This window comes from Microtus oregoni, unplaced genomic scaffold (genome assembly GCF_018167655.1).
Source record: "Microtus oregoni isolate MIOR12 unplaced genomic scaffold, Mior012 000047F_ref0000412, whole genome shotgun sequence".
Taxonomy (NCBI): Eukaryota; Metazoa; Chordata; class Mammalia; order Rodentia; family Cricetidae; genus Microtus; species Microtus oregoni.
Window position 1 is genome coordinate 15,028,956 of NW_024543221.1, and position 144,179 is coordinate 15,173,134.

The 144,179-nt window shown below is 46.5% G+C and overlaps 1 long non-coding RNA gene across 1 annotated transcript; it reads left to right on the plus strand.

Moving 5' to 3' along the window:
* Positions 1-44,182: 44,182 nt before the first annotated feature.
* Positions 44,183-105,692, plus strand: LOC121435760. Its single transcript, XR_005972608.1, has 3 exons — positions 44,183-44,282; positions 92,921-93,084; positions 105,470-105,692. It is a non-coding gene; the product is annotated as an uncharacterized LOC121435760 (long non-coding RNA).
* Positions 105,693-144,179: the final 38,487 nt, after the last annotated feature.

Genomic DNA, 144,179 nt, shown 5'->3' on the forward strand with positions numbered 1-144,179 from the left:
AAGTCGGTACGTGGGGCCCTCTGTCTTCAAGACTGGTGGCTGGAAAGACTGGACGTAGGGTTCAAGCAGAGGCCTCAGCAGAACTGGGTTTGAATCTTGAAAACAGTTTCCTGGTTCTGATCCAGTAATTCCAATGGTCTCAACTGAGCGCAAGACCCCTGGAGGGTCTCCATAGCTCATCAAGGGCTAAAAGTGCGCACGAATGCGGCCCGAGACTCACACACCTGCCCGGGAAGCCTTCTGGCGCACAAGTGGGGCAGGACGCCGGAATGTAAAGACAGAGGCACCTGCTAACACCTGCCTTAGAGGGGAAGGCGGGCAGAAAGTCACAGAGCGGTAGTTTGGGGTAAGAAGCGGAATTATCCCGGTTCCTCTGCCCCGTAGCACCTGCCACCTAAACTGTTCCAGTCTAAGGGAAGGTCTCTCTCTCTCTCTCTCTCTCTCTCTCTCTCTCTCTCACACACACACACACACACACACACACACACCGGCATTACACCTTAAGGAACTGATGTCCTGATGTCCCTTGAGACAGACACTTGGGACACAATCAAGTTCTATGTACACGGGTTCCCCCAGTCCAAGCCAGAGCCTCGCCCTTCACAGGCCCCTGCCCTCCAGGGAGGCCCCTGAAGTCTCTCCGCCCCCGCCAGCCGGGGAAGCCTGAGGTGGTTCCATCCCGGGGATCCTCGTAGATCCTGCCAGGATCTGACGCGATTGCAGTAGCGTCGCGCGGGAAGCGCCGGGCGGGTGTTTTGCTTTGGTTTTTGCCTTGGTAACGGCTCCCGGGGCCACACCCTCCATCTCCCACGCCCACGCCCTGCTCCACACCTCCACGGCCCGCCCTTCTGCCGACCTGCAGGCAGGTAAACCCCGGGCGTGTCTGCACAACACCGAAGAATGCCAGGTGCCTAGAAATGAAAGTCATTTGGGATCTCCATTTATCTGTCCCATCTTCGTACAGACTGCTCTGGAATAAACACCACCACTGTACAGCGAGACAAGGAGTTAGGGGGGGAACACATGAAGCTACTGTCAACCCCTACAGAAATCTTTAACTGTTTTACAGATTAAACTGCGGTGCCATTAATTCCCGAGCCAGATCTGCAGAGGTCGGTCCTGTCTGAGGGTCTTAAGAACCCAAGCAGCAAGACCAGCGCCCTAGGAACTGTGGCGGTGTCGTGGACAGAAGTGCGCTGAACGTCCAGGGCACCTTGTCATTACCGTGGGGCCCCCACCCCACCGCTGTCTTTCTTCTATTCTAATCATTAGCTTTCCTTCTCCAAGTCGCATCTGGGTAGAAAGGCTCTCAATTGTTTACCATCCTCCGCCTCCCTCTCCAACTGAAACTCTAAAAGCTATCAGAATCTCCAGGGAGAAGTCCGCCCCCCCTCCCCCCCCCACACACCCAACTTGAACGAAACTCCTATCATGGGCAAACACTTTCTGCCTGCCTCGGTCCTCTATGCTCCCAGGAGAATCGTAAGCGTCTGAGAAAAACGGAAAGATCTGGGTCAAAGGAAGTCCTCAATATTTGAGTGCCCTCGCGCCTCAGTTTACCCTGACTTAAGGCCACTAGTGTCTAGCGCGCGGACTCTCCCCTGAGCACGGGTAGCACCACGCAGAGGGGCAAGAAAAGCTCTGGCACCCAAATCGCTTTCCGACAGAAGGGCAAAGGAATGCTTCTGCGGTCGGAGCAGTAAACCCTGGGTAGCGTGGTTTAGGGCTTAATCCTCAGTCAAAGAGGGTTACGCGGAAACTTGAATGTTGTGGGCCAGAAAACCGCCCGGGGAGCCCGTATGCAAATCAACTCCGGTCTGTTTTGCTGAGTGAGATAAGAATTGGAGATTTCATGCTGGAGCATGTACCAAAGGAAGAGGGAAAATTAAAAGGGGAGGGGAAGGAGCCAGGCAGCTAAAAACAGTCCCCTCGTGGCAACCAAAACTAAACACAAAAACATTGCAAGGAGCCAAAAGCAGAAAAGGAAAAGTTCAGAGATATTTAAAGGTTTTTGCAGTTCAGTGGGCGATCCCTTTCCACATTCCTCTGCCTCCATAACTATGTTCTTCAGACTCCGAGGCTGGCTGTGTTTGCTCAGAGAACTCTAGAAAGAAGTTAATACCTCTGAGACAACTTGAGTTGAAGGCTGGCCTGTCTGCTTGCAGGTTTGACCCCAACTCTTTACCTTGGAAAGGAGAGGGGCAGATTTTTTTTCCAAACCCGTGCTCTTGGCCAAGTTGAATGTGGGAACTACTAATTTAAGCCTCTAAAAGTTCATCCTCATGGAAAGAGGCAGCTCACAGTGGGTGCTGAACTGTGGGAGGCCCTGGTTGGATTGTGGATGCTGCCCTTAGCAGCCATGTCCCCTGGGTCGTCCCCACTCATTTCGTCTCCAGGTTTAAGTGTCCCCCTCACTGAATAAAAAAGACCCACGGAGAATGAAGCACACAATCAGAGTCTTTAACTGTGGGTCAGGAAGGCTTTCTGGGGTACCCTCTGTCGCCTTCATCAGTGAGAAGCTGAGGATGAATCTGGCAACACCCAGGATGATAATCATGAAAGGGGGGCTTGGATGAGATCCTCCTTCCCCCCAAAACAGCAGGAGTAAGCGTGTCTCCCCCACCCCGTCCCTTCCCCCCACAACTAATCAGAGACTGATGCTGGATGATGCTGACAAATGGTGGCAAAGCACCCTGGGCTGGCTGGGGCCGGGTCAGCCTGGGCTGGGGACTCCAATGCCCTCTCTGTTTCTGCCTTTTTACTCTTGAGAAAGGTAGGCCCTCTTTTGGGGTTTCCATGTTTTTGTTACAGAGGTCCCTAGGCTGGCCTAGGAGGGTCCTGAATGGAGACTCTCTTCCCCAAAGTCACCCAACTGCCATGCAGACTTCTGAGGGTCAAAACAGCTGGCTCTGGGGAGAGCTGTTGCGTGGAAGGACTGACCCATTCTGTAGTCCCACTTCTCTAGAGAGATGGCTGAGATGTGCTATTAGATCTGTTTCTCAGACAGCCTGCCCTCTCTTTTGTTCTCTTTTGAACATTTCTAGAGGGGCACTCACCATGGCACGGAGGCAGGGGTTGCATCTTTTGAGGGCATCTTGTATATAGACATGAACTTTGGACCACAGGGTCAAATCTAGGAAGCAGCTATTCCCACTTAAAAGAAACCAGTCCTAGGACCCTAGAAACCTGAGATGAAGTCACAGAAGCTCCAGTGTTATTAGCAGGACATAATCGGTCTGAGGACTGCCCACAGGTTGACCCCCAGCAACTGGGCGACTCTGCAGGCCATAAACAATACCACCTGAGCTTGCCAGTCCACACAATGATTAACATTAACTCCCCATAAAGCATTGGTATAAAGATCATGATAGAATAGATGTGAAAGTGGGCTGAAAATAGTTTCAGAAAACATACTGGCAGGTTTATAGCTGGACTTGGCAGTGCACGTTTGTCATCCCAACACGTGTGGGGGCTGAGAGAGAAGGCAGAACATCTGAGGCCACCTTGGGATGCCTTGCTGTTGGAGACCAGTCTGGGCTCCACAGCAAGATTCTGCCCCTAAAAACAAAAGCATGCTTTTCTTACAATAATATTTTTGCCATTGTGAGAATTAGGGGAAAGGCAAATATCACTATTTTGACGTATCTTTCTGGCTTTTCCCCACATACATATGATTTTAAGATATAGTTGTGGTTTTATATTTGCAGCCTTCAGACCTGTTCCTTTGCTCATTACAGCATTTATTAACATTAATTTTTTCTTCTTAAAACTGTGTTCCTTTTATCGTAAGACAGAGCACACATACGGATGTTTCATAGAACAAATATGTGTAGATTTAATTAATTCAATAAACAGGATTGCCATCCTGTCCAAGAAGTAGACTGTCACCTCCAGTGTTTAGGAGTCTACACATGGCCCTACGGATGTCAGCTGCCCCCTCCCCACATAGGAAACACCATCCTGATTCGTTCCTGTATTCTGTAGGAGCTCATGGCTGTCGTATGACTTACTTGGTTGTTACTCTACGTTTAGTATTTAGGGGCTACCGACTTTGCTAGCATGCTAGACAAGCTTTAGTCTTTTTCATGGGAAAAGACACCAACTACCCCTTCCTTCAGGTTACTTAAACGGAATTAGGAAAGGGTCTTGGTCTATTCTCAGGTGCTACATAGACCAGAAGGGAGAAGGACCCCAGGAACCCCAGACATCCTTCCTCGTTTGGTATCATCCAAAGAAAAAACCAGCAAGTGCTTTTCTCGCAGATGCCCTTTAACCCTTCCTTGCTCTACTTTCAAGACGGCTGCCCATTATGGAAAGGGGAATCTAGGCTGCAGCGTGAGAGAATGCTGATGGGCAGAACCACCGGGCGCTGCTGCTTCTGCCTGTGCATTCTTGCAAAATTCTCAGAGTGGCTCAAGCTGTGCCGTGGTGCTGGCACCGCTAAGCCAGCATCGTGACATGGATGGCTACCAGGCTGGCTACCCCCACCTCCGGTCTGTACCTGGAGCCAGTGCCGGAGTCAGGTGGCACTGCTTTCCTGAACTACATGACACCAGGTCTAAAAGGACCCTGGAAGTCATTGACTTCCCTCTTTCCCAAACACGGCCACAGGACTCCGCCCCAGAGCCTCAGGTCAAAGGGAGGATCTTGAGAGAGTATCTGCTATGCAGGTGCTTAAGGTACTGTTTTACACAAGTATGGATGAATTCGAATGTAGGTCATATGAGAATGTTTAAGGGCAAAGAGACGATATCAAACACATTCTGGGCTTGGACTGGATACTGGATCACCGAAGGTTGGCTGCTAGGACCCTGAGGGTATTTGCTTTTTTTGTGTGTGTTGTATTTTATTATTATTATTATTATTATTATTATTGGATAATATTAGCAAGATACTTTGGTGAATAATAGTAGCTGTAATGGCTAAGGTAGGAGGACCACTGTAAGCTTGGGTGCAGCCTGGGTTACATAGTGAATCCCAGCTCAGTGCCAGTCTCAGAAACCAAGCAAACGAAAAATTCAGCAGCTACTATTACCGAGTGCGAGTGCGTACTGTGACCCAGGCTGCATGCTGAGCTCCCTCCGTGTCGGCGTGCCTTTAACTGTACGGTAGAGGGATGTTCCGAGGCAGTTTGGTACCTGCATCTGATGCATGAAGGCACAGCTCAGCAGGAAAAGGCAGCTCTCTGTGGTCTCAGAGCTAAAGGGTCTTGAACCTTGGGGACTGTTGAGCCTCTTTTTGCCCTCTGCTGGGGGGAGGCTTGATTTGCCAAGATGGCAGCCAAGGCGAAGGAAAGCTGACTATAAGACAAAGAACTTGGCTGGGCCTGTAATTCCAGTACCTGAGAGGCTGGGGCAGGGGCATCACTGTGAGTTTGAGACCAGCTTGGACAACATATTAAATTTTAAGCCAGTGGGTTACAGAATGAGACCGTGTCTCACAAAGCAAAGCAAGGAGGAGGTTTGAGAACATTTCTAGGGCATCTGCCTAGCACGGCATGGCACGGGGCTGGCAGAGGAGAGGTACCTGGGACGGTAGAGAGTGTCTGCACTCCGTAGATGGATTAACAGAGAAACTCACAACCAGTCAGAGTGCAGAGGATAAGAATGCAGTGCTCAGCCATGAATGGGACATCTTACACACACACACACACACACACACACACACACACACAAACACACACGCACCCACCAAGGCTCAGGGACTGTTATGGAAGAAGGAGCAGAAAATGAGAACAGCCAGTGGTCAGGGAGGACCGGGGTGAAACTCTCTTCTGAACATGACTGGACAGCTGCCCCCGTGAACTCACAGTGCTGTGGCTGTACGCAGAAGATCTGCCCAAGATCCAGCTAGTCAGCCTTCCAGCTTGAAGGCGGGGAAGGGCTTACTAGCTCTCACCCCTCACATAGGAGCCCCCTAGTTGATGGCTGCTGCAGGAGAGAGAGACAGTTTTATTTAAGGGCGTAGCCCCTTATAGATCAACCACCTTCCAGGGGATGACCACTTACTTGTGTATATATGGACTTCATGGGCTATATTATATATATTATATGAAGATGGGGGGGCTGGAGAGATGGCTCAGTGGTTAAGAGCATTGCCTGCTCTTCCAAAGGTCCTGAGTTCAATTCCCAGCAACCACATGGTGGCTCACAACCATCTGTAAAGAGGTCTGGCGCCCTCTTCTGGCCTTCAGGCATACAGACAGACAGAATATTGTATACATAATAAATAAATTTAAAAAAAAAAAAAGATGGGGGGGTTATGGAGAGTTATCTGGGAGGAGCTAGGGAGAACAGTGGGAATGAGTATGATAAAAATACATTATATGCAAGTATAAAATTATCAAAGCATTAAAGTCAGGTGGTTGTGGCACACACCTTTAATCCCAGTATTCTGGAGGCAGAGGCAGGTGGATCTCTGGGAATTTGAGGCTAACCTGGTGTACAGAGGTAGTTCCAGGACAGACAGGACTACACAAAGAAACCTTGTCTTGAAATCCCCCTCCTTAGAGAGAGAGAGAGTTAATAAAAATATTCTATTTTTATTATAGGAAGTTCCTATAGTCAGAGCTGAGTTCGGAATCACACTGGGCAGCTCCTGGGGCTCTGAGTGGGTCCTAAATCCTTAGTCTCTCTTGTAAAGTGAGGATGGCATTTATTATAAAGTGATTATGGAAATTAAAGAGCAGAGCAGCTGATCTCGGTGTACACACACATGGGAGGCTGAGGCAGGAAGATTACATAGAGTTTGAGGCTAGCCTGGGCTACATAGCAAATTCCAGACCAGCTCAGGCTACACAGAACAAACCAAACCAAAGAACAATGCATTCTCTAGACTCCTACCCAGGAGACAGTCATTGGGCACTCTTCTCTCCCTCTCTCCTTCTCTCTCTCTCTCTCTCTCTCTCTCTCTCTCTCCACTCCCTCCCCCCCCACCTCTCTCTCCAAGGTCTTACTTTGTATTTCTGGCTGTCCTGGAACTCACCATGTAGACCAGCCTGGCCTCGAACTCACAGAGTTCCACTGCCTCTGTTTTAGAGTGCTGGGATTAAAGGCATGTGCTACCCACCCCCAGTTTGTTTTCCCTTTTGTGAATTAGTCACACGGACCCCAAAGTTATCAGATCCAAGTGGAAAGGTTCATCTCAGGGTAACTCACTGATATGAAAAGAAATATATTTAAAAAATCATTATGTGGCCCGGTCATAATTACAATGTACTGAGAACACATTACATGCCAGGCACATGGGAATGACTTAAAAACGCTTGTGTCTTATCTCATATCATATTAATCCTACCGGGATGATACTATTTTCTCTGTTTTAGAGATGAGGAAAGAAAGCTCAGAAAGGTTAAGAACCCTGCTCTTTGATGGTTGACTCCAACAGACATCTGACTTTGAGCAGCACTGTCTTCCGGATCCTAGAGAGCTTCTCCTGGACTTTTTCCCTGAGCCATGTGGCCTGTGCTGAGAAACAGGACCTTCTCACACAACATCTTTGGATGCTAGATGTTTCTGGACTTGACCTTACCAGGAAACTCTTACTCCTGAAATTCCAGAAGATTCACACTTGAAAAATGCCAGCCTTCTGTGACACTGTCTTCTCTGCCAAATTGGCCATTATTCCCTAATTTGCTTTGACCACAAACATAAGCCCTGATATTGACTAAGTAAACCGAGCAGGGCTTTTTAGACTTTTATTCTGTTTCCCAAAATATGACGAACTGAAGTCATCAGCTGATGAGCTCGTACTTGAAACTGAGAGCAGCGTGAGTCACTCCCGTGAGTTAGGCCCATCAGTAAATTCATCCAATCGTGTCCCACTGCCAACACCACTCTCAACAGTGTGCCCAGACACTCTGCACTCACAGGGGCATGGTAGGGACACTCCTTGACCTTGAGGAGATTAAAATCTTCAGGTGGCAAATTAGCATATAAAACAACATCCAGCAATAAACATTTTAACAAGAGACCTACTACTAGTTCTGGCACTGTGCCAGGAGCATAGTGTCCCAGTGAGGTAAACCAGTTCTCCAGGACGCATAGCTCAGACAGTGGCAACCCTATGAGGGCAGAGAGACTGTGTCCAGGGAAGCCAGCAAGCGTTGATGAAGCAAGTGGCTTATAAGGAGGAGAGGGCGCGTCCCAGACAGAGATGTACAAGGAGCCATGGGTGTCTGGCTTGTCTTTGCCCAGTCCCAGCTTCTTGTCCAGTTCCACACCACAGATCTGCACAGTCGATGAAGGCAAACAAAGACTTGGGAAGGCATGGGGCAAGCAAGGAGGACAGGAGCCAGGGGCTGAGCTGGTGAGTTGCTGTAACAGAGCAACAAAGCCTCTGCTAATTATTCTGAACTGAGTCCCCAGGGACAAAGTGATGCTGGAAGGTAGAGGACACCACAGGGTCTTTCAGTAGCAAACATGCAGAAACAGGAAGCATGATAGCCCAGGGTGTAGGTGGACTGGTTAACTGTGGTGCAGCAGGCAGGCGAAGATGGAGACAAGGGAGAAGCGGAAGGTGGCCTCACCTCAATGCATGTTTTTATGAAATAAAAATTATCCACAAAGCAATGCTCTGTTATGTCCTGAAATCAATAATCTGTCTATCTATCTATCTATCTATCTATCTATCCATCCATCACCCATCCATCCATCCATCCATCTATCCATTGTTTTTTCTAGACAGGGTTTCTCTGCATTACAGCTTTAGCTGTCCTGGAACTCACTCTTGTAGACCAGGCCCCAAACTCACAGGGATTCGCCTGCCTCTGCCTCTCAAGTGCTGGGATTAAAGGTGTGCACTACCACCGCCCCGCTATATCCTGAAGTATAAAGTGGATTTTTTCTTTTTCTTTCTTTCTTTTTTTTTATTTATTTATTAATTATGTATACAATATTCTCTCTGTGTGTATGCCTGCAGGCCAGAAGAGGGCACCAGACCCCATTACAGATGGTTGTGAGCCACCATGTGGTTGCTGGGAATTGAACTCAGGACCTTTGGAAGAGCAGGCAATGCTCTTAACCTCTGAGCCATCTCTCCAGCCCTTTCTTTCTTTTTTTTAATTGATTTTTACTGAGCTATACATTTTTCTCTGCTCCCCTCCTTTCCTTTCCTCTCCCCTCCCCTTCAACCCTCCCCATGGTCCCCATGCTCCCAATTTACTCAGGAGATCTTGTCTTTTTCTATTTCCCACGTAGATTATTAGATCCATGAATGTCCCTCTTAGGGTACTCATTATTGTCTAGGTTCTCTAGATTTTTTTTTCTTTAGATCTTGTCTCGCATACACATTTCTGGATTCCTTCATTCAAACAGAACTTTGGGGGAGGGTTCGCTTTACCAGTGCCTGGTGAACAGAAGGGGATTCAGGGATTTGGGTGTGGGCATCCGCTTGCTGTGAGATCAGTTGCTCCATCTCAGGCGATACAGAGTGTGAAGAGAAGGCTGAGTGAAGATTGTGCAGGCCAGGGGTGAGACTCCAGTCACTTGGGAACAGACGGGCATCACAGGTGAACATCACAAGGGGATGGGCTCTGAGAGCCAGCGTGTTGGGGACACAGTAACAGAAAAAGGGGGGAGGCGGTCAGGGAGAGCGGGTCACCAGAATAGGGTTTTTGGAAATTTACTCTTAGTTACCATGCACCAATTGAGTCGGCTCTATCAGCTCACAGCTGGACGCGGTTTCCCCTGAGGCTTGGCTGTATCATAGCCCGGGCTGTGGCATTTGAACAATGGAACAGTCACCGAGGATCTGGGGAAGTCAAACAGAGCTCAGCCTGGCATAATTGGGAACTTAAAAAGGTGGAAATTTATTTAAGTAACAGTCTACAAGACCCATTGTAATTGTGTAATTGGTACGTGCCTACAAAAATATTATAAAAAGATTATATTTTGAGCAGGATATGGTGTCATGCACATTTAATCCCAGCCCTTGGGAGGTAGAGAGGTAGAGGCAGGTGGGTCAGTTGATCTACAAAGTGAGTTCCAGGATAGCCAGGGCTATCCAGAGAAACCCTACCTCAAACAAACAAACAAGAAACAAACCCAGTCAAACAAAAAAGACTGTTTGCTGGTATGGTGGTACATATAAGTACTTGGGAGGCTGAGACAGGAGGATGAGAATCCATTCCCAGCTTTGGCTACAAATTGAGTTTGAAGACAGTATGGGCTACATAAGACCCTATTTTTAGGAAAAAATTAATTAAAATTCTATTCTTTGAATGCTCTGCCACTATTTAAAAAGATGTTTACTACTGGTCATGGTGGCATATGCCATAATCTCAGCACTCTGGAGTCTAAAGCAGGAGGATTGCTGAGAATTTGAGGCCAACATGCGTTATATGATAAAAAAAAAAATCCTGTCTCAAACCAGACCAAAAACCAAAACCAAAACCAAAAAAAAAAACCCAAAACAAAACAAAAACCCAAAACCAACAACAACCAAAGAAACAAAAACAAAAGAAACAGACCACCAACCCCTTCCCCCCCTAAACCCATAAAACCTGTTTTCATTCCAGCACTCTTAAAGGCCCCAGCAAGAGATGCCAATTTCAGATCACCCGGAGCCACAGAGCAAGTTCCAGGTCAGTATTTGTCTCAAAACAGCAAAAAGAAAGATAAGCAATCATCTCTAAAGAAAATGTAGCTTAGAGAATGCCGTGGGAATCATGTAAGGCTTAAAGACAGTATTGTCAACAGAGCACTTGGGATTCAGTAAAATTATCAGTGAATAACAAATAACAAGAATAAAAAGATACCTGTACTTATTACAAGGCTCTAATTCCAGTTGGTGAAAACACAGATGGGGTTTCTCCTCCTTTAACCTACAGATTTCTCAGACACATGTTCTATAGCAGGGATAAGGTACTCCTGAGTAGATGAACGGAACTTTATGTTAGGATGCGTGTGAAACCCGTGCCTTCCGAAGAGAACACAGATTGCGCAGCCTGGTACTGAAGGATCAGGATTCTCCAGGCAGAATCTTAGCTCAATGAGTGCACAGGCATTTATGGAACCCCTGCCTGGGACGAGAAGGGACATAGGGAGGAAGAGCCATCTCTCAGGCAGGCAGGGGAATGGCAAGTCCTCGGGGGAACTCGTCCTGCTAACCCTGCGGCCCAGAAGGAAACCCTAGGTGAGCTTGTCCCCAATAACCCCAGCTAAAGCTCAGGTCATGCTTCCACACTGACAGAACAACCTTGGGAATCTCTCCAAGACTCAGCTCACCCCTGTGTTAACCAGGGTACAACCCCAAAAGGCAATGGGAGTCCCAGTTTACCATTGTTGACCTGGAGCACTGAAATGGAACGCAAAATGCCTGTCTGTATAGCGCGGACTCGGGAAGGACTCGTAGAGAAAGCGAAAACACTGGGGATAATAAGAGTTTAGTAGCCTGGATACAGCCAGTCCCTGCCCTTCCTCCACCCAGCCACTCACCCTCCCTTTAACTGTTATTCTCTACTATCCCCGAATTCTCTCAGTCTCTTCCTCTTTCACTGTGGTCTAGTCTCTCTCTCTTGCCAGCTTGCTTCTCCACTATTCTCTCCAGGCTTCCTCAGGCCTGGCCATGTCCAGTCTAGTTTTGTCTCTTTCTGCTATGGACTCTTCCAGGTATTGATGTACATTTTCTCATTCTTACACACAATAAAAACTTCCCCTAACAACAGGGCAGCTGGCTCAGTAGTTTTTTCTGCACCCTTTTGCATGCAGGGTCATTAGCAAGTTCCAGGCCAACTACGTAGTGAGAACATAAGATACAAATCAGATCATGGTGGCAGGGTTTGAAATCTGGATACTTGGAGTGCTGAGGCAGGAGTGTTACTGTGTATTCAAAGCCAGCCTGAGCTATAATGAGTTCCAGGCCTGTTAGGTCTATACTGTGAAAGGAGGAGGAGGAGAAAGAGAGGGGAAGAATGTGTGTGTGTGTGTGTGTGTGTGTGTGTGTGTATTATAAACACAATAATTAAACAGCAGAAAGTATAGCTTCAAAAACTGTACGAAGATAAATACAGTAAGGAGAGAAGAGATACTTGAAATATAGAAAATTACCAGAAAGCAGAAGCAACTGTGATTATAAATTAAAAAATTTTTCTCTTGTCATTCCCTGTTGATCAAGGCTTCCACAGAAGAGACACACGGGTAATCATATTAAAGTCACAGAGGAGGCTTGTATTGTCTCAGTCTTTGATGGACCCGCCTGGCTGGATGCGGCACCTCTTTCTCTAACCCTCCCTTGCTGTGAGAAGTGACCACATCTACCTACCCCTCCTGCGCAGACTACTTGCAGGGCGATGTGAGGATGTGGGGGTCACAGCAGGAGCAGCTCAGCAGGCAGCATTTGTCCTAAGCTGAAATGAGGCCACGTGGAAATCCAGAGACAAACCTAGTATCATCTCATCAGCATTTTAAGAAAGGAAACAGGATCAGAACGTTGACTGCTCCGAGCTCAGGTTAGAGCCAAGCCGCTCCACACCGTCACGGTGGAGCGTGCACTCTCTCTGACACTACAGAGTCTTAGCTGTAACTTTCACACTCCCCACAGTGTACTTCTGCCTTGGCTCCTTACACGCCCTGACACGCAGAGCCCCAGGAAACCCAAACTGAAAACGAAACCAGTGTTCCACCTGAGTCACATCTGTTTCTCTTGTATCACCACAGCGATGAACTCCCACACAATTGAGGCGCGCTCTATTTAGGTCTTAGAAACGTCATCCCGGTAATTAAAGCAGGCTATTATTGTACAGTAAACAATCAGAAAACATGTTCTTAGAAACATCTCTCTGATTCACAGATGTTTGTGTGGTGACGTAAGGGAGGTGGAATGCTTTGTTACCAGCAGGATAAGGATGGGGGACCCTAACCGCACACGGGGTTAAGCCAGTGGCCTCGAAGTGGAAAAACGCGGCAGGGACATGGAACGTTTAGCTTGTAATGGTTGTTTGGAGTAATCTAGTTTAAAATATATTCTTCTCCTAACATTGTAATCCACTTGATATTTCTTTATTCGTTCTTTCAAGAGGTGTTTATTGACTGCACCCTGTCCTTCCTGCTGGGTGGGGACCGCGCTCCGCTGCGTTTCAAAGTCCAGCCACTTGGGGCGCTGTCTGTGTTTCTACGATCCTCTTCCCTCCGCCTGGAACTTCCTCCTTCCAGCCACCCCAACTTCTCCCGCAGAAAACTGCTACTTTAGTTTATTGTTTAGTCTTTCAATTCCAGGCTGGTCGTGGTGGGGAACCCCTGTAATCCCAGCACTTGAAGGACAGAGGCAGGACACTCCGGAGTTAAGGATCACAGAGAATGAAGGAGGCCAGCCTGTCTCAAAAAAAAAAAAAAAAAAAAATCAAAACTACTTCCTCCTGTAATGGTGTAAGCCACATTCAGCAGGAATCGCTATGCCGTTTCAGGGACCCACGACCAGATGTAAACGCGGAGTTCCCTTTTCAGAGTGGTCACAGCAGGATGTTAGGCGACTATGACTTTATTTTTTGTAAGTGGGTATAATGGTTTCTCGGCTAGTCAGCATCTCTTCACTCCACCGGAGCCCATGCTTCCCATTTGGCCCCGGGGAGAGCAGCACACCTCACATTTTTGGTTCACAAGTAGTGGGCGAGCAGGCTGAGCAAACCATTCTAGGAACAGGTGTCTTTGGACCCAGTCAGAGCTGACACGTTGTAGCAACCACAGGGCTAGGGCTGGGTCCAGCTTTCCTGCTGGACTTAGAGCCAAGGAGCTAAGAGCCTGGGACTGCAGAGGCAGCTTTGTGTAGCTGGAGAAAAAGCGGGGACCGCCACCATCAGGCTGGTATGGTGACGGCTGGTGAGATGACCGTCAGGCCAGTCTGGGGGTCTCAGGGGTGGGGTCCCATAAGTCTGCTCTCTTCAGTCGTTAAGTCATTTGAACTGACATTCCCCATACTTGCCCATATTAGGCAGAGGGAAGAACATTAAACATCATATATGTGCGGCTCTTGTTAGTGGCTTGTGTTTTATTGTTTCTGCATGCAGATCTAGAGCCTGGCTTTATGGCTCCTGTTCTGCTTCTGTCTGTAGCCTCCTCTTGCTCCGGCCATCTTATCTCTGGTTTTTCTGTCATGGTCTCTCTTTTCTGTCATGATCCATCTCTCCTACCTCTGTACCCTTCTTTCTAAAAAGACAAAATATGAGAAGCCAGGCACGGTGACTTGTGTGTGTAACCTCAGTGCCAGGAAGGCAGTGACAAGAGGCTCTCTGGAGCTGGTTGGCCAACTGGTCTACCCACCCACCCAGTCTCACTGAGTAACCCTGTGTCTACAGGCAAGGAGGGTGGATCCAAAGGAATGACACTCAGATTTGTCCCCTTGACTCTACACGTACATACAGACACACACAGCTTCCCCAATATTTAACCTTCTTGTTTCTGAGACAGTCTCTTGAAGGTCAGAATGGCTTTAAACACACTGTGTAGCAGAACTCGGCTCTGCACCTTTGATGTTTGTGCTTCTGTCTCTCCAGGGTTACAGGCAATTTTCACACCTTCCTGTGTGTGAAATTTCTTTTAAAATGACTTTTAATGATGTATATTTATCTGTGTGGGGTCGTGTGTGTATGTGCGTGTGTGTGTATGTGTGTGTGTGTGTGTGTATGTGTGTGAGCACGCGCAGGTGCCCCTGGAGGTCAGAGGAATCAGATGCCCCTGGGTCTAGAGTTACAAGTAATGTGAGCTGTCCTCCATGGGTGCTGGGAATTGGCCCCGAGTCCCCTGCAAGAGCAGTGCATGCTTTAGCCACTGAGTCATCTCTCCAGCTCCTATGTTTGAATTTTGTTGTTGGTTTTTTTTGGGTTTTTTTTTTTTAAGACAGTGTTTCTCTGTGTAGCCCTGGCTGTCTTAGAACTTGCTCTGTAGATCAGGTTGGCCTTGAACTCACAGAGATCCACTTGTAACTGCCTCCCAAGTTCTGGGATTAAAGGCATGGACCCCCACCATCCAATTTGAAATTTCTTATAACAAAAACATTTTAGAATAACTATAAAGTGCCCTAGTATTGAAGATAAATGAATGTATTGAAGATCTACAGCAAACAAACTGAAACAGAAGAGACTGATCACAGGCCCTTTCTGGCTGACTTGAGCGCCCACTTCTCCAAACTCCATCCTTACCTCTGTGTTAGCTGGAGCTCTCCAGGCTCTTCTCACCCAGCGGGATGGGCTTTGAATTGTATTTTCTGAGCGGCATGAGCTAAGGCTCCCTGTAGATTATAGGTCGTGATAGGGTCTTATAGCAATGTTGTCGAGGGACCTGTATTAAGGATTCTTTCTGCCTCAGGAGTGTGGGGTGACTGCAGGGCAGAGTACTTCCTTAAAGATGGGTCTTAAAGGGGTGGGTGGGATGTGGGTGTCGCTCATTCCAGAGAACTTGCATGGTGGGTATAAAGCCCTGTGCTGGATCCCCAGCACCACATAAACTAAGTGAGGTGATGTACATCTGTACTTGGAAGGAAGAGGAAGGATGATACAAAGTTCAAGTTTAGATGTTCAAGGCCATCCTTAGCTACGTAGTGAGTTTGTAACCAGCCTGGGATACATAAGACTGTATCCCAGATGGCTGGGAATAAGGTAGGGAGCATTCGAGGTACAGGAAACAGACTTCTACAAAGGCGTGGAACACGAAGGAAGATGGCTTTCTTCAGAGAGAGAGAGGAGACCTATAACCCTGGGTAAGAACACATTAGCAAGACGAACCGGGGAAAGTCACTTGAGGTTAGATTATTAATGGTCTTGAATGCCTAGCTGTGAATTTAAAACTTTTGACAAGCTGGGAGTCTCCCAAAGGTCACATTCTTTGTCAAGATCGACACTTGAATGTTAGCACAATATCGCCTTGATGTTTGTCACCCCCATTAATCGCCAGAGTTTATTCTGCTGATCTGACTGGCCAACCAGGTATGCCTTTCCTCCATCACTTCTCCACGTTTGTCCATCCTGGAGACATGTGTCTCCAGCTAAGAAGAGGACTTTCCCCAACAGAGGCAGGCCCTTCCAGGTCGTGTGTAGAGAATTAGCCTCAATCCCCTGCCAGGAATTCCAAACAAGCTCTCAGGCCCTTTCCTCTTATTTTAAGTTTGACTGAGAGCTGGGACAATTAAGGGAAATGCATGAGTCTCTGGACAACCTGGGGGACCTGGCTCTGGAGTTCAAAACTATGAGTTACACCCCAAGCTTTGAATCTATAGTTAAACACAATTGTTCAGACATGGATGAGAACAAGGAGATAATCTGCTCAGGTGATACAGGATCTCATCACAAAGAGGGCCCTTGACCCGGCAGTGTGGTCTTCACTGTCTAAGTGGCTGGCACACTTGCTTCAAAGCCAACAGAGAGAGCAGTGAGATGCATTACCCGCCCCCCCCCCCCCCCCCCGGAATGCTGCCCTTGTCTAGTGCTGACTTCCTAAGTCTTTCACCAAGAGGCCCAGTGAGTTGATAGAGTCTCTCGCAGGAGTGCCTAGGAAAATGCTGTTTCTGAAGGAACAGCACAAACTGCCACTGGGAAGCCTACACGAGCAACCATGGCTCCTGAATTTAAACCGAATTCTGGTTTTAAGCCTATGCTGTAAATTGGGTGTGGTGGACTAGGCCTGTAATCCCAAAACTTGGGAGGTAGAGACAGGAGGATCGGAAATGCAGGACCACTCTGGGTTACATAGAGCCCTGACTCATTTTTTTTCTTAAGTCCATGAAGAGAAATGAAAGTTCTGTCCTTTGCAAAAAATGGAAATAACGGAGAGAATGATTAGGCAAATGAAGTCTCAGAAAGAAGAATGGTGCATGTTTTTCTCATTTGTGGTTTCTAGATTTTGTAAAAGTTACATAAAATTATACATGTGTATAGGATAGGAAAAGGAAGTGAAACTGGCCAGGGCCATAAAGAGGACTGGAAAGAGAGGGAAGGGGAGAAAAGGGAGGGACACGGCATGGGGTGCGCTCAACTACAAAACATACATGGATGAAAATTTTAAAATGAATAATTTGAAAAACTGCAAATAAAAAACCCTCCCTGGTCTTCCTGCTCCCCCGTGTGGCTCTCCCGCTGCCATGACGACAGGAAGGCGTCTTGGAGGGTGCGGTGAAAACACAGGAGGAGCACTAAGTGTGCAAAGGAAGGGCTCTTTAGTAGTGATGGTGGCAGCCCATGCCCAGGAGTGGCCCACCTTAGCCATACAATGGTTTCCAGTTGTAGTCTGACATGAAGGGAAAGGTGTCGGCATTCACCCACTTGTCCTGGGCGCACACGCAGGACAGTTTGTGTCCCCTCCCGACTGATGTTTTTTGACACGTCACACTCTGAACGTAAGAAAGGAAGGTTTTGTGGGTCTGGGCTCTGTCGGTGAGAAATGGTCTAGAAACCCAAGTCATCCATGAAGGAGAGACTGAAAGGGCCAGTTTCACTCCTTCAAGGCCTTGCTCCTTGCAGACTCTGCCAGTGATGGTCTTGTTTTGGACCACAGGAAACAAGATTTTTATTTTTGGGGGGTGGGTAGGTGATCTGCATACCATGCTCCGTGTGTGTGTGTGTGTGTGTGTGTCAGAGAACAACCCAAGGGAGTTGGTTCTCTTCTTTTCCTTTGTGGGTCCCTGGGATCTAACACACTTAGGCTGGAGGCAGGCACCTCTACTTGCTCAACCATCCCCCCAAGCTCTTTTTCAGAAATTTTCTGGTAACAAATGCTGAGCTAAAGTAGCTGTGGAAAGGGACATATTATGTCTAATTATTTTCTTTTTAAGGTTTATCTCAATACTTTCAGGATGGAAAATGAAGACTGGAACGACTGGGGAATAGAGACAGTGAGGTCTGAACCCTGAAGTGTGAATACTGCAAGACGTCATTATGTTCAGGAACCAGGGAAGTTTCAAATCATATAGATTTCTACTCTGATGTTTCCAGCCAGGCTTTCCAAGGATGCTTGCTTGCTTGCTTGCTTCCTTCCTTCCTTCCTTCCTTCCTTCCTTCCTTCTTCCCCCCCCCCTTTTTAAGAGAGGGTCTCATCCCAGTAATACCACTTTTGGGTATATATCTAAAGGATGCTCAATCGTGCCACAAGATCACGTGTTCAACTATGTTCATAGCAGCATTGTTTGTCATAGGCAGAACCTGGAAACAACCTAAATGCCCCTCGACCAATGAATAAATAAGAAAAATGTGGTACATTTACACAATGGAGTACTACACAGCAGAAAAAATAACAACATCTTGAATTTTGCAGGCAAATGGGTGGAGCTAGAAAACATCATTTTAAGTGAGATACAGAGAGACAATTATCATATGTACTCACTCATAAGTGGTTTTTAAACATAAAGCAAAGAAAACCAGCTCACAAATCACAATCCCAGAGAATCTAGACAACAATGAGGACCCTAAGAGAGACTTACATAGATCTAATCTACATGGGAAGTAGAAAAAGACAAGATCTCCTGAGCAAATTGGGAGCTTGGGGACCCTGGGGGAGGATTGAAGGGGGAGGGTAGAGGCACGGAAGGGAGCAGAGAAAAATGTAGAGCTCAATGTTTCCAAAGAGAGGGAGAGAGAGAGAGAGAGAGAGACAGAAAGAGAGAGAGAGAGAGAGAGAGAGAGAGACTCATGTAGTTCAGGATAGCCTTGAACTTGCCAAATGTCTGAAGTTGATCTTGAACTCCTGACCCTTTTCCTGCCTACTCCAGGCCTGGGTGTAGGTGGTCGTGGAGATGGAAGCCAGGGTTTTTTCATGCTAGGCAAGTACTCTATCAACTGAGCTACACAGCCAGTTCTAGAGGGCAGTTTTTCTCTGCTCAGACCCTCTCCTCTGAGTTTTTTCCTGTTGTCAAGACTACACATCCTTTGTTCCTCCTTCCCCAAGACAGCAATGAGGAAGAACCAAGCTTCTCCAGGTCACCCTGTCCAGAGAGGTATCACGTGACTACAGCCTGAAAAGGAAGCCACTGAGGCAGGAACCTTTTCTGGCTTGGACTGAATAGACTCCCTGGCTCAGCACCCCTCACTCAGCCCACATCTGAGCCTCACCAGGGAAGCAGAGGGACTGTGTGTGTCCTGGCAGCCACGCTGCTTGAAATCCTGCTTTGCCAAATTAAAGATTATTGTTACTGTTGTTGCTGTCATTAAAATTATGTGTAGGCGTGTGTCTGCTTGTGGGTCCATCATGTGAGCGCACAGAGGCTAGAGCCACTATATTCCTGGTGCTGGAGTTACAGGTGGTTGGGAGCCACTTGACATGGATACTGGGGTCTGAATTCAGGTTCTCTCAAAGAACAGCAAGTGTCTTTATCTGCTGAGCCATTTCTCTGGCCCCATGAAATAATCTGTCCACTTTGCTAAATTAACAACACAGCTTTCAGTCCACATCCTCCACTTTCTACAATTCTGTTGAAACTTGTCTGCTGTCGTTCCCCTTCTGTCCTTTCTGTTGTCATGAGTTATTTTCTATTCTGTTTTGTTTGTCTTGAGATGGAGTCTGGTTCTGCAGTGAGGCTGATCTCAAACTCACTATGTAGCCCAGGACCCACTGCAATCCTCTTGCTGTCCTATTGTACAGTAACTACAAATGAGAGCCACCATACCCAGCTCAGACTAGAATTTAAAACTTTTTAAATATAAAGTGTCTGTTTAGTGTTACTTTTGTTGCTGTTGTTTTTGAGACAGGTCTCACTATGCGGTCCTGGCTTGCCTGGGATGGCTGGTTTTGAACTCATTGTTGTTGTTGTTTTTGAGACAGGGTCTCACTATGTGGTATCAATCCTTTTGTCACAGACTCCCCAGGTCTGGGATTTCAGGTATGCCTTGCCAAGCCTAGTATGAGATTAATCTTGATTGTCCGCTTGACTGGAGTTAGATTCACGATCCCAGCAGACCTTCTGGCACACCTGTGAGGGAGTTTGGGGTAACTGAAGAGGGAAGACCCACCGCAAATGTGGGCGGCACCATTCCACATGCTGGGGTCCCAGATTAAATAAGAAAGCGAGCTGAGCACCAGTGTTTGTCTGTTTGCTTCCTGACTGAGTACCAGCAGCGTGAGGCAGCGCGACCAGCCACCTTGCGCTCCTGCTGCCTGCCTCCCTTCCTTAGCGGACTAGATTCTTCAAACTGTGAGCCAAAAAGGACCCCTCCTTCCCCAAGTCACTTCCGTCAGGTGTTCTGTCATAGTCACAGAAAGTAACCGGTATGCTGGTGTCAATGCCTTGTTTTAACCCAAGGTTACAAGAGAAAGCCAGATTCCATTGGCCATTGCCTGTCTTCTCATGTTGTAATCTACTTGTATGACAGCCACGTGTCTGAACCTCATCAGTGAGTGTCTAAGCACGTGGTTGGTCACAAGAAACCCTGTGGATTGCATCATGAACACAACCTCAACTTCTGCAAAAGTGTACTTGCAACTCAGTAGTTCAGAAGGCAAAACACTCTAGTATTTGAGTTCATTTGTCAAGCTGTCCAAAGCCTGTTTGCCCCTGGTAAATACTATGGATACAAATATTCCTTATTTGTTTTTGTGTTCATCCACAAACGTGATTAAACACCAATTATGTTTGCTTTGGCTTTCGTTATTACCATAAGACCCTATCAGATATGACCTCGTAAACACACCACCTCTCTTAGTTATTAACTTCCATTGTTTTCTACTTTCAAAATCTCAATTCATTTTGTATTTTATTTCTTTCTTGCAGAAACAGACCTCATAGAGCCTGGAACAAAGTCTTGTGCAGTGAAGCGTGGCTTGAGTCATCCTCTTGCCTCCTCTTCTAGTGCAGGGTTTGCAGCTTTCCGCCACCAGACCCAGGCTCCCCCACCTCTTTCCACAGCATCTTTCTCCTAATTCATTCATTTTACCGCAAGAGGGGGGAAAGTGAGGTTTGTGTCAGGATCAGTGAGAGCATTCATTTGTCACAGACAGAAAGCCCCAGCATGCTTTGCTGTACCCAGAAGGCTCCTGCCCCTTGGTTCAACCCCAGGGTCACCACAAGAAGCCACTTATTGTGTTTACCTAAGGGTGCTGTGATAATGGTAGCGGAACTGGGAACACAGATCTTCCTCTGCAAGCTTCTCGCCACTGTCAGGATAAAAAGTCACCTCTGAAGGTATGGCCTGGTTTTTGTTTTTTCCTTGCTGTGAATTCACAGGGAGCACACCGTCCACTGGTGCTCCTGTTACCTTATTTCCACGCGTCTCAGTTCATATCTGCTTTGGCATGTTCTCCACGCTGGTTCTGGGCAGGTGAGTCATCCAGGAGGATAAACTCACACTGATCTAGTCATTCATGCTTTTACTTTATTTAAAATATTGACTTGTGTGTATGTGTGCTTTGTGTGCACATTGTCTGTCCTTGCTATGTGTCCCCCCACTGCCCCACCACTGAAATTACAGGCATGGACCCCCCACAACCAACTTTTTATGTGATTCCTGGGGATCCAAACTCTCTGAAGGAAATCGGGACAGGAATTCAAACCGGGAAGGATCCTGGAGGCAGGAGCTGATGCAGAGACTGTGGAGGGGAGCTGCTTACTGGCTTACTTCCCTTGGCTTGCTCAGTCTGCCTTCTTATAGAACCCAGGATCAGCAGCCCACGGATGGCACCATCAGGGACTGATTCTGTAGGCCCATATTTCTATATGGTGTGGCAGCCAGGCTCTGAAGCCATAGGCCCCACCTGAAGTGGTCACATAGCCCCGTAGACAGACTGTCACTGCCCTAACAAAGGGTCAGGATGTTGTTGCTCCTTTCTTTGTAATTTGGAGGATGCCTGATAGAGATGCTGATTCACACCTCTGTGATAGCAACAGACTGGCCAAATTTCCTCTTAAAGGTATGAAAGCTTCCGTAGTACAGCCGGAGTTGTGAGGCACCTTGAAATCTCAGCTGATGCGGGAGGATTACCGTGTAGCCAGGACTACAGAGCAGGATTTTATTTTATTTTTTTATTTTTATTTTTTTGTTTTTCGAGACAGGGTTTCTCTGTGGTTTTGGAGCCTGTCCTGGAACTAGCTCTTATAGACCAGGCTGGTCTCGAACTCACAGAGATCTGCCTGCCTCTGCCTCCCGAGTGCTGGGATTAAAGGCGTGCACCACCACTGCCCAGCTCAGAGCAGGATTTTAAAGAAATCTTATTTTATTATTTTTGTTTGTTTGAATGGCAGGATTGTAAGAACTGTTGGCTGGTGTACAGAATGCCCTGGTACTTGTGAATCTCAGACCCACAACAAATGATTTTTAGTATAGTTATGTCCCACGTAGTATTGGAGATATACTTGAAGTGAGAATACTTCGGGATTTTGTTTTTTCTTTTCCTTTTTTTTTCCCCCAGATGGTTTCTCTGTGTAGCCTTGGCTGCCTTGGAACTCACTCTGTAAACCAGGCTGACCTCGAACTCAGAAATTCACCTGCCTCTGCCTCCTGAGTGCTGGGATTAAAGGTGTGCGCCACCGCTACCTGGTGAGTGTCACCGATTTAAGACAACACCGTTTGCAAGACCCCCTCACTCACTTTGGAAGTCGCAGTGGACTTGTAACCACTGTGGGACTGGCTAACGAGTTCAGACTCCTAGAAACGCCTGGGGGCCGGCAGCCTGCCTGTAACTCCAGGCTCAGAGGGTGCCGATAGGCATCCCCAGAGCAAGCTGGCGGGAGAGGAGTCTGGCTGTTCTGCAGGGAAGCCATATGGGCTTGATTCAGAGATCCCGTGTAAGGGGAAGAATAACTGAGGCTGAGTCCCTGCATCAGTCTGGAGTCTGCAAGTGTGCATGCACGCACACACACATACATACACCACTCACACACACACACTACACAAGCACACACACATACACGTACCACTCACACACACACACTACACAAGCACACACACACACTACACAAGCACACACACATATACACCACACACTACACAAGCACACACACCACACACACGTACCACTCACACACACACACTACACAAGCACACACACCACATACACGTACCACTCACACACACACACTACACAAGCACACACACACATACACGTACCACTCACACACACACACTACACAAGCACACACACACATACACATACCACTCACACACACACACTACACAAGCACACACACACATATACACCACACACTACACAAGCACACACACCACATACACGTACCACTCACACACACACACTACACAAGCACACACACACATATACACCACACACTACACAAGCACACACACATACACGTACCACTCACACACATACACACCACACACACACAACATAAAATACACACATACCACCACACACACACACATTCTCCTGCACACGCAAACACACACACGCATGCCAGACACACCAAATTATAAAAAGAAAAAATAGAAACTAACATGCTTTTAACAATTGTTCTGGATTTACTGAAAGAGATCTCTAAGTCTCTGCTGGGGAGGTGGCTCTTCCTATAATTCCAGCACTTGGGAAGCTGAGGCAGGAGGATTGATACAAATTCAGACCAGTTTGGATTATATGAGTTCCAGGTTAGCAGGACTACCTCATCACAGTTAAAAAAAACAAAAACAAAAACCATCACCACCAAAACGCATTGTCTTAGCTGAATTCCTGTGAATGTTATAGGAAACAGCAACACTGTATCTCCTTGGGAACTTACTGCTGTCTCTTCCATAAAAGCCATGTAATATATCCAGCAACTTCAAATACCAAAGCACTACCCGGTGGTTATTGTTGGTGTTTGTAAGATATTTCACATGAGTAATTAAGCCTCGGAGTCAGGTGAGGAGATGCACCCCTTTAATCCTCCACTTGGGAGGCTGAGGCAGGAGCATTGCTATTTTGAGGATTGTTTGAGCTACACAGAGTTCAAGACCTGCCCAGTCTCAAAATAAAGCGACATAAAAGGAGCGGCCTGGGTGGCTCAGTGGGGACCTCGCCCCGAGTTCCAATCCCAGGACCGCTGTGCTGCAGAGCTGGAGTCTAGACCAAACTGTTCATGCTGCTTGTGTCTTTCCCAAACATTAGTATCATACAGTGTTCCGAAGCCTAAGCCTTCACCATGGTCTCTGTACTTTTAAACTGAAAAGATTACGCTGCCATTGGCAAAAACAGTAACTATGACAACAACCTGCAAAACTCCTTTCATGGCCCTGGAGAAGCCAGGAGAAGGGGTGTGTGGTGACACCTGCAATCCCTTCACTCCAGAGGCAGAGGCAGGAGGATTGCTGCAGGTTCAAGGTAAGCATGGCTTACATAGTGAGCTCAGGTCAGCCAGGGCAACACAGTGAGACACTGTATCCAAAAAATTGGAGGGGAGGGGAATGGGGAGATGATGGCTCAGTCAATAAAGTACCTGTCCCAAAGCCATGAGTACTCAAGTTGGGATCCCTGGCAGCCCACGTAAACGTCGTATGTACATATAAGCCTGCCCTTCCAGTGGGGGTGGGGGAAATGGAAGGGGCAGGAGGATCCCTCAGCAAGGCCAGTTAATGGTGAGCTCTCAGTTCAGTGAGCAATGCTTTCTCAAAAGATAAGGTGGGTGGGCTAGCAAGGCAAGATGGTTCAGCAGGTGAAGGCACTTGTCACTAAACCCACTGAGCTAAGTTCAGTCTCTGGGATCCACAGGTTGGAGAGTGAATAAATGCCTGCAGGGTCCTCTGACCATTGGTGCGCAGTGCACGCCCACCTGCACATTTGTGTTTGTGTGCTTGCACACACGAAGGCATGCTGTGCACACACACATACACAGGGGGTGGAGAATATATAAAAATGTAAGAAAAAATAAAAAAATAAATGAGATGTGCTTGGTATTGGAGCATGCCCAATGCCAACCTCTGACCTCCATGATCTCTATGTGTACTCATGTGCATTTGCACATACCGTTACACACACGCTCGGGGCACCAAGAAGTTTTTTTTTTTTTTTAAATATTTATTTATTTATTTATTATGTATACAATATTCTTTCTGCGTGTATGCCTGAAGGTCAGAAGAGGGCACCAGACCTCATTGCAGATGGTTGTGAGCCACCATGTGGTTGCTGGGAATTGAACTCAGGACCTTTGGAAGAGCAGGCAATGCTCTTACCCACTGAGCCATCTCTCCAGCCCCAAGAAGTTTTTCTTACAAGTCTATTCTAGCCTGTCCCCCAAAGGCCTGTGTGATAAAGGTTTGCTTCCCAGCATGGCGCTAGATAAACGATGGAAGATTGGGATTGGGGGAGTCACGGGCAATGCGACTTTGAAGAGAATGTGGCCTCTCTTTATTCCTCTAGTTATGCAGTGAGATGACTAACCCTCATTGTTAACGTGACTAGCTTGGAATCGCCTAGGAGACACACTATTGGGCATGCCTGCAAGCTTTAACTGAATACAGAAGACCCCCGTCCCATGAATGGTATCCCCCTATAGGGTGGAATCTTCAAGTGAATCAGAAGGAATTGGAGTCAGAAGGCAGGGCAGCACACGTCTCTTCTTGCTTTCCTCCGGTGAACACTCCCTTGACACTCCATGACAGTCAGTAGCATGTGAGCATGGAGAGCCAGGGCCAACCCTTCCATCATTAAGTTGCTTTAGTCTTGCATCTTGTCACAGCAACATGAAAAGTGGCTAATGCACGAGGCAAGTAGCGGAGCTCGTCTTCATCCCTTGCACCGCGCCGCACCTTGTCCCAGACCCAAAGCAAGGATGGCACAATTGTGAGCTGGAACCTCCAAAGCTCCAGGCCAAGCTAGACCTTTTCTCCTTGTAAGTAGACCGCCCTGGACATTTGTTAGAGTGGCAGAGAGGTGGCTAACCCGCCGAGCTTATGCTGAGATAGCAATCAACTCAAAGCCTCCAAACTTGAAACAACGGTATTTTCTCCTGGCCCACGCTGCTGCATATCTGCCGTGGATCTGCCGTGCTCTTCCCACCCTGGAACAACTGACATGATGAGCCGGTTATCCTCCCTCAGCGTGTTTATTCTGTGATGGGGGAGAGTCTTCTGTTTTGTGTTAATTTCATTGGTTAAATAAAGAGACTGCCTTGGCCCTTTAATAGGACAGAAAAATTAGGTAGGCGGAGTAGACAGAACAGAATACTGGGAGAAAGAAGCTGAGTTGGTGTGTCGCCATGATTCTCCCACCTGACACAGCCACAGGTTAAGATCTTCCCTGGTAAGCCACCTCGTGGGCTACACAGAATATTAGACATGGGTTAGATCAATATGTAAGAGTTAGCCAATAAGAGGTTAAAACTAATGGGCCAGGCAGTGTTTAAAAGAATACAGTTTCCATGTAATTATTTCGGGTATAAAGCTAGCCGTGCGGGCTTCCGGGTGCCGGGAATGTAGCCCGCTGCCGCTATTACAACAATTCTGGAGCCGAGGAATGTTGAGCTAAGTGAGCTAGCTGGGCAAGAGAGAGAAGCCACAGCAAGGCCAGCTCTCCCACCCTTTGGGCCAGTGTTGCTTCCTCTCTAGATAGAGGCCCAGCTATGTGCCAGGTGACCTATGCTTGCCAGGGGGACTGGGCTTAGCAAGAGAGAGCGCTAGGACAAGGACTAACCATAGCAATCCAGTTGTTGACCTCAGCAGCCTTCACTTGCTCAGCCCACTGTGAGCTCACGGTGTCTTACACATGGAAGACCAGACCTCACGAAGTCCCTCTCCGAGGAGAGCATGGTTCTGTGATGGGGTGGCAGATGTGTTTGAGATTCCCAACTTGGGAAGAGAGTACGGAAAAGCTGCCTGGGACCTACACGCTAGAAGTGCTGTCGGTTTACAAACTGCAGGCCTCTGGGGTAGGAGGCCACAGATGCACTCACTATCAGTGGCTGAGAATAAGTCACCGCTGTGGTGACCCACACTATGCCACCAGTCACCGTGGTTCCAGGCTGGGAGACAGAGGGCTTGGAGCTGGTCCTGGAGGATGTGAGGACAGGAAGGAGCAGCTAGGAGAGAGGTGAGAAGAAAAAGGACAACAAACATGGCTTTCCTCTGAAATGTGCCTGGGAACTCAAATGTCAAAATACAGAAATAAACACAACACTCAGAAGGAAGGGCCACAGCGTCAGTAATTAGATCAGAGTTTTACTCCTTACCGAAACCAGTTTATAGATCAACATCACAGAGAATTTAGAGTAAGTGCATTCAAGATGTCAAGAGACAGCTAAGAGAAGATAAGGTGTAGGCGACACGGATGTAGGTAGGGCTGGGCATGTTGCTTCCATGACAGCATGCTCCCAGCGCGCTGTAGACCCCGAGTGAATTAGAAGTAGTACTGCGCGCTGTAGACCCCGAGTGAATTAGAAGTAGTACTGCCTGTCTGCAACACCACTGACTCAGGGAGAAGCAAGAGGGTTATCCTCGGCTACAAAGTGATTTAAATGTCAGCCTGAGCTACAAAACAAACAAGGAAGAAGGAATCCCAGATGGTTCAGAAAGGGCCGACCACCTGCCTCCTAAACGGATAACAGAAACACTGAGGATGCTGAAGTTAATAGTGTGTTATATGGGGGTGTAGCTTGGCCATAGGGTCTGATAAGAAAACTCCTGGCCCGGGTGGGAAGGATGCTGCATGGCACATCAGAACACAGGCAAGAGGGGGAAGCCTGAAAAGACAGAGTAAGTTGTCCTCGCTCCATGAACCCACCCCCCTGTGCTCATGCAAGCAACCCTGTTTAAATCCAGAGGAACACAAGAAAAAAATAAATACAATAAAGACACACAATATCTATCGGTGGATACCAGTCACCGTCCATAGGGATTCTGAAGGAAAAGAGCAAATGATGGCGAAACAGTATTTAAAGAGATGGTGCTGATTCCCTGCAGAGAGAGGAAGAGACTGAGAGACAGAGACACACAGAGAGAATTTCCAGAATAAAAATGTCAAATCTCCATTTGAGTGCAAAGAAATAAGAATGGGTACAGAGACACACTGCAGGAAGACAGCAGAATCCTGGGGAGAAGGAGAATGGGTGCAGAGACATACTGCAGGAAGACAGCAGAATCCTGGGGATAAGGAGAATGGGTGCAGAGACATACTGCAGGAAGACAGAATCCTGGGGATAAGGAGAATGGGTACAGAGACACACTGCAGGAAGACAGCAGAATCCTGGGGATAAGGAGAGGATAAATGGTTACTAGATAAGGAAGGATTACCTACAAAGGAGTAAAAATCAGCCAGAAGCCGGCTTCCACTTAAACAGCAGTAGATTCTGGAAGATGAGAAGGGTAAAGTGTTCAAAGTGCCAAGAGAACCTAACTGTCCAGTTAGAATTCCGAGATGCTTCAACCCCCCCAGAAAGTTTACCAACTGCAGACTGTTGCTCTAAAAGCCAGAGAAGAAGAATATTGTGTTTTCATAAACAACATTTAAATATTGACCATTTTAAAATTTGTAGAGCCAGGTTCTGAATGCAACCCAGCCATGCTGGAGTCCTCGTTATGGCCAAGGAGAGTGGAACTTCTACTTAACCAAATACGGATGTTTAGGAAAAACCAAATGAAAAACTAAGCAAGCACAAAATACATAAGTGAAGTGCTCAACTTAATAAATGAGGAAGAGGACCAGAGAGAAACTGACCGAGAAGAAAAGAATAAATACAAGAAATAAGAGGGAAGGGGAAGCAGCATTCCGGAAGATCACCAGAGCACAGAGGGGCTTTGTTTCTAAGAGACCACTCCTTACAGAGATGAACTCCAAATGTAGCTGACGAGAGAAACTCACAAACACAAGTATAAATAAAAATAAAATTAAAGAAGAGAAATCAATTATTCCTTTTATCCTAATAAATACAGAAATCTAGAAGTGGATAACTTTTCAGAAAATAAAAATCTGATAATTTATTTAGACGAAATTAGGATAGAACTTCCAGTGAAAATCAAATGTTCTCCGAGCTGCAGGACAGTAAAGCCAGATGACTTTACCAGATCTTCAACATAAACACTACAAGACAAGAGCTGTTCCAGAGACCGGGGTAAAAAGGAAGAGGACTTCTCCAACTTGATTTTCAAGACAAGAAAGTCAGTCAAGAGGGCTAGTAAAAGGAGGTAAGAGCTTAACCTTGGTTTTCAAGCAAATAAAAATCTCAAAGAAAATATAATTGAGCAGAATTTAACCTCAAGAATGAAACTGTAGTTCAGAAGTTAAAAATCTGTTTCAATCAACAGATTAAAAAGAAAAGCTGTTTATCCTTCATCTTAAAAAACACCTCAAAAAAAAAAAACACACAGAAAAAATGTTTGACAGGAGGCAGTATTCATTCCTGATTAGAAAAACAAAACCCTTGGCAGACTAAATCAAAAGGCATTTTGTTCACCTGACACAGGCCACAGTTAGGTCTCTTCCGGCAAACACTCGAACTGGGGATATCTAAAGGACATTTCTGTTAAAGTCAGGAATAATCTACCGAGACCAGTTGTAACCACTGTTTACACTGAAGGGCTTTATTGATGTAGCATACGTAGAGATGGCAGAAAGGGAAAGAAAACTATTTTCAAAGTAAAGGACTCAAGAAAATTAACAGAAAACTCAAATATTCAGCAAGGGAACAGAAACCACACCGAGGCCAATGGCATTCTTGACAGTTCTAGAAAATATAAAAGAAGAGGACTATTTGCACTCATAAATTATATTTTTAAAGTTTTATATAATTTATTTTTGTGTAATTATAGTGTATGTTTCTTAGGAACAGATTTGTTAAAATAAGTGCGAAGCCTCTGAAGAAATCCTAAAGTAGAAATACTGTGTTCGTTAATCAGGACCCTCAATAGCATGGAGCAATCAATTACCTTTATCTGACTCAATGCAAGTTCAGTTTGAAAGCTTCAAATGTGTGAGTATGTGATGCTTAGCTAAGTTTAAAATTCACATGTAAGGGCCCAGAAGGGAAGATTATTTTGATGGAAGCACGAGACGGACAGGATTGGTCTCATTAAATATTTAGACGTATGGAAGGGACCACTGGTACTGGCACAGGAGATCACAAATAAATGAACGGATCAGAATAAAAGCCCCAAAATCACGGAGAATTGAAGTGGCGCCAGCAGGTGACTGGGAGGTGGCAGGTCTGAGACCACTGCTTGTCTGTGTGAGGGGAAGATGGACGGGCTCCCACATCTATTAGCCGCAAGTAGGAAAAGATTTCTTATATGATACACAAACCTTCAAACAGTGAAGGAAGAGGATCCATCTGATTGCAGACAGATGAAAACTGTGTATGAAAGGGTCCAAGAAACAAAGTAGGAACCAGGTATGGAAAGGAGGAACGGATGGACCAGGCATATGAGCACCCAAACAAAACAAAACAGAAACAAAGAAAACTAGAGGAGGGAGGGAACGACTTTAAGAAGCAGAAATTACATAAGCTTAACTCTTGGATCCCAAGTAACACAACAGCTGTAGAAGTCAACATGAAAATGAAATATAAGAAAGTTTTTAAAAATGGAAGTGTAAGAACACAGCAGCTGGGAGATGATTTCAGAAAGCCCACCACAGCAACGTCGTGGCAGATCTATATTAAAAAGTGAATCTATAGTTCGTGCTTTAATAATCTTCAAGGAAAACAAAAACGAAAGTATTCAACCCTAACATTCACAGAAACAACAAAATCCTTAAAGAATAGAAAGAGAGAAAAGAGAAGAAAAAAAAACAAACAGAAACCAGGAAAATTTATAGAATTAATCCAAGAGCTATATTTTAAAATAGATGATAAGACAAAAATAAATAAGGAAAAAACCTGTAGATAATAAAATTACTAGTAAAAAAGGAATAAATTCACCACCAGAAGAGGAGACATCTTAGTCTAAGATGATACTTTGCAAAACTATGCTGTAAACTTGAAAACCCAAAGGAAATGAATAGCCTAGAAATATATAGCTAGTCAAACCAGAAATATAAACCTAAATACCAGTTACAATGGAAGTGACTGGAAAGGGGGAAAGGGAAGGATTTCTTTGCAGAAACATGCAGACCTAAAAACCACAGGCGAAAAGAAATCTTTCAACTCTTAAAAAATCAAGTCACTACTTCTCATGTATAATTATTCAAAACTTGGAAAGTATGAAAGCTTATGTGTGTTACGGAGGCATCCTGATATCAAACCTTGAAAAGAAAAGGTTGCCAAATTATAAACATAAGGAAAGAAATCAAAACAGATAACAGAATGTCAAAAAGACTCATCCAAGCTGAACTAAGAATAAAAACCAACTGTATCTTAACTCTGAGCATTCGAGTCTGTGTGGCACACAGAGGCCGAGGGGCCTGGGAGGGACGATTAGCGGAGACCACAACCTGGCACAGCCAGAGCCCGGGGTTCAGTGCCCAGCCCTGCAGGAAAGCTACAGAGATACACGGTAGTCTCCCAGACACAGGGAATTCCATCACTCGACCTTATTTGAGAAGGATTACATACTGAAGACAATCAAAGTCACTCTTTAAAATGAAGTACTATGGCAACGTCACTAAAATCAGAAATGAAATGTCTGCCATTGTTTATGGCCAATTTTAATTTTGATATTAAATTTCTGACCAATGAAATACAGCATTTCTAAAAAGTAGAAAATAAAAAGTGAATGTTACCATTATATTTCTGGAGACTTAAAGGAATAATCCAACTAAAATCATTACAATGGACACGTGAGTGTCCTAGAAAACTGCTAATCTAAATATGTGTGTGATTAAAATATCAAATAGTTTTTAAAGGAGATTATGTTCAAATTTTACTTTTTATGTTAAAAATCTAGTAGATCTCTCATACAGAAAATAGGAAATATCTGTGCTTTTCTTTCTTTCTTTCCTTTCCTTCCTTCCTTTCTTTCCTCCTTTCTTCTTTTGTGTGTGTCTGTGTGTGTTTTTGACAGGGTTTCTCTGTGTAGCCCTAGCTGTCCTGGAACTCACAATGCAGACCAAGTTGGTTTTGAACTCACAGAGATCCTCCTGCCTTTGCCTCTTGAGTGCTAAGATTAAAGGTGTGCACCAACATACTCCGTGCTATACTTTTCTGTATGAAAATACCATCCACTAGAAAATGTGGTTTATTATTAATAATTATTATTTCTTTTAGAAAATGTGGTTTTAGAAAGGTGAAATTGCTATAGCAGACACCAACAGTCATGGTATAAAATGTCTATTGCATGCCTCAGGAGTCCCTCATGAAAGTGTGACAGACTCAGATAACACCAACACTAGAATGTTAGTTTTTTATTAATTAAATTTATTTATTTTTTATCCTGACCAAAATTTTAGTTATTAAATCTTAGAAGCCTGTATGGCAGATGGACCCAGCACTTCCAGCAGTTAGGAGGTCGAGGCAGGAAGACTGTTACAGTTTGAGGTCACTCTGAATTATACAAGATTCTGTTTTAAAAAATGAAAAAAGTCTAAAATTCTAGCACTTTAAAGATGGAGACAGGAGGATAAGAAATTTGGTATATATCAAAATTAAGGCCAGTCTGAGTTACATAAGATTCTGTATCAAAAACTAAAATTGAAATAACAGCAAAACCCTTAAGTATAAAAATATATCAAGTATGCTTTAATGTACTTTTATATTATATATGAATATTTTATATAATGCACATATAGTATATTTAAATCTATGAGCCCAAATATATGAATATAACCAACATTAAAATGTAACTATCAAGCCAGGAAATTATTATTATATGTTAAAAATATTAAACTAGACATGGAAGTACTTGTATACATATTTCTTCTGTATGTGTAACAATTCTAAATTGCTGCAAATGTTCAGAAGGCACAAATATGTAAAGACTAAATAAAATATATATATATATATATATATATATATATAGAAAATGAAACTTGTTTCTGTACATTTACCAAAATTGAAATTAAAATTATATTACAAGCCACATACACAAAGGGGTCTCTGACTTGTGTACTCTGGTTTATAGTTAAGAAATATACTTGTTTTCCTGTAAAGGCATATAAAAAAAAGAACAAAGAACAAAACCGAAACCAGTCATGTATGAGAAAAAGGCTGTGCCCGGAGATTTGATTGCAAGAGTGTCTCTTGCAGCGCTGTGCCAGGAGATTTGATTGCAAGAGTGTCTCTTGCAGGACTGTCCCTGAGTGTAACCCAGAGGACACGTTAAGAGAGTCACAAAGATGCCAAACCCGTTTAGGACTCTTCATACCCTTAAAACAGATGTTGTAGAAGATGGTTACACCGTAACTATTTTTTCAGACTGAGAGTTATTTTGGTGTGGTGGCTCACACCTTGAAGTAGCACTCAGGATGGCAAGTTTGAGGCTAGCCTGAGTTACATTTCAAGACCTTGTCCACAGACAAAATATAATAAAATTTAGAAATAAAACAAAAATTGGGTAGAGTAAACTGTCACAGAGAGAAAGATTTTGTAAAAAGCTACAGCTGCAATTACAAGACATTGAAACTTGTAAGTCCATCCTGATATATAAAACTGTTTATTTTCCAATTAAAATGATACAATTAATTGTTTGCAACTTCTTTGACAGAATTAACGTTTTATAATTTCCTCTGTACCTTTAAGTGTGCCTGAGTGTGAACGTTAGTTGTTTTTTTTTTTTAAGATTTTTTTATTTGTTTTTTAAAACAATCTTTTCTCATTTGAACTTCAGTTTTTTTGTCTTTTGTTTTGTTTTAGAGACTCTCAGGCTGGCTTCAGAGATCCTCCCATCCTCCTGCCTCTGCCTAGGAATGCCAGGATTCCAGATGTGTGTGAAACTTAATTGAACAGCTGCCAATCCCTTGGCACAGGTTCCCGAGCAATCGTCACCGTCACATCTTAGCAGCAGTGTGCTTCTGTAACGTCCTAAGATGACCATTATAATTGTTTTTTTCTTTGCTTGCTTATTTTTTTTCCAGACAGTGTTTCTCTGTATAGCCCTGGCTGTCCTGTGTAGCCCTGGCTATCCTAGCCAAGCCGGCCCTGGCTTGTCCTGTGGACCAAGTTAGCCTGGAACTCAGAGTTCCGCCTGCCTCTGCCTCCCAAATGCTGGGATTAAAGGGTGGGCCACCATATCTGTTAGAATTATTATTATTTTCTATCTACCATCTGCCTATCTTTTTATGAGGCCAGGAGAGATGGCTCAGCAGTTAAGAGCATATCCCGCTCTTCTGAGGACCCAAATTCAGTTCTCAGCATCCACATGACAGTCTACAAACACCTGTAACTTGAACTCCAAGGTTATCTAAACCCACCTCTCTTTTCGCTTCTTTGGACACCAATACTCACAGGCACACAAATCTACACACGGACTCAAAGACACACATTTGTAAAAATAAGTCAAAGAAAAAGAAAAGAAAGAAAACCAAAATTGGGGGGGAGAGAAGGAGCAAGGAGAGAGAAAGTGAACCAAGCCTTGTGGCAAGGCACAGGTGTGTATCTCACCTGCTCAGAGCCTGAGGCAAGGGGATGGACGGCAAGTTCAAGGTTGCCTGGAGTAATCCTGAGCTACAGGTGAGTTTAAGCTACTCTGGGTAATTTAGCAAGACCCTTTCTCCAAATAAAAGGTTTTAAAAGGGGCCGAGAGCGTAGCTTAATTAGGAGAGGGCTTAGCCTGGGACACGTGAAGCCTGGGTCGGATCTCTAGAACCCCGTGAACCAGGCCGCTCATACCCATAATTCCAGTGCTGGGTCGCTACCACACGAACAAGGCTCACTCACACCCATAATTCCAGTGCTGCGGAGGAAGTCATGGGAGGATCGAGAGTCCAAAGTCATCCTGGTCTGTACAGTGAGTTTGAGGGTAGCCTGGGCTACTTGAGACCTTGTCCAAAAACAGCTTCTTTTTTAAAGACTGGAGGACATAGAGCAGGGACAGAGTATTTTACCTAGCATGTTTGAAGCCTGTGTTCAGTATCTAGTATGGCAAAAATAGATACATAAGTAACATACACTATATATAATATATGTTATGTATATATATTCCCAAATACTTTTTTTTTTTTGATTTTTCGAGACAGGGTTTCTCCGTAGCTTTTGGTTCCTGTCCTGGAACTAGCTCTTGTAGACCAGGCTGGCCTCGAACTCACAGAGATCCGCCTGCCTCTGCCTCCCGAGTGCTGGGATTAAAGGCGTGCGCCACCACCGCCCGGCCCCAAATACTTTTTAAATTACTTTTTTTTTTTTGAGACGATCTCATCATTATGTAGCCCAGGTTGACCCGGATCGCACAGTAATTCTCCTGCCTTAGTCTCTCAAGTGTTAACATTACAGTTGTGAGCCTCTATGCTCAGCTAATTGCCAAAGACTTTCAACGTATCTTTTCCTAGATATGGAAAAACAAAAAAATAAATAGGATAGACTTTTTTTTTTCTTTCTCTGTTTAAACACCAGAGGCAGTGGTGGTCCTGTGTGCTCAATCCTTGGAGCCGGCTGTCACCTGCCAGCTGAGGTAGGTGGTACCCAGGGGTACTCTCCTGCCCTTGGCTTGGTTCTGCTGTGAGCAGCAGTTGGGGATGCGCCGTAAACATTCTCTAAGACCGGGCATTACTCATAGCTTGAAGATCATTGTAATTATGTCAGATGAGTCAGCTACTGGGCAGCCCCGCTCTGCCCTGGTATCTCCTCCAGCCTTGAGAGCCTCAGCACCTGGGGCTTCAAAACGTCGAGAACCAGAAGGAAAAGGACGCTCCCCAACCCCGACCCCGCACCCACCCTGCCCTGAGAGGGAAGCGAGTGAAGTCACACCGCTGGTTCCAAGAACCGCTTCCAAAGAGCTGCCAGTTGCTGCCGCTGCCACAAGGAAGGGCGGGTTGCAGGGGCATCACTAACCGGGGCGGGGGTGGGGGGTCGTCTACTCGAATGAAGGGAAAGAGGAGTACGGACTTTCCACAGATACTCTGAGACCGCCCTGGTTGGGTGGGGGCGGGTCACTATCGGGAGGTTATTTCCAGGACTCCTCCTTTCTGTGTTTTCACATCTGTGGTACGCGCTCCTGAGAAACTGGTCCAAGACCATTCTCTGGGGTATCCCTGGGACCTGAGAGACCGCTTCTTGTTGAGGGGACCGCACACCCTGGCTGTCCTCCCCAGAGTCTTTGCTTTAGCCACGTGCCCATTTGGATATTGAGCGGAGCAGGCAGCCGCTTTTCTGGGCTCATGTGTATCCTGTCTTCTCCCCTTCAGCTGTTGTGGAATATCAGGATCTAAGAAGGTCTGGACTAGAAGGAAGCTCTTACAAGCTGGCTGACCATAACCCTCCCTGGGACAGCCAAACCTCCGGTACCGCCGTCATCTGCCCCTCAGCCAGCTTTAGCAAGCATTCCAGTCAAACCCAGGGCACAGCTTCATACCTTTTACATTGCCTCAGAAAAGACTCTCAAATACATTCCCTCACCAAGGTCTCCTAACAACCATATTTTATAAAGAAGGAAAGAGGTTCAGAGAAGGCATGCCACTGACCAAGGCTGCACAGCAAGCAATAAACCAACCCAGTACTGGTGCTCCTTCACTCTGGCCAAGACACAGTTCTTTCCCATTGAAGGAACTGGAGAGGACCAGACTGGGTAGGAGGAGTCCTGAGTGCACATCTTACTACAGCTGAGGTGGAGACAGAATCTAAAGAAAGGCAACGAGGGCTTGCTCAAGGTTACACAAGCATGTCAGCCGCTGAACAGGGTTCCAAACGCGTCCCCTGTGCTCCCTCTAGTTCTCACATGCTGAAGCCTCTCACTTGCTCAATCTGCACTTAGTGCAATGTAGTCGCTGGGAGAGCCCCCAAGACCACACAGCTGCTGACGTGAAAATTCCACCGCCACAGCACGGGGGCCACAGGAACAAGGACCGTCAAGGGGGAGAACACGAGTGAAGGGCTGCCCCTAGCCCCACGGCCTCCGAGGGTGAGACGAGTCATCGTCACCCCAGGTGGTATCAGAGTTTGCCTGGGACCAACAGCTGAGCTGTTCCTGCCCCTGTCATGGAACCTGTGCAGATCAGGTAGTCACGCCCAGCCTGGGGGTTCTGCAGCAGCCTCGCACGAGTCTCTTTCAGTCCCTACCACCGTATGATTGGTTCACAGAATCTCACATTTTCCACCCTCTTCAGGGTGGCACCCACCCAGCCTGGCCCTGGAGGGCACGCCCCTGCTAAAAGATTCCTTTTTCTCCCACCGGTTCCCCCAATAAAGAAAAAAGAAAATCAAGACTCACATCTTGGAATGAGGTGCTGGAAATCCTTGGGACCCTGTGGGAGATCCTGTTTAGAGGAGTCTCTCTTCCCTACTCTTGTCTGCTCTGGTCCTACCTAATTTATCCACAAGGCACGATTGGTTGCCTGGGGTTGACCCCTCCCCTGCCCCCCAAAGCAGCTAACAGCTGTTAGTCTATTGAGTGGCAATATGATGTCATACTATAGGTGACTAACCCACCGAGGCTTCCTTGCGAGCCAGCATCTAAATATGGTGACCTCTGTCATCCTGACCTTTCCATGGAAGAAGCTGAGTGAGGGGCTAGACACTGACCCTGGGGCTCAAGTGAACATCTGGCCTTCAGGGGCAGCACCTCTGAGCATCAGATGACAAGTCACCCCACATGCACCCTCCCTTCCCAAAGACATCTTCACTCCAGAGAGCCATCTTCCACTGGGCTGAATGTGAAGTCACTAGAACAGAGGCTATGATAATCCAAACCAGGAAGAGGGCTGTGTACCTGCCCTAGATGCTGTAATAGACTCTTTGGGAGGTTTTGCACTTAACTTCAAGACGTCCCGAGGGAGCCAGCCGAGTTGGAGAAACTGAGAGCACAGGGTTAAGTGACTTTCCCAAGGTCACAGAGCTGAGCAGTGCTGGGCTCAGATTTCAGCCCGTGTCTGTCTGTACGAAGAGGCCCTGTCACATCGCTTGGCTTCTTTGTTTTTAAATAAAGCAGTGCCACACTTTTATTTTTCTGTAAGAATAAATCAGAGAGTATGGAGATTTCTCAAATATCCCGTTCCCATACAGGGCACGGCCGCTCTTGCCGTCTGCATCCTCCACTGGAAAGGTTCACTGATAACCTTCCCCGACACGTCCTGATCACCCACAGCCCACGTTTACCTTCATGGCGCACTCATTCTGTGAGTGTGTGTTAAAACGACTTTTGTGTGTCTATGCTTTTTTGAGACAGAGTCGCCTTGCTATGTAGCCCGTGCTCACTTGAACTCACTATGCAGTCTAGGCTAGTCTAGAGCTCGGAGCAGAGCCTTCTGAGTGCTGCATCACAGGGGGTACCAGCATGTCTGGCTTAGGTATCCCCCATGACAGTGCCACGGGAGAGTCATCTCACTGTGCTCCGGAGACACACCTGTTATCCCAGTGCTCAGGAACTGGAGACCAGAGGATGAGAAGGTCAAGGCCATTCTTGACTCATAGCTACACATATTGAGCTTGAGGCCAGCTTGTCTTTTTCCTGGAATATCAGAATACCACAGAACTGGAACTGCATAGTAAATTGTCTTCTAAGATTGGCTCCATGCACAGTAAAGACATTCGAGTTCCCACCACGTCTTTTCAGGGTAGATAGCCTCTCTCTCTCTCTCTCTCTCTCTCTCTCTCTCCTCTCTCTCTCTTTCTCTCTCTCTCCCCCTCTCTCTTTAGCACTGACTAATATCCTATAGAGTAGATGTACCATAATTTGTTCATTCACCTACAGGATGATGGGATTCTGAATTGAGCGTGGTGACCCATACTGTAATCCCAGAACTCAGGAAGTTGAGACGGGGAGATTTTCATGAGCTAGGGGGCCAGCCTGGGGTACATATGGAGGCTGCTCTACCCTATGGAGATCTTGTTACAATTAAATAAAACAGAGCAAATGAGCCCCGCCAAGCTCTTAACAAGTCCCTGTGATCTGGACCCTGTTACCACATGGGTCCTCTTTTCCCTTTTGCTGTCTGCCCATCACTCAGTATTCCCTGAGCTCTGTCATGGCTTAGCGAACATTGCTGCTGGGTACTGTGGAACATGTTCCCCATCTGAGCATGTGGGAGGCTGAGGCAGGAAGACAGCGCGTTCCAGGCCACCCTGAACTATAACGTGAGACTGCCTTAAATCTCCACACCCTAGTAAAGAACATTGCAGCAGACGGGCAGTGGTGGCACACGCCTCTAATCCCAGCACTCGGGAGGCAGAGGCAGGCAGATCTCTGTCAGTCACGAGCTAGTTCCAGGACAGGTACCAAAAATCTAAAAAAAAAAAAAAAAAAAAAAAAAAAAAGGACATTGCAGCCTAAAACTTTAGCTCCAGGGTGACGGTGTTGGGGTGTGGATACATATGGATTACAGGGGTCTCGCTATGTAGGCCAGGCTGACCTGAAACTCACTATGTAGAATAGGCTGGCCCAGGACCTACTGCAATCCTCCTGCCTCAGCCTCCTCAGTACTGGAAATTCAGATAAGAGCCACCATATCAAGTTGAAGCAAAGCTTTTGGGAGGTGACGAGGCTTAGGTTAGGGCAGGAGAGTGAGACCCGGCTGATGCGGTTAGTGTCCTTCTAAGAAGAGGAAAACACAGATACCCTAACCTCCATGGACACATCATCAAGGAAAGGCCCTGTGAGCAGGCTACAGGAAGACAGCCATGCACTGGGGAGCATGCACCAGGAAGCACGCACCAGGGAGTTGCTCTCATCAGGGGTAGGATCTCCGGCACCTTGGACATGGACTCCCCAGACTCCAGAACTGTGAGAAATAACCACCTGCTGGGTGTCCCTTGGTCCACGGGAATCTGTGAAAGCAGGCTGTCCCCGTGTGTTGTCTGTTGCTCTGATAAACACCATGACTGAAAGCAACTTGGGGAGGAAAGGGTTTATTTCAGCTTACAGGTTATATAGCATTCCTCGCTGAGGGAGGCCCAGGCAGGAGCTAGAAGAGGAAACCAGGAGGAAGGTTGTTCACTGACCTGTTCTCTTGTTTGCTGTCTGCTAGTTTTCTTATACAGCCCTGTCTCAACTGACTAGGCATGGTGCTGCCCACCTTGGTCTGGGCCCCCTCCACCAATCATCGGTCAAGACAATTCCTCACAGATAAGGCTGTGGTTGAGGCAACTCTCCCATGAGGCTCTGGGTTGTGTCAAGTTGACAAGAAAACAAGTCTAGCTAAGACAATCATTCACCATGAGTGACCAAGGACAGTAAGGCCTTGGAGGACGCAGAAGCCATTTACACCCATTTTTTTTCACAGTTCTACCCTCTCAGATCCTCCCTCCGTGAATACTCACGAAGGTGAGGATAGGTGTGGGCAGAGGATGAAGTATTGACTGGGAATAAGAAGCCTTTGAGAACCTCTCTGGGCTAGTGAGGGAGCGCAGTGGGTTAAGGTGTTTGCCTCTAAGCCTGCCGGTCCCCAGGATCAATACATTGGAAGAATGAATTGACTTTTACAGGTTGTCCTCTGACCTCTATGAACATGATACCCACAAATAAATGTAATAAAAACAGCGATCAAATTGCAATGATTATTTTATGGGTGACATGTATAAGCATAAAATTGCCGTTATTACTGTAGCAAACCCCTTTTGTTTCATTTTAAGACCTAAACTTTTACCGAAATGAGAAAGCTAATGTTACTTCATGGACTGGACGGTTTATAATATAAATAAAAAAGTTTCAGATAAATTCCTGGCGGTGCAGTTGTATAAGTTACAAAGGGATAGGAATAAGCAGGGTGCATTTCTGACCCGTGAGTCGGAAGTCACAAAAGGCAGTGTCCTAATCCTTCCCAAACATTGTAGGAGCTCTGTTTGAAATAGGAACACTCTAGCAGACAAAGCTCACGGCTCACCAGCATACCACTGCTGGGGAGTTGCCACGGAGTTGGGCTCAGCCATGGACCTCTGAGTTCCACAGGCATGCGGTTGACTCCCAGCCCCTGGACCACTGCCCACTCCCGTGAGAGTGTGTGCCCACTGCTCTCGGTCTCGAGAGTTGCTTGGTGCTCTGTGTGGCCAAGTGAGTCAGCACACAGTTGGGAGTGGTCCAAGGGCTCCTGCTCTTTGCTCGCCGGGGCTGTTTGCCGGAGATCACAATCCTTCCACATTACTGGTGGCTCTCAGTGACATTTAATGGAGCTTCTGGGGTGGTGAGTGAAAACTGGGATCTCAGAAAATCAAAACCTGTGATGACACACAGGATCTTGCTTATTGCAGATTTAAAAACAGCAGAGGACCTCAGTGTCATTCCATGGGGAGAATCACCCCCTGGGTCACCTGTCTGGAAGCTAGTTGGAAGAGAGGGGAAAAGGGCAAGCCGGTAGTCCTGGGACCATGTTTCCAGGTCTTCCTATGACTCCAAGCCCGTGTTCATGTGCATGCCCAGCCTACTACTCTTTGCGAGCACATTTCTGCCCATTGTCTTACCTGGGCCTTTTTTTTTCTAGTTGTTTCTGATCCCCTCCCCCATCTTTTCATTATTTTCTTGGGTTGGCTTACAAAGAACTAGGTTTTGCTGTGACATTTTCATTCATAGGTCATTCTAGTCATAAATAGGCTATTCTAGTCATACAGAGGCCATTATAGTCATATATAGGTTATTATAGTCACACATAGGTTATTATAGTCACACATAGGTTATTATAGTCATACAAAGGCCATTATAGTCATACATAGGTTATTATAGTCACACATAGGTTATTATAGTCATACAAAGGCCATTATAGTCATACATAGGTTATTATAGTCACACATAGGTTATTATAGTCATACAAAGGCCATTATAGTCATACATAGGTTATTATAGTCACACATAGGTTATTATAGTCATACATAGGCCATTTTAGTCATACAAAGGCTATTATAGTCATACATAGGTTATTATAGTCACACATAGGTTATTATAGTCATTCAGAGGCCATTATAGTCATAATAGCCTTTCTATTCATACATAGGCCATTCTATTCATACATAGGTTATTATAGTCACACATAGGTTATTATAGTCACACATAGGTTATTATAGTCACACATAGGTTATTATAGTCACACATAGGTTATTATAGTCATACATAGATTATTATAGTCATACAAAGGCCATTATAGTCATACATAGGTTATTATAGTCACACATAGGTTATTATAGTCATACAAAGGCCATTATAGTCATACATAGGTTATTATAGTCACACATAGGTTATTATAGTCATACAAAGGCCATTATAGTCATACATAGGTTATTATAGTCACACATAGGTTATTATAGTCATACATAGGCCATTATAGTCATACATAGGTTATTATAGTCATACAAAGGCCATTATAGTCATACATAGGTTATTATAGTCACACATAGGTTATTATAGTCATTCAGAGGCCATTATAGTCATAATAGGCCATTCTATTCATACATAGGCCATTCTATTCATACATAGGCCATTATAGTCACACATAGGCCATTATAGTCACACATAGGCCATTATAGTCATACATAGGTCATTATAGTTTGTTCTTGTTCTCCTCCTTTACTGTCCTCTCAGGCTCCCTCTTTCCTTCTACTTTCTTGCCCCCCCATTACGCTCTTTCTCTCCTCTCAAACTCCTTTTACTCCCCTCCATCCCAAGTCCCTCCCTTTTTGTTTTAAATATTTATTTTAAACTATGTGACTGTTTTGTGTCTCTGTGTGGGTATGTGTACGAGTATCTGCAGAGGCCAGAGGTGTTGGATCCCTTGGACCTGGTGACAGCCGTGGCTGTGAGGAACGAGATGAGTTGGGAACTGAACTTGGGTCGTCTGCAGGAAGAGCCTTAACTGTTGAGCCATGTCTCCAGATCCCGGAGCTCCCTTTCTACTTCAGTGTCACACACACACACACACACACACACACACACACACAGAGAGAGAGAGAGAGAGATTTATTCTAGACTCCACATATGACAGAAAAAACATGCTATGGTTTTCTGAGTAAGGCTTAGGTCATGTAACAACAGTTTCCAGTTTCATCCATTTCTACAACAATTTTCATTCTTTGCCTATAAAAATTCCATTGTAGGGGCCAGAAAAAAAGGCTTGGCAGGTAAAAGGGCTCGTCATCAAGCCTTAGGGCCTGGGTTCAATCCCTACAACCTGCATAGCGGAAGGAAAGGGCCAAGTTGTTCTCTGACCTCCACAGGTACACTGTGGTCCCATACCCACCCACCTACATATAAACAAACCAATAAGTTTTAAATTCTATTGTATATATGGAGCACACCGTCTGTTGATTGACATCTGGGTTGTTCTCTAGCTGGCTATTGTGAATAGTGCAGCAATAAACGTGTGTGTGTGTGTGTGTGTGTGTGGTCCGTGTTAAGTTCTTAGGATCCTCTACAGGTCACAGGACTGTGACCTCACTGAATATCATGCTGCAGGGCCCTGTACCAAGAAGTGGCTGCCCAGCAGACTCTCCCTGGGTGCCTGGGGAGGGGGGCGCCTGGGGTAGCTGGGGAGGCCTAGGGCTTTCTCCGTCTCTTGAGGGGCACAAACGTGTTTTGCCACAGACTCCAGGCATGGGGCAGAACAGAAACGGCAGAAGCATGAGACTGAGGACAGAAATGGCTTCTGTATGTCCGCAGAGAGGAGCTTCTGTGTGCTGGCGCGTGTAGCCCGAATACAGGTCTGTGGTATTTAGGGAAAGGCCAACAGCCAGAGATGCCACCTGTCCTGCTGGGCTCCCTTTCCACTGTGCAGCCTCTCGGAAGCTGTTCTTGCCATGAGGTTCACAGGGCAGGGCTCAGGCCTGAGGAGCAAGGCTCAGGCCTGGGGTAGCTCAGGATGGCTGCAAGTTCCAGACACCTGCAGGGGAGACTCCGCAGGGTGGGCCTCGGGTCAGCCGAAGCCTAGCACCCGAAAGTGAGGATTCTGGAGCCAGGGCAGGGACACCGACATCACCCGAGGAAAGGGAATGGAGGCACTGGGGAGGGCCCTGAGGCTATGGCAGTACTGGCGGGCGCAGGTCCACCAGGAGCTTCCGCAGGCCACCTCCGCAGGGGACGAGAGCTTGGCTCAACGTCCCTTGCGTGGTTTCGGCTCATAAGCGTGCCTCGGCCGCCGTGCACAGCGAGCCCCGGCAGCCGCCTCGGGGACACATGGGGCCGTGGTCCCCGCGCTCAGCGCGAGGCCTTGAGCCAGCGCCCGGAGAGCACAGTTAGAGCTGTGGCCCCTTTAAGATGGACTAAACTCGAAATTTCCGTCACGGCTTCTCGGGGCGTGCTTACGTCACCCTTCGGGGACGCGCCTGACGTCGCGCGCCCTCAGCGAGGGGGCGGGGCCGATGACTCACGCAGCCAGGCCTTCGCCCCGCCGGGCTGGCACGTGAGCGCGCTGCTCGCCCATTCTAATTTTAGCCATGAGGTGTCAGGGTCGTGTGAGGTGAGGCGGCGGGGTCCCTGCGGGGACAGGGTCACGTGAGGTGGGGAGGAGCCCCCTCGGGGGAGGGGGGAGATGGGTCAGTGAGGTGAGGGGGGCCTGCGCGGGTGGGGGTTCCTAGGGTCGCTGTGGCCCGAGTCACGTGATGTAGGAGCCCCCGCAGGGGAGGGGGAGATGGGGTCACGTGAGATGAGGGGGGTGCCTACACAGATGTGGGGCTCCTGTGGTCTCTATGGCCTGGAGTCATGTGAGATAGGAGCCCCCTCAGGGAGGGGGGAGATGGGTCACGTGAGGTGAGGGGGCAGGCCCCAGTGTGGGTCCTCTTGGTGGTGGTGGTGGTGGGGTGTTTCCAGGGTCACATGACGTGACTCCACAGAGTCTCCCAGGTTCGTGTGAGGTGAGGCGGTGGAGTCCAGCGTCGATCCTCTGGAGGGGACTGGGTCAAGCAAGTTGAAGTGGGATCACTGTGGAATTGTGGTCACGCGAGGTGCGAGCATACACAGCCCAGAGTCAGTGCCAGTCAAGGAAAGTCAGTGGGGCCATGCTTTTCCGAGGGAAGCAAGTTCTAGAAAGTTCTCTGGTGGGTGAACCGGACCAGAGTTCGAGTATAGGTAGTGTTGGGATTGTAGTAGAAAGCCGTGAATACCTTCGTGCTCTAGAGACAATGTTGAGTTCCAGGCTGGCCCAGCTGACAGCTGAGGAGACCCGGGCCCAGCTGGGACTTACCTGAGGAAAACAGGACACACACATGCCTCCGTCATCCAGAGTGCCCAGACCAGGGATGCGTGGTTAGATTGGGAGGGAAGACATAACTGGCACACCTACTTCCTCCAACACCACTTGGAAGACAGGACATGACTGACCCCTCCCACCCACCTGGCTCACGTGGGCCTGGTGTGACCTTGGAGATTTGTTGTAGAGTGGGACCTGGACTGAGGGTACCCGAGGGACCTTCCAGGAACCAGATATGAGTTTAGTGTTGAAGAAATAAATGCCAGAAACCTTGTAAAATTGACGCTCAACCCTGCATTGAAGAGAAGGACTAGAAAACGGCCTTTTCAGCAGAAAACTGTAGTGGGAGGCTGCTTGTTGTTTCCTGGCTGGCTTAGGTCTGAAATAATCACACAGAAACTGTATTAATTAAATCACTGCTTAGCCCATTAAATCAAGCTTCTTATTGGCTAACTCTTACATATTTAACCCATTTCTATTAATCTGTGTATTGCCACATTACTGACTAAAGTTCCCAGCATCTGTCTCCAGTGGGCTACATGGTTTCTCTCTGACTCTGCCTTTCTTTCTCCCAGCATTCAGTCTAGCTTTCTCCTAGTTCTGTTCTTCCCTGCCATAGGCTCAAAGCAGTTCTTTATTCATTAACCAATAAAAGCAACACACAGACAGAAGGACCTCCCACACCAGAACATGAGCAGTTTGCTGTGTCCCAGTGAGTGCTTTCTGCTAGTGATAGATTTTAGGATTACAGCCGATGTCTCCAGAGGCTGTAAAAGGCCTTTGGCCTTTGTGTAAGGAGAAGTGTTTAGTGATAAATGGTAATACAGGAACAGTGTCTAATGGTTAGTGCTTCAGTTTTTACTTTCTAACCTCCTTCTCCGCTTTCAGAGAGAATCTGGTGAGTTTTTTCATTTGCTTTCCAAAAATAAACACAACCTCCCCCCCGTGAATGTGTACAAATGCATGTGTACAAGTATTTTAAAATTTATTCCCATAATGATCCACCTTTAACCAGCTTAAAAGTCCTGAATGTTCAAATCTAATGTTGGTATTTTTGACATACCTGTATTCATACAGCCATCTCATGACCAGTGGTTCTCAGCCTTACAAATGCTTGACCCTTTAATACAGTTCCTTATGTTGTGGTGACCAACCATAACATTATTTTTGTTGTTACTTCAGAACTGTAATTTTGCTGCTGTTATGAGTCATAATATGATATGCAGGATACCTGATATAGGGCCCCTGTGAAAGGGTCTTCAACCCTTCCCAAGGGGTCATGACCCAAAGATTGAGAACCACTGCTCTTGACTCTAGCATGAAAAAAATGTGTGTGCTGTTGACAGTTAAGCTGAGGATTTCTGTGTATTCTATAACCAAATTGTACCTTGAATTGTCTTTATTAATTTCAGTTTTGGAGATACTCTAAGTTGTACAGGTTGGCCTTGAAATTGTGATCTTCCTGGCTTCACCTTCACAAGGACTGTTTATTTCTGTGCCGCCATGCACAAGCAGGGACATCCCCTTTGAAACATTCATTGTAGAGGATACATTTGGAGGTCAGAGGCCAAATTGGTGTTAAGAGACTTTGCCTAGGGGCTGGAGAGATGACTCAGTGGTTAAGAGCAGCTTGAAACTTTCTGTAACTCCAATTCCAGGGGATCCAACACCTGCATACAGATACACATGCCAGCAAAACAGCAATGCAAATAGAATAAAGATAAATTATTAGGAAAAAAAAAAGAACCTTACCTGCCATACCATCTTGCTCTCTATCGTTATTCCTTATTTTTCTACTTCCATCTCTCTGATTTTATGCCCGACTGGTCTGCCTTTCTTGGGCCACATTTTTTATTTCCTCTATAAACTTTCTATTTTGGAAGGGTTGGGGTTTTTTTTTGTTTGTTTGTTTTCTGATAGATTTGTGAGACAGGATTTTTTTTGTTATACAACCCTGGCTGTCCTGGAACTCACTGAATAGACCAGACTGGCCTCAACTCAGACCTGATAAATTACCTGTGCCTCACAAATTCTGGGACCAAGTGTAGTGGTTCACATCTTTAATCCCAGCATGAAGGGGGCAGAGGCAGGTGGATATCTGTGAGCTCAGGACACCTCGGTCTACAGAGTGAATTCCAAGACAGCCAGATCTGAATAATTGAAAATGGCCATTAAAAAAAATGGCAAATGAACGAATGCATATCACCATAACCATCCCTACCTTGGAAGTTTTAGTTTGATAAGATATGAATGACACTGAATCATGTTCTCAGCTGAGCTGATGTGTGTGTGTGTGTGTGTGTAATTTGTAAGAACCTTAATGTGGCGTTCTCTTAAACAGGTGTTTGTTGGGGTTTTGTTTGTTTTTTTGTTTGTCCACCAAACTTCTGTATTGGACTCAGGTTACTGGAGAGAGCACAAGCTCCAGGCTTAACCTAGGTTGACTCAGGGTAGAGTGTGGTAAGAATTGCCAGCATACTCGTGCACGTTTGCTCCTTGCTGGGTCTGGTGGTGCAGGCCTACAGTCAGGTACTCAGGAGGATAGGAAGTTAAGGCCAGATTGGGCAACTTTATGAGGCCTTGTTTCAAAATAAAATTTAAAGAGGTATATATGGCTTAGTCTGTGTGAGGACCTGGATGCAAAAAAAAAAAAAAAAAAAAAAGAACCTTGTTCAGCTCTCCAGACCATAATTGTAATTTATACATAGATATTAGTAGTAGTAGTTGAGGTCTTTTCATAGAAAATTGGCCATTTGCTGTTTTTAAATTATTTGTACATGGGGATAGGATATTGATGTGGGATGTCCTTCTGTATATGTGTTGCTTTTATTAGTTAATGAATAAAGCTGCTTTGGCCTATGGCAGGGCAGAATATAGCCAGGCTAGAAGAGATAGATAGATAGAGTACATGGAGTCAGAGAGACGCCATGCAGCTGCCAAAGGAGACAGACAATGGAACCTTACCAGTAGTACACAGCCTGATGGTGATACACAGATTAATAGGAATGGGTTAAGTTGTAACAGTTAGTTAGAAGACTGAGCTGATAGGCCAAACAATGTTGTAATTAATATAGTTTCTATGTGATTATTTGGGTCTGGGTGGCCAGGAATGAAAGAGCAGTCTCTGTTTACAAGGCATGAGTACAATGGTGTTTATAAAGGACAACGTGGAGTTGGCACTAACCTTGCACCATGTGGGTTCAGGTATCTCAAGCTAAGCTTCTCAGGCTTGGCAGGTACCTGCTGGGCCATCTAGCTGGCATGTTAAACTTTTGGTCACCCTACTTCTACCAGCCACGTGCTGGGATTCCAGGCCTTTACTACTATGACCAACACCAGATTTAAGGATTTATTTATTTTTATGTATATGAGTATTTGGCCTGCATATGTGTTTGTGCACCACAAACATGCTGGTACTTGAAGAGACCAGAAGAAGGTATTAGGTACCCTAGAACTGGAGTTACAGACTTGTCATAAGGTTCCTGTGGGTGCTGGGAATCGAACCTGGGTCTCCTGGAAGAGCAGCTATTGCTTTTAACCCATGAGCCGTCTCCAACTCTTCTCTCTTCTCCTTAGTCCCTGTGTCAGCAGATGATAAGCACCATGAAGTCAGGCCCTTTGTATGGTCAGTGCATGGTACATAAGTGTTGTTGGATTAGTGGATCACTATGTATGGTGGGTTAGATAAGCTTACAATAGGATAAAAATCTGGGAAAGCCTACAGTGTTCTGCTTGGTCAAAGTCACAGGTGGTTTTTGTAATAGTAGGAGCGGCAGGGCTGCGTCCCCTGCACCCGGCCGCCCACATGGCTAGCTCTAGCTTATGCCCCAAAATAATTACACGAAAACTGTATTCTTATAATCTGTGTAGCCCATGAGCTGGCTTACCAGGAATGATCTTAACCTGCGTCTGCTTGGAGTGGGAGAATCATGGCGACTCCTGATTCAGCTTCTTTCTTCCAGCATTCTGTTCTGTTTTCTCCGCCTACCTAAGGGTTGGCCTATCAATGGGTCTAGACAGTTTCTTTATTAATAAGAAATCACTCCCACATTATTTCCCCTTTTTCTGTTTAAACAAAAAAGAAAGGCTTTAACTTTAACATAGTAAAATTACATATAGCAAAACAGTTATCAAGTAAGAATTACAGTTACAATATTTATATCTACTTTATCTTTTATCATAACAATGGAAAACTATAACTACCTATCCATTCTTCAACTCCATCAAAGACTCCAGAAGGATATAATATTACCTAAGTAAACAAGAACTAAAAAACTTCAAACTCTAGAAATGACAAAGACATCTTGCTGCCTGGACAGTCACCCAAGGTTCTTTTGTACTGTTGGGGCATCCATCTTCAGCCTTCAGGCCCATAGTATCCAGCAGACATTTTCATCAAGCAGGAAATTCCAAAGACAGTTCAGTCACTTTCTGCTGTGTCCTGCAGAATGTCTCGCAGACTCTTTCATGAGTCATGAACCCCGAAAGACCATCTCACCTTTAGGCAAGTTCAGCAGTCCTCTCTCTGCGGGTTCTCTTTGTCCAGTATATGCAACAGTCCAGGTAAGAGCAGTTTCTTGCCCAAATGGCTATCAAACTCCATAAGGATCCTCTTCGATGCCCATCTTCCTCTCGAAGTAGATTGGTGCCGCCAGGAGCAGATACGTCTCATTGTCATGAAAAGTCCTAAGTTATTAAAATATTTTAAATGCCATATTCTGCAGCCTTTGAGAGATATAAAGAATGCCTATTTAACTGAAATATATCTCTATATATCTAGAAAATCTAAGTAACATGACTACAAACTTGACTATTATTTATGATTATCCATCAACAACCTATATTTCCTAATTATACATTACATTTTAAAAATGAACTACACAATCACAATACCTTAATCAAGATCAGAAATACATAGACATATAACAAAATTGACTGTAAAATCCATACCAATGCAAATTATTCATATCTATATCATATCCCCCTTTAAATGTAAAAGAACATTTATAAACAATATTTTGGGAACATGGGCGCAGTTTTTTCTCTCCAAACTGCTTCCTGCTGAATGGGGGCGCTGTTAATCAGATCGTTTAGAGTGTAACCTGTGTGTCAGGTTTATCTCAGTTGGCAGTTGAGTGAAGTAATTTTTTGAGGGTGTTCGCAGTAACTTTTCGGGAGGTTGTGGTCTATCATACCATATTGGGATAGATGCAATCCACAGGGTCTGGTCCTCTGTGAAAACAAAAGAAGACCCTCTCCAAAGCATCATATCCGTAGATCCAAATTTTGAAATCGTAATACCCTTATATCCATTCTGGTTTAGCTTGGCAGCCCATGTAATGAAATGTCTGTCTGTACTTAGCTCCTTCACAGTCAAAAATTTTAAAGAAAAACCAATATACATAATCCAGACTCTCTGTGAATTTTCCATTTTTACATGGCTTATTTTTCTTTATTTCTTTTAATCTCTTAACTATCTGTACTCTGTCTCCTTAAAGACTTTACCTTTTTTTTAAACCATTAACTTTATTCTCTATATTCTTTTTCTTCTTTCTCTCAAGCCTACGTACATTCATCCAACAGTGTGACTCATTTAGTGGTCTGAATCTGTCCTGTTGTGAATCTGCAATTTTTTACTATCCAGGAGCACTTTTGTTTTTGTTTTTTTTTCCTTTTTTAAATTTATTTATTTATTAAGGATTTCTGCCTCGTCCCCACAACCGCTTCCCATTTCCCTCCCCCTCCCCCGATCAAGTCCCCCTCCCTCATCTGCTCGAAGAGCAATCAGGGTTCCCTGACCTGTGGGAAGCCCAAGGACTGCCCACCTCTATCCAGGTCTCCTAAGGTGAGCATTCAAACTGCCTAGGCTCCCACAAAGCCAGTACGTGCAGTAGGATCAAAAACCCACTGCAATTGTTAGAGTATTACTCAGCAGTAAAAAACAAGGACTTCTTGAATTTTGCATACAAATGGATGGAAATAGAAAACACTATCCTGAGTGAGGTAAGCCAGACCCAAAAAGAGGAACATGGGATGTACTCACTCATATTTGGTTTCTAGCCATAAATAAAGGACATTGAGCTTATAATTCATGTTCCTAGAGAAGCTAAATAAGGTGAATCCAGGAGCACTTTTGATTTGCGCCTTTAAATCACTAGGCGCTTAAGAATCTAAGCTGTGACATTCCTAGGTCAAAAACAGGTACTGCCTGCTGGCCCCGCCCAGTCCAACATGGCGGAGCCGCTCGTGCCTCTGATCCTTGCACATTGCACCACTAGCATGGCGGAGCTGCTTGTGCCTCTGAGCTGCGGCATGCAATGTCCCCCTTTTAGGCACACAGCAGTCTAGTTGCCATCAAACAAATCATAGCACTTTACTCCAAATGCTCCATTCAAAAGCTCTGTCTCCCGCAGGAGCCAGACAGAGATTGCAATGGCGGCACAGCCCAGAAAGCCAGCATTTTAAAACAGCCAGTTTTTTCCTGCTGCTGAGTCAGGAAAATTTCAAAATGGAGGACGTACCATTTTGTGCTAGCTCTGGGGCTGCCAGGTAGGAGCGGCACTCAGCACTTTAATTCTGAGACTGAGCGTGCAGCACAGAAATTCTTTTCATCCAAGTTACAGCCAAATCTGACACGCAGAGCCGCCTGCCTGAGCCTGATTCTGCAGTCTGCCCAGGTGCAGGTGGGGAACGCTGAGCCATTGGCAGGGTCGTAGAGCACTCTCCTTTTGATCCCAAGCCAGAACACAAACATCCAGTCCCATAAAATCCATTGAAATGCTTTAAAGCCAGAGTTCATGCTGGCAGCACAGCCCCAGGAAGCTGCGCTTTAAAATGACACAGCGTTTTTTCTGCTGCTGATGCCGAATCAGGAAATCTCTCTAAGGCACGCCATTAACAAACAGCAAAAATCTGTGTTAAACTCTCTCTCCCTTATTTTTAAGCCTTCTCAGGTTTTTAAGTGAATTTAGTCCATCACGTCTGGGCGCCACTCTGTTGAAATATGAGCGGCGGGCTGCATCTCCAGCACCCGGCCGCCCGCATGGCTAACTTTATCCGAAATAATTACATGGAAACCGTATTCTTTTAAACACCGCTTGGCCCATTATATCTAGCCTTTTCTTGGCTAACTCTCACACCTGGACTAGCCCATTTCTTATAATCTGTGTAGCCCATGAGCTGGCTTACAGGAATGATCTTAACCTGCGTCTGCCTGGAGTGGGAGAATCATGGCGACTCCTGATTCAGCTTCTTTCTCCCAGCATTCTGTTCTGTTTTCTCCGCCTACCTAAGGGTTGGCCTATCAAATGGGTCTAGGCAGTTTCTTTATTAATAAGAAATCACTCCCACATCAGGTTTTGGAAAATGGAATGATTTACTTATGCCTTGGATGAAGAATCTGGATGTAAAATACAGACCAGATTTCATTTGAGAAATACCAGCATCAAAACCAAGTCTAATACCTCTCAAGACATACTATCAGGAGAGAGTCAGTAAGAAGACTGTCATACAGTATCATAAAAGATACCATCCCAACAGATGAACAATTAATTCTCAACACAGAAAACACAAGAACAACAGGAGCAAAAAAACAGTTAAATGAACTAAAGAAAGCGACACAGGATCTGAAAGGGAACTGACAGAAATCATGGACCTTTTGAATTGTTAGTGTCAGACAAGATCAGAAGAAAAAAGCATGATGAGAAAATCCAAGAAATTTAGGTTTCTCTTTAAAAAAAAATCAAACATTTGGATTATTATCATACCTGAGGAAGAAGAGCTACAGGTTGTGGGCATTAAAAAAAAAAACTTAGTAAAATAATAACAGGAAACTCCCCAAATCTTTGGAAAGACATGGACATCTAGGTGCAAGAAGCATTTAGAGCCTTAAACACATTTGGACATAGAAGTAATAGTTACGTTGTAAAGAGTACAAGACAGAGTGCGGCTAGCTAGTAACTGCATGGGAGAGCACTCATTTAGTCACCTGGCAAATGAAAACAATGAGATTCCATTACAGTTGAGAAATAGTTTTTTTAAGGTAGAATTTGAAGAGAAGCCCTTATCATGCTTGTACTGTTAGAAGTAAATTAATACCACTAATAACCTTTGTGGGACACAGTATAGGAGTTTCTCCAAACATGAAGGGTAGAATGACTATCAATTAGCTGTCACATTTATGGATTTTTTTTATCAGAAAATGGAACCAGCATACAAAAGAGATATCTGCATGCTTACTGACATTTGCCGTAGCCAAGGTGTGGACTCAGCCTAGACTGGTCAGTAACTGAATGTCGTATGTAAGCAGTGGTGTTACTGCCATAGAAGATCTTCACTTGCAGGAAATGGTGGTATAATTACAGTTGTGTTTCTGTACACATAAATAGAAAAGGGTTTGAAACTATTGGGGACTGGAACGGGGACCAAGGGGAAGAAGACATAATGCATTCATGTATGAAGATGCCGTAGTAAATCCCATTTTCACAGTTTTAATAATAAAATGGTGGCAGATATAAAAACAGAATATTCCATTTCTGTGTTATGCCATATATATTGGAGGGAAAATGAAGATGAATGTCGTTTTTGAGATTTTCAGATCAATTTTTAATTTTGTGTTTGTGTGGGGATGTGTGCGTGTGGGTGCAGGTGATTGTGGAGGCCAGAAGAGGACGCCAGCTGGAGTCGGAGTTAAAGGCAGCTGAGGGTCCAAGGACCCTAACTCTGGGTCTTTGCATGTGCTCATGCTCTCTTACCACTCCTGGGTTTGTAGTATTAAGTAAGTGACTTGTCTTGCTGTAAGTTTATTTTGTCAATGAAATAGAAGAATACTTTTTAACATTTTAGAGACAAACTTGGAGAACTAGTCGAGTCCAATGTCTTTTGTTTTGGACTTATTTTCTATAAAAGAGACAAAAGTTATTATAAAGGTTCATATGGCACCCAGTCTTTCTAGCTATCTTCTCAATCCTTAGAGCTTATCAAATACAAGAAAGTATCCAGTCCGTTATTGAGTTTTAATGACTAGCAAGTAACTGTAGAAAGTTATCACCACCATATTGTGTTTTTGAGCTGTGATCTTCATGTGTAATCTGGCTTGGAACTGGACGTCTGTCTCAGACTTTGAGCATTCAGCTGCTGCTGCAGCTCTGCACCACCTAGCAATCACCAGTTACGAAATGCATCAAGTCTCTCTTCACCTAGAATTTCTGTGTCATACCCTTAATTAGGTCTGGTCTCCCTACCCCCTCAAATATTTCAGTTCAATTTTCTCTTTCTACACTAAAAACTTTGAAGGTAACATCTCTATTATAGTTTAGATATGTAGTATGAGCTGCGGGCTGCGTTCCTGCCACCCGGCTCCCAGCCGCCTGGCTAGCTTATGCCCCGAAATAACAACACACACAAACTGTATTCATATAAACACTGCTTGGCCCATTTCTATTAATGTGTGTAGCACCACGAGGTGTGCTTACCAGGGAGATTCTAGCCTACATCCATCCTGGGTCGGAGCTTCCTCACATCTACCTCAGAGAGCAGAGCTATGGCGTCTTACCTCACTTCCTCTTCCTCCCAGCATTCTGTTCTGTTTACTCCACCCACCTATGTTCTAACCTATGAGGCCAAGCAGTTTCTTTATTAATTAACCAATGACCTTCTCACATCATAGATACCTGCTAAACACTTGCCCAGGTAAAGATACATAATTTCATACATCAGTAGAAGGAAAAGAAAGTCATTTTCCAGAGAGGGCCTGAAGATGAGATGAAGCAAATGTCAGATAATTGGCAGTAAGTACTCTGGTCCACTGGGGCTGTGGCCTGGTGTGTGAGAGAACTTGCTGAACAAGCACGAGGATCCACCCCAGGACTTGTGTGAGAAGCTAGGCTTGCTATGAGTGCGTGTAACTCCCATACTGGAGAAGATGTGCCAGCCAGCCCCCTAACTGAAAAACTAAGATTTAATGAGAGACCGTAAGAGGACGAGGGCAGAGTGCCGGTGCCAGGTAAGCTTCTGCAGACATAGCACACAAAATACCCTGTGGAAGGCATGCTATCAGGACATGTGTACCAAAGAGTGCTGTTGTCTGTTTTCTTTCCTCTAGCCCCATGTTGGACTGCCAAAATGGTATTGTTTGGTTTTTATTCTTTTGGCTTTTTGGTCTTTTGGGGGCCTGCCACCCAGCACCCAAATAAATCACACATGGAGACTTATTCTTTCTTATTGCCTGGCCGTAGCTTGGCTTGTTTCTTGCCACCTTTTCTTAAGTTAAATTATCCTGACTACCTTTGCTCTGGGCTTTTTTCTTTTTTTACTTCTATGTATTTTACTCTTACTCTGTAGGTGGCTGAGTGACTGGCCCCTCACATCTTTCTCTCATTATTCTCATGCTTCTCCTCATTTCTCCTTCTATTTATTCTGTCTGCCAGCCCCACCTATCCTGGCTCCTGCCTTGCTATTGGCCATTCAGTCTTTATTGGGACCATCAGGTGTTTTAGACAGGCAAAGAGTCACAGCTTCACAGAGCTAAACAATACAGCATAAACAAAGGCAACACAACTTAAAATAATATTCCCCAACAAAGGAGCCTGTGTTCTAGTACTGATAGTCCTTCCTTACTAGCCCTGAGACCAAAGCTAGTTCCCATACCTCCTTTGCTACCTCATATAAATAAGAAGGCTCTAGAACTTGTAAAATTCCATTTCTTCTGTTTATGGTTTTCAGATTTGAACCTTTACCACCCTCTTTTTCTGCTTTCACTAAATCACCCACACTATTTCCTGCCTCTGTTTCCCAGGCAGGATTCTAAGCTGGGTAGCTGGGTTTCCCTCACACACTTAGGAACAGAAGCTGCCCTTTCAGGACTGAGCTTGTTCTGCCTGACTCCCATGCTGGCCCTACCACTATCTCTTTACCCTGTCAGTGAGCTTAGAGTGAATGGCTTTACATTTCGTGCTCTCTACCTGGATTGTCTACAGTTAGTAACCAAGGCTTTCTGAACAGCTGCAGTGCAGAGTCACCACGATTCCGGTTTCCCCTTATCTTCCGTGAAGAACTTCTAACTTACGTTTCTTCCAGTTTTGTCACTTTATTTTCTTTATATTCTTTTTTGACAGTCTTACTATATCCCTGTCTGGCCTGTATATATATTAGCTGTGTATTTCAAGGTGGTCTCCAACTCAACAGCAGTTTTGTCTCGGCTTCCCTAGTACTCAGTTTAAAGGGATAGGTCACCAGGCTTGGCTTTTCCTGGCTTTTTGTTTTGTTTTGTTTTGTTAAAGACATAATGTCTTAGTTACTGGTCTATTGCTATGAAGAGACACCATGACCAAGGTAATTCTTATAAAAGAAAGCATTTAATTGGGACTTGCTTATAGTTTTTGAGGGTTAGTTCATGATCAACATGGTGGGAAGTAGGCAGGCATGGCACTGGAGCAGTAACTGGGAACCTTTTTTTTTTTTTTTTTTTTTTTTTTTGGTTTTTCGAGACAGGATTTTTCTGTAGCTTTGGAGCCTGTCCTGGAACTAGCTCTTGTAGACCAGGCTGGCCTCGAACTCCCAGAGATCCGCCTGCCTCTGCCTCCCGAGTGCTGGGATTAAAGGCGTGCGCCACCACCGCCCGGCTAACTGGGAACTTTACACGCTGATCTGCAGGCAGTTAGTAGACAGACCCTTCCCAAACAGTTCCACAGTGGGACCTAAAGGATTTGAACATGAGGGGCTGCAGACAGCGGATCTGGAGGTTGCTTGTCAGCCGAGCTCTGAGCCTGCTCGTCCATCCATCCGTTTCTGGTGTAGTCTTTTGTGTTCTCTTTGTGTTTCCTACAACCGCAGCGTGTCTTTCTCACAGATGGAGAATCATGCGTAAGATACATATCACAGTAGTCACAGTACAATTTAGGCAGTTCTGTAGACTGATGATTAAAACAAACAAAAACCATAAAGCATGCACATGAGTGGTATGTTTCCATTAATGTTAAAAAAAATCTTGTAAGGAAAATTTGGAAACTAAAGGAAGTGTTAGTGATAGCTTCATGTTATTTGGGATGAGAATTCAAAAATTATTTTTCCACTAAAACTAACCAAACAACAAAATAAATATTAACCTGTGTGGTTTTTTTGTTTGCTTGTTTGTTGACAGGGTTTCTCTGTGTTGCTTTGGAGCCTGACCTGGAACTAGCTCTTGTAGACTAGACTGGCCTTGAACTCTCAGAGATCCACCTGCCTCTGCCTCCCAGGTGCTGGAGTAAAGTCGTGTGCTGCTACCACTACTCGGTTTATTAACCTATTTTGTATAATCTCTTCAGGAGAAGGACATGAGGCTTTGAGAACTTAAGAAAATTTGTGTTTTTAGTACTATTTATTGTTTTCTTTATATGTGAGAAAAGCATTAAAGCTTGTAGAAAGACATCGAATGTAAATAAACTCACCTTTTTATCACCATCTGGCCAAACTCAAGGCTTATACAGGAACAAGGAGGGAGAGTCTAAACTGTCTCCAAGATGTGTGGAGTTGGAGTGAAGCAATCCAGATGCTAAGATCCTTGTGTGTACCTTGGTGTATAAGATATTTTCCTCCGGGATTGCCCTCAGACATAGAAAGCTGGACTTGCTCGGTACTGTAGTCTAAAAACCATGTGGCTCCTTTATCTCAGGATCTGATGCTCAGGTATCACCCTGGATTGCTCCAGGGCTGAGTGATTCAGATGTTAGGACAGTTCTTTACCACATCTCTTGCTAGGAAGTTTTGGAAATTGAGAGGGTCTGAGTGGAAGAAACACTTAGATTAGAAGACAGTGTGTTATTCTTAGATACTATGAGTGCAATAGAGTCTTTCACAAGGAATTACCCTATCCTGGAAATACGAACAATGTACAACATTTTCTTGCTCCAGTATGTCTGTACGTGCCTACCCAGCAGTAATACACTTCCTCCAACAAGGCCATACCTATGCCACAAGGTCACACCTCCAGTAATGTCACTCCCTAAGGGTCTATGGGAAGCATTTTCATTCAGACCACCACAGTTTATATAACTTATATGTTCTGGGTGGTTTTGTGTGTCAACTTGAGACAAGCTAGAGACATCGGAGGAAGTAGTCTCAGTTGAGGCTCAAGGAGATCCAGCTGTAAAGCATTTTCTCATTTAGTGATCAACGAGGGAGGCCCAGCCCATGGTGGGCAGTGCCATCCCTGGGCCGGTGGTCCTGGGTTCTATAAGAAAGCAGGCTGAGCAAGCCATGGGAAGTCAGTCGGTAAGCAGCTCCCCCACCATGGCCTCTGCATCAGCTCCTGTCTCTGGGATCCTGCCCTGTTTGAGTTCCTGCCCTGACTTTCAGTGATGAACAGCAATGCTTAAGTGTAATTAAGCCAAATACATAAACCTTTTCCTCCCCAACTTGGTTTTTGATCCTGGTGTTTTGTCGCGGCAACAGAAACCCTAAGACAAATTGTCACCAGCATAGTGAGGTATTGCTGTGACAGACCTGACCATGATTTGGGAAGGATTGTGAAAGGACTTTGGAACTCTGGGCTAGAAGAGCTATTGAGCATTAAAAGCTCTGTGGGACACTCTGCGGGAACTTGGAAGATAAGAATGTTAAAACCAGTGCAGGAGATGGAGGGAAGTTTAAAGACTAAGGGGACATTTGTTACTTTGAATTAAAATCTTGTGGTTCTGGTTAGCTGGGGCTGAAGAATCAGCTCTGATGAACAAGATACCAGAGCTAGTAAATCGAAGCCTTGCTTTTCTAGGATGCTTGATGCTGGTCGGCTAGAGCTAAGAAAAAGCAGCGATTCAGAAGAGGCCAGCATCACTGAGGTGAAATCTTGTGGAAAGTGTTTCTTGAGAGCACAGAGAAGCTGTGTTCTAGAAGCGGCCAAGGTTGTACTTCATGCTGGCGGCCAGACCTGGTAGTGTGTTAGAGTCACCCAGGTGGTTCTGGTTTTGAAGGCGTGAAGGGATCACGGAGAGCAGCCGAGGCTTGGCACTGTGAGGCCAGGAGAGGTTATTGGCGAAGGTACAGCCCCTTTTCTTTCTTTTTTTTTTTAAAACAGGGTTTCTCTGTGTAACAGTTCTGGTTGTCCTGGAACTCACTTTATAGACCAGCTGGCTTCAAACTCAGAGATCTGTCCACCTATGCCTTCCAAGTGCTGGGTTTAAAGTTGTGAGTGACCATTGCCTGGACTTTTCTTCACTACACAATTGTAGGCACATTATAATCCTTTTCAATAAAATGTGCAAACACATTATTGCATTTATACTCGAAAAACAACTTTATTTTTAAGTTGGGTCTTCCTGGGTAGCTCAGGCTGACCTCTTAACTAGTGTTCTCCTGGCCTCAACCTCCAGAGTGCTGGAATCATAAGAGCTCGGAAAATTCCTTTTGAAATCTAATCTACAGGGAAACACTCTTCAGATATTTATATGTTTGAGAATGTGGGACAACTATGTAGCCTTTAGCGACAGATACCAGAACAGAAAGCTCATCCAGATACAATGTCTCATAACTATAATTCCCACAGTTGGAATATAGGCAGTGAATCAGGGTTAAAGGTCATCATCAGCTACATATCCAGTCTGAGAATAGACTGAGCTACACGAGGTGTAGTTTGTTTTTGTTTTGCTGTTCTTTTAAGTGGGTGGGGAGAGACAGGTGCAGTGGCTCCAAGAGTTAGGACTCACTATGCAGCATGATGACTGACCAGTCCAGTCCTCAGAACCTGCTGCAAGGGATGGACTCCACCCCTGGAGGGTGCCCTTCGCTTTCACGCGCACTCATGCACAGAGTAATCATTTTTAATGCTAAACATGGACTATACAAGGAACCAAAACAAGAAAACATGGCAAACCTGGGATCCAGGTGAAAGCCAACACTAAGAATGAACCAGAGTGGAACCAGAGTATTAACCACAGAAAACCGAAATCAGGAAGTGAGGGTAAAATGGTGGGAGACAGGGACATTAAACATTTTTATAAAGTGAGCCAGAGGAACAAATAAGAAAACATTGTGTTACTAATAACTAGGACGGGGAGAAATATAAGTTCACTAGCCCAGTGAACTTAGGTTGAGAGGGGGTTACACTGCGCTGTGGGTACAGGGAGGCTGCCTTTGTCCCAGTGACCTCCCAGCTTGGCAGTCGTTGCTATGGGAATTACCTTTTAAAACCCCAATTTTGTAAGCTGTAATGAAAGTGATTCTGTTAGGCTGTGGCAATGGCTTGGTAGATAAAGTACTTGCTGTGCAAGCATGAAAACCTGAGTTCAGATCCCGCCAGTCCATGTAACTGCTGGGTGTGGTGGCGTGTACCTGTAACTCCAGTGCCAAGACAACAGTCTCAGGGCTTGCTGGCCACACACAAGCACACTCACACACGCCCTGTAATTTTGCCACTTTAAAGGGTTATTATAGAGGACATTGTGGAGCAGTGTGAAAATAGCACAGTGGCATTCAACTGTGATTCCTAAAATTTTGGGAGGTAGAAGCATGAGGATCAGGAGTTCAAGACCATTCTCAACTGTAGAGCAAGTTAGAGGCCAGCTTGGGCTACATTTTTAAAAACTGGGGGTCAGGGAGAAAAGGACATAGCCTGGCAGTTATAGTTACTCCCATATCTCTGAAAACACACTCCCATCTGTTTCTAGTCTTTTTTGTTGGTACCTTGGATAATGGACTGAGTTGCTTCACATTCTTTTTTGTTTGTTTTTCAAGATGGTTTCTCTGTGGAGCCTTGGCTGTCCTGGAACTCACTCTGTAGACCAGACTGTCCTTGAACTCACAGAGACCCACCTGCCTCTGCCTCCCAAGTGCTGGGATTAGAGGTGTGCACCCAGTCTTATTTATAGTCTGCATCATGAAGTATTACTAAACCCTGACTTAATTACAGAAATCAAGTGCTGGAGATGGGACTCGGTAGAGTGCTTGGCTAGCAAGTGTGAAGTTCAGGCTTGCGTCCTCAGAACCAGAACCACATAAGCTAGGCACAGTGCTGCACACCTATGATCCCAGCTCTTGAAAGGTAGAGGCAGGAGGATAAGAAATTCAAGATTATCTTTAGCTCCATAGCAAGTTGGAAGGCAGCTTAGAATTCATGAGACTGTATCTTTAAAATAGAAGAAGAAAAAAATCTACATTTGCCCTGTAGTATCAGTATTTCTTGAAAGGAAACACCATGATGCTTGTGAAACATTTAGTATTAAAAATATAAAACAAATTATTCACAAGTTGATATTTGAAAAATTTATATTATAAAGTATGCATTTTGTTGTTGGAGGCTATTCCCCATCCCCAGATTTGTTTTTGAGATAGGGTCTCATTTTCTAGCCTAGCCTAGCCTCGAATTCTCCATCCTCATGCCTCCACCTTGAGTGTACAGGGACGACAGGTGGTGACGTCACACTGGCTTGTGCATTGTACTTGGTCTTATTACTATTGGTAACTATAGTAGCAGTAATCATCAGTATTTATTCCTGCCTTCTCCATCTACTCTTTGGGGTTTGTAGTAATGTAATGCTACTTGGAACGATGTGATGGAAGAGACTCAAATGAGCATTTACCTGTCAAAGGGACTTTGCACAGAGTGGGGGGTGGGGGCACTAGTATCCCCTTCAACCCGTGTCATGGGTGATAAGTTAGACCAGAATGGCCAATCCAAACTATAAATATACAGGTGCGGGAGTTCCAGATTTAAAGCTCTGAGCTCAGTAAAATCAGAAAGTTAAGGAGATTGGCCTTGAAGTGCCACCCATTAACTCTGCCCAAGAGAAGACGTAAAAAAGAAGAAGCGCTGGGCAGGAGAGATGAGCAGTGACTAATAGTGCTGACTGCAAGCAAGCATGAGGACCCGAATTTAGATTCCAGCCCCTAGGCAAATAGCTGGAGCAGGGACAGGAGGATTGCTAGGACTTGCTGACCCCAGCCTAGCTTCAGGTTCAGTGAGAGATCTGTCTCCGAGGAATGAGGCAGAGAGCAGGACACCTTTCTCTGGGCACCACATACAGGCCCTACTGGCACACATCCTTCCTAGTGATGACAGGTGGTGTATATGTGTATATAATGCATTTTAGTAATATTTGTCCTCATTACACTCTCTTGCCTCCTTCCCACCTCTTCCTCGTTCCAACTAATTCCTAATAAATGAAGGTATCACTAAAACCTGATAGGAAGCACAAAAGTATTAGTGAATCATCCACAAGAAGTAACAAAGAGGGACTGGAGAGATGGCTCAGAAGTTAAGAGCACTGGCTGCTCTTCCAGAGGTCCTGAGTTCAATTCCCAGCAACCACATGGTGGCTCACAACCATCTGTAATGAGATCTGGTGCCTTCTTCTACCCTGTGGGCATACATGGAGGCAGAATGTTGTATACATAGTAAATAAATCTTTTTTTTTAAAAAGAAGTAACAAAGATACCTTTAGACAGTTCCACATGGGTGTACTAAATTAATTTTTCATATTGCCAGAGATAAGTGAAGATGGACTAGTTGAATCCTATGCACTGATTCTGTGGGACAGTCCCAGACTCCTGCAGGATGGATGTAGAGTACAGGGATATGCAGGCGACCTTTTGGCCCCAGTCCCACTGTCTGGGCCAAGGTCTTTGCCTGAGCAGAGACAGTGCTGGTGACCTCTGGGAGGGAGCCTGCTGTGAAAGCCAGCTCAATGCCAAGACTTCACTGGTAATTGTTCCAAAACCACACAATCACTCTGAGAGTTAACTCCAGTGTAACAGATCAGCCAGGCCTTTGTGGACCCTTCGTAGCAGGGTCTGACCACAGTGAAGCTCGGTGCCCTTTCACACAGAAAAACTTCTGTGATATGACAGAGCACTGTTTTGACCAATTTGCTGAGGCTGGTCTGAGACCACAACAACCAACTAGTTCTGAAAACCAAAAATAGCCCACAGTCTAATTCAAGACCCACAGAGAGTGACCATCCTGAGTCACCCACTCACTTGCTACATCTGTTATTTTTGGAAAACTTTAGTGGGATTGAAAGTGCTTAGTTGCTGGTCCTTCCCTCCAAACAAGAGCACAAAGTTGGGAGCTAGGTCATGTGGTTTTGTCTGGCTTACCACAAAGACTGCCGCTGGTGTGATGTGGTTCTGTGGCTCTGGGAAGCCCGCTGCCAGCTGGGGTGGGCTGGTGAGATTCGAACTGACTGAGCTGCCGAAAGGGTCTCGCCCTCACAACCTTTCCCACGAAGCTTGGCTCCCTGAGGAGCAAGTTAACCTGCCCACAGGTTCTAGTAGATGAGAATTTCCGTGGGGTGGATGAAAAAGGAGCCTATTTCCCTCAGTTAGGCTTTATGTCTACTTAAGATGTTGAACTAATTTTACAAGGGTTTATAATTTTCTTCTACAATTTTATTTATTTTGACAATTTAAATGTATGCAATGCATTTAATATCCCCCCATTACTTTCTCTTGCCTCCCTCCCCTCCCGCTTCATTCCAACTAGTATAGCCTGAGTGGGAAGTATTTACGAGTGCATAGAAAACTTAGCTACTTGCCAGGAGCTCCATTGCTGAAGAAAACGTCTCCTTCTCCCTCAGCAAGCAGTAGTTCTCAGGGCTCAAAGGGTGGTGAGGCCTGTAAACTCTCTCCTATCCATGATGCAGTGTTGACAGGCCCAGTACAGCGCAAGCAACTGCAGATGCTCTGAGTTAGTGATGGGAAGACAGCTACCATCACATTCCTCCCCTCTGAGCCCTCTCACGGTCTCTCAGAACCTCTTCTGTGGTGGTCTCTGAGCTTCGGAGTCAGTGATGTTGCTCTCCTGTAGGGCTAAGCAGCCACTTATTTCTTGGTGCTTTAACTGGTTATGTGTCTTTGGAGTAACTGCTGCCCACTCCAAAAAAAAAGTGCTTTGACCACAGCTGAGAGCAATAATAAACTATGGGCATAAACATAAGTATTTGGAAGATGTTTTGATGGGCCCAATATATCCACTGAGAAAAACACAGTAGTGCACCATAAAGCCTTACCCTCAAGGGCCTATGGACTCCTGAGACACAGGCTTCTGATTAGGTTGTCAGTGCCACGCATAAATTCCCTCCTATGGAACAGGCATGAGATCCAATCAGAAGACAGTTGTCCTTGTAACAGTTGTGCTCCTGATGCTTTGGGGGGCACATCTTGACTGTCAGGTTAGTAGTATAGCACACAGGGCTCATGCCTGAATAAGACTGTTTGGTGACTTTTCTTTCTAACTCCTGGCATGATGAAACCAGGGAGAAAGCTTATACGTTAGTTCTACTTTGATTTCTCTGTCTGCAACCATGGAGTGTGGGATTTTGGCAATATCATCTTATCATCTTGTTTTGGTGATCGTAGTCTGTATTGTTTGGGAAGCCTCAGAGGTCTTATTAACTCACAACTCATAGGGAGGTTCCGCACACAAATTTTCATTTTAATAGCCTTGCTTTCTGGGGTACATGCAGTTAGTTCTGCTCAAATGCTTTTTAAATGAAAATTTTAGTTACCCTACAGAGTATTGGTTTCCTTTTGACTTTTTGATCACTCCTTAGTTTTGGTTGACCTTTTCTTATTCCTTCTTCTCCTCATCCCCCATTGCTGTGTGACAAGACTTTTCCTGGGGAGATGCAACCCCAACAGGAAGCCCATGATGGAACCAAGTATGGATACCACCAAAGTCCAATTTGGTGAACCAGTAAATTTTATTGGTGTTGCTTACAGGAGTATTGGTGAAGGATTTCTTACAGGAGCAGAAATGACTCACAGACAGCTGCATCACCAAAGCCCACCCCTGCATGGTGACAGCTCACAGAAGCTGGACACCTGGAGCACACTGCACAACCTGCAGGCTGCTCAGCAGGTTGGAGGCTGTCCGTTGAGGTGCTCAGTTGGGCTAAACCTCTTCCAGGCAGCAGAGCTGGTTCCTGCTTCTTCCAGGCAGCTGATCTGCTCTCACAGTCTTCTTTGTAGCTTGGCTGTCTCAGAGTGACTCTGCAATCTTTACTATGGCAGGGCAGAGCCTAGTGAGTCTGGTCAGTATCAGGGACTTCCTGAAACTATTTTGAGTTGTTTAACCTTTCAGTTTAAGGCACTTCCCTGCATGACAGAATGTTTCAAGATTTTGGAGGAAATTTATTCAACACCCATCTCTTTCCAAACCTTTTCACCCATAGCATTTCCCCCTCTATTTATAATGTGGACTGTAACTCTTACAAATGTATTTCAATTTATCAAATATATTATCCTTTCCATAAACTTATTTTCATAAGTACACTACCAAGTTTCTCTAATTCTTACCACTCCAACTTTATGCCTTGTTTCTCTCCATCCACTGCTGCTCGGCATTCTTATTCCTGCAAAGGGCCAAGGTCATTCTCCCTTAGCCTCTTCGCATCCGCTGTTTGCTTAGCCTGAGTGCCCCCCTTCCCCTCTGTGCAGTTAGCTTCTTTTTGTCACTTATGTCTCTGTTCAAATATCCCTTGGAAAAAATTATGATCATTTTGGCTCAAAGTCCATCTCCATCAGTTCTCCTCCAATGTATCGCCTCATTTGTTCATCTTTAGAGGATGCCTGACTACCTGATAACTCACCATTTAATTTACTTACTGTTTGTTATCTACAGTGAAAAGTCAATGAAAATAGCAAGTTTCCCCTGCCTTCTTGCAGCCCAGCTGTGCTGTAGATAGTGTCTAGCATGTAACAGCAATAAGTGCATGAATTGTTTCAAATTTGCCACCTTTCCCAGAGAATCCATGCCTGAATGGCACAAAGGCTGATATATGTTCAGCAGCTCTGTTGCTGACAACAAGCGTGGGCTACATGACTCATGATTTAAGATTTCAGTAATCTGGCTTGGCACTCTCTAATGGATCCTTCACTGAATAGCTGCCAAATACCCACTTCACTTAAGTTTTAGTTCACCTTGAGACCCAAACCTGATAAGGGCATAAATAAAATTTTAATATTAAAAAAGAAAGATGAGATGTGATTTAGAATAAAGAAACAAAAAAAAAAAGGATCTGTTTTGAGCTAGTAGCTTTCAAGGTAATTACTAACAGGAAAAAAAAAGCCCTGAAAATAAAAGCCCCACTCTCCCCTATTTAAAATATTAACTGGGAAACCAATGCAATAAGATAAGAAAATTAAGACTGAGACAACAAGCCAGGCATGATAGTTGAAGGGACTCTGGCATCTCAAGTGTGGTGAGCATGACTGGCAGGCCTTACCCTTCTCTCCCATACCCTCTGCCTTGTTAAAAACCGTTACATTGCCTGGGTTTAGGGTTCTGAGCCAGTACTTTCCCTTTCAGCGGTGTACGGCTATAATCTCTGCACTCAACTCATCAGCCTGGGCTGTGTGGGAGTTCCAGGCCAGCAAGTTTTAAAACAGAGAAGAAAAAGAAATTATCTCTGTAGATAATGATTACCCATCAGGAAACTACTTCTCCCACTCCTTGTATATTCATATTCATTCTCGTTCTCTCTCTCTGTCTCTCTGTCTCTCTGTCTCTCTCTCTCTCTCTGTCTTGCCCGAAGCTTACTATGTAGTCCAGAGATCCTTCAGCCTCTGCCTCCTGAATGCTGGGACACAGCTGAGTTCCACAACACCATGCTGCTGCTAATGTCTGTATTCCTTCATTTATGGTTCTAGCCTAAAACATGGAGAAAACAAAGGACAAATATGCTACTAGCCGCAACCTTATACGGTAACTGACAAGCCATCTTTTCACAAGCGACTTAACAGAACCAAGGGATCTGAGAAGGGCTAAACCAAAAAGCAAGGTTTTTTTTGGTATCTTTGCTTTGTGAATGAGTGGTTGTCCTTTGCTAAAGATTTTGCTGTAGCTAACTCCCTTTCTGTTACATATTTGGGGATTAATTCCCACAGTTCAGAACTGTTTTGTGAGAACAGTTTCCCACTGGCCAGGCCTTGTTCCTCTCTCCTGGGTGAATGCAGACATCTGCCTTCCTGCACTTATCTTTATCAGCAGGCATTTGGTCAGTGCTTAGGGTCTAGACATAGAGATAGTCACGGATCTCCAAGGACATCTAATTACTACCTGCCCAAGCTGCTGTTCTGGTTTTACCCCACAACCAGAATGCCTGATAGCAGCATAGCCCAAAACTGATCATTTAGAGGCCTGGGTATCTTCTTTGTTTAGAGCAGTAAGTCTAACGCCAGACCTAGGCCCATAGAAACTGCAGCGTCTGGTGTATGTGCTATCTGATCAAGAGCCATCAGTTTCCTCCTTACTGTTCACATAGTTTGCCTGATTACCTGTAGTCTCTTTGCTTGCTGGGAGAAAAGAAGCGGCACACTGATTTAAACAACCTGTGCCCTATTCATAATTTTACTGAAAATAAACCTTTTAGCTTTTTACTTCCACCTAAAAATGTAGCAAAGCACACTAATCTGTGTATTATCAGGATTCTGATAACTTAATCCCTTTTTTAACTAACTTTCTCATTAAGGAATTCACTGGATGTGCACGGATCTTTCTCTCTCTCTCTCTCTCTCTCTCTCTCTCTCTCTCTCTCTCTCTGTGTGTGTGTGTGTGTGTGTGTGTGTGTGTGTGTGTGAAAACTCTTATTTGATTTTCTATGGAGCAAAAGAATTCAGGCCCTGGAACCTGCTAGGGCTGGGGAATCACCGGTTTTAAGGATGTATATGACTGGGAACATTTGTAATGGGTGGAACTAGGAACGATGTAGAACAGGAGAACAGGGAAGAATAAGGATATAGAGAAGAATAAAGAAACATGGACAGGTGGTTCCTGTTGTGAGTAGATTTCTTACCTCTCAGATCTTTACCCTCAGATTTTTAGCCCCCTTTAGCTATTTGTGGCATCTTTAATTGAACCCCCTTACGAATAAGAAAACATCATCCCTGCTCTTGAAGATTTTGATATTTTTCTTCTAGAAAAAAATGCACGAAAAGCTTCTCAGTAACCATTCCTGGCAATGTTCATTTAGAGTATGCATACCACCATCTGTGCTGGCAGGTCCTTGGGTGTTCTGTGTTGTAGGCTTTCTGGGAACTGGGACACTGGAGCTCTTCTGAAGGACACTGTCGTGTGCTAGCCTGTCCCAGTAGATTCTCCCTCAGAGCCGGAGCTCCAGCTCTAACAAAGCAGGGATTGTTATACGATTTTGGATTCTTTGTCTCCCATGTATGTCTGTCTGGGTGTTTTAAACTGCTAGCAGGTAGATCAAGGATGATTGGAATGTGGAGGAAAGGAAAGGAATAGGTTGTAGGAGAGCTGTGGTGGAGTTGCATGTACACACAAGGACACTGACCATCCTGTGTCTGTTTCCTGTTTGTCTTACCTCTGGGGCCCTACCAGTGTAGGTGGAGCAGTGGTAGAAATGACTGTAGTGATTGGAACTGACTCAAGACCAAGTTCCCAGCACAAAGGAGACTTATCTGCTCCAGAGGGACAGAAGGCAGGGATAAGGAGCAAACACAGGAGATAGAGGAAGAGGGAGAAAGGGAAGGGAACAAGGGAAAAGGGGCAGAGTATTTGTCCTGGAGGAAAGGAGAAAGGACTGCCTCTGAATAGAGAGGAGACAGTCATGGCACATAGGAAAATGGTGGATTATAAAGGTAAAATGGGAAACCCTGTGTTAGGATGAGGTGTTTAATTTTAATATGGGAATATTAATTAGGTGAGCCAAAGGGAGCTTTTGATTGCTGGACTTCAGTGCTTTGATAGCTAGACCTTGGTAATCAGCCTCAGGAGGAGGAAGTGGCCAAATAAGGGAATAGATTTTGGTGACTAGCTTTAGGAACATAATCTTAATGGCTTTTAGCAAGGCAAGGGAATGGGGGAGAAGGACAAGACCAGGCAGAGCCATGCTCACCACACTCAAGCTGGTCAGAGTCCCTTCAGTGACCATACAGATAATTGCAGGACTAAATTAAGAAGTAATGGCTTAATTTATGGTGGAGAAATCTCAATCAGTCCATGTATTATGGTTACCTCTCACTGCTCTGGTCTAGGTCCACAGTGAGAGCAACAGGTGAAGAAATAAAAGAAATACATATTGCTTGATAAGCAGAGTGTGAGGGACTGGACAAATGATTTGTTGTATAAAGTCCTGTACAAGAGGCCCTGAGTTTTGATTCCTAGTAATCGCATAAAAGCCAAGCTTGTCACCCCAGTGCTGGGGGAGTGGTGGAGACAGGAAGATCCTGGGGGTTCAGTCTAGCTGAAACAGGGAGCCCTGGGTTCATGGAGAGAGACCTTGCCTCAGAAAATAAGGAGGAGAATGATAAAGAAAAACACTTGAAGTTGACATCTGGCTCCACAAGCTGCCATGTACACACACATGTATGCACACATACACGCATGAACATGTGTGTATGCACACAGACACACACACAAGCCTCACATGAAGGAGTGAGTTTAAGGTTACAGACAAGGCAAGTCAAAAGCAGCTGTAATTGTTAGTGGTTAGCATCATAAAAACAAACAACAAAAAAAAAGGGCTGCTGATGGAAGGAGGTCATTGGCTAATAAAGGAACTGCCTTGGCCCATTTTATTGGTTAGAAGATAGGTGGGAGGAGTAAACAGAACAGAACGCTGGGAGGAAGAGGAAGTGAGCTCAGACTCGACTGCTCTCGGGAGCAGACGCCTGAGAGAGACGCCATGCCCCGCTCCTGGGCAGACACACACCATGAAGCTCCGACCCAGGATGGACTAGGCTAGAATCTTCCCGGTAAGACTGGTTCTCACAGATTATTAGAGATGGGTTGATCGGGATGTGAGAATTAGCCTGTAAGTGCTAGAGCTAAAGGGCCAAGCAGTGTTTAAAAGAATACAGTGTCCGTGTAATTATTTTGGGTAAAGCTAGCCGTGGGGGCGGCCGGGTGCCTGGGACGCAGCCCCGCCGCCCATATTACTACAGGCTGCCACTTTTCACTGGGACAACAGGAAAGGTACCTGAGGGGGGAAAAAGTTCAACCTATTAAAGGCTCTGTCTTCTGACATTGCAAATGCGTGTTAAAGGAGAGAGTCTTACCTGACTACAGAGAGCATGGAAGAGCTTCCCTGCTTGAAAGCAGCAACCTGGGAAGTGTTTTTTTCCCCCAGGGTCAGCCTGGAAGGTGTACAGGAGCTGGTGCAACTGTGGTCAAGGGACCAGGCTCCATCCCACAACGGACAGAGAACCACTGAGGCCAGGCAAGGGATGGCAGTATCAGAGTCCCTGAAAGGGGCCTAAGAGGACCTAAGAGGCCACTGCATGAAGCTGGGAAGGTAAAGCCTGAGGTAACCGTGGAGACCCCAGGATATTAGAGATATCAGAACCAGGGGGCACCTGTAGCTTTGGAGCCTGTCCTAGAACTCACTCTTGTAGACCAGGCTGGCCTTGAACTCACAGAGATCCACCTGCCTCTGTCTCCTGAGTGCTGGGATTAAAGGCCTGTGCCACCATCACCTGGCATTGTTTTAGCTACTTTTCTATTGCTATAATAAAACACCATGGCCAAATCAACTTACAGAAGAAATGGTTTATTTGGGCATATTGTTTCTGAGGGGTGGGAGCCCATCATGGCTGCAGGTGGTGGGCATGGCAGTAGGAACAGCTGAGAACTTACATTTCAGGTAGCAAACGGGAAGCCAGAGAGAGTGTACTGGGAATGGTGCAGGGATTTGAAGCCGGAAGCACTCCCTTAGTGGCATACTTCCTCTGATGAAGCCACATCCTAAACCATCCCAAAACAGCACCCTCAACTGGGGACCAAGTGTTCAAACCCCTGAGCCCATGGGAACGTTCTCATTCAGACTCCACCTTCCCTTCCTTCCTTGAGTTGCTTTTGCCAGAGCTTACAGCAGAACTTGGCAGAAAAGAACCGAATACACTTCTCTTCCCTCTTTCCTTCCTCTCTCCTCTGTCTTTTCTGCTCTCCCTCCCCGCATCTTCATTTTGTTTTTCACACCACATTTCCGGGGTGTGGCACAAAGAAGGCCTTTAGTGAATGCATATAGACTGTTTTGTCAGCTTTTAGATGTGGGATTCAGAGAGACAGTTCTGTTTAGACATTTATATTTCAATGTTAATGGCATGCTTTCTTTTATAGATATTATTAAGAGGGCTGGGAAGATGGCTCAGTGAAGTATTTACCACATAAGGATAAGGACTTGTTTGGATTCCTAACACCCCAATAAGAGCTGAAACAGCAGCATGCACCTGAAACCCCAGTACTAAGGGAGGCACAGAGGATCCTGGGTCTGCTGGCCACCTAGCCCAGCAGGATCAATGAGCTCCAGATTCAGCAAGAGAACCTGTCTTAAAAATAAAATGTTGAGGAAGACAGCTTCATGCTGACCTATGGCCTCGATTTACACATACATCCAGCACAGGCACCATTAGACACACACCACATACGTACAAACACATGTAAAAAATATTACATAATTAGTATAGTAATTATGTAATAGGAAAGTTAGCATTTTGAGGTACAAGATTATTTGGGTTTTTAGAAGTTACATGTATTGTTTGTGTGATGTGTGCACACATGTGCCATTGATAGAGGACAGCTTGCTGGAGTGTGTTCTCTCCTTCTCTCACGTGGGGCCCAGAAATCAAACTCGGGTTGTCAGTCTTGGCTGCAAGAGCCTTTACCCCAGAGCCATCTTGCTAGCCCTTATTCACCTCTTCCTTCCCTTCCTTTATCCCCATACTCTCTCTTTGAGGGTCTTATGTCACTGTGTGGTCTAGGCTGGCCTTAAACTCAGGCCTCAGACCCCCAAGTGCTGAAATTACAGTTGTGAATCACATGATTAACTATGTTTGAGAGATTAGGTGGATTGTCCAGGTAAATGGAGAATATGCAAATAGAACTGTAGATAAGATGGACAAAGCATCAGTCTAGTAGACACTACAGGAAGTGTAACTGAAGTGGTGTATTTGGACACCCAGAAGGAGGTGTAGAAGATGAAAGGAACTGGACTCAGGGCAAGGTGATAGAGAGAGGATCAGGAGGCACGTCAGAGTTGGGAGCAAACTTTATTCACTGCACGCCAAGGGGGAGTTCTGAGGACCTTAGTCAACAGCTGAAGCAGTGTCAGTTAACAGGAGCGGGTTCAGAGCTAGTGCATGTCTGGAAGGAAGCTTGGAGGTGAAATCAAGTACAGGACAAAGTATAAGAGAAATGCAGTAGACTGTCCTCTCAAGAAATCTAGCAGGCAGGATAGAGGGTTGTGGGCACATTTCTCTATAGACACAGTTAAATAACTGGTTGGTAATGTGTCAATACTACATAACAGTCTGTGTCATATAACCTCCCATGATGTATTCTCTACTCAATAACTAGTCAGCAGGTGCTAGTAGATGCTGCGCCTACATGGCCTTGAACCGAAACCGAGGGAAGGACGTCAGGATTGAACACACATACACCTCTCTAGCTGCTGGTAGAAGAAGCCCTTTATTGAACAGCACCATGGAGGTTTTATACCTAACCTAGCCAGGTGGGCCAACAGGTGTTTATACCTAACCCAGCCAGATGTGCCAACAGGTGTTTATACCTAATCCAGCCAGGTGGGCCAACAGGTGTTTATACCTAATCCAGCCAGGTGGGCCAACAGGTGTTTATACCTAACCCAGCCAGGTGGGCCAACAGGTGAAGACTGATCCTCGGTCAAGGCCAGGGCAATGTGTGCTCAGGAAGCAGGGTTGATAAACAAGTTTGATTCTGCTCTCAGAAGCTTAAATCAAAAGGGCAAGAAAAGGTCACTAGCAGGGAAGAGCAGCTGGAGGCCAGGACTCCAAATGGTCCCAACAAGTAGAGATGGGCAAGATGACTCAGTGGAAGGTACTTGCTGCCAAGCTTGATGATCTGAGATCAGACCCTGGACCCACTTGGTGGAAGGAGAGAACTGATTCCTGCAAGTGTTCTTTGACCTCCACACATGTGCCCCACAAACAAACAAACAAACATTCCAGTGGCCTCCTGGAGCATTAGCTGGACCTGGAGCAAATGGTGGTTGGCAGTGTGGGAGACATCACATATGTAACAAGAAAGCACAGGCCCAGAGAAGTACTCAGCTGGTTCACAGCAACAGTGACTTGTTCTGTGTGGCTGGGGTTTCTCTGTGAGAGACTTAGTATTAAGTATAAATGCTCAGCCAATAGCTTAGACTTGTTACTAACCCTTACAACTTAAATTAACCCATATTTCTTATCTACCTTCTGTCACGTGGCAGTGCCTTCTCTCAACACACACATTCATCTTGTTTCTCTCTGCCTCTTCTTGTGACTCCTCTGACTCTGCCCTTCTTCCCAGCATTCTCTCTACCTTGAAAATCTTGTCTAGCTTTTCATTTTCACAGTGTACAGAAGGATTATTCCACAGCATTTGCTCCCTTTTGTTTTGTAACCAACCTTCCCTTAATGATAACAACCTTCCATAACCCATCTTTTGGGAATGTGGGCATTCTTCTCTAGACTGCTTCCTGTTGTCTGGTATTGTTGAGGGAACCATGGGAAAGTCAGGTTAATTGCTAAGTCTTGACTGGATTAGTCTGTAAGATTGGATCATCTCATTAGCATCCTTGAAACTGCTTTAGATGCAGAATTCTGAGGAGACTGTAACAGGCATTTTGAGATGCTGGGTCACCTGGGCCATCATTTTTATTGGTGTCTGGTCTCCTTGTTAAAATAGATAAAATTTTACAGGTAATATACATTTTTGTATTAATACAAGTATAGACTGTATGTTGTACACAAGTTAGCCAAAGATGATTTTTTTTTGTTTTATGTTTGAGCAGGTAAATACAGGACTCATGTTTTGTAGTTTTTCTACGTCTATTTCTTTATGTCTGTAGTCAGGATTTTCAGAGGGTCTTGTCTTCCCTGATCAAACCTGATTCATACCAACCTGAAGTAAATCCCTAGCTTCCCATTTCCTGTGAAAGTAAAAGCATGACCTTTTCCCCAAAGTAACCTAACTGTTGACTTCCATTTTGAAGTCAAGATATTTTTAAAATATATAGGTTAGTTTACTAAAATATATAGGTTAGTTTAATCTGGCAGTTTTTATAATCTAGTGTGATTTAGCCACTGTTATTCCTTCATTAGAAATCAGAAAATCTAAATACAACATAATAACACACAGAATCCAGACTCTCTGTGTATTTCCCATCTTTTTCCCCCCAAGATGAGGTTTCTCTATATACTACTCCTGGGTGTCCTGGAACTAACTCTGTAGACCAGGCTGGCCTCAAACTCACTGAGACCCATCTGCCTCTGCCTCCTGAGTGCTGGGATTAAAGACGTGCATTATCACCGCCTGGCATATTTCCCATCTTTACATAGCTTTTTTTTTATATCTATAGATAATAGATATTCTTCTTAAGGACTTTACTATTTTTTAATCTATAACTGTCTCTATCCTTTCTCTTTTCTCTTTCAAGCATATGTGTATTTTTAAACACACTGTAACCCATTTAGAGTTTTTTTCATCTGGATCCGTCTTTTCTGAGCATTTGTAACCTTTTCGGTCTGCATGAACAAAACCCCAAAACTGTCACACATCGACCTGGCTGGACTTGCATTGGCAGCCCAAGCCTACAGGCAGTGTCTGGGAGATGCCTCTCCGTACCACAACCTGTGAGGGAGACTGCAGGAATCCTCATGGCTTAGTTCATGGCCTGCTGACAAGGCTCGTCCTGGCGGCTCAAGTCTGCAGGAAGCTGCAGGGAGGTGTGTCTCTGTACTGAGGTCAGCATGAGAGGTACAAGACTAGGAAGCTGTGTTTGGTTCATTTTTGTGTGTTTAGAACCCTTTTGGCTTTCTCAGGTCTTATGTGGATGTAGGTGCCGGACGTTCAGGCGCCACGTGTAGACAGAGTTTCTCTGTGTCCTGGTAGTTGCACCCAAATAATTACTCAGAGACGTAATATTAATATTAAATCTCAACCAATAGCTTAGACATGTTACTAACTAACTTTTACAACTTAAATTAACCTTTTTAGGTTAATCTACATTCTGCCATGGCATTACCTCTTTCATCTTGTACCTCCTGTTTCCTCTCTGTGTCTTGCTGGCGACTCCTCTGACCCCACCCTTCTCTTCCTAGTGTTCTTAGTCTGGTTTTCCCGCCTCACCTTATCCTGTCCACTGCAGTTCTGTGCCAGGCATGTAGTCTGGAAGGGTGAGGTCTGTTCCTAGCAACAGTGGCTGGGATAGCAGCAAGGATATCACTAAGTTGACTTTGACATTGGCCTGCATGAGCCAGAGTGGGAAATGGGACCCTTCAATGGTAGTACACACAGAAGGACAGCACAGAGCATGGGGACTGCCTCCCTGAGGGCCTTTGGCCTTTCCCAGAGCTGTCTTGGACGTAGAGGGCTTAGGAGAGAGCAGAGTTATAGAGGGGATCCCAAAAGGTATGTCTTTGGCCCACAGAGGTAGCTCCCCCTTGGTGTGGAAGTACCTGAGATGTCACCAGAGCACCAGTGGTTAGGAACAACATTTCTAAAAACAATGAAATAAACCTTCAGAATCGTAATGTTCATGTGAAGGACCTTTTCCCTGTGATCAGGAGAATGTGAACAGTCTTCCCAGATGCTCTGTAATCTGTCTCATCATGGTCATGAGACTTGGCATGAGATCAGAGATGCAATGTGACTCAAGTTCTCTTCCAAGTAGTGTAAAGAAACCAGTCAAATCCTGAGTTTCTCAGGCTCACTTGACATTAGACCTTTAAAAAAAAGTTGTTTATATATATATAAGTGTGTGTGTGGTGGGATGGTATATGTTCATGAGTCCAGATGCTGTGGAGTTCAGAAATCATGCCAGCTCCCCAGAGCCGGAGCTACAGGTGAATCCAGGTCACCACATTAGTCCTAGGAACTGAACTTGATCCTCTGGAAGAGTAGCAAGTACTTTTACTCCATGAGCCATCTCTGCAGCCCTCTAGGCTTTCCTCCTCCCTCCCTCCCTCTCTCCCTCTCTCCCTTCCTTCCTTCCCAATAAGCCACTTCACTTTTAATATTGTGTGTAGACCAAGTGTTCTATAAGGTCTTTTCCAAGTTTTGTCTTTGTCTGAGTGTTTTATTGCTATAAAGAAACATCATGACCAAGGTAACTTATAAAAGAAAACATTTAATTGGGGGCCCACTTAGAGCATAGAATCTTGCCCTCGTGTCTGGGTAAGGCTGTGCTGGCAGCCACCATCTGAAAATGAGAAGCAAGCCAGTGAAGGGCTGGTTAGAGTCATGCAGTCTCCACTGCACTTGTGTTTGCTCTGACTCAGTGGCTAACTTTTCTAAGTCCTCTGGGTTCCTTTGGAATTTTATCCATGAACTCGGGAGGGGGTTATAAGAAAAGGCTGAGTATCCAGAAGCAAAGTCAGCTTAGTCTTAGGTACTCAGCACCAGCACTCAGCTGCTCTGCAGATGGGACTCATGAGACTTGTTTCTGTTCTTCAGTTGTTTGGTAAGCATAGTGGATATAAAGATGGTTTCTTCCATCATCACTGTTGGGCTCAGGTCAGGTTGGGGACAAGACTGGGGGTGCCCCATAGGCCACAAGTTCCACGAGGTCTCCATTCCTTTAGCACGGACAGAAACCAGGAAGAATTCTTACCCTTATTTATAACATGGAACTTCCTGATTCTGTGGCTTTTTTCTTTCTCCTTTGAGTGTACAACAAAATATTTGGCAATAACGACAGTGTAGAGACCCAGAACTCACTGGCTCTGTGTCAGTGGGCTTCTCATAGCTTCTCCATGTTTTACAGCGGAATCAGAACCAGAAAGAAGGTTGCAGTGAGAGATGAGGCCATGTACACACCCCACCTAGTTCTCCACCCTCCTCCAGTCACCACTAGCCTTACCCCTGCCTTTCAACGTTTGTTTCCTCCTTAAACCCTCCTGCTTGAAGGCTGCTGAGATGGCTGGTGTGGATCCACATGCTCCCTCCCACAAGTTGTCCTGGAGACCTCACACGTGTACCTGCACACAACACACGCAGAGAGACAGAGGGAGGGGAGGTGGAATGGGGAAGATAAATATGATCTTTAAAAATGAAAACAACTAGGGCTTACATTTTTATTTCGACACAATTTATCTATCTTTTCCATTTCTATGCAGAACTTGAGTTATTTCATGTTGTCCAAATCTAGTAATTCATCATAGGACAGATATGCTCTGAGGGACATTTTCCCTGCTTTGTTAAAGAAAATCAGATCTTGTTTCCTACATCACTAGATGAGGATGGGATCCTGGGGTTCATCTTCCCACCTGCTTACTTGAGCTTGACGAATCTGCAGTACGAGTGTCCGGGGACTTAGATGTTTCAAGATTTCCACCATCATGAAGGATGGGCTGGTGTTCCTTCTCTCTGGTGTTATTGGAACTGTGAGTTGTTATTTGGGAGTGCATCAACAATGCTCCAGCTGCCAGGAGCGCTCCATCTCCTGGAAAGTCTCCGGGCCAGGAGAAGGCCAGTGCAGAGTGACACATTGTCTTGGTTTCACGAAGAGCACATTTGACGGGAAATGACTTAAGGTTACTGTATCTGCTAGTAACCCTGTGATGCCATCCCGACAGAAAGCACATGACTACTCGTAAGCCCATCACACAAGCAAAGGAAATTGGATTCTGCTCAGAAAAACCAGGCTGTAATCATCCTGATCCAATAATGTAGCCCTGCAGGGTGGCGTCATCAGCCCTGAGACACAGAGAGAAGGAGGGGGACAGGGAGGGTAAGCACTCCGGGAGGCCAGTGCCCAGCTCTCCAGACATTCAAGCCAATGAAAAATTCATGAGGCAATGTTTTATAGCCAATGTCTAATACCACTGCTGGGTCACAAGCTGATCCGAGCCAATCAATAGAATTCATCACCATGAAGGGAACTAGCGAGGGAATGTTTATGAGAACTGGGGGTGTTTCAAGCCAAGACCAGTTTCTGGCTACTTAATATATGTCACCGACATCTTAAAGGCACAGAATGTACTTTGAAAATAGACTTGGTAAGAAGAAATCTCCCCTAGATTTCAAAAGTCTCCCAAACGTTATGGAGGGGGGAGGGGTGTTGTGATCATTTTAGAGAGCCAACCCGAGGACCACTCGAATAGAAACTGCTTTGTTCCAGTCTGCCGCTCTGTGATTTCTTTTTACCAAGTCTAGAATTTTTTTATTTAAAAAAAACAAAACAAAACTATTCATTTCCTCCAGATACAACTGGAAATACATGAGAATGAAATTACATATATAAAAAACCATAGTCAGAGTTGGAGGTTATGTCATTAAGTCGCAGTTTAATGATAAAAAGCTTTTAAGGTCATAGGAACACCAGCCCAACCCTTGTGGCTTTCTCTGCCCAGGTGCTGTTTCAAGCAGAGCCTTGTTAGAAATCAGAATTTCTTAGCTCAGAAGTCCGCTAAGGACTTGAGAGTGACAGTCAAGCCTGGTTAGGTGGGAGAAGAGCTGTGACTACAGGCCATCAGTGTGGATGTTCCAGGCATGGCTAAAGCAGGGCCCTCCTGAGGTCTTCTAAGTAGGTTCCATTAGGTGTCTTCTCTTCCACTCCCATCAAAGTTGCTTTTCAGTGGTGGATCCAACCTCAGCAGGTCACGAGTGGAAAGTTGTGGAAAATTCACCTGTGAGACAGACAGGAGAGGAATGCCAGAGAGGGGCGAGGTAAGGTCCGTTCCTGATGGTGGCGTCATCACCACCATCAAGATGTGCCTTGCATCTTTGTAAGCAGGTAAGATTTCTTTCTGGGCTGCAAACGAGATCACTGTTTGAAAGCTAGAAGACTCAGAACAATGAAAGAAAACAAGTCATTCATGAGATTAATATCCTGATAAACCACTTAACAAAGTGGCTCATTCTTCCAAGTCTAACAAACATACATACATGTACACAGACATGCATGTGCATGCTGCATGCACACATGCACAGATACTCAGGTGCCCGTGTGAATGGTTCTGTATCTTGCACTTTTCATGTATCTTACTTTGACACGTTCACATCTTATAGTCAGATCTACTTCACTGTTACAGAGACACACTCTTGTCACGAGACCATGTGTTTTTAAAGCCCCAGGCCTAGTCTACCTGCACCACTCTTGTTCTTAACACTTACTTCTTACGCTGAAGCCTGCTCTGTTCTTCCTTGGGAAGTTCAGGTTTAGGGGTACAAGGCTGAGCTGCAGCCCTGAAGCTGCATGTCCTGGGGAGCTTCTGAAGTAATCTAATCTTTATATATCACCCACAGCAGGGAGATAGTACTTCTTATCCGGGAGTCATGCTAATCTGAGGACTGGCCAGAAGGATGATGTGGTAGTTTCTCCCCACTCTACCCTTTCTTGGTTTTCTGTTTTCTCTCCAGAGCAGGGTAGTGGTTAGGAGTTTGAGTGAGCTTGGGCAAATGGCCTCATATCTCTGTGCCTCAGTTTCTTCATCTGGGCTATGGGTCTAACAGTACTTATCCTATATTACAGGCTTCTGAAAAGATTAAATCTGGGGCTGGACATAAGATGCTTGATGCCTGCTCTTTTTAGTCTGACGAGTCCTTTTGGGATGGTTATTGAGAAGGATGAGATCCCCTCATGACATTACAGGACATTCTCCTCGGTTCACTGTCTCCTGGAATTCTCTGCTGACTTTCAGAGCAATCTAATGCTGTCTAGACCCATCCTCATCACCTCCCATAACCTGCAGGGGCCTTTGGTCATTTGGACTTCCCCAAAGTTTCTCTTGGTGGGCATCTTGGAATGGAGGAGGCCTGGGCAATGGTCTGAAGAGGAGGAAACCCTTCTTAATGACTTAGCATCCTGACACCAGACCTGACAGTTCTCAGAAGGTGGACCTAGGAGGGGCACACCAAAAGTAGCCTCAGCAGCCTTCACACCAGGACCTCATCTTCGGGTGCATGTGTATGGGGTGTCTCTTTCTGACAGGAAGGTGGTAATGTTCTGGATTTGATGTAGGCTCACAGGGGAGGACAGTTCTTACCTGGGTGTGTCTGCCCTACCACACTGTAGACTAGCTGTTGTCAGTGTGGCCCCAGAAGTTGGTGTTGCAATGAGCCTTGCAGGGGTTTTAGTTGCCCTCAGGGAGAAAGGATAGGAGTCGAAAGGTCGGAAGTATATTTTTCTGAAACTGGCTGAATTCCTGCCCTGAACTTTTGTTATTGTTGTTGTTTTAGGTAGGGTTTCTCTATGTAGCCGTGTGTGTCCTGGAACTCACTCAGTAGACCAGGCATGCCTCTGCCTCCCGAGTGCTGGGATGAAAGGTGTGTGTCACCGCACCATGCCTGCCTGACTGCCCCAACTCCTCGTACTAATTATTTTCTTGACCTGGCTTCAGGTCTCTGAACCAAAGAATAGTAGAGTAAAAACCTTTTAAAATTTCTTTATTTTCTTTAAGATAAGATCTGCTGTGTAGCCCAGGCCAGCCTCAAATTTATCACAATCCTCAATCTCTCGAGTGCTGGGATTGCAGGTGTGATCCACCATACCTGGCTGAAAATTTGAAACGTCTCAAGAAACGGTTATAAGATAAATGAAGCTTTGTAGTGCCTGGGCCCCTTGCTTCACCGTTGTCTGTTTTTGAAGCCTGGAGCCCCTGCCGGGGGCCTGCTAGTGACAACACAGTGGCCCAGCATGGAGCCTGGCATCACTGTCTCATGTTTGGTGAATATCTATTAGTAAGAAAAGCACATCACACTCTGGCCATCAAAACCCTTCACCAGAGGATGCTCAGTAGGATGGGGTCAGGAAAGAGACTAGCTGTCCAGACAAGGGAACCAGGAGAAAGTGGGGCTAGCCAGGCTTTAGAATCCAGCCTAAAGGTTCAATTCTACCTCTACTATCAGACATTTAATCTCAGACAATCTTCCAGTCCAAAAGGAGGAAGTCATTCACCTTTCTACTTCTTTACAGCAGACAGTGTGACAAAGCTGCCGTCTCTCAGTGGCAGAGCAGCGCATACCTCTCTAGCCGGGAACTAAAGAAGCCTTTCGTCAGATATTCTGTCATAGGCTGGGAAAGTAACCCGGAGCACTGCAGAGGGTCTGAGAGCACACATGTTCAGCTTCCTTCTCCTCAGGGGTGGTTTGGAATCTGATTCACATTGTTGTCTTCACAGGGAGTCTTTATAGTTCTTCTCTGGTGTTGCCCAAGATCACTGAGACTTCTAGTTACGTGCATCTGTATATGGTTTCTTAGTGCTGTATCAGCAACTGGTCCCCAAAGCCTGGTCTCTTTGGAGGATTGGGTGTATGCTACACACACGCGTGCACGTGCGTGCATACACACACACACACACACACACACACACACACACACACACCTACCTATATACATGTAGAAAGAATAATAAAACCCAGAGACAGAAATTGGGGTTCAACTGAAAACTAGAAAAGCAAGGCAGCCAAGCCACTAGAGAAGTCTTACCTCTACCAAGGCTGGGCGATCAGAGACTAAGCCTCTCTCTCCTCTCATTTTGTATTACCTCTAGTGCTGGGATTAAAGGTGCATGATGACTCCTTAGGACTGGGATTAAAGGTGTGAGCTACTACCACCTGGATTTGTTTCTACATTGATCTTGTGTTATGTTAGGAGCGGCGGGTCTGCATCCCCGGCACTCGGCCACCCGCCCGGCTAGCTTTACCCAAAATAATTACACGGAAACTGTATTCTTTTAAACACCGCTTGGCCCATTTCTATCTAGCCTCTTCTAGGCTAGCTCTCGCACCTGGACTAGCCCATTTCTAATAATCTGCTGTAGCCCACGAGCTGGCTTACCAGGAATGATCTTAACCTGCATCTGCCTGGAATGGGAGAATCATGGCGACTCCCTGACTCAGCTTCTTTCTCCCAGCCTTCTGTTCTGTTTACCCCACCCACCTAAGGGTGGGCCTATCAAATGGGCCTAGCAGTTTATTGCTTAGCCAATGAAATCAACAGATTGATATATGACACTCCCACATCAATCTTGTGTAGCCCAGGGTGGCCTTGAACTCATAGAGATCCATCTGACTCCCAAATCCTGGGTCTAAAGATCTGTGTCACAATTGCTTAATCTGTAGTGGTTCCTTCTATGGTTCTCTCTCTGGACAGAATGAAAACTGAAGTTCTGAGTTACTTTCCTGTCACTGCTAATGAGTGAGTACATGTGGAGTTATTGATGTTAACAAATAATTATTTTACTTATCTATTTTGTTTTTATTTTTGAGGCAGGGTCTCACTCTGTAGCCTTGGCTAGTCTGCAGCTCACTGTAGACCAAACTGACCTCTTGTCTCTGCCTCCCACATGCTGGGATTAGAGAGTGTGCTACCATGCCTGACTTACAGAATTTAAGAAACGTTACCAAATAGTTGAAAAGGTGCCAAAGAGTCTAGAGTGAAAAGTAGCTTTTCCACCCATTTAAAGACCAGGGGGCTCAACTGGCTTTAAGTTTGTCTGTGGTGATGATTGTCCCTGGAAATCTGTGTTCAGCTTTTGAGATTACAACAGAATTTTAAAGATACAATCTCAGTTTCTCTTCCCAACTAATTGGGAAAGTTTTCTTCATGCTGCCTTTGCAGTCTTAGGTCTTTACTTCTAGCCAACTTTCTCTCTCTCTCTCTCTCTCTCTCTCTCTCTCTCTCTCTCTCTCTCACACACACACACACACACAAACATACATACATATCAGGCAGTCCCTCCAGAACTCTTTTGTAAGCCTTCTGCTCATGTCTACTCCTTAGCTGGATCGCCCTTCTTCTGGGCCTCCAGAGGAATCTGAGGCCTCTGACTTCCCCAGGAACCAGACTCACATGCACATACCAATACAGAGAGAAAGAGAGACAGACAGACAGACAGACAGACAGAGAACTTCAGAATTCACACAAGAGCCTGTGATGTGAATGGGACAGGGAGCTCATGGGGGAAGCACCAGCTACCAAGCATGAGAACCAGAGTTCCCATCCCCAGAGTACATGGCAAGCTGAGCAGATAGCATTATCACTGTGTTTATGAAGTGTCCATAATAAAGAGGAGTAGCAGTTCTGTTAATTTGAAGGATGTTTTATCTAGATCTATGCATAGATTGGTGTGTATCTATTTCTGAAGATCATATAACCAAGCCTTTTGAAGCAGTCCATGTCTAAAATAATTCTTAGGACTATGTCATGATTCCTTCCCTCTCTGCCCGGTTCTTCTTTCTTCAGGTTGTCTCCTGTCCGTGAGGATCTACATAGTTTCTTTCTTTTTGTTGTTTAGTGTGTTTGTTTTTGTTTTGAGATTATGTCTTGTTTTATGGCTCTGATTGGTCTGGAACTCTGTATGTAGCCCAGACTGGCCTCGGACTTGTAGCAATCTGCCTGTCTCAGGATCCTGAGTGCTCGAATTATAGATGGTCCCCATGCCCAACTCCATGTCCAGTCTCAACATCTTGGTGGCTCTCCTTTTCCTGGTCTCTGTAGACACCATCCACATTTACCAACCTCAAACTCAGACTCAAGTCTCTACCACAGCCTTGAGGCTGACCTTCCAGCTTCTCATCTCACACCCTTCTTGTTCTTCACGTTTCAGCTAGGGCCTCTTTCTTTACAAAGCAAAACTTAGAGTGTGCTTGGCTTAAATGGAAAGGTCCAAGTTTCACTGTGCTCAGCAAACAGTTCCTTCATTCTAAGATCTGGCTCCCCCTCACTTCTCAAGCCTCCTCTCCTTTCTAGATCTGCCAGTGTCCATTAGCTGTTGCTGGTGTGTCTTCCTAGGGCTTTCCTCTTACCTCTAGGCCTTGCTGGCCTGTTCTGTAGTCATTGCAGCCTACCCTGAAGTAGCCCTACTGACCCTTCCTGACTCAGCCTTACAGACTTGAAGGAAACAAGGCTAAGACAAAAACATACATGATGTAATTGCTAGCCTTTATTATATGTGTATAATATATTTATAAAGTAAATATTTATTATGTATATGCCTTTATTATAACATGGGATGCAAACAATCCAGCAATTCCTCATCACAGAAGAATTGCAGTGTGGTCAGAGTTACTGCTCATGATAGAGCTAATTCCAGCGAGCCTGTGGTGGGGCAAACTTTTTGCAGAGCCAGTCAGTCATTCAATATTTCCATCTTTGGACAAAAGGCTGTGGTTCCATGAGAATGCAAGTTCACTTATTGTGATGGTTAATGTTGATTGTCAACTTGCCTGGGTCTGGAATCAAGTGACACACAAGTTGATAGACACACTTGTAAAGAATTTTCTTGATCAGATTAATTGAAATTAGAAGACTCACCCTAAATGTGGACTGCACCTTCCCATGGTAACCCAGCTCAGATACAAGGAGTTTCGAGAGAAAGCTTTCTTCCCCTCTTAATATCACTGAGGAGTTCATCTACCCTGTTTGGGAGCTGTCTGTGCTGACATCAGACCTCAGCTTCCTGAGGTTCCAATGTGGTCTAGAAACCAGCGGCTCTCCAGGAATCTTCCAGGCCTTCAGCACCAGGTTGAGTCTACTGTGGTATGAGCCTCATAGCCTGAGCATCTGCTGAGTCTCAGCCTCTCCAGTGTGACCCAGCACACAGAGTAAGCGTATCTAGCCCTTGAGTGTGCATTGCCAGTCTTATTCCTGTAGAGACCCTAGTGTTCAGACCTGTCATCATGCCACTTTCCCACGCCACGACAGGAACAAAAACAGAGGGTCACAGGGGACATGAGGTTGAGCAGAAAACTCGCTAAGTGTTTAACCAGTAGATGAGGTACTAGAGATGGGAGGAGAGGGAACGAGAGGGCGGGTCATTCCAGAGGGGGAAATAGGTACAAAGACTGGCTTATACAGTGGCCCAAGTACAGCATGTACGGTAGTACAGTATGCACACTATATACACTATATGCAGTACATCTCTGGAGTGTAGGAGGTGGGGCTCAGACGTAGGCCTTCACCACGTTGGAAATACTTCTTCCATCCTTCAGATGCTTCAGCTTCTCTGTAAAACCTCTTTAAACTATGTACCAAATAAATGGACACTTGATTTATTCTTGGGTGTTTTTGTTTGTGAGACAATCTCACATAGCCCAGGCTATCCTGAAACTGGCTATGTAGCCAAGAATCATCTTCAGCCCCTGCTTCTGCTTCTGCCCCTGAAAAGCTGGGATAAGTGTGCTGTCCTGTCTGGTTTATATGGCTCTAGGGACTGAACCAGGGTGTTGTGCACAGACAAGCGCTCTATCAGTGAGGTACACCCTCAGCCCCTCATCTTGTTTTGTATATTACCACCCAAGATTTCATGACAAATCCCACCTCCCACCAAACTATGAACTCCTTGAAGACAGGGACTGTGGTTCACATCTGTGTTTCATTTCTTCAGACACCCAGTCCCTAAACCCAGTGCTGCTATGTAGGACTCATTGAAGTAATACTGACCTGGAATTTCTTGAAGTCCAGGTCCTGAGTACCCATGAACCTACCAGCGAGCAGTGGCTTTCGTCCCTCTGATGTTTACTCAGGCTTAAGTGCTGCTAGCTTGCACTTCTGATTTTTGGAGAAGCGATAAGTAATAACTTTACAGGAATTTAGTAACATTCCCATTTGAAGGCCCTAGCTCTAATATGCCTTTGAATTTACTGTTAATTAACTTCTCAACCATGGAAAGTTGTTATCTGGGAAGACTGGGACTTAACAGATGAAATAAATCTTTTTCAGCCTATGACATCAGGCAAGCTGCCTATGTACTTGTAACTAAAGTTTTCTCCACTAAAATGGTTGTTTTGTGTGTGTGTGTGTGTGTGTGTGTGTGTGTGTGTGTGCGAGAGAGAGAGAGAGTATGGACATGTACATGTGTGAGTATAGGTACCAGAGTTGTCCAGAAGAGGATGTTGGAATACCCAGAGTTGCAGTTATAGTAAGCTGACTGATATCGGTGTTGGAAACTGAGCCTAGGTCCTCGGCAAGAGCAGTATGTACTCTTAACCACTGAGCCATCTCTCCATTCCTGAGTTTTTTCCATTTTTAACACTAGAATTATAGGGGCTGGGGACATGGATCAGCAGGTAAGAGCATGTGCTGTTCAATTTCTCAACAACCACATAAGAAGTTAGATGTGGCCTCTCAAACCTGTAACCCCCGATTGATTGGGAGCAGAGACAGGCGGCTCCTGGGGCTCAGTGGCTGCCGGCTCTGTGTTCATTGAGACACTCTGTCTCAAGGGATTACAGCAGGAAGTAAACAGACACCCACACAGAATGTACAGCACACACACACACACATATACCATGCACATATCTATAATACAGTAAATAAGTAAAGAGCTTATGATGCTTTTGAATTATAAGAATTAAATGTGGGATAGATATGAAATTAATTGGTAATATGTGAGCCATCAACTAAAAATCAGAGAATTTTTATCCTTTTACAGATCACTTTTAAGTGATCTTGTTTTATTCCTGGCATTCAGGATCCCTATGCAAAATTTACTGAGAGGTAAATCTGAAAAGATCTTTCAAGGCACTGAAGTTTGTCCATCCATCAGTGCACACCTAGGAGAGCAGCTAGGCACCTTCTCAAGCAGCTCACACGTGTCAGAATGGCCATGTCTGCAGAGTTATCAGGTCATCAGGGAATTTGTTGTAAGACTCCAAAAGAGAAGGGGAGGGAAAATATCGGAGAGAAACAGTTGTGTGTAATAGCAGACACCACAGAGTTCTGACTCAGAGCCTATAGCTATACAAGGTGTTGGTGCAGCTAGGTATGAAGAAAAGTAAAGTTTTTTCTAAATTCTTCTTTCTGTCCCATACCAGATAGCTCCTGACATGAGACAGAAAGTCTGAAATCTTCTTTTAACAACATGCTTGAATTTAGAGAAGGACAGAGCCATTGTCCAACTCCAAAGCCAGCTTTGATTTTTAAGTGATCGTTGCTATAATTCTATTTAGTATTCAGAGATTCTTACCCTCTGATGACCTGTCCTCACAAGTGATATTCTCTTTGTTTGGTGATCCTATATGGATTATTATCCTTTCCTCCTAGGCATCTAGATGTCCAGGGTCTCTTGACTTTATTGAAGGTGAGTGTTTTCCTGCAAAGACAAGAACAGAACCCTGCCCCACCCTTATGAGGTTCCCTTACCACCTGATTGGTTGTCACCTCTGTGGATGAGCTGTCATTTCTCTTTTTCAAACCAAATCTTTATTAATTTTGATGGTATCCATAACTTTTCTTCTCCTGTTGAAATAAGAGCAAAACCCCTTACCCAGTATAACACATCTCCTGGTTTCTATTATGAGCTCAACACATCCTTGAAACACACCAGGTGATTTAATTCAAAAGACTTTTCTGTTATCCAATGTCTGTCTGCTGCTGTTGTTCCTTTCTCATTAGCGTTAAGAAAATTCAAGGTCAATAGAGCATTATGTAGTCTATTTCTGGGGGTATTTTCTATTCATTTCTGTTTGTTTAGCATATCCCTTATAGTTCATTTTGATCTTTCTATAACTGCCTGACCTGTAGGATTGTGTGGTATACCTGTAATAAGCTTTATATTATAATAAGCAAAAAACGGTTTCATTTTCTTAGAGACATATGATGGACCATTATCTGACTTTATTTGTGGAGTTATATCCATGATGGCCATAACTTCTAATAAATGTGTGATTACTGAATCAGCCTTTTCTGAGCTTAAAGCAGTTGCCCATTGAAAACCTGAATAAGTGTCAATGATGTGGTGCACATATTTTAATTTTTCAAATTCTGCAAAGTGGAACACATCCATCTGCCAGATTTTATTCCTTTGAGTACCCTTTGGGTTACTCCCTGCAGGTAGCAGTGTTTGGTTATAGAAAGAACAATAGGACATCTCTTTATAATCTCCTTAGCTTGTTGCCATGTAATAGAAAACTCTTTCTTTAAACCTTTGTATTGACATGATGTTTCTTATGGAATTCTGAGGCCTTCAACACTCTTCCAATCAGTAATCAATCAATTTCTGCATTACCTTGTGCTAGAGAACCTGGCGGACCCATATGGGATCAGATGTGTGTTATGTATATGAGACAAAGCCTTTTCCTGATTATATCTTGAATCTGCATGAATAATGAAGTCAATTCTGTATCATCTGATATAAATTCAGCAGTTTCAATATGTAAGACAACTCTTTCTGCATATTGTGAATCAGTAACTATATTAAGAGGTTCTTTAAAATCCCTTAGCACCATGAGAATAGCATATAATTCTGCCTTTTGGACAGAATTATAAGGGCTTTGTTCCACCTTACTTAAATCTTCTGATTTGTAACCTGCCTTCCCTGATTTATTTGCATCAGTATATAATGTACGGGCTCCAGTTATTGTTGTGTCCCTTATAATGTGTGGAAGGATCCAAGTAGTTCTCTTTATAAGGTTAATTCTATCACTTTTGGGATAATTGCTATTAATCTCTCCTAAAAATTAGCACAAGCTCTTTTCCAAGGTTCATTGTCTTCCATTATTTTTTTAATTTCATTAGTTGTAAAAGGCACTATAATCTCTGCTGGGTCTATACCTGCTAGTTGATGAAGTCTCAATTTTTCTTTTATAATTAATTCAGAGACTGTTTCCACATAAATTTTTAATTTTTACTTGGTTTATGTGGTAAAAGGATCTATCCTAAGATAATATCTTCCCTTTGCATAAAATTCTTGTAGGGGAAATTCTGGAAGGCAATATAACTAGAATACAATTAAGATTTGGATTCATCCTACCCAAATGTGCCTCCAGTAATTTTTCTTCAACAACAATCAATTCTTTTTTTTACTTCAGCTATTAATTCTCTGGGACTATTTAAGTCTATGTCATCGTCTAATGTTTTTTGTTTTTTAAAAAATGAATGATTAGATCAGGTGTTATCTCAACAGCTGGTTGTAGACTGGAAATGTCTCCTAACAATCTTTGAAAGTAATTCAGAGTCCGCAATTGGTCTCTCCTATTTTGTGCCTTTTGTGTTCTAATTTTCTGTAAACCTATTTTTATCACTTAGGTAATTGACAGAATCTCTTCTCTGTATTTTTTCAGGAGCAATTTGTAACCCCCATTTTGGCAAAACTTTCTTTACTTCTTCAAACATTCTTTCTTAAGTATTTATGTTTGAATCAGATAGCAAAATGTCATCCATGTAATGGTAAATTATAGATGTAGGGATTTTTTTTACATATTATTTCCAGTGGTTGACTTACAAAGTATTGGCATAGGGTAGGGATATTGAGCATTCCCTATGGAAGGACAGTCCACTGACATCTCCTAGTAGCCTGAGAATTATTATAAGTAGGCATCATAAAGGCAAATTTTTCTCTATCCTTTTCTTGTAAAGGTATAGTGAAGAAACAATCTTTTAAATCAATAACTATAAGAGGCCATCATTTTGGTAATAGAGAAGGCAGAGGAATTCCAGATTGTAGAGGGGTCATAGCTTGAATTACCTTGTTGACAGCTCTTAGATCTGTCACCATTCTCCATTTACCAAATTTCTTTTTAACAACAAATACAGGAGAATTTCAAGGGCTGGTTGATTCTTCAATATGGTGATTATCCACTATCTCCTGTACCAGCTGTTCTAAAGCCTGCAGTTTGTCTTCTGTTAAAGGCACTGTTTAACCCATAAGGGTTAACCATTTTAAAGGTAGGGCTGTTGGTACCTCTAAAGTTTTGCCAGTTGCTTTATGTTCTTGTACAGTCTGAATGGCTGGTGACCTTTGTGGATAGTACCTTATAATATCCTTCCCAGAATTATGAGTTTCTGGGACTGCAGGAATGTTATTCCTGATATTCCTTTGCTGTAGCAGGTCATGACCCCATAAATTCACTGCAATGTTAGACACACACGGCCTCAGCCCTCCTCTCTGTCCTTCTGACTCTATGCATTCAACCCATCTTGTTCTTTGTTTCTCTTGAGATATGGTTCCAATTCCCAGGAACTGAACATCTGCCTTTTGAAGAGGCCAATTTGGATGCCAAGATTCTGGAGTAATGATACTCACGTCCGTACCCATGTATATCAAACCCACAATTACAGTGCCATTTATACACACCCTTAGCTTTGGTCTTTGATCATTTATAGAAGTCTGCCAGAATGTGCATTTCCTATTTCCTGTAGGAATTTTTTATTTATCCTCCATATTTATTCCATCCTCCAGAACAGCATGGTCTTTTACAGAAGGCTCTGGATTTTTTAATTTTTCTGGTGAGACTTGTCTTCCACAGTGACTGGGAATGACTGAATCACTTTTGACTTGAGGGCCTCTGAGAGGCCCCCCAAGGAGTTTCCCAATGGTATGGGGTTGCCTTGTCTGTCTTTTATTGATCTGCATTCATTGGTCCAATGTCAGCCTTTGCCACACTTTCTATATATACCTGAAGGCTGAATCTTCCTGTTCTTGCCATTCCCAGAGCAGATATTATTCCTAGGAATTCCCTATCTATAATCCCTTCTCAGATGTCCTATTCTACAACAGTTAAAACATTTGGCATTTTGATGCCTCCTCATACCTTTGGAAATTGCTTCTCCTGCCCAAGATTCAGTATTATAGTTAAATGTCTCATTGTTCATTGTATGCAGGATCCATTCATCCATAGGTGCTGATCTAACCTTTAAAGGCCCAAGTATATTTTGCATACTAAGCTGGCATTTTCAAAACCCAGAGATTCAATAAGTACTCATCTAGCATCTGGGTATGTTACTCCTATTTGTACAGTCTTAGTTAATCTTTGTAAGAAGTCACTAAAGGGTTCTCTCTGGCCCTGTTTATTTTCCTAGTTCCTGAATCCTGTTCCAAGCATTTAAGGCTGTTTGTGGCATAGGGACAAGATTTGTTCATTGTAAAGAGCTTGAGCTTGTGGGTCAGCATAAGTGCTCTTACCAAGAATTTGATCTTGGGAAGTCTCAAGTTTTTTTGCTTTTCCCCGTTGTTCTAAAATTTTAGCATCTTCCCTGAAATAACATTTAAACATCAGTTGAGGCCCATCATCGAGGATTGCTGAAACTAACTGAAGCCAGTTGGTGGTGTAACTTTAATTCTAGAAGCCCATATCTTTACCATCTCCCTAACGAATGCGGAATACAAGCCATAAATTACAACAGCTTGCTTAATTTATTTTAGATAATTCATTCCTATAGGTATCCATCTACCTTCTTTGGATCCTTTTGAGCCTTTAGAACTTGATGCTTTGTCAGAGTAGATTACAGGTTGGAAGTAAAACCCTGGGTAAGTCATCTCTTACCCAGCTATGTTTAATCCTGTCCTTGTACCTTTATCCCCTGCTCATCAGCTCAAATAATTTCCAAAATCATTTCAAATCTTTTTACTACTGTGTTTTGTAAAACCAGAATCTTCTAGCCTGTATATATCGCTAGTGATTTCATTGAAGCACCTAGCTTCTGGTTCTCATTCTGCACATGGGATTCCAAGGTCTGAAATTTTTCCTTTAAAAATAACATCCCATCTTTGGATAGCATGCAGATTGCCATCCTGGAGAGATACTCTATCTGCTATCCTAAAATTCTTGATGGCAATATTGTCTGCAATTATATTACTTTCAAGTTTATTGATTTATTAATAAAATATTTACCTGGTATGAGGTCCAGTAAATTATCTTAGGGGTAATAATCTTTATTGCTCAGCAGTTGTCGTGTTGACTAGCGGCAGTGCAACCAGTGGCAATACGAATGGTCCTGAGCCGCTTTGGTTTCCCCCCTGGTGCTGGTTAAATACTGAGAAATGTGCTTTGCCTGACAAATTAAAAGCAATTAAATCAATTCCATACGTGGAGCAAGAAGCCCAGAACTCACGGGCAGGGAGCACAAACCAGAAGCTGTGTAAGTCGCCAGAGGCAGGGAATGTGGGGTGGGAAGTGCATGAGCTTGGGAAATTTCCAAGTTGCCACAGGCAGTTAGCTCTGCTGTGGTGGGGTTTTTACAAAAAACCACTTAGGTAAAAGCAAACAAGCAGGCAGGAGTGGGAAACTTTCTCGGCTGTGGACTGCCTAGGCCTTTAAGCCAGTCCACCCAGTAGGTGTGGAATTCGGATCCACATGGGGCACCAGATGAAGAGGGACGCTTAAAAGAAATCCCACAGCACTCAGAATTGAGCATAACAGAGGGTTGTTCATTTAGGGGTATCACAAATCACGGTCCTCTGCTCAAACGGGAAACAGCAACTGAATCCCACGGCCAGAAGAGAGACCTGAAGCACTTTACCTCGGCATATGTAGCATAAGAGGCCACGCCCAAGTGGGTGGGTAACTTCAAACCTACTAGCTGTAGGAATTCCTACAGCACGCCTCTGCCCCCCATGTGCTGGGACTCATAGTGTGTACAATCATGACACCCCTCACATGGCTTTTTATAATACCTGTCATACATGACTGCTGCCACACAGCTCAGAAACACAGTAAGAGCTCCCGGGCCACAGCATCCTGGACACGGACAGCTTGCAGCTCAGCTAAGACCTGCCCAGGAGTCTGACTGACAGCTTTACTCTACCTAATCCACGCTTACATTAAAGCCCCATAGGCCAGTGCTGTGGGGGTAACAGACCCCCATCCCCCTCATTGTCCATCCACCCCACTGACACAGAATTACCTGGTAACTCTGGCTTGGCCTGGACCCGTGCTTCTGCAGTGCCCCTTTTCTTGCTTTTGTTTCCATGGGCACCTTTTGGCATTTGCTCTCTGGCTGGGTCCTTACTCCCTTGTGTAATCAGGCTCTGGTGGCCAATGCTATGATGAATGGGCTTCCTCAGGCAAGGAGGCAGTGACTGAAACCCTGCCAGCTGTGTGGCCTCAGCTTGCACCGCACTCCCCCAGGATGAGCCTGTGTGTCACAGCACTGGGCAGCAGTTCCTGGAGGCAGCGAGCCCTTTGCTCGAGCCATGGCCTCTCAAGTGGTTATAATTTCATTTGGCTGCTAATTGGTTGGCCTGTTGCATCACACTGCCCTGACCCCTTCTTTATACTGGATTTTTTTTTTCAGGAATACTTGTGTGAGGATGAAGCTATCTCAGAATGACTGATGTGAATGATGAAAACAAGGCTGCATGTTTTAGCAGGGAACATCTGTCCTCTTGCTGGTCCAGAGGAGGAGGGACCAATGCGGTAGCCTGTGAGCCCAGCACCTAAACCTTGGTGGAGAGCAGGGTCAGTCTTATTTTAAAATTCACTTTAAATTAACATGTATATATATGTGTGTGTGTGTGTGTGTGTGTGTGTGTGTGTGAGAGAGAGAGAGAGAGAGAGAGAGAGAGAGAGAGAATGAACAACTTGCAAAATCCATGGTCTCTTCTTTTATTGTGTGAGTTCCAGAAGTTGAACTCAGGTCACCAGGCTTGGCTGTAAGCTCCTTTACCTGCTGAGCCGTCTTGCTTGTCTTCATTTAACACATTAAAAATGTTTACTCTTATTTTATGCACATGAATGTTTACCTGCATGTATGTAATTGTAAACACCACATGTGCCTGGTGCCCACAGAAGGCAGAGGAAGTAATAAGAACCCTTTGAACAGGAATTAGAGACAGTTGTGCGCTGGGAACCGAGCCTAGTACCTAGGAGCTGTCTCTCCAGTTCTCATTCAACACTTTTTTAAGTGAACACATGTTGTGTGCCAGGCACTGGGTATATGACATTAATCAATATAGACAACAAGCTTGGCCCACATAAGGCAGATCTTATGTGATGAGAGTGGGTGTGTCACAAACTACTATCAGAAAGAAAGGGGGAGAAGAACCCGACCTCAGGGACACTTCTCAGTACCCACACAGCCCCCAGCTGAGCAGGTACTGACTCCTTGGTCTCAAGTTTGACTCTCACAGCCCAGACATACGTGATAAGGACTAGTATAAAGAAAGACACCCCCCCCCCAGAGTCACACCCAAATCTTTGTTTTTGGAGACAGGGTTACTCTGTGAAACAGTCCAGGAAATCACTACGTAGGCCTGGCTGGCCTTGAACTCACAGAGATCCACCTATTCCTCCCAAGTGCTGAGATTAAAGGCGTGTGCCACTATCGCCCGGCCTCACTCCCAAACCTTAACGGCGGAAGAGCTGTTGCCCAGGTGGTGGACTCCATCTCCCCTGCCAGAACATACTGTCTGCCAGGGCATTTTCTCCTCTGTCTCTCCAATCCTGACTGTAAAACCAGATATTCCAGTCTACACTGTACAGTGGGGCAGTCAGTCGGCTGACAGACCAGGACAGACCTGGCAGCCTGGGCCTGTGATAGAGGGGCAAGGAGCCGCACCCCACCCTCAGTTAGAACAAGAACAGTCCTCTCAACCATTGCCTTATTACCCTGGGGCAGAATCACCTTCAAGAATCTCTTGTCTTTTTTCAGTCACCCAGTTTCTTTGACTGAGACATACTCTGAATTTATTTGTTGTTGATGGTGGTGGTATTTTTTTTTGTTTGAGGCAGGTTTTCCTGTGGCTCAGGCTGGCCTTGAACTCACATAGTTGAAGATAATCTTGAATTCCTTATCTTCCTGCCTCCACCTCCCAAGTGGGGATTATAGGCAGGTGCCATCATGCCTGGTTCTATTGCAGTGCTCGGGATTGAGAGCCTAGGGCTCGGTCCATGCTGGGTAAGCACTCTGCCAGCTGATTGGTGCTCATCACTTGTCGCCTGAACACAGGGAGGGCTGGGGTCTAGTGATGCCCGTGTTCCATATCCCGGGATCTGGGCGCTGCTTGGCCCTGCCCACATTGCATTGCACAGCTTTCTGCATTTTGTTTCAGCAAAGCCCACCTGCCCATCATTGCCTGACCACTTTTCATTTTGCATCCTAGGCCTTTGCTGGGTTAGCATTCTTGTCTGGATGTGTTTTCCCTGGTTTGCCAGTTCACTGTCATTGACCAAGCTGGGTGACTGTGGACGACTCCACCCTTTCTACCTCTGATGTGTCTCAGAGGACCCACAGTTCTGTGGTTTTGGAGTGCAGGCAGCTGGGTATAGACCTTCTCTTCCAATTGACTCTCTGGTCTCTAGAGCCTGCCAAAGCGTATGACATACAATAGGTGCTTAATCATGATTAAAAAAATGAAGTGAAAAGTGAGAAGGTCACAAAAGAGAAGACAAAGATGGAGAGCAAGCCCAGGGTCAGAGGAAGAAGGGATGGGGGCTGTCATCTTGTTACACTGCAGGAAGAGTTGGCTGACTTGCCTCCCCTTTCTTCCTTTCTCTTCTAGCTAACACTTCAGTTGCCTCAGCTGTTGTTCTTTTTTAAAAAATGCTGCAAGATCCCCGCGGCAGTAGGCAGCAGAAATGCTATAGGTCCCAAATGGTGGCAGCGGGCCATGTGGTGGCAGGCAGCGGGCTCTGGGAGCAGCCAGTCACAGAGCGGCGGCCCGAGCGGTGGTGGCCGGCCATGTGGCAGCAGACAGTGGGTGCTGGTCCCCGAGCAATGGCTGCCGGTTCCAGAGCGGCAGCCCGAGCGGTGGCGGCGGGCCATGTGGGGGCAGACAGTGGGCCCCAGGCAGAGACGGCTGCTGGTCTCAGAGCAGTGGTGGTGGGCCATGTGGCAGCAGGCAGTGGGCCCCAGGCAGAGTAGGCTGCTGGTCCCTGAGCAATGGCTGGTTCCAGGCAGGGAGACACATGGCGGGCGGGCAGAAGACAGAAACATGGATAGACACGACATGCAGGGTGAGGTTGAATGTTTATTCAGGGGGTTATGGAGGAGGAAGGGTGAAGAGGGGGACAGAGAGAGAGGGAGAGAGAGCGAGAGAGAGAGAGAAGAGGAGAAAGAGACAGAGAAGGGAGAAGAGAGAAGTGGGGAGAGAGGCAGAAGCGAAGCTGCCTCTCCGAGAGGAAGATGGAAAAGAGAACGAGCTCAGGCCGGAAGCTGAAGATCAGCCTGCCTCAGCGGATGGGGAGGGGAATGGGTGTGGCTTGTTTCTTAAAGCGACAGGAAAGCACAACATTCCCAGGTCTTCCTTATAATAAAAAGCAGGAGACCAGGCATCACAGCCCAAAGGAACTGGGGCAGCGAACTCTCAAGACTGCTTCTGGCTGATTGTGGGCGTCGTCTTTGGGGGGGGGCGCAAGAGAAGGCTGGGTGCTGGTCACATCCTGGCATAGCTGGTCTCTTTACTTCTGACCGATGTCTGTGGCATGGGAATGTCTGGTGTCCGTAAGGTATTGGCAGAACAAAGAACAAAGTTAAATTAAGGGAAAAAAATTTTAGGACCAGGGAATTGTGGGGGATGTATCTGACCTGTTTAAGGTGGATCCTTTTAATCATCTTGTTCTTCATGACCCTTCTTGGTGAGGCCAGACTTTTCCTGCTGTTCTGACATCTAAGAGATGCTACATCTGGTCAGATATGATGGGATTTGGGGGAGACACGCTGAACACCCACAATTTCTAGCTCCTCTGTTTACAACAGTTTCTTTCTGGCTGATGGAAGCCCTCCACTGGATCAAACCTGTACCACTCGTTTGTTCTCATCAGCCAACTCCAGCCCACCCCATCTCTCCAGGGGAGGCTTCTTGGACTAGTTCCTGGTTCCTCTCATGCTTCAGCAGCCCAGCACACTCCTGCTATGTTCACTGAGGCCTTTGTCTTCTGACCTGAATGTTTGTGCGTCAACCAGTTAATCAGATGTCATTGGGGGGGCAGGAACTGCTGTGACTGAAGGAGATTCAAGAAAACAAGGCAGGGCCCCTGTGCTTAGAGAGTGTTCGTGGGTGGAAAGGGCAGGTTAGTACAGAAGTTTGCATATTGGACGTCATCTTATAGCTTCAAGACCTGTGTGGAGCCTGTTATATAGCAAGGGCAATCAGCAACACCTCAAGGCCTCACTGTACCCTTTTCTGCCTCCCATGCTACCCCTTTGGCAGCTGTTCAGAGTCCAGGGAGTAAACTGCTTGAGAAGAATTTGGTGACTTTAATACTTGGCCACATCCAGATCTCCCTTGGTGACGGCTGATGCAGGACCATGAACTTAAGAGTTGTTGGAGACTGAATTTAGGATCTGACGCACCCACACTCAAAGCCTGGTAATGCCATAGCTTGAGCCTTGGGGAAATTGTCACAGTTTGCCTCAGCTTCTCTCCTGTCAAGTAGGACACAAGTACCTGGCTCATGTGCTAGCCACGAATCAACTGGTGACCACCTTTCAAGAGAAGCAGCAAGAGGGTTGGTCACAAAGGAGAGAACGGGAAAGGCAGGCAGTAAGCCAGAAAGGCTAGTGGCACTGACTGGAGTTGAGAAGGCCAACAACCGTGTTCTGGGACACTTGCTGCGTGCTGGCCCTCTGCTCAAAGCCTCATACTGCCCAGATTACAGCAAGAGAGAGCCTAAAGAGATTAAAGAATCTGTCTGACATCGCTCAAAGCCAGGATTTGAACCCTAACTCCTGGCTACCAAACCCTGCCCCATCCCTCTCCAGTGCTGCCAGTGAGGGCTGAGAAGCCAGGATCTATCTGTCCCAGCAGGGCCTGAGGTGTAGCGCCTGCACAATGGGAGGGTACGCGAGCCAGGAACTAGGCTGGAGATTTAAAAACACACGCACACAGTCAGAGACACAGGGACACAGGTCATCCTTGAAACAAGAATGCCAACTTTATTGTACTCCAGGAAAGCCTATATAGGGATCCTTAACCAATAGCCACGCCCCAGCTCTTGGGATTTTCACCTGTAAAACCCACCAGAATTCACTTGCCCGCCATAAGGAACTCATGAGGGCCTCATGCTCAGAGCAGCTGCAGGCAAAGGAAAACAAGTTGTTTCTCTCCAGCAGGCAAAGGGTCCAAGGCAGGGAAAGAAAGTCAAGGGGTCAGGGGCCCGCAGCCCCCAACACTGAGGCAGACAGAGATCCTCTTCCTATGAACTCTCCACACCCACCTCTGTAAAATGCTGATGAGCTGCCAACTCCAAACAGCTATGGTCATGTGACCGGTGGCCCTCCTCATTCTCCAGAACTCTGCAGGAAACGCTAAGAACTGGGAATGCCTCTGTCCCTTCAGCTGAACTGTTGGGACAGTTCCAGGATAAGTGGGCTATGAGGAAGAAATTCATCAGACTTATCCCTGTGGGAGGAGAATGAGGGACAGTGGTCAGGCTGATGCCTCCAACAAGCTGTCCTGGGTCTGATTTCCTCCCACATGCCAGACCTGAGACCTAGCATAGGTGGGGACAGGAGGAGGAGGGGAAGCTGTGACCAGCTAGGGAGAAAGAATTTTCTTAAATTTCACACTAAACATGTGGGTCTAGAATTACCTTTTTGTTTGCCACCTTGTGTCCCAGGAGGCTAGAGCTTGCCCTCCCCAGGATGGGTCAGCCAGCAGATATTTCAGAGCCTGGGGGAGATTTCTTGTTCTGCCTTTGAGTCAGAAGATGACGAGAGAGAGAGAGAGAGAGAGAGAGAGAGAGAGAGAGAGAGATCCAGTTAAATGCATCAGTTCTTCTGAGACTGGGATTGTTCTTTTCTCTTAAAATTGTGTAACACCATTTTCATGAGGAAAAAAATGTAGTCTTAAGAATTAGTCATAGACTTGGCCACTGAGAAGAGCCCGTGTGGGAAACACATTCAAGGAGTGGGAAGCCATCTCTTCAGAAATATCTGCTATTCTCCACGCAAGGCTGGGCTCTCCTGCTTGGTGGGCAGGCAAGATTCTGGGGTCTTTCTCCTTTGGCAGCTACATGGAGTCTCCCTGACTCTACCTTCTTTCTCCCTGCGTTCAATTTGGTTTTCCCACCTAGCTATATTCTACCCTACAATAGGTCAAAGCAGATTCTTTATTAACCAATAGTAATAAAACATATTCACAGCATACGGAGGGGAATCCCACATCACAAAATGGACCAGGTGAAAACTAGAAGTCACAAAAGAAGCACTGAGCAACAGCCGTGGAGTATATAGTACCAGTTTCTATGACACTCACTCCTATCTTAGAAGAAACTGTCTGGATTTTTCTCACATCCTAGTGTCTCCTTATTCTAATCATAATTTCATCAAGATGTTACTTCTGAACCCAAACTGTATTAGAAGCACGCCCATTGGAAGAGAGAGCACCCTAGAGGTGTGATACTTAACCAAATTTTGGGAGGGAAGACCTCTGAAAATCTGACGGAGGCTGTAAACTAGAGACGTGCGTGCTGGGGCTGGAGAGGGCTCCCTGGTAAGGAGCAAGTTCTGCTCATATGGGTCACATTTGTGTTGCTTTGATGAGCTATCCTGACAAAAGGGCTCATGGAAGCTGGGATTCTTCTAGCTGATCACATTAGTCAGAAGTGATGCTGCATTTAACTTCTGCCATGTTCTGAAAGCACCCCTTAGATATGCTATCAGAACATGAGGGGCATCCCAGCCAACAGCTAGCGTCAAGCACAAGATGCCAACCAGGCCCCCAGCTCAGGAAAACGTAAGTAAGGCACAGAGGAGCCATCAGCTACAGTCAAGGGAAATGACGAACGCCATCTTCAGCCCCTGTTCCATGATGCAAACCCCACTGTACCCACCAAAACTGAAGCTACAAAGCCAGTCAGCTGAAAAGATGAAGAAGGTTTGTATGCTAGCACTGGGTAGGATACAGGGGGCTCAGGGAGCAGCTACTGACTACAGCTGGAGAAGGTTTGTTTCCGAGAGGAAAGTGATGAGACACCCTGGCTTTGATTGACACCTAACACCTCATATACCCAGCTTGGTGGTACACACCTTTAGTCCCAGCATTCCAGAGGGGAAGGCAGGAAGATCAGAAGTACATCATCATCCCAGACTACATAGTGAGTTTAAGGCCAGCCTGGGATACATGAGACCTTGTCTCAAATAATAAAAAACAAACCACATACACACATGTATACATACATGCGCATGAATGAAACAAAAACAATTTTTTGCTAAAGTCTCTGGAACTAAATTTCTGGGTTTAATGTCTATGTTCAGTGATAGCAGATCCTGACTGAGTCACTGAACTGGCTGAGCAATAGTTTTATCTGTCTTACCCAAACAATATGAGGATTAAATATAATTTCTGTTCAGGGGCTGGCACAGAATAGGTATCCAATAAATCATAGGCATTCTGACTATTAAGATTTGTGAGAAATTCAGTGTGGAGTCAGAATGTATTCCACTGTTCTAGGTTTGGAAGGAATCAAGACAGCCTGACAAAGAGGGGAGAGAAGCAGGGCAGAGAGCCGGGTTAAATGCCACCCTGTGTGGTCAGTAAGTTCCAGCATTGCTAAGCTGGAGATGTTCTGCGGGTTCCTGCCCCTCCTTCCATATTTCGGTTATTACTTGCCTTTTAGGGCGGGTTACCAGAAGCTGGGTCATAGCAGAGTGACTTTTCACACAAAGGCCTAATTCATTCCCAAACATGCCTCCAGGTTTTTCTTCCAACACAATCACCCCAAACAACAAGCTGCCCTATGCATGGAGCCCAGGAGCAGCCTGAGCATGGCTATCGCGTGCAGAATCCTGCTTCAGGTCAAGCTGAGGGCTGGAGTAAGGCAGAGAGGTCCTGTCCTGACCTCCCACAGGCCTGGGCTCTGAGAAGCCCACTATGATTCTGCACCCCACCAGCTGGCCTCTGTGGGGCCCAGTGTGGAGCTTCTAGTCTAAATGAGTGCATAAGTGTTTATCAAGTGGAGTGAATGGGAGACGTCTCTAGATGCTAGCCACAGTTCTGGAGACGAGACTTAAACTAAACTTAACTTTGTCTTTTCTACATGTTTCCAATTGTCCACAATGACCACCTGTTCCCTTTATAATTTTGGTTAGGAACAACAATGTAATCGGACATGGTATAGCACACACCTTTAATCCTGGCACTAGGTAGTTAGAGACAGGCAAATTTCTGTGAGTTCAAGGCCAGCCTGGTGTACTTAGTTCTAGCATAATCAGGGCTGTGTAGAGAGACCCAGAATCATGAAGATGATGATGCCGGCATGAACAAAAGGTACAGAATTCATGAAAGAAAGGAAGCTCCCAGGGCTCTGTAACAGGAAGGCTGCTTGTTCGTCCTGCTGCCCAGTTCCTAGCTGCCTATCTAGCTTACAACCAAAATAAATCACACAAAACAGTATCAATTAAATTACTGCTTGGTCCATTAGCTCTAACTTCTTATTGGCTAACTCTTACATCTTAATTTAACCCATCTCCATTAATCTGTGCATCATTACGAGGTTGTGGCCTACCATCAAAGTTTCGGCACGTCTATCTCTGGCTGCAGTGGTTCCATGGCATCTTGCTCTGACTCAGCCCTTCTTCCTCCCAGAATTCAGTTCCTTCTTCCCTGCCTACCTAAGTTCTGCCCTATCAACAGGCCAAGGCAGTTTCTTTATTCATTAACCAAAAAAAGCAACATACAAACAGAAGGACCTCCCACACCATTTCCCCTTTTCTGTTTAAACAAAAAGGAAGGCTTTAACTCTAACATAGTAAGATGACATATAACAAAACAGTTATCAAGAAAGAATTATAATTACAATATCTACTTTATCTTTTATCATAACTAAGGAAAACTATATTATGACTATCTATTCTTCAACTCCAACAAAGACTCCAGAAAGATATAATATTACATAAGTAAACAGGAAATACATTGTAAGCAATTTTCAAAACTCTAGAATTGACAGAGACATTTCGCTACCTGGACAGTCACCCAAAGTTCTGCACCGTTGGGGCATCCATCTTCAGCCCATAGGCCCATAGTATCCAGCAGACTTTTCCATGAAGCAGGAAATGTCAAAGACAGTTCCACCTATACTGGCAGTTTGTCCGTCACATTTTTGTGTGTGTGTGTGTCCTGCAGAATGTCTCACAGACTCTTTCATGAAGCAGGAACCCTGAAGGATTGTCTCATGTTTAGGCAAGCTTAGCAGTCATTTCTCTGTGGGTTCTGCATGTTCAGTTTTTACAGCATATCATGAAGCAATCCAGACAAGAGCAGTTTCTTGCCCAAATGGCTAAGGAGCCTCTCGGATGCCCATCTTCGTCTCAAAGTAAGTGGTGCTGCCAGGAGCAGATGTGTCTCATTGTCATGATAGGTCCTAAGTTATTAAACATTTAAAATGCCATATTCTGAAGGTCTCTGAAAGATTTGAAGAATACCTAACTGAAATATATCTCTATACATCTAGAAAATCTAATTAATATGACTACAAGCTTAACTATTACTGATGAGTATCTATTAACTTACATTTCTTAATTATACATTACATTTTAAATGAGCTAAACAAACACAATACCTTAATCAAGATCAGAAATACATATACATATAACAAAATTGTCCTCAAATTTGTATCAATAAACCAAGATCCATACCAATGCAAATTATTCATATCTATATCATATTCCCCTTTAAATGTAAACAAACATTACAGACAATATTTGGGGATATGGGCGTATATTTGTTCATATTGATTCCTGCTGTTTGGGGTCACTGTTAATCAGGTGTGCTAGGTTCATCTTAGTCAGCAGTTGGGTGAAGTAATTTTTTGAGGGTGTTCACAGCAACCTTTCAGGGGGTTTTGTTCCATGAAAACATATTAGTCTAGAAGCAATCAGTGGGTTCTCATCTTCTGTGAAAACAAAAGAAGAACCTCTTTTCCAAAGCACCATATCCTTAGGCCCAAATTCTGAAGTCAAGATACCTTTATAATATACATGGTGGTTTAACTTAGCAGTTCATACAATGAAATGTCTCTCTGTAGTTAGCTCATTCACAGTCAAAAAATTCAAAGATAACACAATAATATACATAATCCAGACTCTTATTCTATGGTCAATCTTTATGTGTCTTACTTTTTTTTACTCCCCTTAATCTATGACTGTCTATACTTTCCTCCCAACCCGGAGTAGGCACACAAACACCTGGGCCCACAAATGCCACTGAAATGCTCCATAGCCAGAGTTTGCACTGGCAGCATGGCTCAGGAAGCCGCTTTTAAAACCATGCAGCTTTTTTTCTGCTACAGCTGAATCAGGGAAACCTCTCTTAAAGGAGCTGTGGTACGCTGCCAGCAAACAGCAAGGAACTGTGTTAAACTCTGTATTATTTTGTGTCTAGAATTCCTTTTCAAACTATCTCGGGTTTCTTTTAAGTGTCCTTCTTCAGGGCTTTTAAGAGATAAGTTACTTTCAGCTGAGAATTTTGTCCCTCTGGCCCCTAGAATGCTATGTCCATAAAAATTCTGCAGACTCACTGATTAAAACATCCTGATTGCAGAGAGTTGAAATGTCTCAGCTCCAGAGTCAGAGTCATTGGGGCTGTCTGAACTCCTCAGTAGTCCGACTAACATCCTTCTCATAACACAAACCTTTGGGATGTGTCAGCAGAACACCAGCTTCCACCAAGCCCACTGAAACCTCAATGGAATGTGTCCCCCCACCAGATATTCCCTCCTTTGCTGAATCCTTCCTACCTGTTGTCCCCATCAGTGTACGTGGTAATAATGATTTATGACAAACTTTGATCTGTGGCTATAACAGTCCATGTAGGGCTGGGGATAGGGCTCAGTGGGTGAAGTGTTCCCCTAGCATGCATGAAACCCAACACATGAAAGGTAGAGAGAGGAGGAGTTTAGAGTTATCCTCAGGTCCATTCCGAGTTCAAAGACAGCCTGGGCTACATGAGATCCTGTCCCCCCAATGCAAACAAAACATGTTCATGTAATCATGTCTACAGTAGAACAGGTCATTTGGGACCTCTGAATCCATGTTTCCAGGCTCTGGCCATCATACTGGGCTCAGAATTTGTTCCCTTTGGAGTGAGAACTGTGCTGTGGACCAACACCACCAGCTCCCTTTGGGGCCTGGATATGTGGAAACAGTTGGGACGTGGGCCTGGCTGGGCCCAGAGACAGTCCAGAGCCCTTATTGTTGTCACTAACCTGGCCCTGTGGCTAAATCCCATGTGTCTCTGTTCTGCTCGCAGCAGTTTCAAAGTGCCTTACATTGGGGCCTGGGTTGGCTTTGGGGAGACTGGTATAGCTGAGGAGTGCCATCCTGATTGCAGAGGTAACTTTCCTTTCCTGGTAACTCTTCCACCCCCTCCTCAAGCTCTGGACCCCAACCCTGTCTTTGCTCCTCTCTTCCGGTCCCACCCTTCCATCATGGTGCCCTTGACTCCTTTCATCAACCTGCTCCTCCACTTGCAGTCTTCCATTTCCAGGCCGCTGCACCAGCCTCACCCTCTTCTTAAAGCTTGACGTGAACAAGTGACTTTAAGTCCATTCATACGCTGGGGCTACTGACATGATCCCGAAGACAAATCGTGGGAATCTTGGGAGTGCCAAGCCCAAGTAAGAAGCCCTAGGTCCTGCTGCTCCCCAAATGCAAGGTCACCCCTATGGAGATCCTCAAAACTGTGGGTTTGCTCTGGTAGAGAGTCTTCCATGGTCTGCTTCCAAGCTTTGCATCTACATCGCCCCTTTATGGAGCCAGCAGAAAGAATGGCTTGCTGTCTCCTACCCTCTGCCCTTCAGCTTCCTCCTCCTGGGAATTTCATCTCCAGACCCTTGTGCAAGCTGTTTCCTCATTCTAAATGTCATCTCTGCTGTCTTCATGGGCGTGAGCTCTCCCTCTTTGTTCAAAACGTCACAGGGTTCCTGCTCTCCTCAGTAGCCTCTGCCCTTCTGGATTCTTGTAATTCTCCTTGGCCCCATTGCCTTGTGTCACAATTCCAGGGCTGTAAAGTAGAATGTTGCATATTAGCATGGGAGCTGCAAATCTATGCCTGGAGCTTTGCCACGCAGTCACAGTCAGAGGCAGCTTCCAGGCTGGCCCTTGTTCCTCTGCTGTCGGAGTATAGCTGTGTCCGGGGCTTGGCGTTGGCCTTCCCTCTCCACCACCATCTTGGTGGATTCACCAAGTCTACCTTTGAGTCAGCAAGAGCTACATGGGCCACTGCAGCCCAGACCCCTACTGAGCTCACTTGCTGTCTGCTACCCACTGGCTCCTTGTAGGGATGTCTGAGAGGATCACCATCCTCATAGGTCAAAAACCAGTCCTCCATCTCTTCTCCTCCTACAGTGAGTGATGGCAGTGCCACCATTGCTTAGGGCACACACTTGGAGCCACAGTTGACTTCTGTTTCTTTGAAGCTCAGGACATTTCCCTGCCCGCCGTTCTGCTGTAAGCCACAGCTAGCCCTCGCCTGCTTTGTGGTACCTTTAATGCATCCCTACTTCTTCCTGTGTTTCTGTAATCTGAGGAACTACCTCGGCAGCCTGATCTTCTGGGAAGTCAAAACTCAGCTCTCAGCCTTCCGATGGTCTCATGTCTCAGTTCAGTTCACAGTAAGAGTTGGCATCCTCGCAGTGCCCGTGTGGCTCCCCAAACAGGGTGTCTCGCTGCCACCAGCCACAGGGGCCTAAAGAACTCCAGATCCGCCCCTACTTCCCAGCCTGGACAGTCTCCTCTCTGCTTAGAACATGTCTTCTTGGTGTCTGCACGGTGCAGCTTCTCCTGTGGGTTTATTCAGGAGGATTTTCTTTACATCCCCACCCAATTTTTCCCCTCTTTTTGTTGGTAACACTTAACTCCAGTCAACCATGCTGTATACCTTTTACTTTATTGTCTTTCTGACAGAACACAAGCTCCTGGGAGGCCAAGTTTTCATCTGGCACTTGGTGGATGCCTGCTGACTATCTTTAAGTGAAGGAATAAGCAGGAATTAATGGTTCAGACGTGCCTGGATTGACGTTTTGGGGAGCAGGTTTTTCTCATCATGTATCAGACTGGATGCCAGGCAATAGCTGGGGGAGACATGCTTCAATTCCTGTTCCTTTGAGTAGTGGCCAGGCCCAGCAGGAGAGGCATCTCAGACAGCGTGGCACACTGCCGCTGGACCCCTGGTGTCTCAGGTAAGTTCCATCTTTTAGTCCCCTTGTTACCGCAGGCTGACAGAATTTCTAGTTTCATGAGCTGTAAATTTAGAAGAAAGCATTAGGTGTGAGGAATGGGTATTTTTAGCCTTTTTGGTTTCTTGGTACGTGCATCTGTAGGAAGCTCGGTCTGTACTTAGTATCAAATCAGGAAGTAAGAGGCGTGAGCGGTGGCTCAGCTTCTCTGGGGGTGACTGCATGAGTCTGTGGTCACTCAGGGTTAGGCCAGAGCAAGTTCCCTGGAAATGGCCCTGCAGAACCTTCCTATTCCCTTTCTTCCATCAGACAGAGGTGCCAATGAGAGTGGAAGGCACTGGGCAGGTCGTGGCCAATTGTGCTCTCAGGAGGGCAGTTGGGACTTAGAGGCTCGGGCACCAGCAACGGCCGTGGGCCATGCTGGGCCATGCCTGTGCCAATGACATGGGACTGACGTCCTCTTTGGGGTTCTCCTCAGGCTGCTCCAGCAAAAAGCCTTGAAAGCTGAGAAGATGAAAACATTCAGGAGGGCAAGGGTCATATGCACATAGAAATGATGTGACAAGAGCACTGGCAGAGGAGTGGTGGGAAGTGGCCTGGTTGGTAATAAAGTCTATAAGACCCCTGCTTGATTTGACTGTCCCCACCAAGGCCTCATGTCACAATATCCATGTGGTGCAGTGTCGTGAAAGCTTGGTCCTTAGTAGGTTGTCCCATCCATGGGTTCATGTGTTTGTCAGCTTTTTCTACCTACAAGAAGGAAGGGCTTATTTGGGTTCACAGTTTCAGAGACTTGGCCCCCATCACCTTTGGGCCTGTGATGAGGCAGAGCATCATGGTTAGTGTATGGTGGAGAAAAGCTGCTCACCTCATGGCAGCTGGGAAGCAGAGAGCTCAGAAGGGCTGGGGTGCTAATGCCCCCCATGAGCGCATGCCCAATGCCCATAGTAACCACATGACCTCCACATTGGGTCCCACCTCTTAAAGGGTCCTCAGAAGATGGGACAAGGCCAATGGTGAGCTTTCTAGCCTTCAGAGCTGTGAGCTAAATGAACCTCTCTTCCTTATGAAATGCCCAGACTCTGGTGTCCTGTCATGGCAAGAGAAGACACGACAAAGCTCACAAGACTTGCCAGTGGGCCTGCCATAGAATGAGACGAGAAGAGAGGCTGTGGTGGTGACTTCTGCGATTTGGGTGGCCAACTCAGTAACCAACAATCTCTTATTATAGTGAGAAGTGAAGTGGGTTGCAGAGTGCTTTGAAGGCGGAGACAGGGTCAGCCTCCATGCAGCTGGGTTCATGAGAGGAGGCCCAGACACGGCAGCCCTGCAGGCCAACACAGGACATACTCTGGGAAGCGGCTGTGGGAAGACTGAGAACCTGGGCTTTGATTTCAGACCGTGCCGATTAGTTGTTTGTCAACACAAGCTCAAGTCACCGGAGAGGAGGGAGCCTCAGCTGAGAGTGTGCCTCCGTAGGACCAGGTATAGGCAAACCCATAGGGCACTTTCTTATTAGTGACTGATGGGGGAGAGCCATCCCTGGCCTGCTGGTCCTGGGTTCTATAAGGAAGCAGGCTGAGCAAGCCATGGGAAACAAGCCAGTAAGCAGCTCCCCCTCCATGGCCTCTACATCCTGTCCCAGGTTCCTGCACTTGTTGAGTTCCTGTCCTGACTTCCTTCAGGGATGAACATAAAGCTAATAACCCTTTCCTCTCGAAGTTGCCCTTGCCATGGTTTTCATCTCAGCAATAATAACCCTGAGCAGGACACGGAGCTAGGCGAATGCTGCGTGGACAGTGCAAACAGTTCCCAGACACTCTTCATCATCTTCCCCAACACCGAACGTGAAGACAGTCATCAATACCAGGAAACTAGCACGAGCTACTGACATCACTGCAGCTCTGCCAGACTGCCCCTGATGCCCAGGTCTGTGGTCCGAGATGGCCCCACAGCTGGCTCTTCAGAGGCCTTCGCTCGTCTGAAAGGTGCTTCCTGGGTGGCTCGTGTGTAGAACGCCCTTACATTTGGCTTTGGCTGGTATCTGATCATGCTGGACACTTGACTGGAACATCATAGTGGATGCTGATCCTTCCAGAGTCTCATGGCAGATGGTCCATGAAGTCCATGTGTTAGACTACCGCTGTGGTAACTCTGGTCACCTGGTCAGGTGCTGTCTGCCAGGCTTTCCACCATAAAGTCACCACCGTCCCCCTTGCCATGTTAAGCATCTCATGAGGAGACACTGACATTATGCAAGCATCCTGTTTCTCATCATATTTCCTCCCACGGATGTTTGTTTCCATTGGTGCCTCTTACTTAAAATAACAGTTGCTGTGCTTGTCAAGTGGCGTATTTGTTTCCACCATGATGACACTATAGACAGGAACATCTGTTCCTTCTCACTCGCTGTTCATTCATTCATTCATATGCTCATTCATTCATTCACATACAGTTATCCCTGCTGTCTCCGGGAGACATGGCTGCCGCCAGGACCCATTGAGCACGCTAACGTTCCTAGAGACTCCAAGTCCCTTATCTGAGATGGTTTGGCATTTGAATATAACTTATGTATCCATTCCTCAGAGCCTCTCCAGCACACTTAGAATGCCTACACAGTGCAGCTGCTGCACAGATAGTTGCTGAATATGTTGCTTAGGGAATGAAAGAAAAACAGTTCAGTAAAGATGGGATTTTTGAAGTAATTTTGGTCTGCAGTTGGTAGAACCTACAGAGAGAGGCTGGCACTGCTTCCCTACCAGCAATGTGACTTATTTTATCTCCACTGTTATGTGTATTGTGATAATGTTTTCGTTGTCATTCAAACTTATTCCTGTCCATGTTCACAGAGGCTCCAGTCTATGGCTGGTTGGCCCCATTGCTTTGGGTCATGGCCAGGGACACAGTGTGGTGGAATCAGCTGGTAGGCCTTTCAGTTCTTGCCTGGAACCAGAAAGAAAGGAGAGGAGAAAGGAGTTTGAGTTCCCAGTATCCCCCATAAAGACATGCCTCCAGCAACCGGAAGACACCAGGTCCTGCCTCTAAAAGGCCCCCTTCCAATGGTGCCATTCTAGGGAGCAAGCTTCGCCACATTTAGGAGACACTTACCCTATGACTGCATTAAATAACTCATTTCTTCATCTCCTATATTACAGAAAACCTGAAGTGGATGGGCGTATGGTGGTCCTCTACCATGTGTTTAGTTCCCCAGGCTCCTCCCGTTCTACCATAGTTAGGATGTGGTATGCCTTCTGTTTTCAGGGTTGCTATATGGTCATCGCATGGCCACCATGACTCCAAACATTGTACTCTCATTCCAGACTGGAAAGGGGGGGCAGTAGGGACAAGGGTGCTGTCAGCTGAGTGACATCGGCTTTCATCTCTGACCCCACAAGTAAGTCTTAAAAATATAGGTTCTTAGCCGGAGCATTGCTCCCTAAAGTAAACAGTGGGGCGCCTAACTAAGAAAAGGATGGGTGGTTATGGGGGTGAGTGTACTCGAGGTGGGACGGTGGGGCTCTAGCTCAGTTGAGATAGCACACAGAGGAAGGGGAGCTCTGGCAAGCTCTCAGTGTTCTCAGAACACTGCCATGGCCGGTCCGGGTCTCCTCAGAGAACAGTCTCGGATTGCTCAGGTGGGAATTTTAAACAGGGAGCACTTACTTAAGGCTTCATTCTGAAAATAACCTAATCAGTTTTATAATTTTAAAAAATCACATGTTCAGTGAAAAATGGAAGTGGACATTTTCAGAGCTGAGAGCCTTTTTATTGGATACCCCAGATGCATGGCAAGGAAGGGCACCAGAGGATGGGGCAGCAAAGGGGGCCTTAGGTGATCTCTGAGGATGCCGGCCATCTGGGAAGCTCAGGCGGATGGAGGCAGATGTGTGGGGGACAGGCTGCTGCTCTGAGTCCTGGGGACATCCCTGCCCAGGGCTGGTGGTCTGCAGCAAAACTCTGGGTGTCCTTACCCAACGGCCCATCAGTGAGAAAGGACCATGTGTCCTCAGCCCCCACCACACACAGGAATGTCCGAGAGTGGGTCGAAGGTGTAGGGTGTTGGCCAGGCAGCAGCTGTGGCTGAGCGCCCCCTTTGGGTAGAAACTGGGACTGCATGCAGAGGGACTAAGGGTCGGATGCATCTCCCCCTCATTCTAGTTGAGCCCTGTCTGTGGCCTGGTGTGACTGAGGACAGTCACGAATGTGGCCCAACACCAAGCCACGGACTTTTGCTATCCTTTCTGTGACTTAACTGTGTAGTTCTGCGTGTAAACCTTGTAGATGACATCACATGACAGGGTCAAAGGTTGGCCGCTCCTGGATGGTCCCCATCTGAAAACTGATCCTACTGATCCCACCTTAGAGGTGGCATGCAAGGAGACTCCAGGACCTGACACAGCATAGCTGATGTGGTGACTCAGGCCTGTATCGCCAGCACTCAGGACATGAGCTGGAGGAGGCTGTGAATTCAGGGCCAGTCTAAAGTATGTGGGGAGTTTAAGGCCTTATCGAGCTCGGACCAGGTCGCCAGACCCTGTCTCAAAATACAAAACAAACAAACCAGCATATAAATCCCTCCCTGCTGCACTAACTCCACTGATTTGATTATTGTTTTGGTAGACAATGGTGTTACGACAGTGGTGAGTCCCAATACAGAGAAAGTGGGTGGGTGGGGAAGAGGCTGGGCAGAGTTATTTCTGTTTCCAGGTAAAATGGAGCCGTCCTTGACCTCAGGTGACGCCTAGGGCAGTTAAAGTGTGAAATGCAGGGACCTGGACCCAGTGCTGTCTGGTCAGGTGCAGAGCTGCAGACCCTGCCCACACTGATACTGCAAACACAGCTGAGAGCCAGCAAAAGGGCTCAGCTGCGAAAGGCATTTGCTGCTAGGCCCGGTGACCTGAGTTCAAGCCATGAGACTCACGTGGAGGAAAGAGAGGTGCAACTTTTACAAGTTGTCCTCCTGCTTTCATGTGTGCGTGCGCACACACATACATACATATGTACATACATACACACACATGATTTTTTAAATTAAAGAAGAAAAACTAAGCTCCAGCTGATCTATTGGAAGTGTCACATGGGAGTTCCTAGACACCTGAAAATTTACTTTTTAAATTTATGCCAGGTGTGGTAGTACAAGCCTTTTTTATTGCAGCATTCTAGAGTCAGAGAATTCCTGTGAATTTGATACACAGTGAGTCTGAGGCCAGCCTGGTCTACACATTCTAATAACAACAATAGCAATAACAGTGCTTTCTACAGTTAAGCTCCGGAGGGGAGGTGTTTCCAAGTGTGCCATCCCATCTCTGCCTTCTTGTGGTGTTTCTCTGGCATCATCTCTTCTCCCCATACCTACGTCCTTGGCGCCATCTTGGTTTTGTGTTTGTTTTCATTTTGTTTTTCTAGGTTTTCCCTCACCTTCAGGTGTCTATGTTAAGATTTCCTGGCCTTTTGTGAGTCTTTCTTGAAGAGCTCTCACCTCACAACCTCTTTTTTGTTTCTTGGTTTGGTTTGGTTTGAGTTTTTGAGACAGGCATCTTACTATGTGCCCTGGCTGTCCTGGAGCTCACTCTGTAGACCAGGCCGGCCTTGAACCCACAGAGATCCGCCTGCCTCTGCCTCCCAGTGCTGGGATTAAAGGTGTGAGCCACTAAGTCCAGGTGTCTTACCGCTGCTCTGGGGTTGAGACCAGACACAGAAGCTTCATCCCATCTCAGGCGCAAAGGGAACTGTTGCACATACAGGCACTTCACTATCTCTTTCAAAACTGCCATGTCATTTTCTCAACAACCCTGGGAGATGGAAATTTCCATCTCTATTTATAAATCAGTAGACTTGTTATAAATTTATATTTGTAAACTGTTTATAAATTTCTGAGGTTCAGAGAATTTGGACAACTTGTCTAAAACCACACAGCTAGGTAGTGGCAGCCGAAGCAAAGGGAGGCCCACCTCCTGGAGGCCTGATTCTGATCCCAGGGCCTGTTCTGTAAAGCAAAAACTTAGGGGAGGGGAAAGGTCCCATCTCATGAGTGAAGGATTTCATCACACAGTCCTGTCTGTGTTTGGCTTTCTGGGAGGAACCTGGCTCAGTGGAGAGCACCTCCCCTCATATGACTGGGGCACACAAGCCAGGTCATGTGATTACCTTTGCCCATGAGCAAGCATTTCTCTGCATGACATCATACTGCCATTGCTGATTGCTCAGGTGTTTCACGGCCTCCCAGGGCCTACCCGGAAGTTGCGTCATTTCTGCTGCTTGGCTTCTAAGTTGTTTGTCTTTGGTTAATAGTAAAACTGGAATGGGGTCTGGAAAAGTTGTCAAGGCAACCAGACAGCAAACACACTTTCTGTGGCCCTCTGGTGAATCATTTCATAGGCCCGCGGAAGGCCAGGGTTGGGCTGGTCAGCAGAAAACCCCTGTACTGGGTAGAAGAGACCAAGGCAGGCACCTGAATTGGGCACTTGACCTGATTCACTATGTGGCCTTCTCATAGCCTCCTGAGAAGGAGCAGGCAAGGAGCCCATTCTCCAAGCCACAGGTCAAAGCTTGGGGCCTGGTGGGCTTGTGAAAGGTTAATTCCTCCACGTCCCTGGAGGGTCTCAAACCTTGTGTGCCCAGAATTCGCTAGAGGGCTCAAGAGGACACAGCTTGGTGAGCCCCACAGCACCTGAGTTTACCATCTGGTAGGTCTGAGGTGGGGTCAGAAAAGTCACATGCCTAGCAGCTTCTCAGGTAAAGTAACCCATGGAGCTCAGCGTCTCCACTCCTGTCTGTGTGAGCACAGGCACTTGTGATGGGTGGGACAAGGGGAGGAGCTAGCTGTGGCTCTTCGGCTCTGGGACTCTCTCAGTCTGTTCATTGAGTGTGAACTTGGCTCTAGGACTCTCTCAGTCTGTTCATTGAGTGTGAACTTGGCTCTGGGACTCTCTCAGTCTGTTCATTGAGTGTGAACTTGGCTCTAGGACTCTCTCAGTCTGTTCATTGAGTGTGAACTTGGCTCTAGGACTCTCTCAGTCTGTTCATTGAGTGTGAACTTGGCTCTGGGACTCTCTCAGTCTGTTCATTGAGTGTGAACTTGGCTCTAGGACTCTCTCAGTCTGTTCATTGAGTGTGAACTTGGCTCTGGGACTCTCTCAAGTCTGTTCATTGAGTGTGAACTTGGCTCTAGGACTCTCTGTCTGTTCATTGAGTGTGAACTTGGCTCTAGGACTCTCAGTCTGTTCATTGAGTGTGAACTTGGCTCTAGGACTCTCTCAGTCTGTTCATTGAGTGTGAACTTGGCCCTAGGACTCTCTCAGTCTGTTCATTGAGTGTGAACTTGGCTCTAGGACTCTCTGTCTGTTCATTGAGTGTGAACTTGGCTCTAGGACTCTCTCAAGTCTGTTCATTGAGTGTGAACTTGGCTCTAGGACTCTCTCAGTCTGTTCATTGAGTGTGAACGTGGCTCTAGGACTCTCTCAGTCTGTTCATTGAGTGTGAACTTGGCTCTGGGACTCTCTCAGTCTGTTCATTGAGTGTGAACTTGGCTCTGGGACTCTCTCAGTCTGTTCATTGAGTGTGAACTTGGCTCTGGGACTCTCTCAGTCTGTTCATTGAGTGTGAACTTGGCTCTGGGACTCTCTCAGTCTGTTCATTGAGTGTGAACTTGGCTCTAGGACTCTCTCAGTCTGTTCATTGAGTGTGAACTTGGCTCTAGGACTCTCTCAGTCTGTTCATTGAGTGTGAACTTGGCTCTAGGACTCTCTCAGTCTGTTCATTGAGTGTGAACTTGGCTCTGGGACTCTCTCAGTCTGTTCATTGAGTGTGAACTTGGCTCTGGGACTCTCTCAGTCTGTTCATTGAGTGTGAACTTGGCTCTGGGACTCTCTCAGTCTGTTCATTGAGTGTGAACTTGGCTCTAGGACTCTCTCAGTCTGTTCATTGAGTGTGAACTTGGCTCTGGGACTCTCTCAGTCTGTTCATTGAGTGTGAACTTGGCTCTGGGACTCTCAGTCTGTTCATTGAGTGTGAACTTGGCTCTAGGACTCTCTCAGTCTGTTCATTGAGTGTGAACTTGGCTCTAGGACTCTCTGTCTGTTCATTGAGTGTGAACTTGGCTCTGGGACTCTCTCAGTCTGTTCTTTGTGTGTGAACTTGGGCAAGATCCAGCCGTCCCTCTGAATTTGACCATTGCATAAGCAGAAATGAATGCTTCCAACCAGCTGCTCAGTTCTCGAGCATTGTCCTCTGTCTAAGACCCCCCACCCCAGGGCTACAGGAGCCTCCCTGGCCCATCTTCCTGTTCGCATTGGGCCTCCAGCCATACTCACCCGTGGTATTTCTCAACACCCCTTGTTCTCTCTGGCAATGACCTCCCCATCATGCAACACATACAATAATAATAATAATAATAATAATAATAATAATAATAAAACAAAAATGAACTAAGCATGCTGGAGCTGAGGAGATGGCTCAGTGCACACGAGAGCCAGAATCTGGATCTCCAGCACCCACACAAACGTAATCCCAGCACTCAGAAAATGGAAATGGGGAATCCTTCCATTAAGCTGGAAGCTAGAGTGGCTGCATCAGCGAGCTCTGAGCTCCAGCGAGCTTCAGTGTATATGGTAGAACCCAGTCAAGGAAGAACATGACAACAAGCCAACACGAACCTCCTCTGGCCCCCACACGTACACACATGCAAACGGGCACACACATGCTACATATGCATATATATGCAAAGAAAATGTGTGAATATGAAGTGCAACGAACTCACTGATTGCAACACAAGTGCAGTGCAGGGTGTGCAGTGCAGGGTAGCTTTGCATCCCTGGATCAATGGGGAAGGAGGGCAGAGCCATCCTGCAGTCAAGAGGACTCCAGTCTGAGGGCGCCTGCTGAGTGGCAGGAGGGAGTTGCCACTAGCCAGAAGTCAGGGGATAAATGCAGAGGGGTTAAAAGGAGGGGAGGGGAGGTGGGGATGGAATATCTAGAAGGTGGCCACAGTGGTCACAGCAAAGGGCCAGGACGGTGGCTGTGAGAACTGATGGGGAGGCCCATGTAAGTTGCTACCTGCGGTTCCTCCTACACTGGCAGCAGTCTGGACATAGGAATGGCTTTAACTATGGAATGATGTTGATATTGTAGGGAAGAGAAGGTATCTGGTGAGTGTGTGGGTCAGGGGTTTGAATATGCACCTGTTTAATTAGAGGAAGCTAGGACATCCGTGAGAAGCTACCGTGGAGCATTCCACGGTTTATTGTGCATTGGAGCACTCCATTGTGTAATAAATGTGCACAATTGTTACCAGTTAATAGTGATAAAAGATGCCCAAGCCATTGCCTTCCCCAGAATTATATCAGAAAACATGATGAGATGTTTGGTTTTATATTTTATGTGTATGAATGTTTTCCTGCATGCATGTTAGGAGTTAGGGGTGGTTGTGAGCCTCTGTGTGGGTGCTGGGATCTGAACTCAGCTCATCCTAACCACTGAGCTGTCTCTCCAGCCCCAAGATGATTAGTTTTAAATGTCAACTTGACCAACCTAGAACCACCTAAAAGAGAGCCTCAGTGTCTAGGTCAGGCCGGCCTGTGGGTCTAGGTCAGGCTGGCCCCGGCAGTGTCTGTGAGAGATTGTCTTGATTGTTATTTGAGGCGGGAAGGTCTGCCCTGAATATGGGAGGCACCATTTTGTAGGCTGGACCCTGCAGTGTGTGTGAAGGAGAACTATCCAGGAGTGGTCTGGAGGACCTGGACTTACACTGCCACTGTAGTAAGAACTTAGAAAGTGAGCAGAGGTAGGCATTACTTCCCTCTGCTCTGTACCGTGTGCGGACTCCTGCCGTGACTTCCCCGGAATGATGGATTGTCACCTGCTGTCATCCAGATAAATATTTTTCCCGTACCTGCTTTTGGTCAGGATCTCGTCACAGCCACAGAGACGAAGCTAGAACAAGGGTGGGGTGAAGACTTAGGACCAGAGGCCATGACGAGGGCAGCCCTCGCTGTCACCCTGTAATCCCATAGCCCTACGTGTGCCACACTCAGTTCAGGCTTGTTGGGGAATGGAGAGTTCTGATTCACCACACAGGACTCCGCCGCCTCCCAGAAGGCACATCAGCTCTGCCCTGGCTTCCCTGGCTCCCTGACAGGACTTTCCCACAAGTGCCCTGCCTTGGCAGGCCAGGGGCATCCTGAGCGTGGGCTTCCTTCCCACTCTACACAGAGTCCAGGACGGGATCCACACAGGCTGCAGGTGCACACATGGGATGCTCAACGTCCCCTGGACGGGATTCTTAAGGTCCCATTTCTTGTAAGAAATCCCATTCCTTCCGGGTGGACTGTGGGTAAGCTCTGACCTGCAGACTGTGACCCCTGTCCTTCTGAGTTCACACCAGATCTGGCTATTTACCTACCTGGGATTCTGGGTAAAATGGGGCAGGGAAAGAGCCCTGTGATCCAGACCTGCCTAAGCCCACCTGTCCAGAGACTCCGTGTTGCCCAGTGTTTTCTAGTTACCATGGTGACCAAAGCACAGGGCAGGATTTGTTATTGTTTCTGGAAGAAAAGGGAAGGGCCGAGTTTGAGGACTGACGTCCGTCTGACAATGGGCAGCTGAGTCACTCTGCCATGGTCTGGCGCCTTCATGGAATCACTTCCCCATGGTCTAAGACTCCCTCTGGCTTCCCTCCTTAGCAAGAGCTAGTCCTCTGTCCATGCTGGCTAACCACACACACCAGGGTACCTGTGGTGTACTAGGCACTATGGTGGCTGGCAGGGTGGGGAAGGACACAGTGACAGGGCCACCATTCCGCTCCCGGGGAGTAAGAACTGGCAGGCAGGGCCAGGCTCTGCCTCTGCAGCACTCGTGGTTTCCAGGGGCTCCTGGCGTGCCTGTCTGACCTTGGCCACCCCGTTCAGCTCACTCTTCATTCTCCGGCACGTGTCCTGCCCCAGAAGACCAGGAGCCACCTCCAAATACCACTGGCACATGAATGTGACACTAAGTTTCTCACATAGCGTTTTCCCCCTGGGTGGCAGGACATGTTCAGAGCCTGAATGAAGAGGACTCGCTGCACAGACATGGAAGGGAGTAGAATCAAAGATGCCACAGGTCAACAAAGGGTGGCAGCAAGGGAAATCAGTGAAGCAGAACACTCTGGGTTGCTGCTGGGGCCCATGGTGCACAGCGGCTTCCCAGCTCCACTGACTGTAGCTCTCAGGCTGGGGCCAGGGGTGCACAGCGGCTTCCCAGCTCTACTGACTGTAGCTCTCAGGCTGGGGCCAGGGGTGCACAGCGGCTTCCCAGCTCCACTGACTGTAGCGCCCAGGCTGGGGCCAGGGGTGCACAGCGGCTTCCCAGCTCCACTGACTGTAGCTCTCAGGTTGGGCCCATGGTGCACAGCGGCTTCCCAGCTCCACTGACTGTAGCTCCCAGGCTGAACTGACCTCCGGCTTTCTCTACCAGAGAGGTTCTGACATGTAAACACAGATTCTCTATTAGTTCATGCTCACCATGGGTGGTCAAGTCAACTCTGTGGTGTATATACACCCGGTTCCAGTGAGACTGTACATCTAACCAACCAGGGTTTCTGAGCCTACAATGTAGAAAAATCGCCTTGGGGATTAGTGACTGCAGAAGGACCCACCCCTGGTGATACTTTCCAGAGGTATACCCAGAAGTCCAGATGGGATACCAAGGGGAGCCACATCCTACAACCGCTTTGCAGAGGGACCCAGGCCGTTCCCCGTGCTGACTTCTTCCATTTGCTTTGCCCATCACCCCCACGGAGCTAGATTCCAGAGTCAGAGTGCTGTGGAGGGAGTTTTGACAATCAGCTGTCAATACAATACAATACAACACAACAACAATACAACAACCTAAGCACCCAGTGAGTCCCACTAGGCTACCCAGACCTAAACCCAAAGAAGGCCCAGTGTGCCAGAGTCAAGGGCTGGGGGAAAAGCATCTACTGCCCAACTGGTACCCAGGATTCTGTGGAAGAGACACAATGCCTTGGTTCGTGACACTTTAACCAAGCACTTGAGAGGCAGAGGCAGGAGGAGCTCTGTGAGTTTGAGGTCAATCTGGTCTGTACAGTGAGTTCCAGGACAACCAGGGCTGTGTAGAGAGAGACCGTCTCAAACAAAACAAAACGAAGAACCTGTACCTCAGGGACGCGGGTGACACTGTCACTGTTGGGAGTTGTCGATGCCCCCAGGCCAGCATCAGGATGGCACCATGTACTCTACATGCTCCTTTGACAAAGCTGAAGTCAACCTCACCAGTTGTCCTGGTCTGCCAGGATGTGGGCTGAGGGTCAGAGCACAGTGACAGAGGGGCCTGTGTGGGTGGAAGGAACAAAGAAGCCTGTGGTCACAACACCCACACACAGTTGCCTGGACTCCTCGGGGACAAAGGGCAGAGTTCTAATTTGGGCTCCCAGTAGGAGCCAGAGAAACCATGTTCTTGTTTTCTGCACTTGTGGTAGGCTTGTCACCCCTGGCATTGGGGCTGTTGTTCTGGGTTCCCATGAGACTTGTCTCTAACCTCATGTCCACAGCCCACACGACTGACCACTGAGCCCATCATAGCTTGGTCACATGCACACTCCCTAATTCAGTGTCACCAGGATCCTGACACCATGGCTAGATCCCACCATGTGCTTCGTGAGAGAACCTTAGGCTATCTCCCTCATGAGGCAGCCTCATAGCTGGGATGGAAAGTCCATGATGCTCCCTGCGAGCCAGGCCCATCCACAGTGGGGATGGGAAGTCTATGGTGCTCCCTGCAAGCCAGGTCCATCCATAGTGGGGATGGAAAGTCTATGGTGCTCCCTGCAAGCCAGGTCCATCCATAGTGGGGATGGAAAGTCTATGGTGCTCCCTGCAAGCCAGGTCCATCCATAGTGGGGATGGAAAGTCTATGGTGCTCCCTGCAAGCCAGGTCCATCCACAGTGGGGATGGGAAGTCTATGGTGCTCCCTGCAAGCCAGGTCCATCCACAGTGGGGATGGGAAGTCCACAGTACTGCCTGACAGTCAGGCCCAGTTCTCAAAACAGACTCTCTGAAAGGACATTAATGTCCTCTATCGATTAAAAAGGACTGAAGGTACAATAACCAGCATTTGTGAGCAGAGAAATTATTTTAATCTTCCTGTTTCCTTGGGAGGCAGCCCCACCCCTGCCTTGGGCTCCTCCAGGCTCCTTACTTCATCCATGTGTTTATTTGGGAGTTGCTGAGGACTGCACATGGCCCTTTGAACGTCCTCCTTCAGACTCTCCACCTCTCTCTGCCACGCCACTGGTTGGGATTGGAAGGGGCCTAGAATACCTTGCTGAAGGTGGCTCCTGGTCCTTGCTCTCTCCTTCACCAACACAGAAAGCTCCCTAACATCCCAGATCAAGGACTTGGCTCACCAGCTCACCACATCAAAGTAAGAAAAAGAAAAGACAGTGGAGGCAAGCCGAGAGGTATTGGCTGCTGCGCCTGGTGTGCTAACAGTGACTGGTCAAAGGGGAGTCAGCTGGCTCTGCTGAGCTGCACCCACCTTTGATGCTTCCCCCTCTGCCTGAAGCATCAGCTCCCTTTCTCCCACCTCGGTATCCTCCACCACCTGTGATCTGTGCTGACTCTCCATCTCCTCCACAAATTGAGAGGGACAGTCCCCCTGGAGAACGGACGGTCTTTTGGGGAGGGGGACATCAGTCTTTCTAGGCAGTGGCATTCCTCACAATCTCCAGCACATTGCTCGGCCCCTCCCACTTCCTCTGGATGAACCTGAGTGTTCCTGCTTGTCTTTAGACACCTTGAGCGGCTCCAAGGCATGATGTAGGACGTGAAACCACACACCTCCCGATCACATCCCACATGCCCTTAGCGTGCCTGGCGAGGCACCTGCTGTGTTAGCTTGAAATGTTCTACACCTTGTGGTCCTTGTTGAGGCCCATGGAATGGGCAACACAGGGCCATTTCTGCGGCTCTCTGATGGCATCTGTGACAGGAAGCTTGCACATTTTAAAAATGGATTTATTTATTTATGTGTATTCATTTTGCTAGCATGCATGTATGTTTACCATGTATGTAACATGTAACATTAGGTACCCTGGAAGTTCAGAAAAGAGCATCAGATCTCCCTGGACTGGAATTACTGATGGCTGGAGCCACCATGTGGGTGGGAACTAAACCAAGATCTCTGTAAGAGCAACACCTGCCCTTAACTGCTCAACCATCTCTCCATCCCCAACTCCACTTCTTTTGGCACTAAAAACACTTAGTCCAAGAAAATCTCACCTAAGCGCCAATGAAAACCAGAGAAAATAAGCAATCTCAAAATGGTTTAGCTAATCAACAAAAATGTAAATAAAGAAGAAAGTGGGGGCTGAGAGGTTGTTCAGTTGGTAAAGTGAGTGAGGACCTGGGTTAGATCCCCAGAACCCATATAAAAAAACCGGGTGTGGTGGCAAGAGCCTGTAACCCAGCACTGGGGGAAGTGGGAGTAGGTGGTGGGTTCTGGGGCTCCCTGGCCAGCCAGCCTAATGGACTCAGCATTTCCAGCCAATGAGAGACCCCGTCTCAATAAAACAAGGTGAACGACTCCGCTGGCCTCCACATACATTTGTGCAATATATGTGTGCACTGTGCACACACACACACAACACAAAAGGAAAGGTAGCTTTCTTTATTTACAGATTAAAGCCAAACATGAGGGTTTAATGCAACCCTTCACATCAGCTCTTTGTTCTACAGTTCAGTTTTCTCAGTACTGGGGGTTGAACATGGACCCTTGCACAGGAGGCAAGCACTCTACCACAAAGCTACATCCTCGGTCCCCTTCGCTCTTTTTAGAATTTTATTTGTATGTGTATGGATGTTTTGCCTGTACATATGTATTTTCAGTTCCTGAGGAGGTTGGATCCCCCAGAGCTGGAGTTACAGGCTTCTGTGGTTCTCCCAACATGGGTGCTGGGAACTGAACTCAGGTTCTCTGTAAGAGCAACGAGTGCTCTTAACGTTTGAGCCATCTCTGCTCAAACATTCTCACCTCAGTCCCACCCCAGTCCTCTTTTTACTGCAGATTTTGAGACCAACTTTCACCAAGTTGCCTAGGTAACTTTGTGCTTGACAATCCTCCTGCCTCAGCATCTGGAGTAGCTGGGATTACAGGTCTGTACCACAAATATTAGCTTAATTTTTTTAAAATATTTTTATGATTTATTTAACTTTTATTTTATGTGCATTGGTGTGAATGTGTCAGATCCCTGCAACTGGATCTTCAGACAGTTGTGAGCTGCCATGTGGGTGCTGGGAATTGAACCTGGGTCCTCTGGAAGAGCAGTCAGTGCTCTTAACCACTGAGCCATATCTCCAGCCCCCATATTAGCTTAATTTTGTCATGTGTGATACTACCTCGAGTTAGGGAGACCCTCACAGGCTAAGTGTCAAACACAGATCCTTTCACCCCATCTTCACTGAAGTCCTTCTTTTCCTTGCCCTGTGGGGAACTCCCTGTGGTTGGTTTTCCTTCCCCTTCCTGCTCCAGCCTTCTCCTTCTGGATGGCAGCATCCAGACAGTTCATCCTGGTCCTTTGGGAAGGATCCTGATGGCCCCAGGGACCAACACTGGGCAGGGGATTAGGCAAGACCACACCTCCCTGTCTTTACTCCTCTCTCTCAGAAAGCAATGACAGCCCAGGCGGCTTCCTGACATGTGAGCTCCCCAAGGCTGTCCAGCAAGAGCTCACTGCAGAGGACACAGGAGCGCCTCAGGAAGGGACGTGTGCTGACTTTCGTCTGCTCCCGTTTGGGTCCCCCTATGAGGGGTGTCCCCAAGGGCACCTTCTTACAGGAAGCAGGTGGTCCTCTTGGGCCCATGTGTTTCCCAGGCTTAACCCAGGGCTTATGTTTCAAGCATTGGCTCTGGCCCCAGCTTCCTCCAGCATGGGACCAAGAGTCCAATAATCTGTATTGTCAAACAGCAATGATATGTGTGACCTAGCCAAAGGGAGCGGCTGCGAAGTTCCCGGATGCCTGGCCTCCAACCAGTGTTATTCAATATGGTGCATAGAAGGACATCGTTTAGGACTGAGTTTGTACGTAACACCCAGCAAACCAGATCAAAATGGAGCTGGGATGAGCCACACAACAGAACAGAAACTGAGAAGCAGAGAAGCCCCGGCCCCCAAAAGACCAGATTATCCCAACAGCAGGAAGGTCACAGCAGCTCACCAGAGGAAGTCCCTCTGAGCAGGCACCACGTCGCCTGTTCTGCTTTCCCTGGACTGATTTAAGCAGTTGCTTGGCTGTTTCGGGCTGTGTTACAAAGCCCGATGTTAAATCGCCTGGCCTCTGTTTGGGCAGGGTGCTGCCAGGTCGGTGAGTCGGCAGTGAAAGTCGATTACGTCTCTCAAGTACATTGGTTGGGATTTTTGTTTGTTTAATTAGTGCCCTGGTTAGTGAAGCGACCCAGGTGAGAAAGGTGGGGACTTTGATGACATCATCAGGTGATGTCACCACGAAGCTATCTGATCCTGTGTTGCTTTCTGAAACATGTAGATTTATGCATCTGTTCTTCTAGAGCAGTGGTCCCCAGCCTTCCTAACGCTGCCACCCTTTAACGCAGTTCCTCGTGTTGTGGTGACCCCAACCATAATGTTATTTTGTTGCTGCTTCATAACTGAAATGAATTGTAATATAAGTATCTGGTATGCAAGATATTTGATATGTGACCCCTGAGAAAGGGTCGTTAGACCCACAGGTTGACCCTTTGTCTAGGGTCATAGCTGGCAGTTCCCAGATGTGTATATTATGGGCTAACAAGAAGAACAAAATGAAACCATTAGTGTCACTAGTTTCTAACTCACCAGTAAGGTCAGAACCTTTCCGGGAGGTGGCTGCTTGACCACTCGGACCCTGGAAGGAGGAAATAGCAGAGGAGAGCCCTGCACCAGCCCAAAGTAATCATACTTGTGCTGAGTTAGGCCACTGAGGTATTGGGGTTCTTCATTACTGCAGCATAGCCCACCCAACCCTGACTAACAACCCTGCATGAACCCAGATCTCCAGAATTTCCGTGCAGCCTGAGCTGAGGTGTTTTCCGACATTCCTTCCTGTGACTTAGATGGTATGCTGGGCGTGGAGAAACCATTCTGCCTCTCGTGCGGATCTGAAGACCAGCTCTGAACCACCTCATAGGGGAGGCTGTAGTGAGCAGAATGGTTCCCTCCAGAAAGACTGGAATCACTGAGGGGATGGGATCTCTGTAGATGTGACTAAGTTAAGACCCCTAAAGCAGAACATTAGCCTGGATCAGCTATGTGGGCCTTAGTGGCTCAGTGACAACTGTGTGTTTCTAAGTGTGAAGCAGAGAGGTGAGGGGTTTAACTTAAAGGCAGAGCAGTTTGGCCTAGCAAGCCTGAGGCCTTGGGTTTAGTCCTCAGCCATACACATGAGTGACCCAGAAGGCCACGGTGCCCGGGAGAAGACCCTATGAATACAGAGGGTCTGGAGCGACCTAGCCCAGGAAGAGCATCCTCCGCCTCCAGAGGAGTTCCTGGAAATGGAAGGAAGCCAGCGGCCCCCAAAGATGCTCTTGCAGTTGTGTAGCCCTGTGAGACCTTGACTTCAGACTTCTGGCTCCCAGAAGCATGGGAGGATAGTTTCTGTCACGACCCTCCAGGAACCCCCACCTTCCAGAGAGCAACAGGAGCTGAGGTAGAGGGGAGCCCCTGAACATAGGGTGCAGACTTTGGGAGGGAAGCGTGATTGTGAGTAGCTGCTGGAAGAAACCAAATTGTAAGGTAGGAAAGGGACAGGGTAGAACATCTAGAGAAGCACTGGGCATTCAGACACCAGGAGGGGGACCTGACCACTCCTCCAACCTCAAACAGTAGCAGATCTGGGAGCCAGTGCAGCTGTGGTTTGAAGGGCGCAGGGGTCACAAGCATAACTTTAAAACCCAGACTGACATTTCTTAATATTGGTAGTCGTACAGAGTGGTAACTAGAAATAAGAGTCCATAGTGTCAACATGGCCCAAACGGAGCAATTCTCATTTGTATTTATGATTTGACCACACCCACAAATACACATGGGAATGCTTGCATGGACAGGTGTGTGTGTGTGTGTGTGTGTGTGTGTGTGTGTGTGTGTGTGTTGTGCACATGCAGACCTAAGTAAAGAAAGCAAAATATGAGAAAGCTATGAGTGGATTTATAAGTTTGTTTTATGAGTTTCTATTGGAGTTGCAGCATTGCTTAACACAGACAGTGGGCTTAATATGAGAGTGTGGAAGAAGGGAAAAGAGGGATAAAAATGAGGGTTGAGGAAGGAGTGGGACCAGAAGCCTGAGAAAGCAACACTTAGGAAGGCACCGCAGAGCTTCACAATGGAGCCCCCTGCTGGGCAGGGGTGGTCAGCAAAGCATCAGGGTAAAGCAGGGTCAAGCGTGGAACAGGACCTCTCCGAGGATGTGGGAATTGGTGCATGAGAGCGACAGCGGTCGGTCAGGACAGGTGGGCTTCGCTCTAGGGAGTGAGAGTGTGCAGCAGCCAGTGGACAGCCCTTGGGAGTTAGGCAAAGGTGTTAAATCCTGAAGGTAGCGCCAGTCTGTACTTGAGCAAAGCCTTCCCTCTGTGGATCCCCGACTGGAGCAAGCAGGAATGGTGGTCGGGAAGCTATGTCTTGCCTGAACAGAGGGACGGGGAGAACACACCTACTATGTACTTTGTTCTTTCATTTATTTCCCCATATCTGTCACTGTGAGGCTGTGTTCTGGCCCCAGACTGCCCTCTGTGAACCACGTGGGAGGAGACTACTGACCTGCCTGAGTATTGGCACCCAAAATCTTGATGGTCATTCAGAGAGATCTATGACATTGGGCTTTGTGTCACTCCTGTGAGAGGCCTGAGGACACTTTGCCTGCTAGGGATTTGCCCTCAGATGACCTTTGTCAACCACTCACTTTACCACATTGCTCTTCCCCTGGCAGCTGCAGGAGGTGCAGGTGTACCAGCCAGGATCGCAGGGTGAAGGGCAGTGGACTGGCTGTGAAGACATTCTCTTGCATTGAGAAAGTGTGTGTCTTGGCAGAAATAGGATGCAGACCACGATGGATCTTAAGGGTCACGTGCTGGGCACAGCTCAGCCTCGAGACCCTTTGACTTTTGGGAGGAGTGTTTTGAGTTCCACCTTGCTGTCTGTGGCATGGGGTCCTCAGTACTAGTCAGCAGCTCTGGGGTCTCAACACTTGCTCCCCTTTCTGTACCCCTGGGTTAGTTCCTCAGCTTGTTGCTGTGTAGACTACCTGAAGAAAGCGACGTAAGCTTAGGAAGCAGGACTCACTTTGTCACGTGGCTTAAGAAAAGATCAATCCATCATGGTGGGAAGGCAGGATGGGCAGAGCAGGCAGCCAGTCACATTACACCAAGTCAGGCGGCCAAGAGAGGAGAACTGTACTCAGCTCACTTTCCCAGAGCCTCAGCCTATGGCATGGTGCCCCCCATTTGTGGTGTCTTCACTCCCCTGTTGATTAACTCGGGACACACACACACACATGGCCACATCCAGAGGCATGTCTCCAGGGCGATTCTGATTGTCTCCCAGGGGATTCTAATTGTCTCCTACATAATTCTAAATGTCTCCTCGGTGATTCTAAATATCTCCTAGGTGATTCTCAATGTCTCCTGGGTGATTCTAAATATCTCCTAGGCAATTCTGAATGTCTCCTAGGTGATTCTCTGTGTCTCCTAGGTGAGTCTTAATGTCTCCTGGGTGATTCTAATTGTCTCCTAAGTGATTACAAATCCAGCAAGGTTGACAATGAAGATTAAGCTTTTCAAGCCCACCCTTGTCACCTTGAATACCAAACATTTCTTTTTAAAAAAGTTATTTATTTGATGGAGGAGGGTCATCTTTCTATCTGTTGATTTCTTTGGTTAAGCAATAAAGAAACTGCTTGGCCCTCATAGGTTAAAACATAGGTGGGTGGAGTAAGCAGAACAGAATGCTGGGAGAAAGAAGCTGAGTCAAGGAGTCGCCATGATTCTCCCACTCCAGACAGACGCAGGTTAAGATCTTTCCTGGTAAGCCAGCTCGTGGAGCTACACAGATTATTAGAAATGGGTTAGATCGATATGTAAGAGCTAGCCAATAAGAAACTGGAACTAATGGGTCAGGCAGTGTTTAAAAGAATACAGTTTCCGTGTAATTATTTCGGGGCATAAGCTAGCCATGTGGGCGGCCAGGTGCCGGGGACGCAGCCCCGCTGCTCCTATTACAACAGAGTGGCGCCCAACGTGGGGCTAAATCCACTTAAAAACCTGAGAAGGCTTTAAAATAAGGGAGAGAGAATTTCACACAGATTTTTGCTATTTGTTGGTGGTGTGCTGTAGAGAGATTTCCTGATTCAGCAACATCAGCAGAAAAAAAGCTGCGTCATTTTAAAGTGTGGCTTCCTAGGACTGTGTTGCCAGTGCAAACTCTGGCTTTAAAGCATTTCAATGGCTTTTATGGGACTGGATGTTTGTGTTCCGGCTTGGGATCGAAAGGAGAGTGCTCTGAGACCGTGCCAATGGCTCAGCACTCCCCGCCTGCACCTGGGCAGACTGCAGAATCAGGCTCAGGCAGGCGGCTCTGCGTGTCAGATTTGAATGTAAGTTGGATAAAAAGAATTTCTGGGCTGCACACTCAGTCTCAGAATTAAAGTGCTGAGTGCCGCTCCTACCTGGCAGCCCCAGAGCTAGCACAAAATGGTACGTCCTCCATTTTGAAATTTTCCTGACTCAGCAGCAGGAAAAAACTGGCTGTTTTAAAATGCTGGCTTTCTGGGCTGTGCCGCCATTGCGATCTGGCTCCTGCGGGAGACAGAGCTTTTGAATGGAGCATTTGGAGTAAAGTGCTACGATTTGTTTGATGGCAACTAGACTGCTGTGTGCCTAAAAGGGGGACATTGCGTGCCTCAGCTCAGAGGCACAAGCAGCTCTGCCATGCTAGTGGTGCAATGTGCAAAGATCAGCGGCACGAGCGGCTCCGCCATGTTGGACTGGGTGGGGCCAGCAGGCAGTACCTGTTTTTGACCTAGAAATGTCACAGCTTAGATTCTTAAGCGCCTAGTGATTTAAAGGCGCAAATCAAAAGTGCTCCTGGGTAGTAAAAAATTGCAGATTCACAACAGGACAGATTCAGACCACTAAATGAGTCATACTGTTGGATGAATGTACATAGGCTTGAGAGAGAGAAGAAAAAGAATATAGAGAATAAAGTTAATGGTTATAAAAAAAAGGTAAAGTCTTTAAAGAGACAGAGTACAAATAGTTATAGATTAAGAGAAATAAAGTAAAAATAAGCCACATAAAAATGGAAAATTCATAGAAAGTCTGGATTATGTAATTTGTGTTTTCTTTAAAATTTTTGACTGTGAAGGAGCTAAGTACAGACAGACATTTCATTACATGGGCTGCCAAGCTAAACCAGAATGGATATAAGGGTATTACAATTTCAAAATTTGGATCTAAGGATATGATGCTTTGGAGAGGGTCTTCTTTTGTTTTCACAGAGGACCAGACCCTGTGGATTGCATCTATCCCGATATGGTATGATAGACAACGACCTCCCGAAAAGTTCCTGTGAACACCCTCAAAAAATTACTACACTCAACTGCCAACTGAGATAAACCTGGCACACAGGTTACACCCTAAATGATCTGATTAACAGCGCCCCCATTCAGCAAGAAGAAGTTTGGAGAGAAAAAACTGCGCCCATGTTCCCAAAATATTGTTTATAAATGTTCTTTTACATTTAAAGGGGGAAATGATATAGGTATGAATAATTTGCATTGGTATGGATTTTAAGGTCAATTTTGTTATATGTCTATGTATTTCTGATCTTGATTAAGGTATTGTGATTGTATAGTTCATTTTTAAAATGTAATGTATAATTAGGAAATATAGGTTGTTGATGGATAATCATAAATAATAGTCAAGTTTGTAGTCATGTTACTTAGATTTTCTAGATATATAGAGATATATTTCAGATAGGCATTCTTCATATCTCTCAAAGGCTGCAGAATATGGCATTTAAAATATTTTAATAACTTAGGACTTTTCATGACAATGAGACATATCTGCTCCTGGTGGCACCAATCTACTTCGAGAGGAAGATGGGCATCGAAGAGGATTCTTATGGAGTTTGATAGCCATTTGGGCAAGAAACTGCTCTTACCTGGACTGTTGCATAAACTGGACAAAGAGAACCCGCAGAGAGAGGACTGCTGAACTTGCCTAAAGGTGAGATGGTCTTTCGGGGTTCCTGATTCATGAGAGTCTGCAAGACATTCTGCAAAACACAGCAGATAGTGACTGAACTGCCTTTGAAATTTCCTGCTTCATGGAAATGTCTGCTGGATACTATGGGTCTGAAGGCCGAAGATGGATGCCCCAATGGTACAAAAGAACTTTGGGTCACTGTCCAGGCAGCGAGATGTCTCTGTCATTTCTAGAGTTTTCTTATTTCTTGTTTACTTAGGTAGTATTATATCCTTCTGGAGTCTTTGATGGAGTTGAAGAATGAATAGATAGTTATAGTTTTCCTTAGTTATGATAAAAGACAAAATAGATATAAATATTGTAACTGTGATTCTTGATTAATAACTGTTTTGCTATATGTAATTTTACTATGTTAAAGTTAAAGCCTTTCTTTTTTGTTTAAACAGAAAAAGGGGAAATGATGGAAGAGAGTCATCTTTCTATCTGTTGATTTCATTGGTTAAGCTATAAAGAAAATGCTTGGCCCTCATAGGTTAAAACATAGGTGGGAGGAGTAAGCAGAACAGAATGCTGGGAGAAAGAAGCTGAGTCAAGGAGTCGCCATGATTCTCCCACTCCAGACAGACGCAGGTTAAGATCTTTCCTGGTAAGCCAGCTTGTGGAGCTACACAGATTATTAGAAATGGGTTAGATCGATATGTAAGAGCTAGCCAATAAGAAACTGGAACTAATGGGTCAGGCAGTGTTTAAAAGAATACAGTTTCCGTGTAATTATTTCGGGGCATAAGCTAGCCATGTGGGCGGCCAGGTGCCGGGGACGCAGCCCCGCTGCTCCTATTACAACATTTATTTATACAGTATCCTGTCTGTAGGCCAGAAGAGGGCACCAGATCTCATTATAGGTGGTTGTGAGCTACCATGTGTTTGCTGGGAACTGAACCCAGGACTCATGTGTGTGAGTGTATGCATGTGTGTGTGGTGTGATATGTGTATGTGTTTTTGTATATGTTAATATGCTTGGTGCGTGTGGTCTCTGTGTGTAACATGTGACATGTGGTGGTTTGAATGAGAAAGGTGCCCTAAGCTCAGGTGCTTGGATGCTTGGTCCCCAGTTGTGGAGCTGATTGTGGAGACTGTGGAGCCTTTGGGCAGTAGAGGCTTGCTGGAGGAGCACCTCACTGGCAGCAGGTGTTGAGTTGATAGCCTCTTTTGCAGCATGTGCTTCTGTATTTACTGTGGAAGATGTGATCGCACCACTTCCTGATCCTGCCACCATGCGGCTGCTTGCGGCCACACTTCCCTTCCATGATGGACTCTATCCCTCTGGAACTGTAAGCCTAAGCAAACTCTGCATTCTGTGAGTTGCCCTGATCGTGGTATTTCATCACAGCAACAGAAAGTACCTGATAATAGTTTATAATACTATCATAATGCACAATAGTATTTAGCCTTTAGTGTTTTTTGGGCTTTTGTTTGTTTGCTTGTTTGTTTTTCAAGAAAAGGTTTCTCTGTTTAGTGTTTGCTGTCCTGGAACTCATTCTGTAGACCAGGCTGTCCTTGAACTCAGAGATCTGCTGCCTCTGCTTCCTGAGTCCTGGGATTAAAGGCATGCGCCACCTCTGTCTATTTGTCAGTGGTTAACTAATCGATATGCTAGTTCAACAAGAAATGTGCTCACACAGTGAAGCTTCAACCATGGCTTGTGATGTAGTTTAAGGCCCAGAGTGGCAACTAGTAAGTAACTGCTCTGATTTAAAGAAATGGGGAGCTGGAGAGATAGCTCAGCTGTTAAGAGCCCTGACTGCTCATAACCACCTGTAATAAGATCTGGTGCCCTTTTCTGGCCTGCAGGAACACAGGAAGAACACTGTATAGTATACATAATAAATAAATCTTAAAAAAATAATCCTTTTTTAAAATCCCGACACTAGAGAAATTAATAAATAAAAGGTGTGTGGTGGTGGCACCCAAATCAGTCCTTCTCTTTTATACTTTTCTTAATTAACCAGCAGTTTTACATAAAAAGCTTTTCTGTTTATAATCAGATGACTGCAGGGAACCAGAGTTTTGTTCACCCAGCAGCTGCTGCTGCCCGAAGTGGCCTTTGGTCTCATGAGACCAGAGCTCTCTCCTAATGCTAATCTCACAAGGTTGCCTCCAGCTCTCTCAGCTCAGGCCTCTCTCTGACAACCACAGCTGCCCTCCCGTCCTTCGAGGGTTTTCCAGAAACTCTTTGCCACAGTTCCTTGGCAGGAGAGTATGGCATCACATGGCCAGTGACTGGTGCCTTCTGACTCATGGAATGGAAAGAAACGACACACAGAAACACACAGGGCCTCTGTTGCCAGCCAGGGTGACCACACGGAGTGGGAGGTGATTCATCCGAGCCTGGCATGGGCACTTGCGTAGAATCGCCTGGAGCTGGGCAGCTCAGTGACGCATGGGGTATCTCTGTCCCAGGGCAGACCCAGCCCCTCCTAGGAGACACACAAGGGGCTCTCTGCCTCTGCTCAGGTGACAGGTGACTGGGGAGGTTCTAGGGCAGCGCTGGGGACAGAGGTAATCAGGGTGGGAGAATTTGGAGAAGATGCTGAGTGTGGCCAAGCTCCTCTGCTCTAAACTCTTCACGCCACACCTGGGGGCTCCCACATAGAGGAGACCATGCAGCTCACCATCTTGAAAGGAACAGGATAAGCTGTTTACTTAGTCCTTACCAAGGCCAAGTGCAGAGGGGACAGAACACCCAGGACAAGCACAACCCTAGTTCATGCCACCAGCAGGCAGTGACAGTGCCAACAAATTTATTTTATAGATTAGAAAATCTTACCCAGAAATGTAAGGTAGGTTGTCCCAGGTGATACAGCCACGAATGAGAAGTCTCAGCGCTGCCTGGTTCATCTCGGCTGTAAGCGTCCGTCCACAATACTCCATCCGAGCCCCCTGCAGCCCTCCGCACCCGCGTCCGTCCACAATACTCCATCCGAGCCCCCTGCAGCCCTCCGCACCCGCGTCCGTCCACAATACTCCATCCGAGCCCCCTGCAGCCCTCCGCACCCGCGTCCGTCCACAATACTCCATCCGAGCCCCCTGCAGCCCTCCGCACCCGCGTCCGTCCACAATACTCCATCCGAGCCCCCTGCAGCCCTCCGCACCCGCGTCTGTCCACAAAACTCCATCCGAGCCCCCTGCAGCCCTTCGCACCCGCATCTGTCCACAATACTCCATCCGAGCCCCGGACCGCCCTTCTCATCCCCTTTGCATTTGTGATCTCACTTCATCCTCAGAGCAGCAATGCAGGGAGGATGTTAGTGTTCCCACATTAATAAAACCAAGAAAGAAAGCGAGGCTCAAAGTGTGCTGGCTAGTGTTTGGGTTGTGAGGCTAGCCTTTACCCTGGCCATCTCAGCCCTAAGTGGCTAGTGTTTGGGTTGTGAGGCTAGCGTTCAACAGTTGAGTCATCTCTCGGCCCTGTGATAGTTTTAATTGCCAAAATGATTCAATCTGGACTAACTTGGGAAGAGAGTCTCACTGGAGGATTATCTGGATCTAGTTGACTTTGGGGGATTGTCTTGGTCACCTTAGTGGAGGTGAAAGCCCCACCTACCATGGGACCCCTGGGCAGGTCGTCCTGGACTGTGTAAGAATAGAGTCAAGCTGAGCAGTAGTCTGTGTGAATTCATTCTCTTCATGGCTGTGACTAGCTACTTCACCTTTCTGCCTTGGCCTTCCCACAGGGATGGTCTGTAGCCTGGACTTGAGAATTAAGACAAGCCCTTCCCCTAAGTAGTTTTTGGTCAGGGTTTCCAATCCCAGCGGCAGAATGAAACACAGACAAAGAGGTTGGATATTTGCCGTGGTCACACAGATAGTCTGTGGTGATGTGGGCCCTCACCCAGGTCGGTCTGGTGGCTAAGTCCAGTCCCTATTGTTTCCATGGTATCTGTGTTTATGCTGCTTCTGGGAACTGTGGTCCTCTTTTCTAAGTTGGATCCCTGTGGTTTGGTGATGTGGGATTTCCTCTGTATGCTGTGAATACCGTTGGTTAATAAAAAAAGTTTTCTTGGGCCCGTGCAGGGCAGAATAGAGCTAGGCGGGGAAAACTGCACTGAATGCTGGGAGAAAGAAGACAGAGTCAGGGAGAAGCCAGGCAGCCCCTGCTAGGGACAGACGCACTGGAACCTTGCTAGTAAGCCACAGCCCATGTGGCGATACACAGATTAATAGAAATGAGTTAACCAAAGATATAAGAGCTAGCTAGCAATATGCTTAAGTGATTGGCCAAGCAGTGATTTAAATGATATAGTTTTTATGTGATTATTTTGTGGTCTGGGCAGCTTGGAACAAACAAGCAATCTTCTGCCAACAGATTGGACTGTTCGGTGTTTTATTAGCTGTGTATAGTTGGTTTCCCAAACCTGGCCTATGCTGGGCTGTAGAAGAAAGGTCTCATGAGGATCAGGGGGATTCAAGAAGGTCAACCAAGCCCAGTGCACAGGAGGACAGGTGGGCTGGGTGATGGTGTAGCCCAGACATTTTCCATGAGGTCAGAGAGGTGTTGCAAACTGGCTTCACATAGCTGTGGCTATCTCTTCCTTCTCTTTCCTTCTCCCTGTCCTTCCCCTCCCTCATCCATCTTATCTCTCCTCTCCTTCCTTCCTCCCACTCCTGCTCCTTCTGAAACAAGGTCTCACACAGTCTGGCATAAAACTTATTAGCCGTAAAAGATTATCTTGAATTGTTGATCCTCCTGCCTCTACCTCCCAAGGACTGGGATTGCAGGTGTGTGTTACACCTAAGGCCTCACACATGTTAGGTATCAGAACAGAGAATAAATAATTTTGGTATTACACAAAGGAATACAGAAGCAAAGTAGATGTATCTTGGTAACATAGTTCTTTCTTTTTTTAAGTTTAACTATTGGTTTATTATGTATACAGTGTTCTGCCTGCATGTATGCCTAAAGGCCAGAAGAGGGCACCAGATCTCATTACAAATGGTTGTGAGCCACCATGTGGTTGTTGGGAATTGAACTCAGGACCTCTGAAAGAGTAGTCAATGCTCTTAACCTCGGAGCCATCTCTCCAACCCATGTAATTCTTTTTTAAAACTTATTTTTATTTTATATATATATATAAAATAACTTATTTTTATTTTATATATATATATATATATATATAGGTGTTTTGCCTGCATGTATGTGTGTGCTTGGTGCCTGTGGAGCCCAGAAGAGGATGTTAAATCCCCTGGAACTGGTGTTACAGACAGTTTGTGAATGACCTGTGGGTGCTGGGAACTGAGCCAAAGTCCTCTATAAGAGCAACAAATGCCCTTAACCACTGAGCCACCTCTACGGCCCCAAGGAGTTTTGTTAAAAGAATATGCCAGAACCCAACCACAATAGCAAGCTTACTGAGGCCAAAATGACTCCCCACTTTTATCCGTAACATCGTCGATGATTGCTGACTGTCTTATCCCATCGGTGGGAGCTCAACTTCACAAGTTAACATGATTGGCTAATTGATGAAAGAAGGAAGGAAAAGGTTCAATAAATGACCCCTTAGTTGGCTAACTGCCTTTGTTTAACAAAACAAGTTTCTCATATAAGCAGGCATTCTACTAACTGGTAAACACACACACATCACACACACACATACCACACACACCACATACCACACATACACACACCACTACCACCACCACCACACACACAATACACACTGCACACACACACACACACAATGGTGGACATGGTGTGGTTTGGACTGCTGAAGGCTGCAGGTTCTCTGTAGCCCAAGGTCTCTTTCTCTCAGAGGTTACAGAGGTAGCTTCTCACCCACAGGCTGAGTCACCTGAGGACCTCTGCTCACTGCACTTTGAAACCCACGCCCTAGTTCTCCTGGTCAGGCAGCCCCGCCTGCCTTGGGGAGGCTTGTCTAGGCCTAGCCGTCCTTCAAACCCAGCTTGGGGCAGCCTCCCTGATAAAACTGGGGCACACTGATTGCACAGACTTAGCGGGGTTACCTGTGTCTGTGTGCCGGTTGTATGTGTGCTGAGGCGCCAACTCAGGTCCCTGTGTCTGCAGAGCTGGTTTCTCATCCACTGAGCATTTCCTTGGCCCAAGGTTTTTCTTTCTTAACTGTAACTTTCCCGATAAACTGGAACTTGTAAGAGTAAACACACCGGGGGCCTGTGGTGGGTAGTACACCAAGTGAGAAGCACTCAGCTCATGGCTGGGGATGGGGGAAATATCTCGCAGCCCCTTTAAGGACATGCCCCCGAGGACCCGAAGACTCTCAGAAGTTCCACAGTTCTCCAGTAGTCTACAGACTGTGATCTAACCTTCCGATGCATCAGCCCTGGGTCCTAAAATCCAAACCGTGGCAGCCATGTTTGAAAAAGCTGCCAGATGGGCCCTCCTGGCCACACCAGGAACTGTTGAGTTGTTAGGCCCTTTGCCCTTATAGGAGGCTCAAGAGGACACTTGCTGGGATGAAAGGGATGTCGAGGTGCTTTCTATCCCCATGTCTACCTAAGTGTGGCACAGGCCACTGTGACCCAGACTGAGAGCCAATCCACCACTCACAGATCAACTCCTATAAGAAAATCAGATTCAACCATGACCCAACGCAGGAAGATTACCAAGGTCAGAGCTAAGACAGGATCCCAGCCCAGAGCCCACAGTGGCTGCTCTGCCTGGCTCAAGGCTTTGGTGGCACCAGCTCTCCTGAACCCCAGCAGCCCCTCACTCACTCTTCCCCACACCACCAGATTCCATAAGACCCACAGGCAGACAGAACGCTTACATGCAACCATCCTGGGCACTCACAGGTGTTGGTGTAAGTTCACTCACTTGTCAGAAGTTACCTTTAATCCCCTCCCAGTCAACCCTTGACCCCCCCCACCCCAGGGTCATTCAAGGGTTTGCAGAGAAGAACTAGAGAAGCTCAGCACATGTGGATGGCATGGGTCAGCATGCACCCTGCATACATGGACAGGCGTGGATCAGCGTGCACCCACTGTGCGCCCTGCACATGTGGACAGTGTGGATCAGTGTGCGCCCTGCACATGTGGACAGTGTGGATCAGCGTGCGCCCAGCGTGTGCCCTACACATGTGGACAGCATGGATCAATGTGCGCCCTGCACATGTGGACTGGCATGAATCAGTGTACACCCTGCACATGCGGACAGGCATGGATTAGCGTGTGCCCTGCATGTGTGGACTGGCCTGGATCACTATGTACTCTGCTTCCTTTGCTTTAGTTCTTTTAAAACATCCATTCACACTGTGTGTGTGTGTGTGTGTGCGCGCGGTAGCGCATGCCGTAGTGCACGTGTGGAGGTCAGAGGATGAAGTTCAGGAGACGACCTTCATCGTCCACCCTGTTTTGAGGCAGAGTCTCTCTGTACCGCCAGGTGACTTTCCTGTCCCTGCTTGCATCTTGCCACAGGAGCACTGGGTCAACAGATGTATGTCACCACACCTGGCGCTTCAGGTGGGTTCTGTGGCCTGAACTTGAGTCACCAGGGCTCAAGCCTTTGCCTGCTGAGCCGTTTCCCTGTTTCAGCCATGATACCAGAAATATGGATCTGTTCTGCTATCTACTGAACATCCTGGTTTGTGGTTTTTGTGCCTTTTGTTGATTTTGCTGCTTAAAATGTCGACCAGGTATAGCAGTCCTCACTTAAGAAACAGGCGTGATGTGTTGCATGGAAAAATCCCAAGTGCGAGGTGAGCTCCATTCGGGCATGATCTCAAGTTCAGTGTTGATGGATCAACAGCACGCAGTAAATAAAGTGCCTTCAGACAGAAGCACGTGTCAAAGGCCACATGTCGGTGGGAAGGTTGTGTCCAGAGGCTCTTGGGGACCTCGCCTGTGTCCTCCTGACAGCAATGCTTCCATTGTCACAGCAGATTCATAACTGTGACTATAGTTAGCACGCGGAGACCGCCCTGGACTTGGCGGGTAAGAATCACCCCTCTTTGGTTCTGGGGCTGTGTTTCTTAGTTTCACAGGTGATGCTGAGGCTGGTCCTGGAGTAGGACCCCTGCATGCCACACCTCAGCGTAGTTAAGCCGAGCTTGCAGGGTAGAGATCTTAGAACATGACTGGGCACCACGAGACAATTGTGCTGTAAAGTTCTGCTGTGAGCACAGGGTCAGCAGCGTTAGGGACCTGGAGACCCTGTGTGTCCTTGAACAAGTCCCCTAACCTCAAGAGCCTCACTTCCCCACCTAGCTCATAAGGCAGCAGTGTGCACAGTGAGCTGTTGCTTGGATATCCAGGCAGTCTGTGTACAGGGACTTTAGAGCTCCGCTGATACCAGAGACTGACTGATGTATCTCATGAGAAAGAGCTCCCCATGAGAGAGACGGCAGGTGGATTTGATACAGGACAGCAGGCACCTACCACCCTAGGAGGGGCTGGAGGAGGAAGGATGTGGAAGCTAGCGCGCTCTCCCAAGCCAGGCTTTCCTGAAATATAACCCCCTGTAATATAAATTCCACAGAATTATATTTCATTCAGTGTCTCTGTTCGCTTTGGATGGAGAAACTGGGATTTTTCTTCCTTATTCATAATAGCCAAGATATGGGAACAACCCCAACGTCTGTCCACAGGCGAGAGATGAAGAAAACGTGGCATTCAAGCACAACGGAATATTATTGAGCCTTCAGAAGGAGGGGGAGCTCCTGTCAGTTGCAATGCATGGAACGAGAAGCCTAAAGGCTTCATGCCAGTGAAAGTGGCCAGACGGTGAGAGATGGCCACTGTGTGAGGCCACACATATGAAATACCTGCAGTTAAACCTTAGGGTGCCTGAGGTTAGGATGGGAAGTGGAAACAAATAGGAAAAGAGGCAGGTGCTGGGAGATTTGCGGTACAGTATAATGCCTCCCATGAACAACACGGTGTGTGCCGGGTGCCATGGTGCACACCTGCAATCCCGGCACTACAGATGTGGAAGTGGAGAGGCAGGAATTCAAGGGTACCGTTGGCTACCTGTTGAGTTCAAGGCCAGCCTGGGCTACGTGAGACCTTGTATCAGAAACCAGAACAACGTGATATCATGATGTTCCTTAGGCTGATGGTTCCCCCACAGTGCTTCATACACAGAGTCCACCAAAGGCCATGAACATATTTGAGGAGCAAGAAGTGGATTGTGGGAAGGGTGTTATAGGTGGGGTGTTATAGGTATTGTGGTTAGTACCATCAACCCGACAGGACACAGATCTCTGGGCATTTCTGTGGGGTAGCTGAGGTGCAAGGACACCCTAAAATGTGACTGTGTCGGTAAGTCCCCAAACATAGGAACCCAGGTCCTATCTCTGCCGCATACTGAACCTTCTCTGTGCCTTGACTCTTGGCTGAGGAAATGGAGACAGTGGCAGGGTCCTCAGGACCAAAGTCAACCACGTATGTCAGCCTGGCCCAGGCTGGCCCAGTCACTCGTGAGTCAACCCAGCTATTATCGTAGCTGCTATCTCACTGCTGACGTGGGCAGTACGTCAGCCTCCTGACCCAGGATCTGCTGTTCTTTCCAACACGTCACTCTGCGGCCAGATGGCGACCAGTAAAGCCACCAACCCCCCTGGGGACCCTTTCATCAAACCTGTGGGGCAGGGACCAGCACCTGGGAGCCAAGAGCAGATTTAGTCCTAGGAACAAGGATCCGGCAGTGCGGCGTCCGGGTCCTTTGCCGAGCCACCTGGCTGCTCCTGTTAGCAGTTCATTTTGGAAATACTGAGAACCAAAAATAGAACTTCTCCTGGCTTTCAAGACAGCTGCTGGGGCGGCTGCAGCCCGGCCACCAGAGGGCACTGTTGCCTGCGCTGGACCGTGGGCTATAGTGGGCCATAGCAGGCCAAGGTGGCCGGCAGTTTCCTGGGAAAACCTAGAGCAGAAGCGACTGCCACCCCAGCTTCCCGGTTACGTGCTGTGGCACCTCCTGGTCCTAGGAAAACCACTCGGCAACTCAGCCCACTGCTCTCCCCACTCATGGCCGGAATGGTTCCTGTATTTTCTTGTCCTAAATTCTTCCGGGATCCACCCCAGAACCTAGCCCAGGCCTGACTGCCTAGTAAGTGTGAAATACACATATAGGTGTTCAACAAATGAATGTGCAAAAGAGTGTAGTTAAGGAATTGTGAGCAGCATCCAGGAATAGAGTTAACAGTTTTAAACATCCAATTAGCTTCAATGAGCCCAGCAGCATCCCATGTAGAAGACAGAAGATGCCCATGGGCCTATTGGAGAGCGGCTTTCACGGGCCTATCAGAGAGCGGCTTTCATTAGCCTATCAGGGAGTGGCTTTCAAGGGCAGAGACAGCAGAGGAAGGAAACAAGCTGCTGGTACCAGGCAGGTCATTTTTTAAATTTCCTTTCTTTCTAGGAAATTTCTACCTAGTGAGGTTCGTCTGTTGTCTCTCTCCTGCTTCTGTGAGGGGCAGATCTTAGGGTTCCGTCTGGTGATGTGGGCTTAGCTTGTGGGGCTCCGTTTGGGATTGTCCTCTTGGGACCCCAGCCCAGGAGCTCAGTACAAGTCAATGGGCTTCCCTGTGTTTTAGTTCATTTAGAAAACACTTAGCTGTTTTTGTGTACGTGTATATGATACACGTTTGTGTATGAGGTCATGTGTGCCGCAGGTCAGAGGGGAGCCTTGGGCGCTGATTCTCAAACTTGTTTTTGAGGCAGGGTCTCTCTTCTCTACCACTGTTTAGCGGACTCCAGGCCAGCTGGCACCATGAACTTCCAGGCTTTTCTGTCTCCATCTCCCATTTGGAAGCAGGAGAGCTAGAATTACAGACATGTGCCACGTTAGGCTTCTTATAGGGATTCCAGGGGTCAGGGATCCAACTCAGGTCGTCAGGTTTGCCAGCAGGTGCTGTTTCCTTCTAAGCCACCTCCCAGCCCCATATTTTACTTAATGAAGAGAAGCTGCCCAAGTTTTAAAGGGGAGCGTGTTGGCCCAGAGGAGGCTATGACTGAGTGTTAAGGAGAAAACCATGGGTAAATAGAAGAGGAGAAGACCAGACAGGTCTGGGCACGGAGACATTGCGTGAGTTTTGGGGGGACACCATCCACTTACCATAATATTGTTGACTAAAGGGTTAAACTAAGGAGGTGGGGGTGTCTCAAGATGCCCTCCCTGCCCAGAATCCAGAGTCTCTGCCACCAGGGCCCCCACCCCCACCCAAGCTGTATCCTCACTACCATTGCCCTGAGCTAGGACTCCAACAGAAGACTCCATCTTTGAATATCAGATACAGAGACGCAGCCCGTGTTGCTCGCACGGGCGGCTCAAGCACCGGCCGTCTTCCGAGCTGCAGCCTCAGACAGGCATATCAGGGTGAGTGGTGCTGAGCCAGAGCAGAATCGGAGATTTCAGGGGTAGTCATGGCTATATCACCCTGGATTTGCCTAATCTCATCAGAGGAGTAAGAGATAACCAGAGCCAAGACATGCAGCAAGCTTCTCATCACAGGAGGTGGCGTGTGAGACCAGAGCCACAGCGAGCCAGCGAGCCAGCGAGCCTGGCAGCTCCAGAGGAGCCACAGACCCATCGTGTTCCACGTGCACGTACCCAGGGTTAACTCCAGGCTCTGCCTCGAACCAGCTTGGCTCTCAGCTCTTGGCTTCCTTCCCACAGGTGGTACGAGAGTTCTCCTTTCCAGCCACAGTTGTTACCCTTCAGCCTCTTCTAGTAACCGCCGTGGTTCACAACCTACCCCACACATACTCCCCAGGACCTCCAGCACCTTAGGTGACACCCCCACACCCTCTACACATTCTAGACAGGAGCAAGGCAAGAACCAGACTGTGTGCCCTGCTGAATGGCAGGGAGGGCCTAGAGCCAGGGGACTGAAGACTTGGGCTGCAAGATGGAGTCGCTGGCTGCTGACTGCTAATATCCTTCTGACACTCAGGTAGGTTTCTGGACACCAGGGCAGCTAGAAGTGGCCCTAAGTGACCCTCCAGGGAGGGGACAATGTGGCAACCCCACGACCGATGGACAATCTGGCTCCAGGGAGTCTCCTCCCGCCCATTTCCCCTCTGGGCTCCAGAGCAGGTGGTCTGAGGCCAGAAGAGGCAGCCCAGCTGGCTTCCTGGGCAGCCAAGATCACCAGCAAGGGCACTGTTTGTTTTCCTCCACGAATGCCCAAGCTGGTTACCACTTGCCCCTGTGGTTGCCTGGGGAACTCTTGCTATTTTCATGCAGGTTCCGGATGATGAGCTGTGGAAACACTGGCGAGGTTGGTCGGGGAGGTGATACCCAAGTAGGCTCTGCCAGAGAGGAGAGCTTAGCAGGAAGAGAGGAGGCTCGGCATTCACACACAGAGCGTGGTGGAGAGGGTGGCTGAGAGGGCTGTGCCCAGAGAGAGAGAACCAGCTCGTTCATTCCCATAGCATCAACCACTCAGGGTTCTGGGCTTTGTGCTAGGTGGTATGGATATGGCAAACCAAGTGAGGGTGTCCAGCCCTGTGAGAAGCTGGAAGCATAAAATACAACTTCAGGTCAGCAGGTTCTGTGCCACCACAGGGCCGTGCCAGGGTCTGAGAGGCTTCCCTGAAGACGTATCTAAGAGGATATAGGGTTTTGCAGCCAGTGTGAACAACGGGGGCAGCATGTATGTGGGTTCAGAAGAGACGAGTGCAGCACTTGCAGAGTGTACGTTCAGTCCTGGGCGAAGTGGGAGCCAGACCAGAACCAAGTCATCAGGGAGGCTTTGGGGAGAAGTGTGCTGGAGCCACTGAAACTGTTGACCAAGGTTTCTGTCCCACCTAGTCCCGCAGTCGTTCAGTCCCAAAGAAACAACACAGAGGTCTACATTAATTATAAACTGGTAGGCCTATTAGCTCAGGGTTCTTATTAACTCTTTCTTACATTGTACATTATCCATTATTCTTGTCTGTGCTAGCCATGTGGCTCAGTCCCTAATATCAGTGAAGAAGCCCTCTCATCTTGCTTTCTCTGTGTCTGGGTAACAACTGCAGACTGAATCTTTCCTCTTCCCAGAATTCTCCTGTTCTTGTCGCTCCACCTATACTTCCTGCCTGGCTTCTGGCCAATCAGCATTTTATTAAAATACAATTGACAGGGTACAGACCGTTGTCCCACAGCATGAAACATTGGGATGAGGCCCCAGGTAACAAAAATGTAGTCCAGGCCATTCTCTGGAGAGAGGCCAGTTTCCCCACTGCCCATGGGATGCAGGGAGGCTCCACAGAGCATCCAAGAGCCCTGAAGCTGCAGAGTCCTCCACCAGGAGAGCCAGGCTCAGGCTTGGGCTCAAGCTGGCACTTGCTGCCCATCTGCACTTCCTCCAAATCCCAATCTGCTGCCCCAACACTGGGCATGTGCGTAAATGCCTTCTGCCTGCCCGTGGCCATACCCCTGCTGGAAGATGCCTGCTGGCCTGGAAGGTGGGGCTGGCATGCAGCAGAAAGGGGACAAGTGTGGAGAAATGCAGCCCTCAGGTGTCAGGAGCCAGCTGGGCACAACACACATCTGCCTCCCCTAGTCCCCAGCCAACCTTGTAGCTGTTTTTGCCCTCGTCATACACAGTAAGAAACCAAAGCTCCGAGATGCTAACTAGCCCCTCCAGAGCTGAAGCGATGAAGTCAGGATTCAAACACACGTGTGACTCTGAAACCCACCCCTAAAGTCAGGATTCAAATGCACGCGTGACTCTGAAACCCACCCCTAAAGTCAGGATTCAAACACACGCGTGACTCTGAAACCCACCCCTAAAGTCAGGATTCAAATGCGCGCGTGACTCTGAAACCCACCCCTAAAGTCAGGATTCAAACACACGCGTGACTCTGAAACCCACCCCTAAAGTCAGGATTCAAACACATGCGTGACTCTGAAACCCACCCCTAAAGTCAGGATTCAAACACTCGTGTGACTCTGAAACCCACCCCTAAGGTCAGGATTCAAATGTGCGAGTGACTCTGAAATCCATCCCATGGCAGTGCTGAAGAGCCCAAGACAGAAAGGTACTGCCTCATGAGAACCTAAAGAGGTAACATGGCAGGGAACCACAGAGGGCACACACAGTCACTCAGAGACATTCACAGACACATGCAGACACACACATACAGTCTTAGAGACACGCAGACACACAGAGACACAGGCAGACACACAGAGACACATGCACACACAAACGTATAGACATTCAATCACTATTGGACTCACTTGTGTGTTTTTGAGGCAGTTTTTCTGTATAGACCTGGCTGTTCTAGAACTCACTCTGTCTCAAACTCAGAGATCCACCTGTCCCTGCCTCCTGAGTGCTGGGATTTTTTTAATTTTATTTTTTTAATTTATTTATTTATTAAGGATTTCTGCCTCCTCCCCGCAACCGCTTCCCATTTCCCTCCCCCTCCCCCAATCAAGTCCCCCTCCCTCATCTGCTCGAAGAGCAATCAAGGTTCCCTGACCTGTGGGAAGCCCAAGGACTGCCCACCTCTATCCAGGTCTCGTAAGGTGAGCATCCAAACTGCCTAGGCTCCCACAAAGCCAGTACGTGCAGTAGGATCAAAAACCCACTGCGAGAGATGGCTCAGTGGTTAAGAGCATTGCCTGCTCTTCCAAAGGTTCTGAGTTCAATTCCCAGCAACCACATGGTGGCTCACAACCATCTGGAATGAGGTCTGGTGCCCTCTTCTGGCCTGCAGACATACACACAGACAGAATATTGTATACATAATAAATAAATGAATATAAAAAAAACCCACTGCGATTGCTGGGATTAAAGGTGTGTGCCATCACACCAGCTGGACTTCTTTTTTAAAGACTTCTATTTATTTTTATCTTACATGTGTCTGAGTGTTTGCTTTGATGTGTTTGTGTGCTCCGTGTGCATGCCCACTGCCCATGGAGCCACAGATGGTCTGAGCCGTGTTCACGGGTGCTGGACACTGAACTCAGGTCCTCTGCAACAGCAAGTGCTCTTAACTGCTAAGGCGTTTCTCCGGCCCCTGTTGGTGGTGACTCCATGCTGCAGATCCTTGTTCTCTGTCACGGCGAAGGAGCTGACTTTATGTCACATGCCGGGGTGAGATCTGTGCTCCTACAGACGCCTGGAGTACAGAGGTGAGGGGTCTGACCCCTGAGCGTGCAGAGGCAAGTAACTTCTCAAGTCACACCAGTCACCGGTCATAGACATAGATGAGGCAGCTCCCAGAGATGAAGGTTAAACTTGTGGGGTTACCCAAGCTTTCCACTCTCTTCTTCAGCCTCTTCTCCCAGGTAACTAATCCAGCCCTCCCCTTCCCTTTCTTCCCTCCCTCCCTCCCTTTCCTTCCTTCCAATGGTAGCCACCTGCCTCTCAGCTTGCAGGAGGCCTGGAGTCAGCTTGGTGAAGTTTGGTCCCTCAGAGGTGTCCAGGGCACAGAGGGTTTCTGGGATGTGAGACTTTTGGTATTGATACCAAGAAATTCCCCAGACCCCTCGCTTGTTACTTCAGGGAGAGTTCAGGGCCCTTAAGACACCCCCACCCCCATTTGGCAATCGCAAGCAAGCTGGTGCTCCTGGGTTACAGAGAGTGCTAGCAGGAAAAGCACAGTGCCTAAGATGAGGTCAGGCTGAGCGCTGAAAGGTGGGCATGAGCCCTGAGGGCACAGGAAGCACTCTAAGCGCCTGTTGGAAGGCTGGGCATGGTGGTGCCTGCCTGCAATCCCAGCCTTTAGGAAACACGACAGGGACTCACATATTCCAGGCTGACCTTGAACCTACCACACAGCCAGGACAATCTGGAATTCTGATCTCCTACCTCTGCTGCCTGAGGGTCACAGGTGTCTGTCACCACACCTGTTATTTTGTGCTGGGGCTGGAATCCAGAGCCTCCTGCATACTAGGCAGTCTGTCAAGTGAGCCACATCCCAGCCTCTTTCTGTTTATTCTCGATTGTTTGTTTAAGTGTATCGATATTTTGTCTGCGTGTAAGTATGTGCACCATGTGTATCATGTGTGTGATTGGTGTCACATGAAGGTTAGAGGAGGGCACCCGTTCTCTAGGACTGGAGTTACAGACGGTTGTGAGCCACCATGTGGGTGCTAGGAATTGTAGCAAGTCCTCTGGAAGAGCAGACGGTGCTCCTGAGCCGTCTCTCCAACCCATATATTTTTTAGAGGTTTATTTTTATTTCTAATTGTGTGTTTGTGGAGAGGGCCGCAGGTGGATGTGAG